The sequence below is a fragment of the Zootoca vivipara genome, chromosome 2 (assembly GCF_965207765.1).
Source record: "Zootoca vivipara chromosome 2, rZooViv2.hap1.1, whole genome shotgun sequence".
NCBI lineage: Eukaryota > Metazoa > Chordata > Lepidosauria > Squamata > Lacertidae > Zootoca > Zootoca vivipara.
The window spans coordinates 59,593,789-59,706,990 of NC_142584.1; the positions used below are offsets into that span (position 1 = coordinate 59,593,789).

General features: G+C 42.7%; 1 protein-coding gene across 3 annotated transcripts; it reads right to left on the reverse strand.

The window, feature by feature from the left end:
• Nucleotides 1-8,237: 8,237 nt before the first annotated feature.
• On the reverse strand, nt 8,238-84,157 carry PDGFRB (platelet derived growth factor receptor beta). 3 transcript variants are annotated; one of them, XM_035105655.3, is made up of 23 exons: nt 83,385-84,157; nt 50,237-50,319; nt 46,075-46,347; nt 44,993-45,259; nt 44,331-44,473; nt 42,910-43,084; nt 41,746-41,938; nt 40,349-40,464; nt 33,380-33,506; nt 31,500-31,705; nt 29,651-29,745; nt 28,515-28,647; nt 27,538-27,642; nt 26,783-26,893; nt 25,156-25,309; nt 24,338-24,516; nt 23,986-24,095; nt 20,185-20,307; nt 17,489-17,600; nt 16,090-16,189; nt 15,556-15,661; nt 14,908-15,155; nt 8,238-14,327 (listed from the first exon to the last, which is right to left on the reverse strand). In XM_035105655.3, the coding sequence occupies exons 2-23, from the start codon at nt 50,289-50,291 to the stop codon at nt 14,192-14,194; spliced, it is 3,267 nt and encodes a 1,088-aa protein (XP_034961546.1). In that variant the 5' UTR covers nt 50,292-50,319; nt 83,385-84,157; the 3' UTR covers nt 8,238-14,191. The 3 variants fall into 3 exon arrangements, with proteins under 3 accessions (XP_034961546.1, XP_088518136.1, XP_060127621.1); XM_088662010.1 differs by lacking the exon at nt 83,385-84,157 and adding an exon at nt 50,560-50,777; XM_060271638.2 differs by lacking the exons at nt 50,237-50,319; nt 83,385-84,157 and adding an exon at nt 47,994-48,208.
• Nucleotides 84,158-113,202: the final 29,045 nt, after the last annotated feature.

The following is a 113,202-nucleotide window of genomic DNA, read 5'->3' on the forward strand; positions in this document are numbered from 1 at the left end:
TAGGTATAGTGGCATAATGGAAATCTGGTGAAATGGAGAGAACCACCAGCCCATAGTTATTCCTTGACATAAACACTACAGGAATGGCAGGGCACATGGTCATTAAAGGTGCGGTATGTCAGAGAGGCCTTTGGGTCCCGTCCTGCAGGAGTTGCCATATGTTCTTATTATATATTGTTTGCTCTGGGTTCACTAATGAACTAGTTAGGTGAAGCACTGCACAGCTTGCGGTTAAAGAAAAGGCTGACATGGGGGTGGAAGCACAGGTCAAGAACCCCCCTTTACCTTCCTTGGTGGATTTTCAGATTTGTCAGCATTAGCAAAATGAGAAGTGAGTGGGAGGAAGCATATTTCCTTCGCAGTAACCTTAAGGGTTTTGTTTACAATGATGGATATGGGACCTGATCTGTCTATGCACAAAAGCTTCGACTGTGTGTACTGTATAGAGAGCCCCACCACCACCCTGAAACATCCAGTAATTGTGCCACTATGCTGATTAGGAGGGACGACGGCTAAACCCAGCCCTCTGTTTCCCCCCTCCCAAACCACAGATAGATTCAATAACACTGGACTGGAAAGAGTCACTGAATTTGTGCATAAGGGTCCTCATCCTGCTAGGAATATGTGTATGGAAGCCTGGATCAGTGTATCTCATGGTTGAGTATCTCTTGGTTATACTCTTGTTTGGTATTGTTTTGATTGGTTCTGACTCCCAAATGATGTGCCACACCCCATTGTTGCATTCAGCCAGAGAAGCACTCACACACCTAAAACTGTAATTTAGGGCATTTGGCATACACACATAGTGTTATTTATTATCTCCCTATATTTGACACGTGTGGCCTATTTGCATTTAGCAGTATTTCAATTGATAGTTTATGGAATTTAGTCATTGAAACCCCATAAAATGATTACAGTATTGTGTAGTTAGAGCAATGGATTTGGGCAAGGGGAAAACCTGCATTTAAATCAGCCCTGAAGCTCACTGGGTGGTGACCACTGAGCCAATCACTGCACCTGTCAGCCTAACTCACCTCATTGGGTTGTTGTAAGGATATAATTGGATACTGCCCTAAGGCAGTAAGAAGAGCTTTGCTAGACCAGACCAAATTATCTTCATCTAGCAGTCTGGTATTATACGGTGGCCAGTAAGATGCTTCCTGAGTAAGGACAAACAGGGCATGAAGTCCCTGAACTCCTTGGGGAAAGGGCAGGCCATAAATGAGATGAATACATAATAAAGCACTTGCATTTCAAGGTCAACATTTACATTTCAGATGCAAACTGGAACTCCAAAATCTGAAATGCTGGCAAATTTTGAATATTTGCAGTGACGCTTCTTTCAGTTCCTGCAGGAACACTTCAGAATGATAGCTAGGACCAAAATGCAATGGCCCCTATCACCCCTAAGCTAGCCCAGAGGAATCCATGCTTTTCTGCCTGATGTTGATGAAACCAATGAGTCACCTAGGAGGGAATTGTTGTCAGTGTTGTGAAAAATCATGAGCAGGCTGGCTTTTTGACGTACAACTCTGTCCTGATTCCAAAACAAGCAGTGAGGAATCCTTTGTCAGCTGCATCTGACCAACTAGTGTATTGTTCCAGAGATCAGCAAGGGCATTTGTTGAACTGAAAGGCTCCCTTCCTTTCAGTTCATGGTTGGAGTCAGCCACCTCATATCACTGGGCATCTGCAAGGGCCACTATGCCCTGCCAGGGGGCACTGCTGATACCTGCCCTAACCTTCACACTCCATTATTATTATTATTATTATTCATTTCCTTTCTATACAGCTTTATAGTGTTTTAGGGGGAGGGGACTCAAAACAGTTTACAACCTACCGGTATATCAAAACATCAAATAAAACAATCCAGAATAAAACATTACTGAAGAAAGTCAAATGCAAAGTATACATCCAAAGCTACATAATATTTTAGTTTCCTGTTAATTATCTTAAAGATTTCAACTACTGAATGCACATCAAATGCAGCAAAGTTAACAATTTTTTTATCTTAAACATTTCAGAAGAAAACATCACTAAAGGAAGTCATATATAAATGCACATTTTAAACAGCATAATTAGTAAGAGAATAAAATATTAACTTAAACATTGAACCTATCTGCTGCTGTTGCTGCCCATGGTGGCTGGTGGCTGTGGAAGCTCAGGTTTCATGACCTGGGTCTTCACTAAGAGACAGCCAAGATGGCCTCTGGCCTCTTCAGCAGCCTCAGCTTTTGCAGCTGGAGTCAATCAAGGCCCCTCCCTCCCAGGCCAGGTGGGATGAGGCCTGCAAGGCAGAAAGCAGGTCTTCCAGGCCTTACACCCTAGACCAGGCACCCCCAAACATGGCCCTCCAGATGTTTTGGGACTACAACTCCCATCATCCCTAGCTAGCAGGGCAGTGGTCAGGGATGATGGGAATTGTAGTCCCAAAACATCTGGAGGGCCAAGTTTGGGGGTGCCTGCCCTAGACGGTCTTTAAAATATGGGGTCTTGCAAGAAGTACCACACAGCTGGATCTCACCGCCCTTTTAATTTCCCAAAATGCTGCTGACCTAGTCTCACTGTGGGGCATAATGAAAAATTAACAGGTTACCCAGTTCAGTATGTTAACATTGCCACCACAGTCAGGTATGGTCATCAGAGTCCACCAGAGCACATTTGTACTAGAGCCCCTTAAAATTACAGCTGGTCCTATTTATGCTGCAATCCTGTACACATTTACCCACTTACTCGCTGTGTCCACTTCCAGGCAACACAATTTAAGAAGGATCTGGACAATTTGAAACATATGCAAAGGAGGGCAACCAAGAAGATCAAGGGCCTAGGAACTAAGCCTTATGAGGAGTGCTTGAAGGAGCTGGGTATGTTTAGCTTGGAAAAGAGGAGACTGAGAGGAGTTATGATAGCTATCTTCAAATATCTTAAGGGCTGTCACATGGAGGAGGGAGCATGCTTGTTTTCTCCTGCCCTGGAGGGTAGGACTCGAACCAATGGCTTCAAGTCACAAGAAAGGAGATTCCAACTAAACATCAGGAAAAACTTTCTGACAGTAAGAGCTGTTCAGCAGTGAAACAGACTCCCATGAGAGGTGGAGGACTCTCCTTCCTTGGAGGTTTTTAAACAGAGGTTGGATGGCCATCTGTCATGGATGCTTTAGCTGAGATTCCTGCATCGCAGGGGGTCAGACTAGATGACCCATGAGGGTCCCTTCCAACTCTATGAATCTATGATTTGTGCACCAGAACTGCAGGAAACAATGAGTGATTTGTGAGAACAGTAATACAAATCTTTGTTTTACTACTAGATTCTTTGAGCATAGAGTTAAGGATACCATCCTGGCTGGTAATGCCACTGCTCAAAAGTCTTGACCAATGCATATTTTAACAGAAGGTTTTTTAAAAAAGAAAAAGACGTTTATTTCCTTATTTATCCATTTTTCCAGGAACAAATGCCAACTCAAAAGGAACTGACTCAATTTGAAGGAACAAATATTAAATTGCTTGCCCAGAGGGGAAACTATCTCTCAGTGGTATGTCAATTGTTTCTATCCACCAATGAATACCAGACAATTGTTAGGTCTAAAAACCTGATATGTTACTTTCGTTAAAGGGTCTGGGGTTACATTTAGGTTATGAGGACTGTGTCAGCATTCAAGCAATTAAATAACTGGCAATAATTACCCAGAATGTGGTCACAGAACCAACATACATTTAACTGTTTTCATCTGTCTGTCTTGGGAGACAATGCAGTAGACCCTCCAAGTGTCCCTATTTTCCAGGGACATCCCTGATTTAGGGAAGCTGTCCTGGTTTCTGATTTGATCCTGGAATCAGTGGTGGTGCAACGGGGGTGCGGTTCGCCCTGGCAGCCATGTGTGTGTGGGGTGACAAGGCGGCACCCCATGGGGGCTCACCCAGCCGCCGCGCAAGCAGCCATCGCGCCGCCACCGCTGCATGTGGAGGATCCGCCGTTCGCAGCTGCAGCCGCGAGCAGAGGACCCCGGCACCGTCCACATGGCGCTGGAGCGGCACCGCCGGCAAACCGCTATGTACAGCACATGTGCAGCATCGCTATGTATGGCACATGTGTTGTATGTAGTGACACTGCACATGTGCCCTACGTAGCGACGCCCCGCCCTGGGTGTCATGAAGCCTTCGTTCGCTCCTGCCTGGAATGTCCTACTTTTCCTTAGGATGTTGGAGGGTATGGCGTTATCTGACCCCCGAGCCATTTGAAGGCAATCCTGTATAGGGAAGTTGTGTTTTTTTAAAAAATGTTTAATGTTTTATTATGTTTTTACATATGTTGGAAACTCCCCAGCGTGGCTGGGTAAACCCAGTAAGATGTGTGGGCTATAAATAGTAAAATTATCATTATGGAATGGGGCACCCCTGTTTTCATCAGGAAAATGTTGGAGGGTACAGTGTAAGCATATATGCCTTGGGGGTAAGTGAAACTGCTGCACTTGAATTCTGGGGCACTCATGGCGTTCTGAAACTAAAGATATGCTTTAAGAAGGTAGGGCAAACAAATCTTTCCCATGGGGAGTCTGAAGAGGACCAGGTAAATTGAAGGAATTCCACTTAAAACTTTACTTTTAAGTGCATGGAAATAGAAGCAAAAGGCAACTGCAAACTAAATAATGATGAAACTGAACAGGCACCTCGTAACAGGTGATGGTAACATTTCAGAACTCACTTCCATTCAGAACATAAGAAGACTACTTCTGGATCAGGCCAAAGGCCCAGCTAGTCCAGCCGCCTCTTCTCACTAGTGGCCAACCAAGATGCCTGTGGGTCCTGAGTATGAAAAGCAAAGGTAAGCGTACTTCCAAAAACAAGATGTAAACCTAAATCCTTAACAAAAGTAATGAAAATTATTGAATAAAGATGCCAGCATACCCAGTAAGGCTCCGTCAAAGTCTTGGATGAGGTCCGAATCTGATGTGAATGTTTGTGACACTGTAGGTGTAATCCAAGGTGCAAATCCCAGTTTAATATGAACAGTTTGCTACAGGGGGGAATCTGCCAACTGAAAATGACCCTCACTTCCATCGGAAGGGGATGCTTCTTGTTTGGGTAGAGGAAAAAGAACTTGCCTGCAATGTCAGCCTCCAAGCAGGTTCTGGCTTATTCTTCAAGCAACCAGGTGGGTTCTGATCAAGATCCAATTAAGACAATCTGTGTCAGGTGTAAGAGGCCCATAACATGACCCAGAAAGTGTGTGTTATTCCAGCAGAAATTATAAACTTTTATATTTGCATATATAGGCAAGGTTGCAACTGAAAACATATATATCTTGCAATAAGCCGATTTGCCTTTGAAATATCTTTAACGGAAAACAGCTTACAAATTCTTGCTTGACATATGTAAGAACTTTTAATGTTCAGCAACACAGGAGCAGTTACACACACACGTGCAGTTTGCACTTACTAAATGGAAGCAGCGATAAATTTAAAACTGTTTTGTGACGTTTTCAAGAGCAAACTCATGGAGAATTAGTAAAAATAATTGGAGGCCCTTCGTAAATGGAGCTCCTAAGCTGTAGCTTACTTAGCTTGTGCATAAATCTGACACTAGTTCTGAGGTAATTTTTGTTTGGACAGCCCTAATGCTCAGGTAACTTCATGTCTGCTTACATTTGATGGATGTCCATGATTTTCCCCACAGCCACTGAAGTTTGTTGAGTTCTTTTCTTTCCCCAGAGACTTAACATAAAAAGGGTTTGTATAAATGCAATATTTTTTGATGGGGTAAGGGTGATTATTTTTCCTTCTTTGTTGACTCAACTATTAATGACTGTTGGTGGACAGAGCTGCCAGTCTTGACAAGAACATCTCAGCCTCCCCCTATGAATCATGCCTTTGCCAATGAAAAAGCCATCAAACTGTTCTCCTCAGCTTAGTCGCAGTTGGTACATTTTAGGGTCTTAAAGCAGGCTCATTTTACACTTGCACATGAATCATCTTCTATCAGCTAATACAGTTTACTGACACAAGCAGGAAAGAGGTCAAAAACACAGCATGCTGTAGCCACAGCATCAAATTGATTTTAAGGGCAATGGTTTTTGAGAGCTTCAGCTAACTGGATGCGCCAAGGATGCTAATTTTATCTCCTTTTTTCAGGAAACCATCTCATTAGTCACCTGCACCCAGGTTGCTAGCAGACTTCCAAGAAGATGCATTAAAATAGCTGTTTTACAAGACTGAATAATTTTACTAAATTAGTAATATAAGAGAGAGGAAGAGGGACAAGATGCTGAACCAGCTGTTGCATTGAATAATCTGCAGTAGCTGAAACATGGCACAGGAAATGTGAGAGCAGTTCAACCAGGACAGGCATACAGATGGTCTTGCAAATGGAAAAAAAAAATATTGGATAACAAATAATCATTTAGACCAGGCATGAGATGCCCACAGACCGAGTGATGCTTTCTACAGCTGATCTTGGCTGGATCTAGATACTTCAAAGAAGCGTTTCAGTTAAACACAATGTAAACTTTGTATGAGAAATCAGGTTGGCAAAAACGGAACTCCACAGCGCCATCTGGTGTCACAATGTTATAATGCATATACAATGCATATGAAGCGCCTTTTCTTTGCCAATGTAGCAGAGTCCCTTGTGTCCCCTGATAAAGACCAATCTCCTGGGTCTGGGTTACTTTTGGTTATTGCCCTGTGGCTGGGTTGCATTTTTAGGTGAGCCACACAGTTAGTTGACTGCATAGAATTTACACATATATATGCAAAAAGCAACAGCCCCTCCTTTCCCCAGGACAGATGGGGGTGATTATTTATTTAATGCAATTCATAACACCACCCCTTTTCTTTCTTCATGGAACTCAAAGTGGCATACATGGAATTCTCACACTGTCTCCCATCCAAGGACTGGCTGGATCCAGACCAAGCAAGGTCCTCACCTTGCCTGACCATCCCAGCACTAAGGCAGCACTATGAGCCTTAACCTTTGATGTAAAATATAAGCTTGGTATTACACCTCTCACTTTTCCTCAGCTGGAGAAGAATGTGCAACTTAAGGGCAATTTAAACATGAACATTCTCTGCACAGATGGCACTTCCATATAGTAGGAAATAGCATACATATGCACATTTTGCAGAGTCTGTATGCTGTTCACATGCTCTGGGAAGCTGCAAACAAATGTATATGATCATCATCCCTGATGATGAACACACATTTTGCATTTCATTTTCCCCATGGAAGTGGAGAAGAGCTCTCATAGTTCAGAGATGTTGGATGGAAGAAACATTTTCAGGCTGGCCTCCAGTGTTGATTTATGCTAGAGCGAGGCTTGTATGTTGTCTCAGGTGAAGCATTTTCATTGGACACTACTTGAATGCACTGCTATAGGCAAAATAGGTCCTGGTAAATTAATTGGTAGGATTCCAGATATTGGAGGAGCCCTCAAAGTCTTGGCTCACACCTCTCAGCGGTGCATACAAACAACAGACCAGGTCTATGCTGTTGGCAGACCTGCTTGTATGCCTTCTTACACACCTAGACAGCACCTGTAAGCTCTTCTTTCCACTTACCTTTTTTCATACAGCCCACTGAGTCTTCATCTGCTCACAGACTCCCTCTCTCTCTCTCTCTCTCTCTCTCTCTCTCTCTCTCTCTCTCTCTCTCTCTCTCTCTCTCTCTCTCTCTCTGTCACATGCACTCTTTCCTTGGTACTGCAGATAAGCTCTCTCTAAGCCCTGGAGTTATATTAACCATGTTCAACAAAGAGTCTTGTGGCACCTAAGCATATTAACATTCTTCCTCTCAATGCTGTTAATTCATTTGCTAAGAAATTTAGGAGAAACCTCCTCAACCCCCCCAATGTTTTCTAAGAAATATTCTTCTTCTTTGGCAATCATTCATAGTCGAGAAAGATTGTCTTCCATAAACACGGTTTTAACAATGGGTCCGTAAGTGACTGTGGAGGCCAATTCTGGATCCACACGTCCTTCCACAGTGGGGACATTGGTTTCCAGGCGGGAGTTGATCACGGTGTGGATTTGCCAAGCGTGCCTTCCTCTTGGCATATGATTCTCCCTTACGTCCTGAGATCGAGTTTTTTCAAAGCCCATGACACCTTTGGTAAAGGCTGTTCTCCAACTGGAGTGCTTGCAGGCCAGTGTTTCCCAGTTGTCAGTGTTTATACTACATTTTTAAAGATTTGCCTTGAGACAGTCTTTAAACCTCTTTTGTTAAGATCACAGAAAAGCCCCAGGGTTTTTAAAAAGAAGCTCTTTTAATTTTAAAAATCTTTTTAGAAAACATATATGACAAGTTTACAGCATAAAAAATAATATCTCACTGGTATAAATGTGGTTTAATAAGAGTCCTAACATACATTTGTAAACCTAGGATATTATGTCTTTGGTACCTTAGTTCAAGACACCTTTCTGTATTTCACTCCCATGATTGTGTACAAAGGATTAAAAATACAAGAAATGGATTCCCATTCAGAGATTGCTGTCAGTTGCTATAAGAAAGAGTCTCTATGGCTCTGCCAAGAGACAAGGATTGGGAATGCCAAAAAGGTGCCTGGAAAGTAGAACAACTTCCTCCACAAAGAGGAAATTTGATGGATGAAGAGGAAGAAACATGTTGTGATTCATTTCTAATGTTATTTTCCCCCTATTCGTTACTTTAAGATACATGTAACAAAACAAGAATAAAGTGGACATTTTTGTAGATGTCAAAGATTATTAAATCCAAGTTTGATACACACAAATGGCAAAGTTCTTCTATCTGATTCATCAGAATTAGTAGCAATTTTGGCCATTTTGTCTCAGATTCTTTAAATTAATAGAAGAAACATAACATGGAACTGACCCTTTTAAGGTGTTCAGATTAATTTAATACTGACCATATAATAACTGCCTGTAATAATTGTCAATAAGATTTGCATTATGAGTGTCTGTAAAGAAAGTAATCTGAGAAAGGATTCCCTTTTGCTTGGAACATGTGCAATGCTTTACAAATCAAACGGAACTGGTTTGATTCTCCAGTCCTCAATTTAGTGTTTACTGGTTTCCAAACTGTTTTTGAATGGTCTGCTTATTTCAGAAAGCTGGTGAGACTATGAAGAAGGGAGCTTAAATGCCAATATTGGCCAACTTCAATAACATTGTTTAATTGCACTTCTATCTCCTGTCTTTCGGTCTACGAAGGACACGTTGGCCATTGGAAAAGTAGACAAGGCAACTCATTGTCCACCATACTAAAGACAACTAAAGTCCACCATAATATGGATCACACAACAGAAAGTAAAACTCTGCCATTCTCTACACCCCTCACTTAATAAAAACAACACAGTCAAACAGAAATGGAAAGGCAGAGACAAAAAAAACTGTATACATATCAATCTCATAAGCATTTCAAAGCACAGAAAATATAAAAAAAACACACGTAATTTTGTAATGTGACAATATTCCTCTGGTACATTCTGTCTATATAGCAGTAGTGGGTGGCTGGAGAAAGGTGCTTATATTTGAACTGATAACAGTGAAACAGCTGTAGATTAAAATATCACAGAGTACTGTATACTAATATGCTAGAAATGAGACCAAGATTGCAAAAATGGATTTGAGACATTTCTAAAATTTAGAATATTGGTTAGACAATATTCTAAAAATATAAAATAAAGCCAAGCAAACCCAAATGACAGTAATGCAAAAATACAAAACAGCAAGGGACCCCTGGGGGAAGGAGACTCATAGACCAAACCATGGCCATAAAAGTTGTGGAAACAGAAGAGTTCTTTGGTTAAGTACCTCCTCCTGCCTCTCACTCTAGTCTTGCCAATGTCAGGGGGCTAATCCGCAAAGCTCAGCTTTCTTATATTAGTGTGAACGTTTTATTAACTAGAACCCATTGCAGCCGGTGCCACCTGGCAACTGGGGCCCAGCAGGTATGAATGAATTGCAGTGTTTGAAAAAAAAACATGGTACCCAGCAGTCTGAAACAGTGGAATGGAAATGCCCAGTGACTTCAGATTTCCTATCTGTTTTTTGTTGGTGAGGAGTTTGGCTCTGTGCAAAAAGTGATGCCTATTCCTCAATTTCAATTGTTTTGTGTCCTTGCTATATAAGCTATGAGAACATCCACTGGTGCTGCTTCAACCCAGGTGGGGTGGGTGGGTACCTTGGCATTTGGCAGTGTCATTTGGCTGATCCACTGGCCTTGGCTAGAGTCATTTTCACTAGCAGCAACACTGTTAAACCACCGCCTTACCAAGATGCAAAACTGAAGAATTATTCAGCTTAGTGGAGCAGAAGGCAAATCAGGTTGTCCATCCTTGACAAGGAACCTTAGGTGTAGCAGAACATATCTGCCCAGCTACAACTATAGCCCTCTGAGCTATATAAGTAATTATATATGTCTACTGTGCTCTTTGGGACACAGGTGGCGCTGTGGGTTAAACCACAGAGCCTAGGGCTTGCCGATCAGAAGGTCGGCGGTTCGAATCCCTGTGACGGGGTGAGCGCCTGTTGCTCGGTCCCAGCTCCTGCCAACCTAGCAGTTCGAAAGCACGTCAAAGTGCAAGTAGATAATTAGGTATCGCTACAGTGGGAAGCTAAATGGCGTTTCTGTGTGCTGCTATGGTTCACAGAAGCGGCTTTGTCATGCTGTCCACATGACCTGGAAGCTGTACGCCAGCTCCCTCGGCCAATACCGCGAGATGAGCACCGCAACCCCAGAGTCGGTCACGACTGGACCTAATGGTCAGGGGTCCCTTTACCTTTACCTTACTGTGCTCTTTAAAATGCTGGCTTGTATTTCAGGTCACACCAAAATCCCATCACAGAGCATAGGAAGCTGCCTGACCACGGCAGACTAAACTGACTGGCAATAGCTCTCCGGGATCTCAGTAAATGTCTTGGCCAATGCCAGGGAGACCGTCTGCATGGAAAGCATTGTGTGCTGTTGCCACTGGGCTACAGGTCTCTGACCATGGAAAAGTACTATGCACATTGGGCTAATACTGCTTAAGCCAGCTGGGATAAACATTGTCCATGCTATGGTAATATATGAACATGGTGTAGTTACTATACTACACAGCACTTAAAAAGGAGCTATGCCATAGTGGTCTTACCTGTCCCCACCCAGAGATATTTCCATCATATCAGTGTCCTAAAGTAGAATACCAATAGGTCATTTCTACAGGCAATATTATCAAGTAGGTAACTACTTTGAATTATGAGTGTAATTCAAAGACTGATGGAAAAGGATGTGTCTTTCAGTTGGAAAGAGATAAACCTGGCACTGCCCATGGTTTATGGAATATACTTTCTCGCTGCCATAACACTGATCCTTTTAAGTGGCACATTCTTTTGAAAACACCCCCTGCTTCTACTTAAATCTAAATGTCTGTATAACAAGAAAATGGACAGAAAATTAGCAAATACAACATTGGGAGTGGGGTAGTGGTAGGTACTAATGCCTTTTTTTAAAAAGTCACCATTACGGTAAATGTACTGAAAAGCCATATTTCTCTCTATCTCTATCTCTCTCTTCCTTCCTTCCTTCCTTCCTTCCTTTAAAATATCCCTAACTTGACTCACCACCCCTCCCCCATCTATATCTATGGTACGAAACAAAATAAACAATGTTTTGTTAACACCAACCAGAATGAATATTTAGTGAATTGGAGGAGATGTTAGAGCCAGCTTTGGCAGGAATTGCTTCTGTTAAGGAAGGATTCGAGAAAAAGCAGTTTTTCAACTGGGGGATTTCTGGCTGAGGCAAGTTTGGAGTTGATCTACAGATTATGAAGAATGAGAACAAAATTTGACAGTTTATGACCACAGTGAGAAACCATATTTTTGAAACTCTTTGCATGTAATAGGCCAGCACTCCAAAGAGAAGGCTACACAGCTCCGCTGTGCTATACATAGTGATCTTTTTTTTTACAAGGGAGAAAATTCAAAGTGTGCCGCCCCCCCCCCACCTGTAATTTCAAGTAGCATGGGAAAGAACTCTGCTAGCTCATTCTGTCTAAAATGTAGATTAGCTCTGAGGCACACTGGCAGGAATTTTTCATGATTCTCTTAAATAGAATATATTGAGAACCTCACCTACCATCTACTGCTCAGCTTTGGAGTAGAATCTCCTCTGCCCATCCTCATCATCTCCCAATGCTCTCTGCTTAAAACAAGAAAAGAAAAGGTTCTCCATATAAGTCTGATATGAGATGCAGGCTATGGCATATGATAGGCTTGGGTGACCTGGTACCCTCCACTTGTTTTGGACTAACTTCCATCAGCTCCAGCCGGCATATGCTAACTGCGGCTGATGGGAGTTTCTACTGCCACACTGCAGAAGACAATTATTATCTCAAGGAGATTTGGGTGGTGCCCAGCAATTGGCCCTCTCATGCCCAGATAATGTTTAAAAATCCTGTGGGTCTGGGCCTTTAGGTGGTTACTTATGTTTATTCCACAAACTAGTAGTTTCTCGCAGTTCATCATGCTGAGACAGCACTGCATGGGAATCATTTCCTTCTAGATAAGCTTTCACAGGGATATCATCCTGACACCTGCTATAGGGAGCATTAGCTAGCTCTGGAAGTGATCTATGTTGACTTCCTGCCAAGTATTAGTTAGTCTTTCGCTCTGGTGGGAAACTGATGTATCACCCAAATTCTAGCTGTGTATATATACCCCCAAGAACATCATTGTTAGCCAGAACCTCTATACTAGGCTACCTGGAAAGTGCTGTCTACTGGCCAAGCTCCACCTGCAGGAGTCATGCCCACTGTCTGTTGAGGGACTCTCCAACAGCATCATGGATGTACGAAAATGGCAATGCAGAGGTTTTCTTTGGGCTGTTTAATAAAATCTTCAGCCTTCACCCCATTGTGTTCTGAATCCAAAAAGAACCATTGCCCCTTCGGGTGCAACAGAGTTGTAGTCCAAAACATTTGGAGGGCATCAGGTGGGCAAAGGCTGCCATATGCACAACCTGCATTTTTCCTGAAAGAACCTGCCAACGATCCTTTCCCCTTAGAGGCAGAATGGGACAGACCAACGACAACTGCTATCCATCGACCTCCAAGGTAAAACAAATATAGTGCAGTTTGCCTTTCCTCGCAAGGTACACTAGCATCTTCCTACTGGCCTCAGAAAGACCCACTCGTTCCTTTTAAAATTAGAAGTATGATAAAAAGACAGGATGCAGAGAAATGTAGCCGTGGACTGTCCTGCTGTTGCCACAGCTGAGTCATTAGTTGATGGTCTCCATTTGCTCAGTATGTTCTTGGGCGATAAAGTTGTGGCTTTAGGTCTAGTCTAGACAATCTCTGATCCTTGAGATCTATTAGTACCTGTAATCCACGGTACCTGTATCTGTACCATCATTCTCGTGATCCTGGAACTACTCAGCAAAAGCAGTGGAGAACCAAGGCAATGAAGAGCAGAACCCGAGTGAAATGTCTGATGTTGCTCTTCTGTTGGTCATCATCATAATACTGCCCTGAACAGAGAACCCCATGGAATGTCTGTAAATTGGATAAAACTGTGGGCAGATCACTTCTCTGTGTCTCCTTCGCTAGCAAAGCAAAAACCAAAAAAACTGCCCATACATACGTACATTCATACCCCATCCACACTTTCAGGATAAATTTTAAAAGGTGTAATTTAATCATCCATTGATTAGAAAATTCATTGAACAGTTGCTGGCCTCAAAAATAAGCCTGCAAAAATAGAAAGTGAAACAATTAGAGTAAAGGCACTCCTCAAGAGAACCACTGGAGATTTTTCTCTTTGGCTTGATACAAGGGGGACATGCCTTATTGTGGAAAGATTAGTCTTATATGAAGGTTATTTCCACTCCAGCAATAAGGTAGTGAGGCTGTCAAGCAAAGAGCGACATTTCTCATCATGATAGCCTTGGTTAGCAGAGACAAGTATGAATGGAGAATGAATTCTGCATTAGGCAATGGAATGAAAATAGTCTCAGTTATGAAGCGTGAGGAGCCATATTAACTTCTACTCAATCCTGGCTGCAGAAAGTCTCTTCAGTGTTACAGTTTCTGGGTTCTGCTGTGGGCTGAAGAGAATGGAAGATAATGGCATATTGCAGTATGGCTAAAGGAGAGGGAAGCACCAATTTGTGACCAGAACTCCCCGGCACCACCATGCATGCACACACGCTCTCTCTCACACACCTCTCTAATAATCCTAGCAGTCTAGCTTTGGTTCTGGAGCTGCTGCTTCTTCTTCTTTTTCTTCTTCTTTTTCTTCTTCTTCTTCCTGTGGGGCTAGAGGGCTGTCACAAGATATAGTAGACGATGTGTGTGCTTCATTCAGTGAAGAGCTAATGGTGGAAAGAGCAAAAAAGAGAAAGAGAAAGAATCAAGTTCCAGCTTTAATCAGGAGTCAATACATTACGAAAGCCTTAGCTGGGTGCCATGTGGGCTGCCATTCTGGTTTCTGAAACCAGTTCTACTTCTTAAAGAAAATTCCATAAGAAGCTTTGGACAACCATGTTCCCCATCTCCAAAATGGAGTAAATATATGAGGGCCCATTCAATGACTATAGTGAAAGGTCCTTCAAAATATGGGTTTCAAAATCTGCAGTCATTCTACCTAAGATTATTTTCTCCACTTGTACTTCATAATCATTTGGCTCTTCGGCAACCACCAATTCAAGGTGTTCGAAGTGCCCTGATATTTCAGGATACTTCAACAGGAAGAGCAATAGGTGAGAAAAACCTTTGGGAACCACCACTTCAAGGCACACAGAGCCAAGACTAATCCACTCGGCTTCCATACTGGTCACTGAGTATAAAACAGTTTAGTCTACTTCACCTGCCAGATAACCAATTGGTAGAACAGAGATAATGGAGGTCTGGGAGTGAATAATATCACAGTGAAAGAAAGATTAGGATTCCAACCTTGCCCGACTGCTGGAGGTCTCCTGCAGGTTTTCATTGGCTCCCTCTGGTTTAAGGTCCGGCAAAGGAATGATGTAATCATTGTCCAGTCCATTCTGTTCAACAGCTGTATAAAGGACAGCGCCTGAGGTGGTGCTGGAATTGATGGCAGTGGACCTGGAATTGTTGAGACTTGAGTTCCAAGGCCTTGTGCGGACAATAGCAGGGTGGTCGCTTTTCAAGAATTCTTCATTGACTTGTTGGTACTTCTGCTCTCATATAAGGCAGATAGGACAGAAAGTGCTTGTGAGTGCATGAATACCACATGTAATGTTTCTGCACATGGCATTTTCTTAAGGCAATGCTGAATTTTGTTTTGTTTTGAAATATAAGGACAGCCCTGATGAATCTACAGTTTCTTAAGAGCACAAGTCTGTGAAAAAGGCTAGCTCCAGATCTGGAACTGAAAATGGCAATGAAGAAACCAGAATCATACTAGAAAATATAATGTTAGACAGCCTACTTCCCCCACCACTTTCCCTCTACTCCCAATCTTTTGCACAATCTGTTGCACGCTGATGTCAACAGTCACGGACTAGTTTAGAAATGAGGCTGTTTTCTGTGTGCTCCTCCTATCATTTTTATCCTCTCAGCCCAGCCCAACCCTACCTTCTTATAGCTGTCTGCCAGCAGGTTCCCCACGAGTACCACCAGTTGAGAGAAAGAAGGTCGGATCTCAAATTTCTCATCCCAGCATTTCTGCATGATTTCATAGCTGGAGAGACACAAAAAGCAAATAATAATAATTTGGGAAGTGCTATACTGGCTTGCTGATCAGAAGGTTGGTGGTTCGAATCCCCACAACGGGGTGAGTTCCCATTACTCAGTCCCTGCTCCTGCCAACCTAGCAGTTCGAAAGCACATCAAAGTGCAAGTAGATAAATAGGTATCGCTACAGCAGGAAGGTAAACAGCATTTCCGTGCACCGCTCTGGTTCGCCAGAAGCGGCTTAGTCATGCTGGCCACATGACCCGGAAGCTGTACGCTGGCTCCCTCAGCCAGTAAAGCGAGATGAGCGCCGCAACCCCAGAGTCATCCACGACTGGACCTAATGGTCAGGGGTCCCTTTACCTTTTTATACTGAGAGAAGGGAAGGGAGTTTTTTCTGTACAAGATAGGCAAACATATGCTGTTAACACTTACATCTCATCAGAAGCATGTGTAGGCTTGGACATACGATAGCCACGTTTGATAGCATTGTAGAATTGCTCATTCATGGGCAGTTCAGGATATGGAGTCCCACCTAGGGATAAAAAAGGAGGTCAAGCAAAAAAAGTTAGTGGGGAAACTTCTGTATACTGCATGCCAATGCCAGCACCACTCCATTCTAGTCTCTTTATCACTACCAGTACAGCAATGGCAATGTCAACAGGCTATTGTTTGGTGGCCCCTCTGAGGACTGCACTGGCACTAAACATGAAATGTATCACATGGACTTTCAGGTCAAACTTCTTCATTCACAAATTGCCAGTACAGGGATCCCAGCCTGTATCAGAATGCTGGCCCTGCCCCATCCCCACTTATCCCTTTACCCCTACTGTGGTCTTATTTCAGAACAACGGGTCTATGCCTGCAATTTGCATCGGGGGGGGGGGGGACTCAAATTCACTCCACTCTGAGTTTTTCCTCAATGCAAGCTGGATGGATAAAGGATTATAGTCCTACTAAGCCCATGCCATGGTCCCAGTCTAGCCCCCCCACAGGAACATGGTCAGTGAATGAACTAACAAATGATGTGATTAACTTGCAGACCCAGGCTGCACACTCCCAAACCCCCCCACCCCACTCAGGTGAGCTACCAATAAAGAAGAACACACAGTTGAATGGGACTGAATCAGGCTACAACTTTATTGACTACAGATGAAGTGGTTTGGCATAAGCATTGGGTAAGCATTTATTTCTGGGCTGCCTACTGGAAATGACATCAGGGTCCACCCGGCAGCAGGGATTCCTATGACTTACATCAAATAGGGGAATCCCCACAGGGATCCCCGCCTCTAGGAGCGCTGAGGCCCAAGCCCCCCATCTGGGCAAATTGATAGAAGCAACTCCATCACAGATCCCTTCAACGGGGTACCCTATTTCTGGAGGGGGAGGTGAGGGTACAACTAGGCAAGGGTACAATTAAGCTAAGGTTACCCAATGCCTAAATCGCCACTGAGCTGGGTGTCAGAGGCTGGCATGGGCTGTTGTAAGTCCCCCCCCCCGAGCCCAGCCCTCCATGCCAGGCTGCCATTGGCAGCTCGCGCTCCGGCAGGGATCAGACCCTAACACCCAGTCCTGCATTGTAGGCAGGAGGGGAGGCACTGGCCGTCCTGCAAAGCCGCTGCATCCCTAAAAGGGGGTAAGCGGACATCATGCATAACTTAGTCTTTAGCTTGAAAGATGAAGGATTCTGGGCTTGTGTGAAGGTACTTATAGTGTGGCATGAAACATACGTAGATTAAAGAGAGTGAGAAACATTGTTTTCATTCCGTACACAGGAAATCCAGTAAGTGGGATGGATCAAACAGAGTCTGGGTGACACTGACCAGTTGCTTACCCAGAGTGAATATTTCCCAGAGGAGGATTCCAAAGGACCACACATCACTCAAGGTAGTGTAGAGGTTGTTGAAGATGCTCTCAGGTGCCATCCATTTCAATGGCAAGAAGGTCTATAACCAAAAGACACAGCAGAAATGCAGTGACCTTCAATGAATTTTCATCTGTTTGCTAACAGTGAGGGCCTTCCATGTGACTTTTAATGAAACCTACTCTGTAGCATGGGATAAGCCACCAGGTATTCTATTTAGGATTATGATATATTCCAGGGAAAATATATGCATGGAGACTTTTATGGACATAGACTTCCCTGCATAGAAATCTCTGTGTGTAGGCTTCCCCTGCTCAGACATCCATGTTCAATACATGAGCATCGGGGCTGGGGGAAATGAAACCAGAGAGCAGTGAAACATCAAGGACAGGGCCTGCAGCACATAGAATCCCCTTCAGCATGGCAAATCCTCTTCACATCTATAATGTGTGAAGGGAGTTATTGAGGTTCCAGTAGTCAGAGCTAAATGCTTAGAAACACTCCCAGTCTGGGCATGAACAGTCAGGTTTAGTCAGTGTGCCTGATAGAAAAGAATGAACATGATGAACATAAGAGGCTCTGGAAAAAAGGGACAGACATACAATTCTTGCTACCCTCATTTCCTGTTTCCAGCCCATACTTATTTGTGACATATGAAACTAGCCTGCTTCTGGTTTTCTCTCTAGCAGCTTGCGTGCTGCTTTCCTATTACAATTCCCTGAACTCTGAGTGGGCTTATTTGTGCAACCAGCATCAAAAATAATCTCCAGGAAGGATTGCGAAGGACCACAGTTTCATTTCCCTGTTTATCTGAGTGGTCGTGTAAGGGAGATTCAGAGATGTGCAAGGTGACTCACAATGGTTAGATTATTTAAGCCTCTGAAAACCTCAGGCTGTGCATTCACACAATCAGCTCAAGACAAAATAATCAGATATGTGGCTCTTGATGATAACTGCAGAGTGCTTTGAGCCTTGTGTATATGGGTATTTTTTTATTAGAACAAAATGCTATCCAGTAACAGCAGGAGCCAAACGTCTCAGTGGCTGCAATGTAAAGGAGAAAAAAGCGTAGGTGCCCATATGGTTGTTTCAGTGGATATTTGGGGTAGTCCCACATATAGGAATGTACCAGCACAGACTTCAGGCTAGAGCTTCTAGAAAGTTTTCGAAGAATACTCTTTCCATGCCCCATCCACCATAGCCATCTGTGCTGAGAAGCCTCCTTGCTCAGCTTCCCAGAAATTCGGGAAACCAAAATTGGTAAAGCTAGCATGGATCAGTTAGGATGCAAGGAGTTTTGTTGTCTAGTATCTAGTAAGATGACTCATTGAATTAAAAGGGAACAGAGGAAATGCATAAACCATTGTGAAGCAATCCATTGTTGAACACAGGTCATGAAGGGCTTTGGTGCAGAATCAAGAAAATGGATGTGGGCCTTGTGCTGTGAGAAGGATAGAGGCCTAGAGCTGAGACATGCCAGTCAATGTCGTATAGAGGAGGAGATGGAAGGCAAAGATGTGAGAGGAAAGGAGCAGAAGAACCCAAAGTCAGAGAGGGTGCATCCACATCCATGCAGGAAGGGGATGTCCGGTGTGCAGATTTGAGGGGTGGAATATACTGCATTCCAGAACCGAAATAATGCTCTGTTACCATAGTCGGAGACAGTAATGTTTCTGAATACGAGTTATTGGTAACAGCAGGAGTTAGGGAGAGTGCTCTTGTGCTCAGTTTCCCACAGGCATCTGGTTGGTCACTGTGAGAATGAGATGCTGGACTGGATGGCCCATTGGCTTGATCCAGCAGCCTCTTCTTACATCCTTAAAACAAACTGGGATTAAATAAGGGGTATGAAGACTAGTGGGGTCAGAAGGAACCATGTTTAGCTGGGGTTCCTTGTGAATGTAGATAAGATCATGAAGACCAGGTTCCTTACAACTGATGACTTCTGTGGTCTCAGCATCAGCTATTCTTTTCCTGTGAAGTCAATATCAGAAATTTTGGTGTGAAAAAAGTGTCCTAGGAGGGTTTCAGGGCTTCCTGAAATATTTCAATGATTGGAAATTGCAGAAAGGTGGGAAGCTCTGGTTGCTTTTGCTTCATACACTTAGGAGGCTCAGCAGCTATAAGAGACAAATGGTTGGCAGCACTGTTCTAATAGCATCATGCATTGACCAATGAGGGAGATGGGGCTGCTCAGTAGGTCCAATGAAGTTCTAGAGATTGCATTAAAATTGAAGTTATAAGAGGCATGGTAACCATGAGAGCTCTGGACTAGAGGACTTACTCATAGCTAATGACTAAGTCAATCTTCAGGAAGCTGAAGCATGATCATCTAGGGAAGCAGAAGCAAGTTCTCAGGGGGACTGAAGGAGGTTTTAAAATGAAAGCTGGATGAGCTGAATGAGATGGAGAGATGGAGACAGAGAATCACAAAGGAGGTGAAATTCTTGTTTGGAGCATGAAAATAATTTATGGGCCATATATAACTTGGAGCTTGGAGGTCCATTTCTCAGAAAATAGCCTTCAGATGCTCTGTAAAGAGGTCAGGAACCATTTTTGTAAGTCTCTGTCAGAGGTTGGAGACATCTGTCATATGGCCCTTACACAAGACAAGACTCGTGGAAGTTCAGAGGGACACTCAGAGTCCATGTAATTAAGTCACTCACATTGCCTTTGGAGATGTAATTTGAATCCCGCATTATGTCTCTAGCTAGACCAAAGTCACATATCTTCACCAGTTTCCCTTCGCAGATCAACACATTCCTTGCAGCCAGGTCTCGGTGCACACACTGTGGAATAGGGAAAAGACACAGTGTATAAACTGTTAAACAGTTATGGTTTTTCAAGAAATCTGCTTCTTTCTGCAGGAAGCACCTTCAGAGCAAAGCAGCATCAACAAGAAATCTTTGTGAAATAGTAGTGAGTGCACTGTGACCAAACAATGGGAGGAATTCAATGTCAAGCTAAGGAAATTGTTCCATCAGTGCAAGCGTTTCAGCTTGCCTGACACAATTATTCCCCTCTCCCCCTGCTATACACTAGTCTGGGGATTATCCTGACTTCACAAACCAATTTTGGGAGCATGCGGGGGAATAGACGAGGGAAAACCTTGTTGGAAATCTCTGCACAGGGCTTCCACTAATAGAACTTGTTAGGTGAATCCTGCCCAATAGCTTTACAGACTTTGAGGACCATCCCTTCCATGAGGCAGATCTCAGGCGGCAGATACTAAGGAGCAGTGAGGTGACAGACAACAGAACTGTGTGTGTGCCATGCAGCCAGCCCTACACTCCTTAAGCTAGCATGCTGTCCTCAGATGCAGTAGAGGACAGAATCCCATCACCAGTGTGGAAGTCTCTGCCAGTCTGGTGTTATTCCATCCCTGCTATTGCCTGTGGTTCATAAATTTGTGGGGCTTTTCTTCTCCTGACAGGCTGCAGTTTCTAGTTTAGCAGGGTTTTGTAGTGCTTCAAGTAAGACCCTGAAAAATCTGAATGCAATCAGCCCTAATGCATAAGACACACATATTTTAAAATGACTGATACAGGTTTGGAGCTGCTTTATTAATGATGTGGAAATGCAAATGATTAGCCAACCCCTTTACAAAACGGGAAGAGGGGGTGTAAGGCTTGCTGTTCAGAACATTTTCTTTTTGCAGTGTCCCTTTTATTCTTGACACTGACTACTGTCATAGAATCATAGAATTACAGTGCAGGAATATGCAGCTGTCCCATATGGGGATCTAACCTGCAAGCTTGCCGTTATCAGGATCACACTCTAACCCAGGGGTTGCCACCCTGGTCCCTACCGCCCACTAGTGGGCGTTTCAGGATTCTAGGTGGGCGGTAGAGGGTTCTACGGCTCAAGCTGAATCCTCCTTCCATTGAGCACTGGTGGAGGGCACAGGAAATTTTACCATCAAGAAAGATGCATTAGTGGGCGATAGGTATAAAAAGATTGACTACCCCTGCTCTAACCTTTGATTTGCCTGGGGTGGTTTTTTTCCATTTCTCATTTTTCCAATCTTAAATTTAGTTCTCCACATTTCCACATCAACTTGTCATTTATTTTTTTAAGTGTTCATGAAAATTTACCAGCTTTTTATTGTAGATTTATTCTATTGTATAAATCTCTATGCATTTTATTTATGCAATTTTCCTTAAAATAATACATTTTAGTTTGCTACTTTCACTGACATATGCATTTTTATGCACATCTTCCCTTAGTATTTATACAGTACATTACTTGGCTGGAGAAATGCAATGCAGAATGTGTGCATTTTGAAGGGTGGCTGTGTTGTGGTTCACACATTGTTGTAGGAAGTGCAGATTGGGTAGGTTTGCCTTGAAATGCAAACTCAACCAAATTTACCTTTCCTACTCGGGACACAGGCAAGAAATTGCAGTTTAGGAATCAGAGCAGGAAAGCAGTGAAAATATGCTCTCCACGTTATATATGATGATGGTTGCAAAGGAATAATAATTGTACACAGCCTGAGAATCTAACATTGTGGAATTAATTAACTGTGTTTTCTTGAACCTTCTAGTCTCAGAGTTCATTGCTGAACAGAACCTCTCATGAGGGATGACACCTTTCTTGCATGCAATTGCCTTGCCATTTTCACTTCTCCATTCTCTTGCATAAGCCTGTTGCCTAACAAAAGCCTTTAGATTAGCACTGCTTCAGTATGCTTACCTGCGGTACCATTAATAGCCTGTGGCACTTGTGTTGTATGTGTAATGTTTCAGAACAACTGTGGCTTGCGGGAATGCTCTCTGGGAAATAACCACAGGGCTTAGGTGTGGTAACTCTTAGCAGTAACTTGTTCTGCACGAGTTTGACCACTTTCCCCATGCTTCCCTTTCCCATAGTTGTTGGTTGTTGTTTTTTTTAAAAAAATACCTTCTGTGAAAAGGATGACTCAGCAAGGATAAAAAATAATACGGCATCACTGAAATGCCATTGGGTGATTTACAGTCTGAAGTTATCCCAGTGAAATGGCAATTGTGTTAGTTTGTGGCAGCAAACATTACTTTGCAATTCAGCTTGAAGAATACTTACATTGTCTAAGGGAAGCCCAATGCATGTTATGCCACGTAAGAGGGGGGCTGTGTTTAGTGCGTGACTATATATCACAAGGGCATACATTCAGACTGGCAGTGCAATTAATCCCCTTGAGAGACTTCGTATTTATTTATTTATTTATTTCAATTTTAAAGTAAGTTTAGCCCTCTAAGAGTCAGAGGAAGTATACAGAAATTGCAGAAACCAGTAAGGGAACAAAGCAGTATTTGCAGTGGCCAGGAGGTGGGACTGCAGTGGCTGCATAGCCTTTTGCTTCCCCCCCCTTCCCCCATGACTACGAGAACCAAAATAAACTATGTAAAATATATGCGAATTTATTAACTTGTAAAATTTATACCAGTCACAAAATGTAGGTTTTCTTGGCACAGAACTTGAGTCCCCTTAACAATCTTTTTTAAAGCAGTCTTACATGAACAATGATTTCTACATTGGAACAGCGTGGAGGAGGATTGCTTTCAGGAATAGTACTGGCAGATGCATTTTTAATGGTATCTCCTTAGTCCATATTAGCACCGAAAAGACCTGAAATAGGGACTGAGTATTGCGTGACTAAACTCTGGTCTGTCTTGAGCCAAGAAGAGATACTTGTAATGGACTTAAAGGACTTATAAAGCCCTAAACAGCTTAGTACCAGGGTACCTACGTAACAGATCACCTTCCCTACTACAAGTCCTATCAACATGGCCAGCACCTCTATGAGGTGAGCTGGGGGCAGCTGCCTTGGGCAGCAGAAACCTAAGAAGCAATGCCCCCATAGATGCCCTGCCCATTCTGCTGCCTCTGCTGCCACTGGAGAAGCAGCGATGGCTTCTGGCCAGATGTCACAGAGCACATATCTCCAGAAGAGATGGATTTCTATAGTGTGTGTGTGTGTGTGTGTGTGTGTGTGTGTGTGTGTGTGTGTGTGTGTGTAAAATACTTTTGATTTTACAGTGAAGCTAGACTGCATATCATTGCATTATAATAAGTTTATTCATTCATATTTCATTGTATTATAACCCGCTGAAGAGGTTTTGCTAAAAATGTAAGTGGGATAGAAATTATAGAAATTATCTGAATGAATAAATGAATTAACTTATTAAAATGCAATGATATGCAGCCTACCTTCACTGTGTCATGTCTCTGGTCCGCACCCTCATGTAATGAGATAATACTGCCTGTTCCCAAGAAGAAGGAAGAAGCAGCAATGTCTAAAGGATGGCTAGTACCACATGACTCAAACATCCTGTCTCTGTTTATAACAAAATGTACTGAAGCTAGCTGATCCTAAACCCCTCTACCTGCTTCCATTTATTTCATATTCCACAGACATGCACAAAAAGACTTCGAAGCCGGTCATCCCTAGGTATTATTACATCATTCTGAATATTAAAAGTACTTGCATTTTTGGAGGCTAGGAACTCCATTCCATTGGCAACCTGAAAACTAATTCCAACAAGATCCACATAGCTGAGGAGAGGAGACTCATTGATCAATGCCACCTTTTCAGAAGCTGAAAACAAAGAGCAGAGATATAATCAGACATCACACAGGTCTAACTACACCTACACCCACACAATAAAAGCCTTGCTAAAACATGGGACCAAGAGATATCAGAAGTAATATTAGATGCTTACTTCTCCTGACACTGAAAAAACAATTTAAGGATGACGCAGACAACACCTTCAGTTCTGCATATTGGATTTTGAAGCAATTGGTATGACTGGACACCCCTGTCTCTGTCACTTCTCTTACCTGATGGCGAATAGCTGTCCAGTTCATAGGTAGTACCATAATTGGAGGCATCAATGTCCACATATTTGATTTCACCCTTCATATCTGACATGGGCACTGCCATGGGCACATAATCCAATGACTCATCCTTGCTCATATCCATGTAGCCCCCATCACTTTCCACAGATAAGGAAACATGGCTGCAAAGTGAGGGGAGAAGTTTATTTAAACCTTGAAATAATCTTCCTGGTTTCCTTCCTTAGTGGGCATTTTTGTTTGTTTTTTATTTAGTTTGGCTTCAGGGAATTGCTTCAACCATCTGCATTGTTCTTCTAAAATATTATTGCACATCTGGAATGGATCAACAGTTGGCCTTTGATTTTCTACATGCTGCAATTCACGATAATCTCAACGCAGTGAATTGAGCAGTAGAGAGTTACATGCGGGGCAAATGCATATGCATCTTTGCTTTTTTGGAACTGAGTTCCAGGTGGCTCTCACCTTGGGGCAATTCCAAATGTCAGCCCCATGATTGAGGGAAATGCTTATGTAAATCCTCTTTGAGCTAAACAAACGACTTGGACAAAATTGTAATGGAATCTAGATGTCAACACCCTTGATACTGATTGCAAAAGAGACCGCCTTAGAAATGTAGAACTAAAATAAGCACACACACAAATGAAAGGGAAAGCCAGCTCTGTGCTGAATTTGCTATCCTTTAAACTTGTTTACAGAGACGCTATAATTCACAGGTTTCCGTTTCAGAAAGGCCACAATCCTGTATGTAGATGGCAGTGGAATAATAGTAGCAAAAGGGGACAGTGTCAAACAGCAGGTACCTCTGCACCCTGTCCTCAGTGTGGGCATTCCCATACACCTCTGCTTCCTGCTTGGCTTTCTCACTGCAGCATTGCAGGAAGGTGTGCTTGTTCCTGTGCAAGTAGTCCACCAGGTCTCCATAGCGACAGTACTCTGTTATGATGTAGATAGGGCCTGCAGAGAAGAAAAACAGCTCTAGCCATCCAGGTATGAGTACCGCCTTCCTTGAATATGACTCAAGAATAGGGCAGTTGTGGCCTTACAGAAATGGTAATCCACTTCAGACTGCAAGTGCGGGGCTCATGTTGCTGAATGCTTCTACAAACAACAACAACAACAACAGCCATCCCTGTGCACTGAAAACATGCATGCCAGGAGGGATATTCTGTTAAGTGAATCTCTGCTGGCAGTGGTGCAGCTAGACATAGATTTTACCACCCAAGTGTGAAAACTAGGTGTGTGTGCATTATTTCTTTATCAGAGTTGAAAGCAACATTGCTTGCTTTGTCTCCACATGTTTTAAAGTAAGCGGTTATGAAAATCAGCACACTTAATAATGGGCAGTGCTATTTTAGAATGGATTTGTCTGTGTTCAAAGAGAGAGAGAAAGTAACATTCAAGTGGGTTGCTCATTTTGATATGAAGTGTGTATATGATGGGTAAACCCCATTCCCTACAGCTGATGTATGGGCCAATTCATGTATACACCTGGCTGAGGATCCTTCCCGAGTGATGCAGGAGTGGGTGCACAGCCCCTTCTTCCCCAAATCAATTAATGTAAGAGCCAAACACTCTGTGATTAGACCTGTACTTGTGTAAACTTGATTTGAGCAATCTCCCTCTGAAGCACTTGCATTGCATGTTGCCTCCTGCCTGCTATTTGACCACACAACACAGATCCCATGCAAGGTTAGTGTGCGATCCAGGCCTTTTGTTGCTCAAGGCTGCCTGTTTGCATTTACATTTCACACTTTCTGCTTTCATTTATTTAGATTAAGTAGAGGCATTTTCTGAGGAGTTGCATAGATGTGTGCATAAGTTGTTGTGCGGACCTCCACTAGCACTGGTCCATGTTCGTAAGTATGCAGGCCAAACAACTAATCATTTCTATAAGTGTCAGGAAGTGGGCAAGGATCAAAATATCTGTTTTGCTTCCAGCTATTTTGCTGCCCCTCCCTTACTGTGTCTAACTTGTCTTGTTGCGAGATCAGTCTCTATAGTACTAAAGGCCTAGGGGGAAAAGGAAAATGTGGTTTTGAAAATAATGGAATGATTAAAAGTATCAGGGCAAAATAACAATGGAACCATTAAAAGTGCACAACAGGGGGGCCTATCATTCTGGAGGGCAGTCTAAATTAAAAAGGTGGAGATGGTGGATGAACCTTTTCTTTCAGTTCCATATCATGGAGGTTTGAGCAGTGACAGGGCAATTGGCAGGTTTTCTTCGCCTGCCGGAAAACAACCACATGGAACAGCACTTTAGCTGATGGAACAGCAAAGCATGAAACCCTCCTGACTCTCCCTGCCCCAATGCAGATTTGTTATTTTCTCGGGTTAAAATAAGACCTATTAATGATAAACGTTTCAATGTGCATGGAGGGGAAGAGAAAGGCCAAGGGCACAGGAACACAGTCATGAAGCTGGTACCTCCTTTGGTGCAGGCTCCAAGCAGGTTGACAATGTTCAGATGAGGCCCAAGGTGACTCATGATCTTCAGTTCCGACATTAGCGCCTGCTTCTCACTGCTTCTGGCAGTAGCTGTAAGATGGGTGGATCAAATTATGAAATGCAGAACAACAGCTTAGAAGTACTGTACGGGGGGGGGGGGGAAGTGTTCTAGACACATCCATCTTCAGAAAAATGTTAACATCGGATAGACACAGAGAGAGGCGCAGAAGGAGACCAGTAGGAAGAAAGAGCCAACAGGTGACAACAGGTAAGGGGAAGCCTCCTCTGGATTGTACACTTGAGGGCTGACAGCACAATCCTATATGTGACTACTCCGAAGTATTGGGTTCAAAGAAGGTTACATCCAGGTGAGCACAGATTGCAGTATGACCCAGACATCACTCACCTCACCTGGCCACTACCAAAAAGTAGATTTCCATGTGGCTGTATTTCATACTATGGAGTGTTATATTGTGGCTACCACATAAGCAAGCTACATACCACAAGTGATTTCACATCACCTCGGATTCAGGAAATGGCTAAAGGTTACTATGTACTTTTTCTCTGGGGAAACAGTTTGCTTAATGGCATGCTTTTACGCATGTCACATGAGCAAGGCCAGTGAACACTGAAGACAGAGGCAGAAGATGGTGAAAATATATTAGAAAGGCAAGGTGCATGGAAAGGGGGTGTGAACACTTGGCAGCAAGGGGGAGAGAAGATTTCAAACTCACACTTAAGCATTTTCACAGCAACTCTCATGGTAGACTGTGAGTGGCTCAGGCTGTGGGCTATTGCTTCCACCACACGCCCAAAGGCCCCGGAGCCTAGTGTGCGTCCTGCAGCAGGAAGATGAAGGCATATTCTCCATCAGGAACAACATAAGAAAATCATAACTTTAGGACTTTCCAGCTATTAACAGTAATGGGATGAGTCCGCAGAACAGCTGCATGGAAAATGTTCAGCTCTTTACTTGAACGATTGGACAGCATGAGTTATTCCACTGGGGAATGATTAAAGCTGGGAGCTATGATGTCTGGGCAAGAGATGGTTTCCGCATGACCGATAAGACTCCTGCGCTAGCCACGCTTTCTTCTAAACAACATTGGATGCATTCTACTAGGGACCGCTAGGTGGGGAGTTGATTGCAAATTCCACAGCATCTCATTCCTAGCTGCTTATCTCTTTACATATTCTCTAATTATGAGAATAAGTGCCTAGTGGCCTCAATATAATTGGGAACCATTCCCCATTAGTGCATTTGTTGATCACACTCCACCCGCTATTGTATGGTGCTACTTCCTCTTCTTTGCATGGCAGGGGTCTTTCTGTACCGCTCCTTCTAAGGCAGGAACAACTTGCAAATTAATGCTATTGCTGAACAAGTGTCGCAATAGCACGCCACAGCTTTCTGGTTCCCCCTAGTGGTGCATTGACCACTAGATTGGAAGTTGAGTTAGTGCTGCAGCTATTGAATTCTGCTATGGAAACTTGAAGTGCTTTTTCTGTGTACTGCCCTCCAGTATCCAAATGCAGAGGACTGAAGAAGGTGGCTCTACGAGGGACTACGAAAATTATTCCTCATCTTCTGTAGTTTTGGAAGTTGTAGTCCAAGCAAGACATGGAGGTAGTAGTCCTGGAACAGATCTGCCCATAGTGGCACTAACCATTTAAGCATGAATCCTTTCCCATGGCCTGTTCTTCCCCTCACCTAGCACAAGCTTGTCTCTGGGAACCTCCCAGCTGGAGTCATACGGAAGCTGCATGGGGTCCACATAGATATATTCATGTCCATCAGAGCTGACTGACTCAATCACCTTCCAGCGGATTTCATAGCGAGGCTTCTAAGGAAAGGGAAAGGAAGGTGTTAGAAAGGGCTGGGCTGTTGGTATCCAGGAAGCCTGGCAAGATTAGGTGTCCATGTAGTTTTCAGTAAGCACATCCACATATTTCCCCAATCTCCACATATCAAGGCCTCTATCTGAGGGATGGTTGCTGCCTCTCCAGGAAGGCTAATCAGCTTTGACATTATGTGATGACATTATAAACACAATGAACACAGAATTATGCACACCTAAGCCTTTTTGAAATCAATGAGGCTTAAGTGAGCACAGCCATTCTGAAATGTTCTATATCTATAGCTTTATCTAAAGTCTACCACGGAACAGCCACATGAAACCACTTCCATTGCTATTTATCATCTTATCAAAAGGAAGTACTTCCTCAAATTTCCAAATGTCCATTCGAATCCTGAAACCTTCCATTTTTACTAACTGGTGAGGTTTTTTTTTGTTTTTTGTTTTAAAAATAAGTTGGCAATTCATAATGGAGGAAAATTGTTTTACAATCTGGAAAATATATCGTGGGTCTCCTACTAGCTCTGGTGAGTAAGATTCTCCCACAGACGTTAGTGGATTTTCTGGGAATAATTCCTTATTTGTATTCCAGGCTTATTCCAGATGCCCATGCCTAAATCCTTGCCTATTGACAGTTCATAGTGGTAACTGAACTCCTTCAGCGTAGCAACTATTACCACTGGATCCCTGAGGTTCCCTGTAGCTGAATAGCTAAAGTTTCATGGTTAATCAGCCAACCCACCAGGAGCACAGGAACATAGAAAGCTGCCTTGCACCAAGTCAGACTATTAGTTCATCTAGTTCAATATTTTCTACACTGACTACCAGCAGATCTCTGGGGTTTGGGTCTGGAGTCTGTCCCTTCAGGCCCTTTTCCAAATGGTTGAACTCATTCCGTCAAAAAAGGCTTAACAGTAGGGAAGTCATATCACTACCAGGCTCTTTATAGGACTTTCACTGAGACACCGAAAAGAGTCAGGCCTGCTCTTACCTTTCGCCACACAGCAACGAGGATCACCAGGAAAAGAAACATGAGCACCAGCAAGGCCAGGATAACTGAGATGATTATCACTTTGAAGGGCAAATCTGAAACATTAAATGTATACAGAAACATAAGGTCCCATTCTAATTTATAGAATACCAAAACTCATTTCATTTGCTTAGATGTATATTTTTAAGCCACTTTTCAGCTAGAGATGCTTACAAAAAGAGAAATAAAAAGAATAGGCCATTGTTTAAAAAACAAAAATGCATAGACACTGCCAGAGGCTCACCTTACATTAAAACCAGAAACAATGAGCAAACCTGTAATCCTTCCCCACTCAAGAGGAAAATGTCGAGAACTGAGTGGGCAGTGCTGGGACACTCAGGGACATTTGAAGGTGGGTCTTGTGTGTGTCTGATTCTGAAGGTCATGGGTTGGAGTCAACTATCTTTTTACTCAACAGGCTTAAGTTAGTCATGGCCATTCATTTCAGTGGGTCTGCTCTGAGTAAACATTAGTTGACTACAACCCCATATATCCAAGCAAATGCCCAAACAGGATTTTTATCAGTGTAAATTACCTGCTTGGAGCTATCCAAGGTCCTGCAACTCCTGCCAGATACTAATGGGAAGCCACCCTACATATCTGTCATAATCTGTGGGGTTCTACTCTGATCACAACAAGACACCATTATGGACATTATTATTTTTTTAAAAAAAACATGACAGAGAGGTGGAATGGGACTGCAGGTGCCTGACCTCTATGCATTCATAAAATGTCTGAAAAGTACCTCTGCCCTGCATGTACGTCTGAGCATATACATCTCCAAGCCCTAAGTGGTTATTTTACATCTTCCTCTGCAGGAATGTCTTGTGTGACTGACTCACCACCATATGCCCAAATCCCCATTTCTCAACACAGGCTGACATCTCTGGTACTTCTCATCAGTCTCTGCAGGTGTGTGGCATATTATCATTGAACATTAAGAATAACTGGGATGTGGGCATGTGCCAAAACAATCGCATTGACTGTTTTGTCACATACTCAACTTCATTGCTCAGCTTGGTCTCCTTCAGAGTTTTGTAAAGCAGCTCATATAGGGTCGTGGTGATCACACAACAAAGAAGCCAGAGAAGCCATAGCTATGCAGAGAACAGCAAAGGATCGAGAAACATAATGCAACGTTGCAGAATGTTGCCGATTGCTTTGCTGCCTTACCTGGTATGGGAAGGACTGTAGCACCATGGCAGAGCTCATGCTTTGCACGGAAAAGGTCCCAGGTTCAATTCCTGGCATGTCCAGGCAGGGCTTGGAAGGGCTCCTGCCTGAATCCCTGGGGTGAGACTGTGAGTAAACAATGTTGAACTAAATGCACTGACTCACCCTGTGAGGGATTAGGGGGGGGGGGGCGGATGGGAATAAAATAGAAACATTTTAAAAGATTGTACATTCCCATCCCCTTTGCCTTTCTCAAACCTTTTATGGTTTGGGACACACAGATGATAACTGCAGTCAAAAGGAATGGTTGTGGCAAGCTTTGCAGCTTATGGACTGATGGAGAGGCACTGGACCTATTGCAGAAGCTAGGCTATGCATTTATCACATTCATGCTTCCCTGTTCAGTATTTTCTCACTCACTTAACACCATCTGCTTTTGGAACTACAGTATGCCTCTTCATTTTCTCTTACTGTGCTTTTATAACGTCTGCTCCTGTGAGTTAATTTAAACGCTGCCATATAATTCTAGGGATAGCAGATGGGACACATGGCATAAGTCGAGGACATGACGATGTTCCTAAAATCCTACACTGAAATAAACATTGCTGTATTATACAAGACATGCTGTGGAACTCACTGTCTGGGACTAGGGTTATGTTCTGAGTATCCGCGCCCAAGAGGTTTTGAGTAGCACAACTGAGGAAGACCGGCTCATCTACTCTGTGGAGGTGCAGCTTGCTTGTCACGATGTAAATCCTCATGTCATCTCGGTAGGTGGTGTTTGTTTCCAGAACCATCTCTTCAGAGGCATTCACCAGGATTTTGGTGGCTTCTGCATCACACCTGTTGTTGAAGATAATCAGCCAATGGAAGGCAGCCCAGCTTCTTCAGATGTTTGATTCATTCATGCTCCATCTGAATTGCTGCAACCCAGTCCTTTGCATGCTTACTTAAAAGTAAGTGTGTATAGGATTGTATGCTAGGTCTAGCTGGAGACATTCAGTGCAACATTGAGTATGACCCTGAAAGAACATGATGTAGCCCCCTTGCTGAAGCTGCATCTGGTCAGTGACCACCTTGGAACACCATGTGCACCACCCTGTATTCCATGAGGGAAGGAAGGCAGGATATAAGTGTAATACAACATTTTTTATTGGGGTTGATCTGCAAGCTGAAGAGGCCTGAGACCATCTTGGCCAGGGGTCGGCAACCTATGGCTCATGGTCCACAAGCGGCCCACAGGGGTCATTTAACATAGTTGCCAAGTTATCCATTTTTTAAAGGGATTTTCCCTTATGCTGAATAGGCTTCCTCGCGAGAAAAGGGAAAACTTGGCAGCTATGCATTTAAACGGCCCCCGAGTTGCCCCCGAACTGAGCCACCTGCTCAGTGAGTCCCCGCACACTGCGCTAAACCAACACAGCGCTGAGCAGGGACTCACTTCCGCGGCGCCGGAGATCGCGTCTGCGCATGCACAGATGCCGGAAATCGCATCTGCGCAGACACGATCCAGCCCACAGAACGATCTCCATGGGAGTGAACCAGCCCAGGCGAGGTAAGCCTTGCCGACCCCTGATCTGGCTGTGCGTCACAGAAAACCTGCTCCCTGCCTTGCAGGCCTTTTCCACCTGGCCTTGACGAACTCCAGCTACAAAAGCTGAGGCTGCTGAACAGACTCTGGGATGGGGTATTGTTTGAGGGTTTTATGGGGGTGTTGTTGCTGCTATCATTAATTTTCCGTATCTATATTTTAAATCTTACGATTTATGTGGAAATGGTTCAGTTTGGTTGTATACTTTTTGATGTTTTATTTATTGTTTGTTACTACTTTTGTTACATTGTAATTATGTATTTTTTTTCCTTGTTGTAAGCCTCCTTGAACATGGTTTGAACTATGGAAAGGCAGCATACAAATAAAATTATGTATGTATTTAATTCAAGTTCAAAATTTTTGGAGTGCTGAAACTGTGAAAATAGCTATATGAAAAGCATGGTCACTGGAAGCTATTAATCCTTTTAATAGGGGAGTCAGGTGTTGTAGCCAAAACTGATAAAGTAGAGAGAGGTGTATTGACATGCTTAGGCGAGGACTGCGGAAGTAAAAAACACTTTTTAAAAAAACCTGTAATGGGGCATAGTAAAACAAAAACAGCCTAATGAGATCTGAGCGGGATCAGTACTCACAGAATGTTGGCTGTCACTTGGAAAAGAAAAATGAGGGCAAACAAGAGGTGATGGAAAAAACTGCTAGAGAAGGATCTGGCTGCCTGGAGCACTGAAAAGGAGGAGTATTCCATCCAAACGGAAGGTGAGAAATATTGCAACATTCTGTTGCAGACCCCCATCTGCCATGCACGTATTTCAATCCTTTGATGAGTAGCATGCCTATTGGAATCCATTCTCTGCGTTATACAGTTATTGAGACTCCCATTCCATCATATTTTAAATCCATCCTATGCTACTGGACATCCCAAGCACAAATGTACCAAACAGGCCCTTCGGAAGTGATCTCCTTACCATTTGGCATTATTGCAGGTATACCAGGCAACCTCTGGCTGGGGCATTCCTTCTGTGATGCAGGTCACTGTTTGCTCCCCACTGGTCGTGTTGCTGTCCTCTCTCAAATGGGTCACCTTTGCTGGTACTGGTTATATTGGAGGAAAGAACACAAGAGAACAAGGAGCTGCTTAAAAGGTAGGAAGGAGGTGGTTGGAATAAACAATTCTCAGAAAACATACCCCCACCTCTGCCACCCGAAAGAACCATTTGTATTACAAATGATACTATTATTGATAAATACCCAGAATCAGAAACATAGTAGTCCAATTTGAGTCCCTAATTTTGATGGTGTATATATAAACATCCCATTTCCTGATTTCCCATCCTAATAATCAGGGCATTTACATGTGTGCTGAATTTCAGGCTCAAACACATTGAAAATTACCCTAACAATTGTGAAGCTCTCATGAGTCAACTGGTTACAGAGAAATCCTGTGCTTTTGCTGCACTGTAGGTTGTTAATGCTGGTGTGTGTGTCAATATATAGTTGTGATCCTGTGCACTTACAGAGGACAGACAGAGCAGCACCCATTATAGGACATTTGTGACCTTCCAGCTGCCCAACCCTTGAACCTACGTAGTCATATGCACCAAGCCTTAGGAGCCACTGTACAACAGTGCAGGTTTAACACACATGAGATCCCAGGTTCAAAGCCTACATGTGGTCACGTGGTAGAACAGGCTGGGGGGGGGTCAGAGGTTAGAACAGCAAAGCACCATAACCAGTCAGAGGAAGTAATTCCATGGACTGACTTGTGGATGCTTGTCATCCTTCCCACCTCCTTGATCCTATTCACCCACATGTGGTTTTCCATTGTCTGCTGCTTATTGCTCCAGCAGATCTTATTATGCATTTGCCCCTCCAGCCTTCATTTCAGGCTAGATCTACACACCTATTTATTTATTTTTTAAAAAACGCTCTGAAAACGATCTGCCAAAAAAACAAAACAAAACCATTGTAAAGCTCACAATTTAAAATAGCATTGAGTTGCGATTTCAGCTCTACAGCGCCACCCGGCGCCACAGTATTATAAAGCATTTATAACGCTGTCTTTTGACTAATGTAGCGGAGTCTTCACACAGTCCGATTGTATAGTTCACCAGGGAGATGGTGAGATACCAGGAAGCTGTCCTCTTGCTGGAGAACATAAGACCAGCCTGCTGGATGAGGCCAATGGCTCATATAGTCCAGCATCCTGTTCTCACAGTGGCCAACTAGATGCCCATGGAAACCTGCAAGCAGTCTGCCTACATGCAATTTCCAGCAACTGGTATTCAGAGGCATAATGCCTCTGACAATGAAGGTGGAACATAGGCATTGTGGCTAATAGCCTTGTCCTCCATGAATTTGTCTAATCGTCTTTTAAAGCCATCCAGGTTGGTGGCCATCACTGCCTCCTGGGAGAGTTCCATAGTTGAGCTATCTGCTATGTGAAGAAGTACTTTCTTCTGTTTGTCCTGAAACTGCCAACATTCGGCTTCATTTCATGCCCATGAGTTCTATTATGAGAGAGGGAGGGGAAAAAAATTCTCTATCCACTTTCTCCATGCAATGCATCACTTAATAAACTTCTATCGTGTCGCCTCTGACTCACCTTTTCTCTAAACCAAAAACTCCCAAATGCTACAATCTTTTCTCATAGGAGTACTGCTCCATCCCTTTCATCATTTTGGTTGCCCTTTGCTGAACCTTTTTTGAATCCTACCTACAACATACTTTGTTTTTTGAGGTGAGGCAGCCAGAACTGTACAAGGTATTCCAAATGCAGTCACACTACAGATTTGTATAGTGGCATTATGATATCTGCAGCTTTATTTCCAATTCCTTTCCTAAAGACCCCGGGCAAGGAATTTGCCTTTTTCACAGCTGCCACACACTGGCTTGACATCTTCATTGAGCTATCTACTACGACTTCCAAGGTCTTGGCCTTGGTTAGTCACTGCCCATTTAGATTCCATGAGCAAATTTGTGAAATTAAGATTTTTCGCTCCAACATGCATCACTTTATACTTGCTTATGCTGAATTCCATTTGCCATTTTAACACCTTTTCACTCAGTTTGGAGAGGTCCTTTTGGAGCTCTTCACAATCTTTTTGTTTTAATGACCACAAACAATTTAGAATCATCAGCAAACCTGGCCACCTCATTGCTCACCCCTATCCCCAGATCATTTATAACAAGTTAAAAAGCACAGGTCCCAATACTGATCTTTAGGGGACTCAACTTTCTACATCTCTCCATTCAGAAGCTGAATACAATGAATACCCAGAGCTCTGGTGGGATGTGGGAGTGTCAAATACTTTAGGCTAGGGATGAGGAACTTGTGGCATTCAATATGTTGTTGCTGAACTCCTGCTCCCACCAGCAGTGGCCAGGAATGATAGAAGTTGCAGTCCTCCCAGCAACACCTGGAGGGCCAAAAGTACTTCATTCCTGCCACAGACCCTCTTCCATTAGGAGCTCCATTGTGAAGGTGGGTACAGGTGTGTGGGGGGGGAGGGAAATCCCTTTCCGCTTTGCGTTATTATCACACAGAAACAGTTGTCAAACAAGCAAATTTTTATTGAACAGCCACAGTGGGAGAATAGCTTCAGAAATAAAGATGGGCACATGGGGTTCCCAACTTTCTTATTCCAGCAGGGCTCCTGGGCCTTTGAAAGCTGCATGACACACAACAGAGTACCAGGAACATATTTTGCTGTTACTGCATCCGCATCCTAGAGTGTGACTGCACCTGCTACATGGCTGTCTGAGAAGCAGCTTGCACAGGTACAGAAACACTGTGAAAGCAAATGATGGTAATCCCATGTGGAAACAATTGCATTCACTCCTGTAGCTGTTGTTGTGGCAGGTCTTGCTGCAGGCCTCGATCACAGCCCACATTCTGCTGGACTTGGAACCAGACTAGCATCTGCACCTGTTGGGAGAGACACGGGGGCAGTGATGAATGGTCAATAGAGGGAGTAATGGTCAATAGCTATGTTGTTCCGGTGCCCAGATGCTCAGCAGGTGATTGTGAGCAAGTGACGAAAACAAAATGCTTTAACCTTAGTGCTCTTCCACGTCCCATGCCTCAGGACCCCTCCCCCCCTCAGGACCTGGATATGCCTGACAACTGCATTCAGAGACTCATCTGAATGCAGACACAATGGTCACAGAAACAAAACTCACCTATCCCATGTAGGGGAGCTGTAGTGGAATTCTGGCTGCTGCTGTTGTTTATTCCTCTTCATGTGCCAAGTCCTGATCCTGCAAAGAAAAAGAGGCCATGTGTTTTTGGCCAGAAGCAGCTGCTGTGGTGGTTGAAATGAGTACTTGGTTTTCTCCAGCAGAAATAGCTGTGCATTCTGCTGCCTTCACAGTGCCTGGTGTAGTTTTTCCTCCCTATTTTACGCTGTGTGCCCTGTGTGGGATAAAGGTAAAGGTAAAGGGACCCCTGACCATTAGGTCCAGTCGTGACCGACTCTGTGGTTGCGCGCTCATCTCGCATTATTGGCCGAGGGAGCCGGCGTATAGCTTCCAGGTCATGTGGCCAGCATGACAAAGCTACTTCTGGCAAACCAGAGCAGTGCACGGAAATGCCGTTTACCTTCCTGCCGGAGTGGTCCCTATTTATCTAGTTGCACTTTGATGTGCTTTCGAACTGCTAGGTGGGCAGGAGCTGGGACTGAGCAACGGGAGCTCACCCCGTCGCAGGGATTCGAACTGCCGACCTTCTGATCGGCAAGCCCTAGACTCTGTGGTTTAACGTTTAACCCACAGTGCCACCTGGGTCCACGCTTTGAAATTATAAATCTGTGCTATCCAGAGTCATCTAACTCTGTATTATATTTGGCAGTATATACATGTTATGTATGTTTCTGGTCACCTCACTTAAAAAATAATATCGTAGAGCCGGAAAACATTCAGAAAAGGGCAACTAAAACCATGAAGGAATTGGAGCATGAGCTGGGACTGAGCAACGGGAGCTCACCCCGTCACAGGGATTTGAACCGCCGACCTTCTGATCAGCAAGCCCTAGGCTCAGTGGTTTAACCACAGCGCCATCTGGGTCCCCCTGTGTGGGATAAATTTGTGCTATTTGCTGAGCAGCGTAAAAACAAAACTGTGCCGTGATAACTCCCTGAAACAAGATATAGGTAAGGTGAAGAAACTCAACTAATAATTCCTCAAAGAAAAATAATAGATTTAAATGTTCCAAAAGAAACTTTGATATAGAAAAGAAAGAAATATCCCAAAATAACCTCTAAATAAAGTAAAGCTTGACGAGTGCCGGCTAAGTGACTCGTTTCACTGGAAAATACCTGTTTCCTCGGGAGGAAAATGTTAAGGGGCTGAGAAATATCATTGCTCTTCGAAAAGTTTAAATAAAGGGTTGCAAAAGCTCTCCTAGTTGTGATGGTATGTCTCCATTGTTCAGACTGCTAAAAGGTGTTACTGATTCTTGGCTTATATACCGAATGGAGCTCCATCTCTTAAAGGGCTAGGAACAATTAATTGTCTTAGGGCGTGTCAAAGGACACTTTCAATAGTAAAATACAACAAACTTACATAATGCTGGTTCTAAAATGCTCTTAACTTGGAGAGAATTATAGAGGAATAATAGTAATGAATATGATTGTAAAGTGAAAAGGAACTATCCTTGTTTGTTATCACAGTAAAACACTGTAAGCGCTCTTGATCTGAAACCTAAATCCAAGCTAACTTCTTAAATAAAATGATGTTTGTGGCCATATATTTAATGTTCTTGGAATTAATGAAAATGGGTCTTTACAAGAAGGTTCTTAGTTCTGCGGAAAACGATGCGTGGAGGCGTACTCGGACAACCTGGGACTTCTTGTAGGATGTGCCAGTGTTTTCTAATAATTCTGGCTATTGAGTTGGATAACAGGGTAAAATCTAAGGACCAGGTTAGTAGTTGATCTTTAGGTTTAGAACATTCCGCAAAGAGGGTGTATCTGGGCCTATTGTGTGCCCTTGCCTGTGCTGTTCTTATTATTTGCTGAGAACTAAGAACCTGAAAGATATTTTAGTACATGCGGATATGACCAGCGAGAGCCAACCTCAGCCAAGTCAGATCAAGGGTCATTTTAAATGCAGTCATTGTGCCATATGTAGCCTAACCATCGAACAAAAGGAGTTTACAATCTCTAACACCAATAAAGTGATTCAACTAGATACATTTACAAACTGTAATTCTAGGGGTGTGGTGTATGCCATCCAATGCAAATGCAACCTATGGTACATAAGGAGCACAATAAGAATGGTAAAGACTAGAATATTGGAGCACAAAAGCTGCATTGCAAACCAAATTATAGAGGCACCGCTCACGTCACATTTTATAAGAGCGAACCATAGATCTACAGACTTCAGGTGGTTTGTTATCTACGAGTCACTTAGCCGGCACCTCGTCAAGCTTTACTTTGAGGTTATTTTGGGATATTTATTTCTTTTCTATATCAAAGTTTCTTTTGGAACATTTAAATCTATTATTTTTCTTTGAGGAATTATTAGTTGACTTTCTTCACCTTACCTATCTCGTTTCAGGGAGTTATCACGGCACAGTTTTGTTTTTACACTGTTTATACCTTTCCGTGATTGTCTTTTTTGCCATATTTGCTGAGCAGCGGCAATGGGCGAGGTGGGGTGGAGCCACCCTCCCAACACTGCTTATCTGAGATAGTGGAGAGAGAGTGGAGAGATTAGGGCCATGCTGGCACTGGTGGGTCTGCTACCAGCATTCCATTACTTCCACCCATCCATATGGGTCTAACCCCATTGTCATCTTGACTTGTCATAGGCCTGCGCAGATATGCTACAGTAATGCTGGCATTGCAGGTATTGCTCCGTAGCTTGATCCCACTATATATGTCTCTATACTGCTGCTGGGAAGGGATGTTTACCAATATGAAGTTTCCAGCATTGTGAGGAATTGGGAACATGGAAGGTATGTCATGTCATGTGCAGAATTTGTACTTTGAGCCATGGACTTCCCCTTCCTTGCTTACCTGTGTGGAGAACTTTGTCTTTGCATCCTCTGTTGCAGGAGTGAAGCAAAGTTTCCCATGGGGTGTTTGTCTCTGAAGTCCCAAGGCGAAGTTATCTGCAAGGGTTTTTGCTCTCTATTGATCCAGCAAAGCAATTCTCATGGACTTTGCAAGTACACCGTGAAAGAGAGAGGAGAATGAGAGGGCCAAGAGAGATTGGCATGGACTTACCTATGAAAATGTTCTAGAATGCTTGGCTTGCCATGTTTAAATACACCTGTCACATCGGCAGGCCCATTCATGTGCAACACTCACACAGTACTGCCATACACAACTGCACCGCTGATCGCAAGCATGCTAAAACTCCACATGTATGGATGCCACATGGGGTGGCAGAGTAAATGCATATAAACATGAGCACAGGTGTAACTTTTGCATGAAAAATGTACCCACTCTTTCTGAGTGCTTAATACAGTAGAGCAAAGTGGTCAGAGACTTGATGAAACATGAACAGCCTGACAAAGTACATTTTCCTTTCCTAAGCTCTGCGAATAGAAACCTGCATTCAGTTAATCCTCCAGTCCAGAGTCTTTGGCAAGGTCTGCAGTGCAGTGGGAGGGAGTCAGGGATGTAAAATATGCACCACTCTGATTTTATTGGTGTGCCTCTGTCATCAATGCTGTTCCCTACAATTGGTTTTTGTTTGTTTACTGTGCTATGGCTTTGTAATTGTACTTCAAAACCATAAAGAATATTTGCAAGAAAAGAAAAGAGACTCATTTGTTCAGTGTTACAGAAGTGAGTGCAGTGTCAATCCCTTTGGCAGTGGGACAATGCTTGTTCCCTGCCCTTGGCATTTGTGTTGCTTTTGTTTAAATGAGCTGGGTTGATAAATAATCGCCTGATGCAAGATAAATTTTTGCAAAGAAATCTGCTCACCATTAATCTGTAAGGTGAAGGAGAGCTCTTTCAAGTCATCTTCATGGAATGCTCGGACAGTATATAAACCTCCCTCACTCTGTTTCACCCTCACAAGGGTTAGAGTAGTATGGTACCTGGAGGAATCAGAACCTTATGTAAATTAAGTTGCTGGAGCAGATGATCAACTCAGGTAGAAGCAGGAAACCTGCTACAGTTAAAATGGCATTTCTGCCAAGTCCCTTCGATCAAACTAAGTTTGAAGACACTTGTGAAATTATTGGAGCAATCCAGAAAATTGCCCATCGTGGGCTAAAAGAGACTTATTTCCCCTTTCTTTCAAGGTAGGAATTTTTCCCCAACTATACACAGAAAAGGAAAGCCACAGTGCTTTTGAAGCACACCGTAGTCACAGTACTTGCTCTGTCATCTCTTTCCCATCCTGGTTTGTTCATGCAGGCTGGCAGGGCATGTGTGTGACCATGTGGATCCAGGTAATCCTTGTATGAAGGGATGGTCCCTGCCACTTTGAAGGAGTTGGTAGTGTATCCACCCCAGAAAAACACGATCCCTGGACTCTGAGGTACCTGACAACTACTGATTGGTCACTAAGATCCTCTTTTTGGGCAAGGTGCTCAAGAGGGGAGTGGTGGTTCAGCTGCAGGAACTTTTGGAGGAAATTGATTTGGACCCATTCCAATCTGGTTCAGGCCAGGTCTCGGGCCAGAAATTTACCTGGATGCCATTTTCTCTGAACAAGATTGCCAGTGTATGAGTGATGGTGGCGCCTACCCAGGAACTAGCACATTTCATGTACCATCTGAAGCTGGTGATAGGCACTCTTTGCCACAGAGGAGACTTGGGCCTCCATGTGAAAAGGTGCTCCCAATACCCTCAACAGCATACCTATTCCTTCAGAAGCAGTGCAACCCCTTCTAGAAAAAGGCAAAATCCCCAGTTCCTAGACCTAGGAACCACTCAGACATAGTGTCTCTGCTTTTAACAGGATTCATTTTGTGAGCCCTCATTCACTGCACCCAAGCAGGCACTGGTTCAGCTTGTGCACAGCCTTAATGGAGACTCACAGCTGGGTGTGGTCAGGATTGTGCGCCCCAGATCTCCTGATGACTACTCCCAATGGCTTCATAGATGCTAAGTAGCATCAGGGATAAAATATTGCCTTGAGGCATCCTGCAGCTATGTTGCTAGGGTGTGGCATAGACTCCCAATACCATTCTTTGAGACTAGTCCTGCAGGTAGGAGCAGAACCACAACAGATCAGTACCTTCAACTCACAGAGATGTTCTTGGAGGATGCAGTGGTTGACAGCATTAACAGCCACTGATAGATCCAGAAGCAGCAACCAGGGTTACACTCCCTGGCTGATTTTGCTAGCTCATCTGACAGCAGACACTTACTTGGTTTCTGAGGAATTCCTGGTGCTGATGGCAAATTCACTGTTGCTCTCTGAAGTCAGGGGCTGATTATTCTGAAGCCAAATGATGGTTGGGCTTGGATACGCCTCAATCAGCACATGGAAGGTGTGGCTTTTGTGCAGTTCAGCAGAAACTGTGTCATTCAGAATAGTGTGGAAGGTCACAAAGCCATGCTCTAGATAAGAAAAAGTGGGAGAGAAAATTCACAGGTAAGCTGAGTGGCTTTGACTTTACCGTCTTTCCAGCTTCCTCTTTCAGATCTATGTGCTCTGCAGTTTGAACAGCTGAACAGAAAGCAAAGTGACTGAGTGGGTAGGAAGGAAATAGGATCAAGTTGAGAGATCAGAGGAAAACAGAGTGACCAGCAGGGAGCAAGGGGAGAATGTAGGGTGTCACAAGGGGAAAAGAGAAAGAACAGAGTCTCCAAGACAGTGCAGGTGCACACATGCTGGATCCAGTAAAACGGATGGTTTTAATATTGCACTTCTTTCATGGGTTACCACCATCCCACCATCAAGTCACGGCTCACATCTGTTTCTTAATGGAAACAACAACAAAATCACAGATCTGACACTTTCCAATGCTGCCATGGTGCAAAAACATGATTCTGAGGCTTGGATCCTTAGGAATCCTTGTAATTTTTACAATTCCTCTCAAAACCATCATCAAAATATAGGCCACCTTTGTGTACATAGGTGTGTTTGTCACTTCTTGGTGGTTTTGTTGTCATTTAATATAAAAACCATGAATACATGTGAGGCTCTGTGTTTTGGAACAATGCTTTTGCGCTACTCAGAAACACCAGATCTGTGATTTTAACGGTTCACCAGTGCAAGCTTTGCAGGGAACCCACTGATAATTATACAGTTAAGAGGATGTACTTTAATTCTACTGGATATCCAGACCCCATGGAAAAGTGTTCATGTTTTATGCTTTTCTGTCTGTTGATGCATGACCGGGCTGAAAAGGGAAATAAGTGACCAGAGGGAGAGGTGCCACCAGGCCCCACAAAGGTTGGCAACTCCTTGGCAAGATAATAGTTCAGTAAAATAATCAAAGCTAAAAAAAAAAAAAGGTTTATAGAGTCAGTTCAACACCATCTAATTAAATTTCACCAGGCTGATGGAATTTTATATACAAACATACCAATCACTCTGATAAAGATGCTTTGTGTTTCTTTTTGCCCATGATAGGTGTCAGTGGCCTCACAGATATAATCTCCTTCATCCTCCAGCTCTGCGTTGTGGATGGTTAAGGTGGTACTAGTATCACGGCTGCCCCTTGTTCCAACATCGGTCCATGGTTTTATCTCCTTGCCTACCTGCAGAAGAATGGCAAAAAGATTTCAGTGGTACCTCTACTTACGAATATTTCTACTTACGAATGGAGCTCCGTCCGCCATCTTGGATGCGGTTTAGATAGGATTTTTTCTACTTATGAATTTTTAGATAGGATTTTTTCTACTTACGATTTTTTTCTCCCAATGCATTCCTATGGGATTTGACTTACAATTTTTTTCTACTTACAAATGTGCGTTTGGAACGCATTAAATTCGTAAGTAGAGGTACCACTGTACATGATGTAAATAGCGCTTAGCATTACAGGAGTTTTTTCAAGTGTGTCGAAGGGTTTGTTGAGCCATGCTCAAATGATTGAAGGTAAGAGCATAAGAACGTGAGATAAGCCTGTTGGATCAGGCCAATCGCCCATTTAGTCCAGCATCCTGTTCTCACAGTGGATGACCAGGTGCCTATGCAAAGCCTGAAAGCTGGATAATGCCCCTTGCAGTGGAGGTAGAGCATAACAATCATGACAACTAGCGACTGATACATAGGTAAAGGAGCCTCTATATTCAGGGATGTGCAAATTACTTCTCTGCTGTTCATATGGCACTTGTATTTGGCATATATTTTCCATCTATTTTCAACATCTGATGTTGAAAGGCCCTTAGAAGAAAGCACCATGGCAGTGTGCTAATACAAAAGTAATAAGGCAGCTTGGTATGCCTTTCCCCATACTTCCACTCAAGCAGCAGATTGCATTCACTCTTTTATTTATATTTTGCTTTAATAGGAGTATTTATATACTACCATCTCATAAAGTAACAAGGCAGTGAACAGCAATGGAGGGCACTTCATTAATGAATTCATTAATATTTCCATCCTATCCTAGGTGCTCATGGAGTATTCAGTTATCAAATTATTAAATAATATTTATATGTTACCCTGTAACCATGTTCTCAGGGCATTTTACCACAAAAATCAAGCAAGTTAACGGTGCAATCTTACGCATGTCTTTCTCGGAACAGACTTACTCCCAGGTAAGTGTGCATAAGTATGCAGTCCCAAAATAATTACTGATTGTGGGAGGGAGCATCCACATTTGGCTTTGTAGCCCAGTTATTACACTCAAACAGTTGCCTCTCTGCTGTAATGACTGCCCACCCGTCTACAGAGAAGACAACATGGCAATTAGTCCATCACTTGTATTCTGTCCAGTCTGGATGAGAAGACAAAACAAACCTCCTCTCCCTCCCAGCCGCTCCCCACCCCCAGCCATTTACTTACCTTCTGGCCAGGATAACTCCAAGTATAATTGACCAGATCAATGCCTCTCACTGCACAAGTCACGCTGATATTTTCCCCTTGTTTCAAAATAGTTTGCACAGCACTGACAGTGACATTGATGACGGAGGTAGGAGAAGAGGAAACTGTAAAGGGGGAAATTTCAAATTAGTATGAAAAGAAGCCAAAATTACAGGAGGACAGATTCACGTGACTGAAAATGCACATGGGATGTGCACCGAGTTCATATTGCTGGCTTCATGGTTGTTGTATGATTATTCCTTTGTACGTTAAGTTTAATTTTCTCTCCATGAAAATCCTACTGCCACCTCTTCCGTCAAAAAATTAATCTCAGCATAGGCTGAAGAAAAAATATGGCAACACAGTGGAGTAATACATCAGGCAATTGTTCCAGGTGCAAAGCACACTGAACACTCTGTGGACATGGCCAATTTTAATTGAGCAGGTCCACTTCCAAAAGGTTGCCTTTCACTTTGGGCAGGAGGGTGAATTGGCTTCATCTGCTACATGTTGTTCAATGGGTGAGACAACACCAAAACACAAAATTAGGCTGCTGTATTTCAGTACAGAAAGACCGTAACTTTTAACTGAAGAGCAACTCCTTTGCCCACATTAGATGGGGGAAGTATTATGAAAAGGTTCACCTTGGATGCTGTACACATAAAATGTTTCAGAGTCAAACTCCTGCTCGTCTAATGTTGCCCTGCAGATGTAGGACGTGTCTTCAAAGTACCCCTTGAAGCCTTGTTGTGCAAAATAAGTGCTGGGGATTGGGTCATCAATCTTCTTTTCATAAAGGGTCACTCTGGTGTTGGGGTCTGTCACACGGCATGGGATAATGTCTTCGCCGTGGCCTGTGGTGAAAACAAATGTGTCCTCTTGGCTGCTAGGTAGGAATGGCAAAGAGGGGTCTATAGGTAGAAGAAGGTGGAGAGAAACCAATTAATTATGCAACAGCACAGATGATATTCAGTAGCAAGAATAAAAAAGCTGAATTCCTGACATAAGACATTTGTAAATTGAACGATGAATAAGCGTGAATTAGAAGAGACTCAGCATAAGGCTTAGTGTTATTGGAATAAAGGTAAAGGTAAAGGGACCCCTGACCATTAGGTCCAGTCGTGACCGACTCTGTGGTTGCGCGCTCATCTCGCATTATTGGCCGAGGGAGCCGGCGTATAGCTTCCAGGTCATGTGGCCAGCATGACAAAGCCGCTTCTGGCGAACCAGAGCAGCACATGGAAACGCCGTTTACCTTCCCGCTGTAGCGGTTCCTATTTATCTACTTGCATTTTGACATGCTTTCGAACTGCTAGGTTGGCAGGAATTAGTTATTGGAATACTACAGTCCTATTTTCTCTCTAGCTCGGACAAAGCAGTGTTTCCCTCTTGTCAGACTGGAGTTGTTGCAAAGTAAGATTATATATATCTAAATTAAATTGTTTCTTTAAGGAGGGCCATCTCTGGAGATGGTAGGGTTCTGTGGAAACTGGACATGGTAAAGAAAAGAGGAATGGGGCTAGAAGCACACTGTCCAGTTTGGATTGTTTGTTTCTTGCATATGCCACAAAGTTAAAACCTGTAGCATTCACAGTCCCAAACCACACCACAGACCACCCTGTCACCTTTCGTCAACATCCTCCTATATATTCTAGTCTTCCAGATCTCCATGCATGCACACCAACCCAGAGACTTAAAAGGAGCAAGGCGCTGCAATCACCAATACCTGGTACAAAAATGTAGATGGCTTTTTCCTCTGTGGCTTGTTTGTAGAGACAGGAATATTCACCCGTATCATAGCCAGTCACATTCCTGAGTGTAAGGATGCTAATAAAAGTGTTGTCCCTTCTCTCCAGCCCAGTGTCTAATACGTGTTTGCTGTCCTTTTTCCAGTAAATCTCGTTCTGCCCTGAGCATATCACAGAATAATCACTGTAGAGACTGAGGATGACTTCTTGGTCATTAGGAGAAATCTCCATGGAGCTGGTTTGTGGCAATCCTTAAAGAAAAACAAATAATAAGAGAAACACTAAAGTCCCACAGTTCAGAAGCTGAGGTGGTGGTGTTAAAACTTGTTAGCCGCTTGTTACCCAATGGTCTCCAAGCAACTTACAATACATGGCGGTAGAATGTGCAGTGGTGAATTCAGAAAGCGAGATCGGAAATGGAAGCAACATATTAATCATTAATAATTAATTCATTGTTTTAACTCTTGAATTGCATGCAAAGCTCAACCACAATCCTGATTGTTTTAGTGGTTCTAACACACAGGTCAATCACAGATGTTTCATGAAAATTCATAGGCATATATGAGATAATCAACCTCTTTCTCCACCTACTATTTCTCAACCAAAAGTGAGAGCCTGGTGTTGGTCCTTAATTGCTTTGTTATGGCAAAACCAAACATTATAAAGAAAACACAGATTTGCTCAGTGATGATTATATGGTGTGAATGGATATTAAGGTTGTAATCCTCTATGCACTTACCTAGAGACAGGTACCATTAAATTAAATAAGATTTACTTCAGAGTAGACGTGCATAGGATTGCACTGTCAGACATCAGCACAGGGCCATAGGCAGGCATAGGCAAACTCAGCCCTCCAGATGTTTTGGGACTACAACTCCCATCATCCCTGACCACTGGTCTTGTTAGCTAGGGATGATGGGAGTTGTAGTCCAAAAACAGCTTGAGGGCCACGTTTGCCTATGCCTGGCCATAGGAAAGCCACAAGATAATGCATATATTTTCTTCTCCTAGAACATTTAATATTCTGGCTTTTTAATACTGAGCTGAAGAAGGGGAGACTCATAGGAACAAGCTGCATTTCATTGCTCTTTTCTATCATGTACCAGTATTTAAAAGGTGAAGAGTCTTCCATGACACTTATTTCCATTATGTGATTTCATTAGCAGGTTGCGTTGGATAGATCTAGTCATGTTCCCAATGTGAGAGGAAAATCGCAACAAAACTAAAAATAAAATTGCTAGGAAATCTTTCGGAAATGTTAAGGTAGACAATGTCTTCCTGAATTACTTCCTATGAGCCCATCACAGCTGCCAGCTTCCTAGCTTTTGCAGAGAGGTTTCCCAATGATACTAGAGAGTGGAAACAGCCATATAAGAAGGATATGCTATACGCCACTTAACTGTCCTCCTTCACATTGTGTAATTGTGCTCCCACAGTTATTATACTGGTCATGGAAGTACAACAGTCACAAATCATTTCCTATTGCATAGGACAATGAAAGGAGAGTGCAAAATGCTGCAGTTTAGAAATGTGCACTGCAGCTTGTACTTAAAAGGCAGAAAAATTCTTGCAGATTTATCACCAGACTATCTCTCCATGTAGTTCAAAACTCATCAATCTGAGCCTCCAAAATATTGATAATTTTATTTATTTATGATGCTTTTCAGTACCCTGCCTTTCTAGTAAGAAGTGGCTTACAAATGTTAAAAACAATGAAATAATACACAACAAAAATGGAAAAATATAATAAAGGGACCCAAAGTATTTGACTTGAAAGACGTGTTGTTGTTTTAAAACAAATGAACAGCCACCCTGATCTGCTTTTTAAACATATTTTGCCCACATCTAAATAAATAAATAAATAAAGTTCCCCACAAATACAGCAACAGAGACTTACTATGCTCAGGACGTTTACAAAATAACATGAATAAAATGTGTAATTGTAGCAGGGGAAAAACAGGATGTTGAGGGACAGCAGTGGAGACTGTGAAGCAGTAAGTTTTAAGCGTGGGCATCTAGGAAGCAGTTCTGGCCTTGCTCTTGGAGCGTAAAGAAAGTGAAGGTACTCATGTTGTTTCATTTGGTGCCAAGGCACAAAATCTTTACTTTGAAGGTCGCTTGCCTGAAGGATGTCAGAGAGACAGCTTCTTCAGCTGCTAGAAAACCTCTGCCAGAAATCTTCCATAAGAGATCCTCACAATTTGCAAATAGGGATGAACAGATCGCTTTATTTCTGGTCTGCATTAGTTTGCATGTGCTCCATTTCTCCATTTAATCTCCAATTTTAAAATAATTCAAAATTCACATTTTTGAATGTATTTTCTAATAAATATACATTTTGAACCCCCCCCCTCAAAACACACATTTCTAAATGTATTTCTCCACCTTTATATGCATTAGGGTATATTTTTTAATGCAAGAATGGTGCAAAGCCTGGGGGATAACTGTGCTCCAATCTGCATAATAATCCAGGAGATGTGGATCAGATCAGTTCATATTGAAATTCACAAAAAATGGATTCATTAAACATTGCTGTTTGTAAGCGACCAAGGTGAACTCAGTCCATCCAACAGCAATGGCAAATTCAAACGAAGCGCTTCACTGAGTGGATGTGGCAGTCGGCTAATGTCTGCACATAAAGCTGCTTTTAAATAACAACAACAACAACAACAACAACAACAACAACAACAACAACAACAACAACAACAAATTTATTATTTATACCCCACCCTTCTGGCTGGGTTTCAGGACATGGCAGCATGATGAAAAGCTTACAACTTTACTATGCACAAACAAACATTTCTTTCATCCCACTGTCACTTCTGATAAAGCAGGTTTTGCATTTTTTTTTTGACGCAATACCACAACATCTTGAAAAAAGCAGGAAGAGTATACAGCAAACCACTAGAAGCATCTCTTTTTTAAAAAATGACTTAAACTTTCTGAAACCCCCCCCCCCCGAATCTTTTAATTTGGTTTAGCTGCTTCTGCTTAAACACGGGGTATTTTCAACTTCCCTTTCTGATAGCAACCCTTATATGCCCCTTAAGATCTCCCTAAAGGTTTTGGATCCTCTGTGGCAGCAGCCCATTCCACCCCGTTTTGTTTATGTATTGTGATAAATGTGGTTCTTATCAGATTGAATCATTTTGAATTGTTTCATTTACAAGGCAGTGAAATTACTTTAAAGAGAGGTGGCATATAAATGTTTTAAATAAATAATAAACAACAGAATAAATGATATTTATTTACTTTTGGCATTTATTGACGAAAAGAGAACATTTAAACATTAAACTAGTACATGCTCAAGAAACCCTCCAACCTTCAAGAGAGAATTTGAGAACCTGAAGTCCTCCAGATGTTGTTGAACTCCATTTCCCAGCCTGCATGGCCAATTGCCAGAGATTAAAGGGGTTGTAGTCCAGCAACTTCTAGAGGGCCACAGGCTCCCCATTCTTGTTTTAGGGGCTATCACTGATAAGCAAAATTAGCCTCTCCCTTGCCTATACAGAAGCACATTGCACATACAGTGGTCCCTCGACTTACGGACTTAATCAGTTCCGAATGCACATTTGTAGGTCGAAAAGTTCGTAAGTCGAAACGCGGCTTCTCATAGGAAAAAAAAATATTCAGAAAAATTCGTAAGTCGAAAAAACCGCATGTAAAAATTCATAAGTCGGAAAAACCGCATTTAAAGCTTCCAACGGTGTAGAAAAATTCATAAGCGTGCGGCCATTTGTCCCGTTCATAAGTCGAAACGTACGGATGTCGAGTAATTCGTAAGTCGAGGGACCACTGTACTTGGGTTCATCCAAGCCTCTGTCTTCAACCTAAATCTAGTTCCTCGTAGCTGTTATAAATGGAATTGTGGGCTGCATATTTAGTCCTGTTTTGTGAGTTGTACAGGCCTGACAAGAACAGGAAAATGAGCATGTTGCAGCCTATGAGGGGAAAAAAATGTATTTCTTTTAAATGCTACTGTGTCTGCACACTAACACTGCATGCACATGGCTAAGACGGGGACATGTCTCAACAGGAGAATTGCCATATCTGCACCTCCTTTTCTCTTCATCTGTCCTGTGCACCGTGGGGATTCCTCGAGCAGTTCACACAGACACACTGAGCCATGCGTTTGCTTACCTGTGAGAAAGAACAGCAAGAAGACGAGCATCTTCAAAAACAGATGCCGCATCATGGGAGTTCCTTTTGTAGCAAGCAATGCCCTGTTAAAAAAGCAAATTCTTGTGAGTAGAAAGCTGGAGAATACCCAAGTTCCTTTGGAGAAAACATGAGATTACAAATGTGACAAGCAATTCCACAGGAGACATCTTCTCCCTGTAGACTTAATTACTAAGATCCTCTTTCTAAGCCCCAGACAGGGACCACCAGTGTAGGTGGAAAGAGGAAATCAGCAAGGGAAATCCAAGGTAATCAAAAGTTCAATATGGTTTTTGGCTGCCAACCTTTTGACAATGAACATTGAAGCAAGCCTCATACAGAAGGCAAGTCCACAAAGTGCAAATCCTTGGACTGGTCACACACTGGATCAGTTTTGGTGAACAGCCAGCCTAGGCTATCTTCCTCCACACTATAGGTTGGTTGTGTATTGAGTGCATGCTGATTGCTGAAGATCCAAACAGAGTCTGCAGGGATTGCTCATAATTCCTCAGCTTTAATTTTGGAACAGGGTTAGCATAGGATCATAACCACAGCATTCCAGATTAATGAGCTATGAAGCATCTTGTGCCGACTCATGGTACTTCCTGCGTCATCTAAGGGGCAATTTATTTTACCAGCTGGATATAGTAGGTGTACAGAGTGTGTATGTTTGAAAGCACTACAACTCATTTGCTTTTTATATACCGTATGTCTTCTGAGCAACAACACTTCTCCTGTACATGTGAGGATTACTACTGGTCATAACACTTGGGGTTTATACAGTGATTTTTTTTTTACAAGCTTAGCAAATTATAGAACTGTGGAGTAAATTCTTTTTGTTCCCACTTTACAGATGAGACAGTGAGCCTGAATAATATGGAGGCTTACTCAAGGCCACACTCTTTATTTAGGAATTGGCTGTAGTACATTTTGCTATGTTCTTATGAATATTCAGAGTGCCACTCACGGTACTTTTAGTAAAATAGTGAATGACTATGAGCAGGACAGCACATCCTGTATTGCCGCTCAATGCAAAACAGGAAGTGCCAAAACCTGCCCTGCCCTGCCCTGCCGCACCACCCACTAGGCCACCTTCACTGAAGTGGTGCTGTTTTCCAGCAAGATCTCACTGAAATCCTGTGAGATGTTGTGCACTCCACAATATCTTGTGAGATTTTTGTGAGATCAGCACTTCCGCCTGTGTGTGCCGTGCCACGGTGTGCCGTGCCTGGTTATGTGATTGATGTCTAATACTCAGTTTCTATAAACCCTTTTTAAAAAAAATCAAAAATATATGGGGCAGGGTTAGATAAGGATTTGCTGTTGTCATCCATTGATATGATATGGTGTATGACAGATTCTATAAACACAACAACCCAACTTTCCTAAGCGCAGTGGCCAATTATAAATTCATTGTATTCTTATGACTCTTTGAAAGTTGTCACGACTCTTCAGGGGACAAGCCCATGGATTCAGAGGAAATATCATTGCCCTATGTTCCCACTGCACCAGAAGCTTCAGCATAAGCAGAGCCGGAGTTGCCAGCACCTCCCTAGTCTGGTGAGTTCATATTGCCTCAGTGAAACCATCATTTCCCCGGTTGCTGAATTGGGCTAGACCCCTTTAAATGAAGAGGCTTTGAGCACTGGAAGGGGAGCTCACCACCCTAGAAAGAGCTGCAACTCTATTTAGGGCTCACTTTGTGTTTGCCTGCCATTGAAGCATTTTGAATTTGCTTGCATGACCTTTCAGCCTGAGCTTTGCATGGAGCTATCCAGGGTGCTGCTTGCTTTGCTTGAACTTTGCCTTGCTGGAACCTGACCCTTACCTTATTTGGCATTGCCTTACTAGAACTGGAATCTGGCTTTGCCTTGCTGGAATCTGAATCACTCACCCATATCCCTACCCACCACCAATACTTGGGACAGAATCCTATCTGGCTGAGACCACTGAAAGAATAAATTCCAATAGACAGTTGGTGTAATTTGTACGCCCCTTCCTGTGATATGTTTTCCTTTGCAAAATGAAATATGTGCCCTTCCAGCATGAAGAGATTAGTACATCGCAGATTTCAGTTTATACAATCTGTTTATCATATTTCTTGTGTTAAGTATGTACTGAATATTTTTGCGAGGTTTTTTTTTAAAGGCTTTGTTTGAAGAAGACATATTCAGCCATAATTCTATCATTCCACAGTTCTAGTGACTAGAATTATGGAACTATAGGGACACATGTTGGCCTGCAAAGAAGATTCCTCCCTTGTGAGCTTTCTTTGCCTCCACCATCAGCAGCAAAAGGGCTGGGCTGGGGTCTTTGTACATCACTCATCCATAGTGACCCCAGTGACCCTTGCTCGTAATAGCTCGATGAACTGTGATTGATTGATTGATACCACATGCCCAGAGATGGCAGCAGTAGTGGCAGCAGTTTAACTGGGGAAAGGGCTCTCAAAAATATGACTCTCAAAAACATCTCCTTACCCCTACTCCCCTATGTACACATATTTGGGTATACGTTACACTAAACCCAATGTACATGCATACTTTGCATAGGATTAGAATATTACTATTTCTGAACAGAAACAAGAACTTCTCCACACCCCACAAGGACTAACTTTCATATCACAATGGTAGCTTGATAACTGTATAAATGTAATGGGGTGAGAATCTCATTTATAGGGAAATACATATTCATTCAATTTTCTTACGCACAGCTGCTCCCTTTATTCCCATAGGATTCAAAGGGAGGATATTATTATTATTAGTAGTAGTAGTATTATTATTTATTTATACCCCACCCTCCCCGGCCAAGACCGGGCTCAGAGCGGCTAACACCAAATATATAATACCTTAAAAACACAAAATCAAATGATTGGTTAAAATACAGTTCAAAATCACATTTAAAATCAGAATAAAATTAAGTGGGAACCCACGAATCACAGCCGTAGGGGTAAGGAATATTAAATGTCCACCAGGCCCACCCACCCGTGCTCGTCTCATATGGGCCAACAGAAAGAGCCAAGGAGGCCACTTACATACAGAGTCCCACAGAAAAAAAGGGGGTCAGACTGGGCCCGGACCAAAGGCCTGGCAGAACAGCTCAGATATGATATATAGAATAGTCTACTATAACCCCTAACAGCAAACCAGATTGAGCTTCGCTCATTAAAAATACTATCCTCTTCCTCACAAAACCCTAGTTCATCCCTTGTGCTGGGGGGGAAATGCTTGGAAAAGGAAAACCACAGAGACAAACAAACAGAAAGGAGAATGTTCCACTTGCAAAAGAACAAAGAAGATGGCAAATTCCTGGGAAATTAAAAACGCTTGAGGGGAAAAGTTGGCTAGGACTGCCATGAGATATATCGCAACTTGTTCAGCAAGAAGCAGCACTTGCTGTAACTGTCTGCCCGAAGAGAGCATGCCCATATCATATACAGAAATAACATTTGTGGATCTGATTTTATCAGCAAAGGGGGAGCACGGCTGAGGAGTACAGTGTTCTCCTCCCTAGTGGCTTATTCCCCCAGTTTTCTTCCCCGAGTGCTCATCAACCTGGAATGGGGACTATGCAAAGGAACCAGCACCCTTCACTCGCACACCTGCTTGCTATACCAAAATTGGATTCTTCTCTCCGTTATGTGATTCGCACAACTCACCTCAAGAATATTGCAGCCGTGATCATTAGCTCCCTTCTCTTTCCTGGTTTTAGCCTATATAAAAAGTTTTAAATGGTTTAAGCCCCATATATCGTCAAGACTAGGTCCTCCCATATATTCCATTCCAAGCTGTAAGATCAGCCAAAAACATCTTCTTTCTGATACTGTTTTCACACAGCAATGAGGCATTCTCTGTGGCCGTTCCCTAGATATGGAATAGTCTCACCCTGCAGGTGTAATCAAATCCAAGCAGAGTCATATCAGTCTGGGCTGGCTTTCAGAATGAAGGTGGAAGAAGGTGCACATAGGTGGCTTTTAATAATGACATCTCACTCTTAAAAAAATACGTATTTTTGTTATCTTCTTGAGCTTTCAGGTTGAAAAAGGCTAGAAAAACAAAGAAGCAAATAAATATTCTTTTCCCAAGAAGTAGGGCCTTTCCAGACAACTGTTTCATAGGAATGTGCAGACATCACTCAGCTGCACAGGAAATCCAAATGTTTTCGCTCCAGATAGTACATCAGTTGTGGGGAAATTTCATTTTGCAAGCCCTCCAACCACAAGTTAATGGTGCTGGGAAATGCAACCCCCTCCTAGGCTCCCCCGCTCCCCCGCTCTGCTAGTGGATGTCATGGGCAGCTGATGGACGGTGCCCATGGCATCATTGGTGACCAAAGGCATACTCTTGCTCATTGCTGCTCATGGCATTGTAAGAACCTTTTGGAAAGCTATTTGCCCATGTTAAAATTGCTTTTCTACGAAGCTGAGCTTTCTCTGCCCTACCAGACTATCAGGTTCATATAAGCTTTACATTTAAAAAACATAATAATCCTGGTGAACACCAGCACCTTTCCTCACTGCACTTTCATCCCCTGCCCTCTAGTTTCTTCCTATTTTATTCCTCTTTGGCTCTGCATTCCTCCTCTTCAGTAATCACCTCTGCAGCATGCATGTATTCTGGCTTCTTTTCTTTTTTTAAAAGGGGGGGTGGAATAGCAAACAGGCACAGTACAGCGCTATTTCTCACTGCAGCAAGGAGTTAATAGTGGGACTAAGAAACTGCATTACTAGTGCAAATCAAGCCAGCACTATGTTACCATACTAACATAAGTATTTATTTATTTTACTTTAAAAACATTTTTATGGTCCACAGGATGTGGTTCTCAAGTAGACTTAATCAGCTTTCCCCCTGGAAATTAAACAGTGATCCTTGCCATTATGGCTCAGTCACCAAACTTTATCCTCGTGAGAAAAGTGACGAGTTGCTGTTCTCCAGTGCACAGATAAAAGGCTGACAAACAGGAAATACCTTAAAGCCTAAACCATTTAACATGTCGTACTTTTGAACAGCCAGGACCATAAAAGTGAATGCCACAAATAAATCTGTTTGAGTGCAATCGTATACTGAAGATTTGCCAGGTGGGAAGGCTATGGGATTTGGTAGGCCGCACTATGGCTGCAGAATGTCAGATTCTGCACTGCCACCATGTCAGAAATCCCAGTTTATAATATCTAGATAGTAATAGGAACTCAACTACAGGCCAAACTAAACTTTATGTTAAGCATACTGTTTGGTGATAAAAGTTTCCACATTTTAAAGTTAAAGGGTAGCTATTGGTGGTGGGGATCAGGATCTAGACCAGGGGTCAGCAAACTTTTTCAGCAGGGGGCCAGTCCACTGTCCCTCAGACCTTGTGAGGGGCTGGACTATTTGGGGGAGGGGGTCAACAAATTCCTATGCCCCACAAATAACCCAGAGATGCATTTTAAATAAAAGCACACATTCTACTCATGTAAAAACACGCTGATTCCCGGACTGTCCGTGGGCCAGATTTAGAAGGTGATTGGGCCAGATCCGGCTCCTGGACCTTAGTTTGCCTACCCATGATCTAGACTATGGTGCAAAAGGATGGGAGTTTAACACTTTCCAGTGTGAAACTTGCTCCTGCTGAAACTGCTATTTGGCACATGAGGGAAGCTTTTATTTGCAGCTGCTGTTAAACTTGATGAAGAAATAATAATTAAAAGTAGTACTAGTAGTAGTAGCAGCAGCATATTCAACATAAAGAGAAGTAGCACTAGTGTTAGCACTAATCTGGATTTACTGGACAGAATAATGCAAAAAGACAGCTTTCTTCCTGTGATGGCATGAGAAGCAAAAACTAAACCAGAAGTCATGCCAAAATCTTACACTACATCAGCAGAGCTCCTAAAGACTGTGCCAGGCCTGGCTGCAAGACCTGCTATTGAACCAGTACGTTGTGTCTTGGCCTCCTAGTTGCCTGCTCAGCTTTGAAGGGGAAATGAGTTTTAAAATTATGTGTGGTCACCAGATATTTTTCTTATTCCATCACTTCAGCTTAAATTAATTGATTTACCAGCAAATCTTAATATGTTTCTGATTTACTCATTAACTTTTCCCAAAGTCTTGTGATTTTTTTCTGCTTTCCCAGGTCTTGTTCACATGGAAGAATTTACTTCCTGTTTACTTAGCTTTATAAAGAGTCACATGCCATATAAGCAGCCTAGTTGCATTTATATCCATCTCCATTGTAAAATAACCCTGATGTAAAGTAAGGATTTTCTTCTAGGGCAGCTCAGATTTATTTCAATTGTAATCTGAATTTTAAAACCAATTCTATATATATTGTCACGATTTCCAATTACATGTGAAGAACATTGATTTAAACTGGAGCTGGTATGCCAGGAGATCTGGCAATCATTTCATATTACACACAAAAAAAGATTTGAATATTTTTGCTGGAGCTTAATGTTTCTTACTCTATGTGTTTATGAATGAAGATTATTTATAGATTAAAGAGACATGGTTTTCACTAGTGCCAACCTCTACATTCTAAAAAAGATATAATACAAATAATTAATTAGACCTATTTAGCTAATGTAATTTCCAGATCACTCTCAGCATAAAATTTCTAGCACAGCATACAACTGATCGGCTTTGAATAAAAAAGCACGAAACCAAAAATAAAAGGATATAAACAGAGGCCATAAAACCAGTAAAATCTATCAGAGCTATACTATACTACATTCCTGGGAGTATAAAAATGTCTTCTCTGATACCAATGGGACAGCAAAATTGATGCCAGATTGCATTTCACTGGAAGGACATTTATTGCTCAAAGAGCCTGTCTCTGTCCAGTCACCTCTGCCTTATCTCACACCAAGAACGTTATCCAGTGTAAAAACAGAGGGTTCAGGCAGGCTTGTGTGAAAGAAGGCAGTTCTTCAGGAAGTCAGCTCCCAAACCATTTAGGTAGCAACTAACCCGTCCATTTAGCAAACTAGCTGCTGTGTTTGTATTAACTGATGTTCCATAGAAGTCTTCAAAGGCAGTTCCACGTACAATGTTTTGGAGTGGCCATGTTGGCCATCTCTGTCCAGGAGGGGCTGTGGTTCATGCAGCCGCTGTAGCTGGTGAAGGCACTGTGAAGGTATGGCTGTATCAGTACCACCAAATTGTGAATCTGATCCTTTAAGGGGAGTGTGACTCCACCCAGAAGAGGCTGAACAGAACTTCTCTAAAATTATACCTGCCCTTTAAAAAACAAAACCTATACATACAATCTTGGTAGAAGGGGTTTGTCTGTGAGAATAAAATCTATTTCAGAATAAAGCAGGACACAGCATGAAAAGGGAAATGATGTGAAATGAGAAAAGTGAAGCAAGTAGAGTGCTGCTTGATGTGAATGAACCTTTTAGGGAGTTTTCAGGACCTGTTGATTTTCAGGAATCAGCACTGCCCCCAAGAGAGATTTTATAAATGAGGCTTAAATTGGTTGCTCTAAATCTATCTAATAATGTGCATGCAGAGTGAATGTTGCCTAAACTGTTCTTCCTATTGTCTCTGCTGCAAAACCTTCCACATTCACACTTTGCATTGTGAAGCCAAAGAGGCTTAAATATGCTTTTATTTTAGCATCACATGTGAAAACATCCTTTAAAATGAAGGCTAGAATCAACAGCAGTGTGAGAGGCAATTGCTACAGCGTTATTTCAGACAGCCTTCTCACATCTGTGTTCATAGCTCATTTTAATAGAACAATTTGCAGTAAAGTAGCAGACCCTCCAAGTGTCCCTATTTTCTAGTGACGTCCCTAATTTAGAGAAGCCATCCCGGTTTCTGATTTGATCCTGGAATGTCCCACTTTTCCTTGGGATGTCCCTATTTTCATTGGAGAAATGTTGGAGAGTATGGAATTATTTGACTCTTGACCTGTCTGAAGGCAATCCTGTATAGAGATATATATTTTTATGTTTAATGATGTTTTTATATATGTTGAAAGCTGCCAAGAGTGTCTGGGGAAACCCAGTAAGATGTGTGGGCTATAAATAGTAAAATTATCATTATGGAATGGGACATCCCTATTTTCATCTGAGAAATTTTGGCGTGTATGAAGTTGGTCAAAACATAACTTCTCCAAGTTATTTAAGCCCCTTCGTTTGGTCAAAACATAACTTCTCCAAGTTATTTAAGCCCCTTCGCCACGACAAGGCAGTGATCCATGAAGGGGAATGGTTTTGTTACATTGTCCTTTTAATATCTGCCTTGGTGGAATGATTAAACATGAATACCTTGAGAAAATATTGGGGATTTCCAATCTCTGTGAAAATGTTCATCATTCCTAGCTCTTTTTCTTTCAAATTGTGACTTCATGACTGGAAGAGATAAAAGGAAAATAAGAGAGGGGGCACTTCTGTTTATTCAACGTGGCCCTTTCCCAGAAGGGTTCAATGTACCACTGGAGAACAAATCTTTCTGTTGCTCACTAAAGCTGTTCTCATACTCCTATAAAGGGCTTTCATGCTGACTCAAAGACTACACTTCATTTTAAATCCATGGGGATTCCATCAAATGCCACACATTTGACCTTACCAGATGGAATACAAATAATTAACGTCATGCATTTGCATCTGGAGATAGGAAGGCATATCAAGAAGTTGGGGTGGATGAGTAAGAGGTGATAAAAAGGGTTAAAAGGATAAGCTGTACAATAGTTGGGTTGGGCTGGAAGAGAGGGGCTGCAATGAAAAATATGTTAGTGCTTGTAGCAGAACTGCAAAACTGAGTGTGCCCTTTTTATCTCTTTGGACCTCTTTCAATGTTACTTTTCCCTGCTTACATCAAGAGGCAAGTAAGGAAAGAGGAAAATAATGTCCACCTTCTTTAATGGCCAAATAGTTGGCTGTGAATCTGTCGCATGGATGTTGTGAATCTCTTATGTGTGGCCTACAAGATCTGTGATCCAGACTCATATGTGACCCTCCAGACTCTGTGTTGGGTGTTTGTGTTTCTGCCCTTTCAACTTGCATTGTTAAGAAAATCCATTTTGCAGCAGCTGTTATTTCTAAAGGGTGGCATTTGTGTCAGCCTTCCTCAATGTAGTGCCCTTTGGCTTCTGTGGACCACAACTCCAATCAGAGCTGGGAGTTGTAGTACAAAACATCTGGAGAGTTTCAGACCATATGCAATCGACTGAGAATGAGGACCTTACACTGTTGCTCTGTAGAAGAGGGGATCTTGGCAGGTATAACTGGTCCTTTGTCAGAATAATTTCTATCATAGCTCATCAGCAGGCTGCATCAGCAGCTGGCACTAAAAGTACCTGTACAGTGGCAGAGTGACTCTGTGCTGCATGGACTGGGCACACCTCACCTCTTTACTCCTCACTTCAAGGAAATAGGCAGAGACACAATGTCTTTTTCACACGCAGCTTAACAGTGTAGCAGTCAAGTCAGTCAAGTATAATATGATGCAGCTACCGCTCAAACCCCAAGTAATTAAAGGATGAGGAGAACTAGAAAAGTACTGTTGCAGAACTGAAGAAAGGAGCTCAAGTGAGCATCCTCTGACAAGCTAATTGCACACTACCCTCCTTAGCCCCCTGCATCTTCGGAACGTAAGAATATATGCATACATTCATAATCCATCCAAGTGCCAGCTATGGTGAGGTCCAGATTAACCCAGAAAAAGCCTCATTGCGTTTACACAGCCCTTATCTTTCTCCATTGCCAGTTGTTTATTTTCTCTCTCTCTCAACCACCACTATTCCTTTAGGATTTATACTGTAGCAACAAATGATTCTGGTCACCCCTTTTGCCCCTACCACAGAACTGCTCAACAGGAAATAGTTGGGAGCCTATCATGGGAATGATTTGTTATTGTAAAAAAGGAATGTGGCTGGAAGAGGAGACGAGAGGTCACTTCACTCTGGGGTACAGTCTGTTCTGAACGGGAAACAGGCACTTCAGTCCCTGAAAAGCACAGTGCCAGATGTAGTGAACAGCTCAAATCAGTTTTGGACTATCTCAACAGTAGTGTCAGACAGGATTTCCCACAACGCAGCCATACACACGTACAGTTCCTGAACACTTACCCTGGCAGTCAACAAACTAGTACAAGTTTACAAACACAATTGGTTCCGGAAGTCTGTACTTAAACTGAAGCGTACTTAACCTGAAGCGAACTTTCCCATTGAAAGTAATGGAAAGTGGATTAATCCGTTCCAGACAGGTCCGCGGAGTACTTAAACTGAAAATACTCAAACCGAGGCATACTTAAACCGAGGTATGACTGTAGAATTTCTTTGCTTGTATCAAAAAGAACAGACCAACTGAAAGGGACTGGTTATTTCTGTGCTGGCAACTTGTTTGGCACTGTGTGTGTGTGTGTGTGTGTGTGTGAGAGAGAGAGAGAGAGAGAGAGAGAGAGAGAGAAAGAGAAAGAGAAAAAGAGAGAATGGAGACCATCTTGAGATAGGGCTTAGAAACCAAGATAGCTGAAAACTACTTTTTTTTAAAAAAAACAACAACTTGGTTTCAGGTTTTTTTTAATAATATGTTGTCAAGTATATCCATGGGTCAATGAATGTAAAAAAAAAAACCTACCCCTTTCTCTTAAATTAAAGGAAATTATTAAAATCCCTCACATCATTCACTAAAATTAATTGGAAGAGTTAGGGATGGCCACAGAGCTCATTCCTGCCCTCGGGGGCTGTACTGAATTGTTATCAGCACTAGGAAAAGTTCTAGTTACAGGTAGGTAGCCGTGTTGGTCTGAGTCGAAACAAAATAAAAAAATTCCTTCAGTAGCACCTTAAAGACCAACTAAGTTTTTATTTTGGTATGAGCTTTCGTGTGCATGCACACTTGGATACAAGCTACTACACTATGCATGACTTCGCATTGTGTCCAAACTGTAATGTCTTGCCTTTCTTCCAATCTTGTTATCACTCTGCCTTGCATAGTTTAGAAATGCCTGCATCTCAACAGATAAAGCACTCAGTAGTTTCCTTTGATGGAAGATGTCAGTTTGCAGCCTATGGTCACTAGTATCCAGAGAGGAGGGAGATGTGTGACTAGTTTAGCTTGCAAAAAAGCGGCTGAGGGGGGGGGGGGGTTTCAGCATTAATATAAACAAAGAGCAGATTATTCTGGCCTCAATGTAGGCAAAGTGTGGGCAGATGCTGGGCACATACAGCTCATTTTTTACATTTTATTATGTGTTTATGTGGCACACTTCACTTAGCCATTCACATTACAGTTCAACATTATAACATACTGCAGTAATTTAGGATCTTTCTCTCCATATGTTCAAGCAAAAGCCTCTTTTTCCATGAGAATTTTTTTCTGAACCCACTACTGAATTATAAAATATTATTGTTGCTAAATCATATTGCTTAATTGCATGCACAGCTTGACTTTTTTATTACTCTTGCTATGTGCCGTGATCTTGAATGTGGTCCATGCTGATGCACAAAACAGGCTGCATGGGTTTAGGCACAACAGTCAAAATAGTATTATGGGCTATTTTGTTGCACCTCTGGGACTTATTTTCGACTTTGATTTTTGTTGCACCTCTTTGTTGCACGACCTCTTTGTTGCACGACTTTGATTTTTGTTGCACCTCTGGCACTTATTTTCTGTTTATAAAAGCAGCAAAACACTTCAATAATGGACAATAATGAATGACGTTGTGCTGCAAACATGCAGATCAGGATTTATTATGTTAAATTTTTACCCATATGGCTAAAATTTTAAATAAGCATCTTTTCCAACTCTTTCCTAGACCCAGTTCAATGAGGTTCTTCATTGTTATTTCTATCTCACTTATCCTGAAAGGTCATGATTTGAAAGGTCATGATTTACCCAAGGCCAATGTGTAAGTCGGCAACTGACGTCAGGACTGAATCTACCAGGTGCAAATCCAACTCTAAGTTATTAGACCCTGCTAGTCTATATATACAAATGGGGAAATCTGAGCCTTGAATTATACAGGGTAGATTAATCCACTGATCAGGTCTGACCTTTTTTTCCCATTGCAAGACCACTTTTTAAAAAAATGATCTTATGGTGGACACCATCCGTATCTCAATTTCCTGAACAAGACAGTGTGTGTTCAGATTTTAGGCCATTGTTAACAACAACGAAGAAAGAAAGAAAGAAAGAAAGAAAGAAAGAAAGAAAGAAAGGAAGGAAGGAAGGAAGGAAGGAAGGAAGGAAGGAAGGAAGGAAGGAAGGAAGGAAGGAAGAAGAGGAGGAAGAAGAAGAAGAAGAAGAAGAAGAAGAAGAAGAAGAAGAAGAAGAAGAAGAAGAAGAAGAAGAAGAAGAAGAAGAAGAAGAAGAAGAAGAAGAGGCAGCACCTATAAATATGATCAGCTATGGGCTTACTGAAAAGGTTAACTTGAAATGGAGGGGCAAATACGTTAATCCACTTGAAGGGCACTTCCAGACAAAAGGTTGTTTTTCTTCCTCTCTTAATAGCAGGTATGCTGATTCAGCATGCCCGACACCTCTAAGCAACGTAGAAACTATGCCAACCACCATGTTTATCCTTTGCTAGCCTAATCCTGTACTTCTCCAAGCTAGCCAAAAGGCAAACTGAGGATTAGTAGGATCAACACAAATGATAAATCCCTCAACTGCAGCTGTTTCACCCAGATGTGTGCACGTGCACACACAAACCCTAATGTAGTGCTTAATTCTTTCCTGTGGCCTCTTTTCCTCTACTTCTGGGTTAGTATTACCACAAAAAGAGTAAAATCCTGTGGGTGCCACTTTGTTAACAGAAGGCATCTGTCAATGGAACAGGAAGGTAATATTTAGTACTTCCCCTTACCCCCCCCTGCAGCCCCCCTCCATGCCTGCAAAATCTGCTCTGCAGGGGCCCCTAACCATTACTACCAACCAGAACCAGCTAGCATTACGAACAAGGCTATCTGCAGAGGAAACTCTTGGATACTCACGAAAGTTGTTGTTTAGGAATACCCCAAAATTGTTGAGCTTCTGCCTTTGAAATCCCTATTCGAACACCAAAAGATACCTCCAAGGCTACCGTATGCAGCTTTTCATTTCAAATATTTCTGCTCATGCAAAGGGGCTTCCTCTCCTCCCCACTGCAGCCAGCAATACACCCTCACAATACTGTATACTCTACAGTGGTACCTCTAGTTATGAACTTAATTCGTTCCGGAGGTCTGTTCTTAACCGGCCACTGTTCTTAACTAGAGGCGTGCTTTCGCTGCCACTGCACCACAGGCACACAATTTCCGTTCTCATCCTGGGGCAAAGATCTCAATTCGAGGTAACTCTTCCAGGTTAGCAGAGTCTGTAACCTGAAGTGTTTGTAACCTGAGGAGTTTGTAACTCGAGGTACCACTGTATAGCCAGTTGGGGGACTCTGTGGAGAAGATTTTGGGGGTCTTATGAGGGACTGGAACTCCCTGACAATTTCTCAGGCACCTACATTCAATGCATTTAATTGAGTGATAAAGATGTTTTTATGGTCTCTAACTTTTAATATAAATTGATTTTATTGTTTTGTTACTGGTTACTAACTGAGGTAGTTGTAAATATTTGGCAGTTTCAATATGTCTTTTCTTTCAAAATTTTGTTAGGCACCTTGAGAGTCTGTCTGAAAGAGAAGACAAAAATACATCCATGCAGAAGCTAAGTTTGGGGCGCGGCACGGCTATGGGGAGAACTCTAAGACATGTCATCCTATCTCCTCGTCACAATGTCTTCTGCGTTGTTTCCCATACACCCCCCCCCCAAAAAAGTATCAGTTTCCAACTCTATAACTCTTTGTATTTGCTCGTTACAAAGGCTAAGTGGATCCAGGAGCAAAGGGAAGAAGATGGGGGGAAATGCAGAACTTTGATCCACATGCACTCTTAACAACCAATGAGTCTATGAATAGCCACTCTCTCTTTCCCTCTGATTTTTCTTTCTTTTTTCTTTTTTAATTGCCCAGGGTGTTTAGCTAGGAAGATAAATAAATTTGGAGAGCTCATGGCCCAGCAGAATGTTTTACTTGACCTAAAACAACACCTTATTTATTTATTATTTAGAATATTTATTATCAAATTCCAGAGTGGTTTACAAATCACATTAAAACAGCAATAAGTTAAAATCATAAATACATTAATGCACAGCAGAGAAAAAGAAAACATATCACTAAATGCTGCAAGTTAAATCTTCATTTAACTCCATTTAAAAAATTTGAATTTGGCCCTAGATCCTGCCTTCTTCTAATCTACTGGAAACAGCCTCTATTTTAGAAACTGCTGCTTAACTGGCCTGCACTTTCAGGATTTCCCACAATGCCTTGCTAGACTGAGACTCTGCCAAGCAAGCAGAGCACAGCTGTTACAAATCAGAAGAAAATAAAATACATTTTATTTTTGCTTTTAAAAATGTATCTGAGTCATTAAGTGAGATCATACATGCCCATGTGTAACGAGGAAGCATTGTCAGAGCCCTAATACTATTCTGGCACGTACCTATGTCTCAAGCAAGGTTCTGGTTTGATAAAAAAAAGTTCTAAGCATTTCACACTTTTTGGCAACAAATTATTCTTCCCGGGACAAGCCAAGGTAAACTGTAAAAATCCCCCCATCTAACATGTGGATCTGCCTTTGCAATAAGCACTAACCCTCCTTCTTCCTGTCAACCTGGCCTCCTCTCCAAGTCCATTTCTTTCCCACTCTATAATCTAAATAAATCAAAGCATTTTATGGTTGTTACATCCATTATTGCAACATCGGTCCTCTGGGGTCTTCAGAGTCCCATGACACCATGTTTACTCATAGTCCAGATTATCACGAGAAAGCCATTTTCCCATCCACTCATTGAAATCCAGAAGAGCAGACACATGTGGGGAGCCTTTGAAAGTGCATAAACAATTTATGATAAAACGCAGATGTTTGAAAACTGAAACTAAGCTGGGACTGATGGTCTCAGGAGGCTGGTGGTCTCTGTGCATGTATGCACAGAAGTACAAAGTCACAGGGATCCTCTTTCTATTATTATTGTTGTTGTTATGATTATTAATTAGTCACTTTACTCATGGGAATGACTCAAAGCAACTAACAGACGCAACAGAAAGCCCATTACAATAAAACACAATTTTTAAAAACAAAATAAACTGCTTCAGGTTTTGTGTTTTTGTTTTTGTTTTAAAAAAGCATACAGCTTCTAGATAACTTCCACTTAGAGTGATAAAAACTTCCACCTTATCTAACCTGTACAATCAAAGAGAGGAAGATGCTGCAATTTGGGTCAGACTCTTGGCCCATAGTGTAAGTGATTGGTAAAAGTGTGAGGCTAATGGCAGAGGAAAGAGAAACAGACCCACCCCCCTCAGCCAATGTTATTTATTTCCAGTGCTTTTTTCCTGGGTGTTTGAAGGGGTACACATACCCCTAAACATTTTGTGAATCTAAGTTTGGCCTCATTGAGGGGCAGTATTTCAATATGAGTAGGAAAATGAGAAGGACCCAGGTGGCGCTGTGGGTTAAACCACAGAGTCTAGGGCTTGCTAATCAGAAGGTCGGCGGTTCGAATCCCTGCAACGGGGTGAGCTCCCGTTGCTCGGTCCCAGCTCCTGCCCACCTAGCAGTTCGTAAGCACATCAAAGTGCAAGTTGATAAATAGGGACCGCTCCGGCGGGAAGGTAAACGGCGTTTCTGTGCGCTGCTCTGGTTCGCCAGAAGCAGCTTTGTCATGCTGGCCACATGACCCGGAAGCCGTCTGCGGACAAACTCTGGCTCCTTTGGCCTACAGAGCGAGATGAGCGCCGCAACCCCAGAGTCGGACACGACTGGACCTGATGGTCAGGGGCCCCTTTACCTTTTTAGGAAAATGAGAATACTCCTAAACATATATATTTTTAAGCACTGTTTATTTCTATAAAACATTTATGTCTCACCTTTCTGATGCACAAGCATGACTCAGGAAAGTTTACAACATTTAAATATAGATTACCCCACCCCACCCCAAAAAAGCAACAATATACAACAGCCAACCAGGGAGACAGGATCAGCAGTTTAAATGAACAAGCATAAAAGCCTTATCTGCCACATACAACAGAAAATATGCAAGAATAAAACAATCTTTAGGAACAGATGAAAAACAGGATGATGTTCCATCATCTGGGTGCAGCCACTGTGAAGGCCCTCTCTCTTGTCCCAGTCATACATGGTTCCACCCTAGTTGGGACACAATGGACAGTCTCTCCTTCTGATTGAAGGGAGCAGGTTTGATAGCATGGAATAAGGAGGTCCCTAATATATCCTGGATCTAGGCATTTAGGGCTGTTTCCACCCCTGCTGATTACGCTGAATTGCAGCAAGCTGAATTGCAGAAAGGTTTGGTTACAGTTTCAGGAAGACCTCCTAGCTCACTGACTGTACAGGACCAGTCCTGTATTATGAACCTGTTAAAGAGACTCCATTTGTCATCTTGTGGAAAGGGGAAGTACAACAGTATGAACATAAAGGCTGATGTAGGTAAATAACAGCCTGAGAGCTGCTTTATTAATGCAAGCTTTCTCAAATGGCAATGAAAACATATATAATGCGTGTGTTGGGGGAGCTGATCCTGTTGCTGTGCAGCACCATGCTGAATCTGGCTCTAGTCTGAAACTACTCACCCTCCTTTAATTTGGGTAATTGTAATGTAGAACTAAAAACCAAGGCAAGGATACTGATGCCTAGAATATAAAATAGTAGCATCGGCCTGTACACAAAGACTAGCAGTGGAAACAAAGAAAAGAAACAGCTTTGTTCCATGGGCTAAATGTGGTAATGAATCATGAGGGCTGAGCAGCTTTCATACTATGCTGGAATGTGCTTGCTGATAGATAATCTCGGTAGAGAGCCCATGGGAGGCTTGCTGCTAACAGCAATGGGTTGTGGATCAGGTTCCTGATGTGTCCCTGAGTGGAATACTTCAGATGGACACAAGTAGCTCTTTTCTTTAAACAGTGAGATCCATGCCCCTTACTGATACAGGGATCTATGACCAAGACTGATTTCACATTAGGCTTGCTCAGTCCTTGCTCTCCACTCTGGGAAAAGAACCGCACCGTCCCCATGCCTCGTGGAGTCTCAGGGCTCCACCTGGATGAAAAGCCACGTTCTGGGATTCAGGAGCTTTTACTGACAGCCATACTATATTTAGAGCCGTGAAGGATAGCAGTTCACACTGAGCTTTGGCTACAATGGCCTGTTCCTGACAGCAGGCAAATGTAAGTCAAAGAAGGGGGGTTTGCCTATATCCACATGCTCTTACATGAGACGAAGGTGGGCACATGCATTTGTCTGTAATTATATGCAGTGACAGCCATGTGAAAAAATCCCAAGTTTCCAAATGTTTATTGCTAAATCCAGGGCTTGACCTTTCAAAACACTTGGCAAGGGCTAGTAATGAGAAACACAGTTACAATAGAGGAAATAACTATTGGAAACAATGATGGGTGCTTTTCTGTGTTGTGCAGTGAGTGCCCCAGTTGTGTGACTCAGCATTTCTGATCTTAGTTATTTTCTCATAACAAAACCAGACTGCCTCTGAGGATCACAAGTGTTCAGTATTATTTTCTGTGTGCATTTTTGTGCATACGTGTGTGGGTCAGCCTTGCCGATCTGGAAGTGTGTCTGAGTGTAAAGCCAGGCACGTGAATGATATGTTATGTGTGATCCCATACTAAAGTGTTGCTATGAGTCTATTCACCACATTTCTTAGGAGAGCACAAAGCATCCCTATTCTAAGCTTTCCAGGGGATGCGGGATCAAGTCATAGTATGCTCCCCCACCCCATTTGGGTCTATGGGGGCAGTAGAAATGGGAGCCTGCGTTGTTTAAGTTTAAAATAAAATGGAACATCTGTTTGGCAAGCTGCCAGTGTTATAAATAATTCCTCAGTCTTGGAGCATTGATATTATTCACCCCACTCACTGCGTATACTTCCTCTGCCCCCAGCTTCATGTTAAAGAACAGCCCCACAGTGCATTCACTTGCTTCTGAATAATGAGAAATCTTGGAACTGTTCATGGGAAAATATCTTAATGTATATAGAAGGGGCAGGCACAGAGGATGCAGAATGGCTTACCTAAGAATAGCGCTAGGAGCAAACAAACAAACCAGCGGCGAAGGGCTAGTTATACCTCCATGCAACCACTTGATTTCTTCTATAGCTTATCACAACCCTCTTGTCCTATCCCATAATTCCAGATTTGCCGTCTCTTTAGATGAAACTACTCCAACTGGTTCCTAAGCTCCCATTCACTGGCCCATAAAGATCAGTGCTAGTCTGCGTCTCTGATTCTGCCGATTTTGCAAGTCTGCTCCATTTGAGATGTGTTGTCACTTCTAATGGCACGGAGCACTTTCTCATGGCAGCATCTGCAGAGTCTGCTCTCCAGACTGCAACTGTCTCTCACCCATCCCACCCCACCCACTGCATATTTGGCATCAGGATCTAGGACATAAGGTTTGCCTGGGTTCGCAAAGCAAGCAGTTTGGAACCATCCTGAGTGATGAGGACATCCCTTGTGTTTCTGGGACCAGCTCACCCTTGGTGAACTGGAGCAAGAAACCTAGGTCAATGATGCCATCAGATCAGGACTTTTGGGTGGGGCCTAGATCAGCAGAATGGGCATGGTTGTGTGTCCAAACACAGATGGGCTGGCTTAATACACTTTGGAGCAACTGAAGCTAATACACATTGCTATCTAAAGAGCAGTCTAAGGGTGTGGAGTGTCTATTAAACCAGAATCTAAAATTGCCATACTGCACCACTGGTTTAAATTCAAGTGGGTGAGAAAAAGCTTTTTTTAAAAAAATATCTAAGAACTGGATAGAAAAATTATCTGGTTGTGAGGAGAAGACTGCCTTTAAATGAACAGACAGAGAAGTTTTTGTGTTGTCAGACAAATTCGAAACTGCTAGGAAACTTGTGATCCATCATCAGCTTTTATTAATTAAAGAAAAATGTTTTTCTAAGGAGTACATGAGGAAAGAACAAAAAGGAAGAAAGACCAATATGCTACTGGTGTGTGGGAGGGATACATCCTTCAGCTGCTTAGTTACATTCACTTCAACTTTGTCACTGTGGTAAAAACTAAACTAGGAGCAGATTCAGACATCCTCCCATGTATGGACCAGCTGCATTAATTCTTTAATCATAGACCAGATGAAGAGGAAAAGAGAAAGGGAGCTAATTTGAAAGTCAGGAAACACCCACCCTCTCTTGGATCCTCATCCTTAAGATGCTGAGAAGAAAACAAATGTAGGCAGTAAATCTAGGGGATCTTAAAGGTAAAGGTAAAGGGACCCTTGACCATTAGGTCCAGTCGTGACCAACTCTGGGGTTGCGCGCTCATCTCGCATTATTGGCCGAGGGAGCCGGCGTACAGCTTCCAGGTCATGTGGACAGCATGACAAAGCCGCTTCTGGCAAACCAGAGCAGCACATGGAAACGCCGTTTACCTTCCCGCTGTAGCGGTTCCTATTTATCTACTTGCACTTTGAGGTGCTTTCGAACTGCTAGGTTGGCAGGAGCTGGGACCAAGTAACGGGAGCTCACCCCATCACAGGGATTCGAACCGCCGACCTTCTGATCAGCAAGCCCTAGGCTCAGTGGTTTAACCACAGGGGATCTTATAGTCTCGCTAATTCACCTGAATATACAAACTCAAATTAATATATGTTCCCAGCATGAATTGTTCACCTAATCTGAGTACCATAGGAGAACTTCTGTGGAACATGAACCTTTCAAGTTGCTGCCCAAAGTCCTTGTGGATACTTTGTGTTAGGCTATGTGCTGCGGCTGTTTCCAGACTGTCACTATTTTGCAGGTATGAGTCAATCAAAACCCAACAAATTTTGTTTGTGCAGTTTAAATGGATTTGGCGCTCTTGCAAACAAACCTGCTTCCAATGAAACTCTGCATTTTTGTGGTAAGAAAAGGGGCAGGAAAGTGCTGTGGAAATGTGGGATAATGGCTACATTGGGCAACAACATATAAGTTCCCCACAAACAAATCAGAATGGATGCTCAATAAACAGTGATGTCATATAACCTCAGCATAATTTTTCAACAAACAAATCAGGATGAATGTTCAATGAACAGGTCATCTGGAAAAGCCCTACCATGTCTTCATGCTGCTTCCCAGGGGAAAGCATAAAGTCAACACCAGGAACATACACTGCCTCACCTTCTATTTTGCACTCACCAATATGAACTCCCCTGCTCACTTACCTTGTTGAACTTAACCATGGTTGAACATTATGCTTATGTGGACAGTGCACTAACAATTACTAACACTAACCAGGGTTCCCATTTCATTCAGATTAAGAAGTGGATTTTAAGTGGTTAAAAGGAATCCAGATTAGCATTCAGAAGGGCTGTGCAGAGTGTGGGTGAAACAGGACTGGATCTCTTGCCATTAGATAAAAGCAAAACAGAGCCTACACGGGTACAAGATGCACATAGGCTCTGACTGTATAAATGGGAATAATAGAAAAGCAGGGTCCCATGGTCCATGAAGCCTCCTGCATGGCTAAGGTGCCCTTTGTCTTCCTTGCAGAACAAAGCCTGGGAATGCTGAACATGGATGGAAAAGGAAGTACAGTGGAACCTCGGTTTTTTAGCATCTCAGAAGCCAAACGATTTGGAACCCAAATGCTGAAAACCCAGAAGTCACTGCTTCCATTTTCGAACATGCCTCGGAAGTCAAACAGCTTCCAAGGCGTGTTTCTCAATTTCCCCCATTGAACTTGCTGGCAGCCCATTGCGCCTCAGTTGTTGAACGTTTTGGAAGTCGAACGGTCTTCCGGAACGGATTACGTTCAACAACCAAAGTCTTGCTGTATACCTAACAATAATGTAGCAATGTGATGCACGTGATGACGTGCAGCTTCCAGTTAGGAGAACCCTGAACCCTGTGCATACAACATATCTTCAAGCACTAATGTATGTATTGGAGGGTGCAAGGCCACTCCTGCTGCCCCTGACTTGCCCCTGACCTCTGAGAGTTTAGCCACAGGTCCGACCAAAGCCTACAGCTGTGCAACTGAACAGGACGTTTGCATTTCCTAGGATTCTTGATCATGCAACTTGATCATGTACACGTAGGCCCTATTCAAGCATTCGGCTCTGTACAAGCAATCACCAAGCATGATCCCAATGTCCCAAATCCACACATTCATGGATATATTGTTTTCAATGATTTTTTCCCAGTGGAAAAGCAATGGGTCAAGTGTCAGCCTGGCCTAATTTCCAGGTCTGCTTCTACCTTTTTGGTTGAAAAGAAGGTGCTTCAATGACTCATTCTTTTCCACATTAAATCTTTAAAAAAAACAAAAAACCATGCCACTTATATTTCTCTACTCAAAGAGTAGATCTTTGAGTAAATACATATATGCACAGGGCCTAGCACAATGTACCCCTTCTCTTCACTTAAGGTGTGCAAACCCAACTAGCATGCAAATTATGTATTTCAAAAGAACAAGGTATTTCTGTAAGCCTCCCTGCAAATACGATTGAAGGGTGGAATAAAAATACTTATAATAAATAAGCAAAACCACTCTTCTACATCAAGGGTCAGAGTGGCACCTCAGGTCTGGGGACTAAATGTGGCCCTCCAGGCCTCTCTATCTGTCCCAGCCACATTCTCTCCTCACGCCGTACCCAAAACCTGCCCTGCTCTGCACTCTTGTTGAGTGCTTTTGCCCAACTGGAATGTGTCCTTGAAGTGTAATAATGCTTCTTGCTTGCCTGTATGAAGGATGGAGTGGTGGTGGTGGTGGTGGTGGGGTGTGTGTGAAGCTGCTTGCCGGGAAAGGTGGAAGCATGTGACACTAGCTTTCTGGCTTTGACATCACTGCTGCTTACTGGAAGATGGTGGGAGGAAGTTGGAGCTGCATGGGTGCACTGGTAGAGCCAATGCATGCATCCACGCTCGCGCCCACCTAGTAAGCAGGGCTTTGATGCTGGGAAGGTAGCACTGTTTCTGCCATGGCTTTTGCAGTTGACTGGGAGACCTTGCTTGATCCTTGTCTCTTTCTTCTATCAGTCCTCCTCGGTATTGATCTCAAAAAAAGGTACAGTAATGCCTTGTGGGTGAGAATGCCTTGCTCTTCCGCCTTCACAACAGAGCTGCATTGTTGCAACTTAACTGAGAAGAGACACAAGGCACAGGGAGCTCAGCATGGAGCATGGTGGTGGAGCCAGTCTGGACACCAAGCTCCCTGTGCCTCACCCCTTCTCTGTAAGCAACAGCAATGTGATGTACTGGGAATGCAGGAGAGCAATACAATCCTATTCACACTGTCCCACCGGCCACCACAGGGAAAAGGATATTATTCACCATGCATGCAGCTCATAGACCATCTCATCTGCCTTGCTTACTGAAGCAATTCAACAAGTGCCCCTTTTCTTATGTGGCACAGAAAATTCAATTGCTACTGGAATGACTAGCTTGTTAGCTGCCCCATCCTCAGCAAAGCTTAGCCCTCTGTAGCAGCAGGAGGAGGCCTGGTACACAGAGAACATTCTGTTAGTTCCATGAGCCTCTCCATCTCTCAGGGATACGAAAGCCACAAGAAGGAAAAGGGGAAAGCAAGCCAAGATATACTCATTCCAGGCCTGGCATACCATCAGCCACAGCCACACACAGAAATTCCAGCTTTTTTCACAATGTCAAGCAGCAAACTTGCTGCTAGGTTTTGCAGGACGTTTCAGTCAGACAGATGGGATATAGTTACTGGATATTAGCTGTGCCTCTCCACCACCACCACCCAGTTCAGATATAAAACCTGTTTTCAGGGTCAGCCCAATATACTTTGTTGCCCAAGGAAACGGAAAAGATGGGGAAGGGCTCAGTCCACATAAGCACACATGGCTCCGACCTTCAACAGTCAGTGGGTTCAGGTGGATGACTGAAGGGGCGTTTCACCACTGCCTCCCCACCACCACCCAGCATCTAACACCTGAGGTGGCCACTTCACTCTACCTAACAGGGATTGGCCCTGGAAGTTTGGATAGTGATTTTGAGTGGAAAACTAGCCATCCAAGGAAGGGTTAATCAGCCCCATCACCTGCTATTTTTCCATTTAAACTCACAGTCTTTTAAGGTTTTGTTGGTTGATTAGTTGTTTTAAAGCCAGGGGAAAGATTCCCATGCCTTCATGTCACATCTAGTTTGGACCTGAGCCATGTGTTGTGTATGTGCGAGAGGGGTGGTGGTGGAGAGAGGAAGAGTGTGCATTTCACACATACTCACAATTCCCTTATAGTAATGATGCCATTGTGAAGGCAGCTTGGGAGTTACTAAAATGCACCCAAACATTGTTAAAATCAATGCAAACGAAAGAAAGAGAGGGGATCGTTCAAACTGATACAGAAAGGAAATCCCAGGTGTGAATGCTTGGATACTAATTCAAACAGGGCTGCCACTGTTTCATGGCGTGCTCTGCATTGATATGAATACCTATTCTTCCAGGCAGAAAATGCACCAGGGGTGTCATGGGAAAAACCTACAGTGAAATAGCAGAAGGCAACCTGACACCAACTCCCAGCAGATTCTAGCCAAAAAGGAATGAAAACAGACAGAAATAGAAAATGGTGTGAAACATGAAGTTAGCAAAATAATTAGCAAATGGTCCATCAGACAGTACGTCCTTTAAACTGGGAAAATACTCTTTTTTTCTGTATAGTTACTGAATCAGGTCACAGTCATTCTGTCATCTAGCATTGAACTAGAAGCTTGGTGTCTGCGCTTTAGTGTCTTACAGTCTTTTTCTTAACTGTCTCAGTATGGAAATAATAATAAGGAAAAAAGCTAGACCACTATGATGTGCATCCTTCTTCAGCTAGTAGCACAAACACCATAGCTCTGCAATATATATATTATTTTTAACCTCCTAATCTGACATCCTTGGAGTAAACAAACAAACAAACAAACAAACAAACAAACAAACAAACATAGCTAACTCTCAGTGCTTACCAGGAACATAACTACAGCCAATCAAATCTCAAGTCTCCTTTTCTTCCTCAACACTAAAAAAGAGCATCTTTACCAACTACCCCTAGTATATACTTACAGGCAGAGAGCAGTACCGGTATGTCTCTGAATACCAGCTACTGGGGAGTGCAAGTGGAGGGAGTGCTCTTGGTTGCACTCATAAATTGTGGTCTTGTTTGTTTATTATATTTGTAAGCCCACTTAGCATCATCATCATCATACCACATCAGCGTACAACAATAAAAACAGAACAACTAGAAACAGGAGAAACTGTTCTTTAAAAGCATCCAGCTACTTCATGCAAATAAACATCCTTGTGGAGAAGCCTGTAAAAATAATGCACTTTTTAGCACCTGACAATATGTTATCAATATTATTGGAGTTGCAATGGGCTGTGTGTTGCACAGGACAGGTACTGCTGTGTTGAAGGCCCTAGTCTGAACTGCCATGGAATGTACCTCTGGCCACATGCAGCACTTCAAAAAGGACCCGGACATGTAACGGCATTGAACAGGCAGGTATAATCATGGTACCTCAGAGCTATCTTGGCCCAAAGTTCTTATGGGCTTTATGTACACAAACAATAAAATCTTAAGCTTGGACCAATAGCATACCAGTTCCCTCAGCAGTGATGTTATGTGCTGATACATAACAAGGCAATCCTGGCCACAAGCCATGTTGCTGCATTTTGCACCAGCTACAGCTTCCGGACCAAGCAGAAGGGCAGCCCTACATAGTGCTTCCAGAATACATACCTATTCCTTCAGAGGGAATGCAACCCCATCCAGAAGAGGTAGCTGACCTTTGCCCTGGGAAGTAGAACCACTGGTTGCAGGACCTCTGTCACATTCAGTTTCAGTTTATCAGCCCTCATCCAGGCCTGCACTGCATGCAGACACTGGCCCAGTCCTGATTCAGATATCACAGCAAAACAGAACTGGGTCTCATATTGATGACACAAATCTCCTAGTACACAATCCCAACAACTACGTATAGCTATTAAACAGCATGGGAGTTCCCCATAGGCATCTGGTGTGCCATTGTGGGGACAGAATACTGGGCTAGATCGGGCTTTGGTCTGATCCGGCAGGGCTCTTCTCATGTACTTATATATACTTTGAGCATTTGAATCAAGATCTGATTTTTGGATCTCTGAGGACTGAAGAGTTAATGCCCTGGTTTCCCCATCTTGAAAGAATTCTTCTCCTAGCTGCAACTATGTATTGGAAAATTCCCAAGTTTGGAAGGGGGAAATCTGCAGTACTTTAAGAAAAAAGGGACAGAGCACAAACACACACACACACACTGCACAAGCCCCAGAGAAGCTGGTATTCTATTTTACAGCTTGTTGGAGGCAAAAATAAATGAATAAATCAGTACTGTGGAATTGAGGTGGCATCCAGCTTGCAAAGGGAGACTATGCCTTCAGAGAAAGAGGCTCAAGATGGTTTAGTTTCTCCTGGCCCTGATTCAGAGCAAACCACAAAGCAAACATACTTTCAGTATAAATAAGACAGTGTGTCTCGCCAGTTAAAGCAATTCAAACATGAATGTAGCAATTTAATTGGTGCCAATTGCTGTTTCTTGGTAGCATTAAGAATTTAGTCACAGCTCCTTAAAATACTGCAAACACCAAGAAAAAGAAGGTAGTGCTCAGAAAAGTGGCCCTGTACCAATGACTAGCCCTGTTGAGCTTGCAGTCTATCTTCTGACCATAGTTTTCTGCTAAACAAGCAGATACAGTACGTTTCTGAGCACAATTCAAAGTGTTGGTGCTGACCTTTAAAGCCCTAAACGGCCTTCGCCCAGCATACCTGAAGGAGCATCTCCACTCCCATTGTTCTGCCTGGACACTGAGGTCCAGTGCCAAGGGCCTTCTGGCGGTTCCCTTACTGACATAGCTGCCAAGTACCCCGTTTTTCCCGAGAAACCCCTATTTTTTCATACTGTTTCCCAGCGGTCCCCCGTATCTCTTCGTCTCCCGTTATTTCCCCTTATATTCTCCTGCCGGCGGCCATTTTTCCCCCTGATTTGCCCATCTATGGGCACCGAAAATGGCCAGCGCCGGCTTCGAAAGCCGCGTCTACGCATGTCCAGAAGTGCATAGACGCGACTTCCGGTGTCGGCGGCGGCCATTTTTTGTGCCCATAGATGGGCAGAGTGACACCGGAAGTTGCGTCTACGCACTTCCGGACATGCGTAGACACGACTTTCGAAGCTGGCGCCGGCCATTTTTGGTGCCCATAGATGGGCAAAGTGACACCGGAAGTTGCATCTACGCAACTTCCGGTGTCACACGGCTGCCAGTCCCGGATTCTGCAGTCCGGGACTTGGCAGGTATGCTTACTGCTAGAAGCCAAGTTACAGGGAACCAGGCAGAGGGCCTTCCCAGTAGTGGCACCTCCCATCAGATGTCAAAGAGAACAACAACTACCAGACTTTTAGAAGACATCTGAAGGCAGCCCTGTTCAGGGAAGCTTTTAATGTTTGACAGACTATTGTATTTTAATATTTTGTTGGAAGCCGCCCAGAGTGGCTGGGGAAACCCAGCCAGATGGGCAAGGTATAAATGTTGTTGTTGTTGTCATTATACTACAAGAAAGGCTTATCCAAGCATGGAACCCAGGTTATGGTGAGGTGTTGAAAAAATCAGCAACTAGTACCCATTCCATCCCACTGGAAACTTCTAGGATTATCTTCCAGGATTACTTTTCTCCTAGGAATAGCAATGTCCTATTCCCTGGATGATAGCCAGAAACTCAGGTCTTCTCTTTTAAAGCAGGTGCCATACACGGCTAAGCAAGCTAAGACATTGATCCAACAAGGGAGATGGAACCAGAATGGAAGGTGAATCTGGCCCTAGTGCCAGGGGCAAAGTAGGCAGCATACATGGGGATGGAGTGGAGTGCAGGGGGGAAGCTGTAGTGCTCAGAGAAGATTTGCGTTGTGTGGGGGGTACACAAAGGGAAGGGTTTCTTTGCATAAGGATAAATCCTTGCATTGATGTGACAAATTACTTGGATGCTGCCCTATGCAATCTTGTGGCCTTATTGTCCCATTACTTGCAAGATTATCCTCCATACATGTTCCTCAAGTATAATAATATTCAAAAGGGAAAATAGCACACATTCCTTCATTCATTGTTCCTTTGTCACTACTGTTTCCCTGTCCAATGGATGTTTCAGTTTGGTTTTCTCCTTTACCATCTCAGACCTTGCCAAAATATTATGCATTCTTGGAAAGAAGAAGAAAAAAGCCATCCATAAAATCTGTATTTGGCCCAATTGTGCATTTTGTGAAATGCACAACTTCTACTTTAGCTGTCAAGTGCAAACAAATATGACTTTAAAACAATATTATAAATGAGTGTATGTGTGTGTGGCTCTTGAGGATGAATTAGAATGGTGGGGCAATCCAGCCACATGGATGGGGTATTGTTGTTGTTGTTGTTGTTGTTGTTGTTGTTGTTGTTGTTGTTGTTGTTAGATTTGTATTGAAAACCTGCTTGTTAACATCACAATGTGAGATACAGATAATAAAATATATTTGAGAATTATGGCCCTGGGCTATTTTGAAATGTATTATGAATTTGACATTGTTCTTTAGATTGTTTGCTAAAGCACTGATCCTATGACTAGGCAGCTTCTGTGGCATTTTATTTTTAGATTTTTATGAATGCAAACTTTCACTACAAACACTGAGCAAATAGGACAGTTCTTTATTGGAGCAAATGATGTAAATAATGCTGATAGAAAACTTTTTTGAGTCATCCTGATCTCTTAGCCTTGTCCAGGAAATTTGAGGCAAGTAGAAGATAACTGCATTGTTAGGGTTATGTTTGCTTTCTATTCTGCTTTTTTTTCCCACAAAAAGATCAGTTATTGAAAATGTTCTTCCTTTGTTTGTAATGAAACTATTCTTTCCCTTGCTCTACAATTTTTTTCCAAACATGTCATGGGGCCACAGTGAGAGCAATCCATCTAGCTAGATGTTTCATTTTCATTTCATTTCATTTCACAAAATTCAAATACTGCTTGATTGTAATTAAAAAAAACCCTCTAAGCAGTTTACAACAAATAAAAAGAAAACATATTTGAAAGAAATATGGTTGTTTATTCATTCTAAACATTTGAATGCTATATTTCCACGATGGCTTCCACCCCCACCCCCCAAAACAAGCAGAAAATAGTGCCCAATTAAAAAAAAATGAACAGACTAGACAACAAGAATATATGTCCATGAAAATGGTATATCTTGCAACCTCACCCCCCAAAAAGGCCAGTGAGAAGGCACTATACACTTCTGGACAGAGTCCCCCCCCCCCATCGTCTTCAAGCAACTGATACAGAGGCTTTACTTCTAGTTGTGACAGTAGTTCACATGGAGCAGGGACACAAATCAAGGTCTGATTAGAAGACTGACATTGGAATGGAGCTTTATATCCCAGGAGCTTTGCTACCAGAGACCCCTGAACACATTTCAGCACTACTTCATCTTTGAACAGACATGTGTAAACAATAGACAGGATTCAAGTCCCCATGCCCACCCATAAGCATTTCAAATTATGCACAAGAGCTTTTGCAATGTGCTCTTCTAGCTACCAGCTTCTTGCACTATGCCAGATGTCTGGCTGGCGGTGGACTTTTAGAAATGGCTCTTTGGATTGCTTGGGGTCAGCAGCAAGGTTAGCAATGTGAGGAAGAGGAGAATAAGAGAACAGGCCTATGATTTATGAGTTCTACTAAGATATGTCTATCAATTGCAACAATTGTCACACTGATTTGGAGACTAAGCCATGTACTTAATTATGCCCTGTTCATCCACCAGTTCAAAAAAGCTCTCTAGAGCTGTTTCAGCACCTCATGAAACAATGCACAGCTCATGATGTCTCTATCAAAAATATTCTGTTTGGGATTTCTCTCTCTTTAAATGAAAGTAAACTCCCAGCACCATTTTGACTCCAACCTCTGCCTCACTTTTTTGAGTTGGAATAAGCAAACCCAAAATAATTCCAAAGATATAACAAAGCCTTCTTCCATTAAAACAGGGGTCTCCAAACTAAGGCCCGGGGGCCGGATGCGGCCCAATCGCCTTCTAAATCCGGCCCGCGAACGGTCTGGGAATCAGCATATTTTTACATGAGTAGAATGTGTCATTTTATTTAAAATGCATCTCTGGGTTATTTGTGGGGCATAGGAATTTGTTCATTCCCCCCCCCAAAAAAATATAGTCCGGCCCCCCCACAAGGTCTGAGGGACAGTGGACCGGCCCCCTGCTGAAAAAGTTTGCTGACCCCTGCATTAAAATCAATGAGAACATTCTGAGAAACTGTAACAGGACTAAAGGACACAAACTGCAATTCCCAGGTCACAGAGTCACAGCTTGCCCTGGATGTTTTGTGAAGGGGGTGGTGGTGTAGTGGGAACCACATGTCCTTTTACACCAGAGTCAAAGGAAATGGAAGAAGTCAATGGGACTACAGTATACAATCTATTCATTTGGGAAACAACTCTTGGAAACAAATAATTTTCTTCTTGTTGTGAAGAAAACACATCTGCATGGAGAAAAGTAATGTGTCAACTGTCCTATCACTCAACAATTGTGGCACATCCTGCAGTCATCATGGCAGAAAACAGTACTGCCACAGGGAATGTTTCTGGCCACATCTATTATCATGAGTTTTCCTATTACAGCTTGGGCATGTGGGTCAAGATGGTTCACATATAGAAGAAAAGCATTGTGCGAATGCTAATAAATAGCTAATAAATGCTAATAAGGTAAAGGGACCCCTGACCATTAGGTCCAGTCACGGACGACTCTGGGGTTGCGTCGCTCATCTTGCTTTGCTGGCTGAGGGAGCCGGCATACAGCTTCCGGGTCATGTGGCCAGCATGACTAAGCCGCTTCTGGCGAACCAGAGCAGCGCACGGAAACACCATTTACCTTCCCACCGGAAGCATTTTGATGTGCTTTCGAACTGCTAGGTGGCAGGAGCTGAGACCGAGCAACGGGAGCTGACCCCATTGCGGGGATTCGAACCGCCGACCTTCTGATCAGCAAGCCCGAGGCTCAGTGGTTTAACCCACAGCGCCACCCGCATCCCTAATAAATGCTAATAATGAATAAACAGCCCCACATCACACACAAATCCACATCCTAATATTTTGCGCTAATTAATCTGGAATAACTCATGTGCTGGAAGAGTGGGGTGAAACACCTTTTTATTTTTTAAAAAAGCCATTAAGTGTGAATATCTATTCCGATTTTCACTGCATTGTGCTGTCATTGCTGGCATTATTATTGTGATTGACAGCCATTGTCACAGATGGCACTATTATTTCTTGCTTTAAGTATATAGTCAGAGAAAAGTGGGATACAAGTTTTACAAACTAATGAATTAATGATGCAAGAACAAAATGGTACTGAATGTGCTGATACTATCATACAACAGCATATAGTGGTGGGCAGTTTTTCATTTGAAATGTGGCAAGCAGTTTTGAATTATTATTATTTTTTAAAGAAACTTTTTTAAAAAATGGTGCCATTTCTGAAGAGAGTGATAAACATGCTGAAACATTAATACTAGAGGCTGTTTCAGTACTTTGATCACTCAGGTCATCATCCAGAGATGTTGCTGCTATGCCTGAAGATCTGCTCTTTGAACAGATGTATAGGATTGTCTGTGATGGTTGTCCTTAAGTGTAAAATGGGAAACAGATGCTACAATCAGTTTTTCTCTCCATCCACAAAACTTGTGATAATCACTGTCAGTTGATAGTATATAGATTGATTGTGGGTTCTGATACAGCAAAAGTTTTGTGTATGCAAATATGTGTTAGTTGTGCATTTTTTGTCCATGCTACATACCTTTCACACAAGAAGTCCAATTTAAAATGCATCCACATGCATATCATTCATGGGCATACACATGGATTTTTCCAGGAGGGACAAATTAAATACTCCAAATGAATAAATAAACGTCCACAGGTAGGATCAGATGGGTTAACCATTTCTTGTAGCTCAGTTGACTGAGCAGCAATGAACTCTGGGTAGCCTTGGCGTCTGAGAAACTAATATTCCAGGTCTGGTTCTCTGTTGCTTCTCAACAGACAGGTTCATCAATGAATAGATCTGGCATCCCACCCACAGCTGAAACACTCACTTCTTTCACTGGCGCTCTTCATCTCCTCCAGCGCTCCCCATTTAGGATCCCCAGTAGCTAGTATTCAGAGATGTGCATCTCTATGCATGTAAATATATAATATGGGTAGTTGGCAAAACATATGCTGGGTCCTTAGCATGATGAGTAATATTAGCATACTTGCATGGTATTTTGTCAAGGGCACAGCACTGCTGGATGGGAATAGCCCAATCCAAGTGGATAGCTCAGTTGGTTAGAGTGTGGTGCTGATAACAGCAAAGTTGTAGGTTCGATCCCCACATGGGACAGCTCCATATCCTTACATCACAGGGAGTTGGACTAGAAACTAGATGGTCCTTATTGTCCCTTCCAAAATTATTTTTTAAGTAGAGCACCTCACCATATTGTTATGATTGTAACATTATAATGAAATGGCAGTGTAGGCACTCAAGAAAGTCACAACAGAAACTCTGCTTCCAGTAAGGATCACAATGAACGCCCTTATCAAACAGTGATAAGCATCTGTGGTAACAATAGTTGCAAATCGTCAGTCAATTTACTGATGCTCAGTAAAAACATAGCTTTTGGATTGTTGACTGTGAAAACAGTAAAAATGATCATGCCAAGCAGAAACAAGTTGCCTATCTACATCAGTGTTGGGTTGTAGAGATGTGCAATTGCAAATTATTAGAACTCTAGTCCAAACCTTCTTTTGAGTAACAATAGTATATGGCATACAGGTAATAGTGACATTTGGTGAAGCAATGGAAGTGCATAAAGATGAGGGCTCTCAGCCACTTCTGAAACATGCAGGCAAACTCTCTGCCAATGTAGGTAACATCAAACGCAGGAGTGTCCCTCCTTTCTACTTTGCTTAAGCTCTTTTAAAGTGTTTGGTGCTTTTGCTCTTGTGTGAAAGGGTATGTAAGAAATTTGTTTGCTATCTTTCCAGCAAGTAAACAAAGTATCCAAATCAGCACTTAACCATGTTTTGATTGTGCACTACTAGTCCAACTGACATCTGCTGACCCTCCCACCTACAAGTTTAGGGAGTTCCTGCTGATGGTGAGCTGCGACCCCTCTGCAACTCTTCAATGATAAACAGCTCTAACCCCAGACATGGGTTAGATTAGAATCTAATCTTTCAACAGACAAGTAGCCTGTTCTGATGCAAGACAGATGTTCCTTGTGGATGTTAGAGTGGCAGTGATGGAGAAAGATTCTCCTTCTCTGTCCAATCAATCCAACATCCACCCTAGGAAACTAAACTCCAAGAAGTTTTGAGCATCGGAAAGTTATTTTCACACATCAGGATCACAGGCATTCTCTTTCTGCTGCTTTTTTTTTATAAAAAAAAGACAGACCCAGTAATAGCACTTTGTGCATCCCATAGCTTAGAACTAGCTTAGATCCATTGCACAGATAGATGGGCAACGTACAGCACAGCGAGGGAAATGCCAGAGCACTGCTGCCTCTCGTTACCAGACCTTGCAAGAAGCAACAGGCTTCCTCCTCCCCACCCGGCTCTACTCTGGAGCCTGCAGGATGCTGAGAGCAGTTCGTCCATGGAGGGGCATCCCAGGAGTTTGGGGTGGGAAGGAGGAAGCTAGGCAAGGAGACAACCCCATTTCAATCCCCGGAACCGTCTTCATTGTGACGGCTAGGCTGAGGGGTTCAGCTCCTTTCCGGCCCTCTTGCAAGAGGCAGCCCCCCTGAAGCAGCAAAGGTGGCGGTGGGGAGGTCCTGCACAGCATCCCTTCTGTCCGGTGCCTTTGGAAAGCAGCGGAGAAAGAAATCGAGGGTGCCGAGAGATGCAGGCGAAGGATCCAGGCGTCTGCAAAGGAAACTAGCTGGGTTTGGCCTTTTGGAAACTTGTCATGGAGAAAAGGAACAAGGCTGCGGGCTCTCCACATCTGGATTTGTTAAAGGAGAGTTTCCATTCGCAGACTGGAAACGCGAAAAGGAGGCGAGCTGCTGGGAGTGGAGGAGAGAGACCGCTTAGCGCTTACCTTACTTCGCAGAGGGGGCAGGACGACTTTCGCCAAATCGCGCCCGGAACTTGCGGGGACTTTCACCTCTCTCTCCCTGCCCGCTTTCTCTTTTATCCTTCTTCCCCTGTTGCTTTGAGAGTACGCGACCCCAGCTTCCTTCGGCTGAGCTGCGCAGCCCTTTGCAGAGCCTGCGGGGAGGGAGAGTCGTCTGCAGCCCGGAGAGGCGGGACTGGGCGATGGTGGGGGTGGGGTGTCCCCGCTGTCCAGCGCGCCGGCTGCCTTGCTGGTGCCTCTAGCGCATTTTATTACCCACCAGAGCATTCGCCAACATCCAAGGCTGCGCGGCTTTCTCGCAGCTCCGGAGCCTCTTTTTCTATTTTCCTTCAGAACAACAATATGCCACGAATGGTGTGCGCGTGTGTTTGAACTTCTACTTGGCTCAAACTTTTTGGTCCACTCTCGCAATGAAAGACGTAGGGCAGGGGAATAAGGCTGAATCTATTTGCTGCTGTTCCTATCCGTCTCCCCCAAGGTGGGGTACGAGGAGAGACAGACACACACGAGCAGAACTTCAGTCGCCGAATTTGGGCGGGAGAGGGCGAGGGGAGCCTCTGGGAAAGCTCCAGGCGCCAAACAAAATAAAAACAAGAGGAACCAAAAGCGTGCGCGTTTTAATTCATGACTGGACTTTTAACGAATTAAACCGTGAAACTTCCCTCACACGCTCCTGTTTGTGTGTGCGTGTGAACGCGCCTCCTTTCGATTCTGGCCTCTCTCTCCCCTATGCGCCCCTCCCGCCTTTCCCCTCCTCTCTCTGCTCTCCCCTTTCTCAGGATATGAGGGGATGTTTAGAAAATCCGCTGCCCACGCCAGCCGCTGACTCATGTTTTTATTAAAGAAGAGAGGCCTGTGCCTTAAAATTGCCTCCACGTCTTAAAATCCCTGCGCGCGCCAGGCCTCCCCTGGCCCCCCTACCCCGCGCTCGCTGGCACCTAGCCTTCCCCGGGAAGGGCCGTGCGGGGCGGGGGTTTCTGACAGAAAGCGACCACGGTGGGCTTTGCCCAGTTCCTTATCGCCGAGATAACGTTTTGCTACAGGGCGGCTTTGTTTGCTGGGCGGAGCCGCTGTTTACAAGCTCCTTTGAAAGGCTTTTCTTTTTTTCTTTTTCTGCCGAACAATAGAGCTTGTGGAATGGTTCACAGGCCCGAGTGGGACTCATATGCTTCAGCATCGTCTGCTTCCCATTGATAGCGGGCCAAGAGGAGGCCGCTTAGCCATCCATCTTCAGGCCCCTTCGCAAATTAGCATACTGTGCGGTTCTCTTTTCTGATGGAGGCCTGGAGGCTGGAACCAAGACAATTTGGCATCTGAGGTGAACCAAAACATGGGAAGAAGGGGTGACTGAACCAGAAACAAGGGAGAGGGATAAAGATCTACAACATTGGGGTCTGTGGATACTGTGCCACCTGAGGCGGTCGCCTCATGTTGCCTCATGGGTGGGCTGGCCTTGCCTGGAAGAGAAAGAAGAACATTCATTGCTGGATATTGAGGATGTGCATTCTTCCCCTACCTGAAGAATGTGCAGGATTTATGAATATGCACTTAAAGTACATAGGCACACACCACTGAATTTTGCTGTATCCACCTAGGGTCCTGTGATTGCAGCAAACACACACATATCATACAGGTACATTTCTTACCGGTACAGCCCAGGTTTGGCTGGCTCAATGGCCGACTCAAATATGTATAATGTATGACACGATGCTGTGAAATACCAAAATTCATAGTCAGGCAATACTTGGATATTAAGACTAACCAAAATGTCACAAGATAGCAAGCAAGCTCTTCTGAAATCTTCATATGGTGATGGATGACGGAAACCATCCATGACATCTATACCTGATATACTTGTGTTGAACTCTGGATTTGCAACTAGAATTTGCAAACAGTTCTTGTCATGCCACACCCTTGTTTTTCATAAAGAAAGAAAGCAAATCTTATGGTTTGGGAAAATTTATGAACCATTTCAAAAGTTTCTCAGGACTTCCTGACATTCTAGTCAATGCACTGTGCAAATGAGATGCTAATCAGCTGAGCTGCTTGCTTATAAAAACTCTCAAAAAGCTTCTTGAGTTGGGCCTTTTTGAAAAGGAGTGTCATTGGGTATTGCATTCTCTGAGCACTTGACTCACAATATATTGTTCTGGGGAAATGCTGAGGAGCCACTACAGCTTCGAGTACTGTGTGTAATGTGGTTGGGCCACAGTCATCTCATGACAGAACTTGACATCATTTATGGAGAACGACATGCCCCATCTCATCAAATGCTACCTGCAACACAATTCCATTTTATGGATCTTCTTGGTTGTTGTGGAATGTCCCCCCACCAGAGGTCAAAGAGAACAACAATTACCAGACCTTTAGAAGGCATCTCAAGGCAGCCCTGTTTAAGGAAGCTTTTAATGTTTGATGGATTTCTGTATTTTAATATTTTGTTGGAAGCCGCCCAGAGTGGCTGGGGGAACCCGGCCAGATGGGTGGGGTATAAATAATTTATTATTATTATTATTATTATTATTATTATTATTATTATTATTGGTTGTTTTAACCTTATTGAAGACTGCATTCTCTAGCTCAGTGTTTCCCAACCTTGTGCCTCCAGATGTTTTGGGACTACAACTCCCATCATTCCTGACCACTGGTCTTGCTAGCTAGGGATGATGGGAGTTGTAGTCCCAAAACATCTGGAGGCACAAGGTTGGGAAACACTGCTCTAGCTCTTCAGTTCTCCAGCATGCATCTCCCTTGATGTATATATTTTTCAACTTTGAACTGGCTGCTTGTGAGCTACGAACCCCAGTTCACAAAGCCCTAAATAACTTGCAAGCCAGGTACTGTACTTGAAAGAAGGTACTGGTCAGAAATTTGCAGTTTGAGGGAGAAGCCGTAGGATGAAGAATGGGGACCTAAGATAGGATGTTTTCAGTGGTGGTAGTGTGGCTATGGAACTCTCTGTCAAGGAAAATCAGGATGTTCTCCTCTTTACCTGCACTCAGGAAACTTGTAAAGCCTTTTTTTCCTTTATCCGGGCTTTAGGCCAATAGTTTTTATGAAGTTTGTCAAAGTTTTACCTCCAAACAAACTTGTTCAGTTCACCAAGCAATTACCAGGTGTAGTACCGGTATATTTCTGAACTAATTTTTGAACCAATGCAGTTAATATTCTTAAACTGAACTAATTCATTCCAAGCACTGCATAGGCATATTGCAATTAGAGACAACCAATGAATTTAAAAAAACCAGGTACGTAATATAATTACATGTCTTGGTAGGCTTGCCTAGACAAAAAGGTTTTTAGCAGATGTCAAAAACACTGACCACTAAAATATCAATTTTTGAAGATGTGGAGTTCTACTGAACTTGAGTCTTTTTATAGCAAAAGCAGTGCTATAAATTTGCTCATTCGGGGGCGGGGGCGGAATCCTTCTAATAGTAATCCCTAGAGAGCTCTTCAAGGAACAGGCTGCTTCAAGTAGCAAAACAAGATGACAAAACCCCCAAAGACAACAGGGACAAAATGTCAGAAAAGGAAACAAAAATCAGTAAGGAAGTCCCAGAGGATTTGCAAAGCATCTTAGTTTTCTAGGTCTTCGTCTTTTATAATATAATTCAAAGAAAGTAGATAAAGAGAACATGATCAGAGAAAAGCATCTTGAGATGTATATACAATAAGGGCTGCTGCCCCTGATCTCTCCACTTGTCAACTTCATGTATCCACCACACTTTTGCCAACTACCCTTCTCCAACCCCTGACAAAACTCTCCTCCCTTTACACCTTTCCCACCCATCCTCTGACATCTAAGGGGCCAGGTCTCTCCACAGCCAGCCACGTCTTTTAAGATGAGGTGGGGTGGGCTGTAGCCAGCCACAGTGCATCTGTCTCCTGTATGCTCCTGCGGGTTCCACAAGAGCAGAAAGGGGGAGTTAGGCCCTGACAACTGGACATAGTGTGTGGGAGAGAGAGGAGAGACACATGTCATAGGTCCACAGCACATGCTCAGTAACTCCTTACATTCCAAGTTGGGTTCCACTTATTAGAAGAGATGGGCGGCCGGTCAGCCACCTTTTAATCAGCAGAACATGACCAGAACATAAGGAGTCGTAGCATGTGCTGTGGGCCTGTGGAGTGCCTCTCTCCTCTCTCTTCCATGCAAGATGCTGTTTTCCCACCCCCCTGACCCGCTACCTGGGACACATGCCTGCTTCCTCCCCCCCACCCTCCACCCCCAATCTGGGCCTGTTTCTAGAAAACTCAGTATGTGTGAACAGGTCTATTAATATTTTCTTCTAGAATGAAGATGGTCCATTTTTGTATTCTGACAGCCACTCTGTTATCCAAGCTGGAAAAAGGTTAGTTTTATAATAATATTGGCACTAGCCAGCAGTAAAGCTTACCCATTAAACAGCATATGTGCTCAATACACAAAAATATCCCTATGTACATATTGCATAAAAATGTATAAATGATGGGAATCTGTTTTTTAAAAGGTCTTTGATAGGGTCACTAGAAGCTGAGTAAAATCACTTTGAAGCCCTATCCAGTCACAGCTGCCAGTTGTCCGTTTTTGACATTAAAATTTGGTACATTTTCCATTCCTCCAGTAAGTTTTTAATGTATGCATGTGTGCTATAAAGGTGCTGGTATTCTTTATAACTCTAAATGGAATGTGGGATTACAACAACAGACTCCCAAATAAGATGCACTATTGGCTTGGTGTATTAATGCTCATGACGGAACTTAGATGGCATCCCAAACAGCAACAACAGAGAAAACAACAATACTCCTTTGGGGTGGGGGTGGCAGCGTACCAGGTTTTTCACAGGCTTCCAAAGGAGTGTTTGCCTTTGGGACAGCTAAGACGGAGGCATCTTGAACCATTTTAGCAGACTGGAAATTGGTGCAATGTGGTTCTCAGATGAAAGAGCAGATGATTTATTTTATCTGCAACGATAGCAGCAAATGCTGAAATGGAGCCCAGAAAGAGGCAGGAAGTACTGGTGTGATGTCAGGAGATATCACATATCCAGGCACCGAGTAGAGCACTGGTGCCTGTTGCTTCCCCTCTGGACCTTCTCTCTTTAAGAAAAGAGCACTGGAAAGCTGCACCAAGTACGAATGGCATAAAGCTGAAGGCGTTTCTACATTATATATTTCTGCTGTGCTGACAGCATTATCTTTTAAAGGGAAGGCAGTCCTAAATTTGACATGTTCTGCAGAGATGAGATCAGGGGCAGCTGAAGATTAATGGCTGACTCACCAAATAGCAAGGATAGTTTTTGAGGGGTTGGAAATTCTGGGGCTCCAGGTTGCCTCCAACCCAAAGCCCTTCCTTCTGTGGGGCCAGGCAGCTGTTTACAGATGAGGCAAAGACCCTTTTTGCATGGCCAGAATTGTCCTCCTCTCATTTCACACATTCTTGGGATCATCCATTGGCCAGAAAGCATTATTCTTGTGTGAGCTGGCTGATGTTGAACCTCTTGTCAGTGACTTTTGAGAGGGACCACTGGGCGCACCACTCTCAGTGGTAACCTGGAAGAAAGAGCACATGCATGCTGAACTTGCTGTTGCCACTTGCTCACTTGTCTCCTCCAACATTCAAGCTGCAACAAAGGGAAAGGGGTGCAGCAGTTTCTAATTGCCTTGTCCTTTCCTTCTGAGTAGTGGTGTTGACTGGCCCTAAGAGAGAGAGCAGTAGGGTAACAGTGACAACAGTCCCCACTACCACCACCAAATCTGGATGTCATGGACTGGTTCGAAGCAGAGGAATGGTGGGAACAGTAGGTGGGGAACTATCAAGGGAAGAAGGCTCAGAGCCCAGGGAGTAGTGGTGGGACAAAAATGAGTGGGTAGAGGGAGAAAAGTGGGAAGAGGAGGTGTCAGAAGCTGAAGAGATAACAGTTTAGTGAGCTGGGAGAGTCTGTGGCAGAAAGAAGTCCGGAACCAGAGGAAGAAGTTGGAGCAGAATAGTGGGGGGAGGGAGGCCAAGAGGCAGAGATGAATCAGGCTGGTGAAGAGTCACGTGTGTCTCCCCCTCCTGCTACCGTATGACAAGCGCCCCTCACTGTTGTCTACCAGAACCAGAAGAGGCATGAAAAGGGCAGGTTGGCTTCAGGCAGGCATAGTCTCTCTTACTGCTTGGGGAAAGCCCAGGAAAGGACAGAACTTAAGACGGCTGTGAAGAGGCAGGGACTTTCAGTTCGGCAACTGATTTTCATGGAGTAAGACCACTGAGAATCAGCTGCTTTGCAAATTAGTGGGGTTGCCGCCATATTCACAAGCCCGCAGTTCATGACATCCATGGAAGGGGGGAAGTCAATCTGGTCTCATCTGGGTCAATTGCTGTGGTATCTCTCAGCTGAGGCTGTGTACACCCTATACCTTAAAGCACATTTATTCATTTAAATTTATATATTGCCTGATTGATGGGGTTTTTTTGGGGGTTAAACACACCTCAAAGCACTCATGAACTGTCAGCCATGAACAGACTCAGTCCTCATTCAAATGCAAATATTTTAGAGAAGCTTGGTAGATAAGAGGAGAATTCTAACAGGTTTTCCCCATAGGATGGCCTTGATTACAGATTACATTGATTACCCAGAATGTGATTATAGGTTTGTTGTAATATTTTGAGATATCTGCTTTAAAGCCATTGTTCTTTGTGTTTTACAAGATTATACAGTCCCAATGACAACTTTAAAAGGCTATACACATTTCCTTTTACAAGGACGGAGGTTAGAGTGGGGTAGCTATTCTATGCAGCCCATTCAGGATCTGTTTGGTTTCATCCATGTGATTCATACCAGGACATTGTATCTAGTTCACCAGATGCTGTAATTTGCACATTACAAATTCTCTTGTATTTTGCTTAGTGATGTGCAAAATTCAATTTTTATGTGAAATCTGATGCTTTGGGGTGGGGCTAACTACAAAAAAATTCCCTAAATTCTACGCTTTCACATTTTTTGTTGCATTCATTTGGAATTATTATTTTAATCTGCTGTTCTCTTGCCATCAGTTCCTCCTTCTTTACTCACACTATTCCTTCACTGTGTGATCACAGGGATCAAGCACTGGTAATGATTACGGTATTTCACCATGCCACGGAGCCAGTTAGATCTGGCTACATAATAACGCCTAGCTGAGCACAAAGAAAGCTTTCCCATTGCCCCCACCTTGACAAAATGCATTGCTACTGCATGGGCAATCATGGCAACATTCCCTGTTTTGCTACACAGCACTGTTGGCTTCACTTCCGAAGAGCAGTGGAAATAAAAACCTTTGCATCAATACAGCCCTAAGAACATGTGACTAGTTCAGGCAGGCAGAATGGGGGTGCACATCACTTTGGAAGTAATGGGCATGTGATAGATTGATGACAATCAGATAACAATCCAGATACAGATGTCATCCACTGTGACAACCAGACACAGATGTTCTCCACTTTAAATGGCATGTGCATTCAGATGCACAAATGAATGCACATCCCTATTCCCATCTGCCCCAAGTAAAATATATGTGGTTGGTTTGTGCTGAGAGTACATTAGCCTAGTTGTCTCGGCAATGGGGATCTTACACATCCCTGTTTCCCCAGTCACTCACTCCTTGCAAAAAAAAAAAAAAATCAAGCCTTTTCACACAGGGCTAAGAAAAAAAAAACCCCAAAAATGCAGGGCCAAATTGTTTGTGAAGCATGCTTCTCCTGTTGCAGGATCCCAAGCAGAGCTGTAGCTCTATATCAGCAGTCTCACCTCTGTTTGTTTCCACAAAAACTGAGGTGTGTTTTTTTACCTAAGATCACAAAAAACCAAACTCTTTTTAAATTTACTTTTCTGTTTATCATATCATCAATGCATAGTATGATAATAAGAAAGAAGAAAAGAAAAGGTAATTATAACATAACTATAAAATATATTTTTGTTAGTAATAATAGTAACATAACTTATTCCTCTAATTTAATTGACTCTTATGAGCCTTAATTTTAACTACCCTTCCACTATTTCTTTGGTTTCCTATCTGGGGTCAAGTATCACCTGTGGATCATTTTTAAACAGTTCTCCTTTAACACATAACTAGCAGTGAATTTTGAATTTATTTTCCGCAGATGTTCCCGCAGGTTCAGATCAATATTATGACCTACATCATAGATGATTTCACAAGTTCTTCTTTAGTTTCACAATCTAATAGTATCTTGCTCATTTTAGATAAGTTTTTAATTCTGGATCTTAATATTACTTTTGCAGATTGTGATGGTTTTTCTGCAAATCCCAATTTCTTATCTACCTTGAATTTTGAATTGATTTGATAATAGTTTAGCCAGTCTGAAACATATTATCTTCATCCCCCCCCCCCATTTTTGGTTCTCCTACTGAAAAGTCTAACAAATAGGTACCCCAGTTTCTGCTCATATTAATTTTTTTCCTTGTTTCAGCTTCTATTGGAGATAGCCTCCTTGGTGTTTTGTTTTCTAATAAGTTTTTGTATTTTCCCCACACCCTATTCCCCCCCCTATAACAAGGTTGGCAAAGCTTTTACATAGTCCCGCTTTGCCATACCAAATACAAAAAGAGAGAGAGAGAGTCTCAAAGAATCTGAATGAGGTGGGTGAGATAACCAGGAGCTCGATAAATAACTGCTAGAGTGAAAGCCACACTTTCTCATTGCCTGTCCAGGGTTCAAGTGGTTGATATTTCCTGTTTCCTAATGTAGTGGAAAGGAAAGAGGGAAGGGCTAATGTTGTTCAAGTGTATTGCAAGGGAGGCCTGTCACTCAGAACACAGTTTTCTTGCTGAGGATTCAAAAGATAAGCAGATTTAATATGGCACAGGAGGGCATGTAAGTGTGTTATACTCCCATCCTGGAAAAATCAGTTGTATTTCTCCCATGATGATGATGCATTGATGTGAAATACCACATGAAGCTGGCTTTCCATATGCGGACATCCCTGCTCCTTAGAGTCTTCTTCCCTTAAGTGCTTTCCTAACTGAACTTGGTGGGAGAATCCACATTCTCACAGGCAGCGGCCCAAATCCAGTGTGAATATTAATAGAAGCACCTTCCGGTCACCCACTCATTGCAGCACATCTGGAGCCACTTACATTATGGGAAGATTAACCATTTACTAACCAAGCTGTTGCAGATTCTTGCAAGTCTAAGGTGAGGGGAGGGAGTGCTGTTCACAGCAGGGACCAAGTCCCCTGCCCCCATATTGTATATGATGTTAGCCGCTCTGAGCCCGGCTCTGGCCGGGGAACAAATAAAAAATTATTATTATTATTATCCCTCTAATTTATCACACTGGGTATTCTCCACTCACTCCACAAATAATGTCTCAGAGAATATGGGTTGTGAAGTTGCTTTTTAAAGTGATCCACTGCATGCCTGCAAGAAAGGAGAGAAATAAAAATGGAGACTAATCCTAGAAACTAAATGTAGAGTTATGCAGATTTAGCACTGGGCTGCAAATACTGTGTGTGCCTGGGCCCACCTACATCTAGAAGCTTATTAACTCTTGGGCTTGCACAGTCCCTCCCCTCTGTCTTCCCCCCTTTCACGTTTCATGGCTTGCAATAACCATAGACTTTGCAGTGGCATCTGAACTGAGCAAACTATTTAGTGCTAACAAGGGGTTTGCATCAAACCATGGTTTACACACCTACTTTAAACCATAGCTTCAAACACCAGTTAGGAGACAATTCCTAATTGGTGCTAGTCATAATTACTGCATTTGGGCAGTATGACAAAAATATAGTCATTCCATGGTGTAGAGTGCAAATCTGCACATAAGAGGGAATAAGGAGCAGAGAGAGTTCACAGCACGTTCCCATTGTTCGGAGATCAAATTTTGTGCTTTCTAAATTGAGCCTCGGCAACTGACCCCTGTTAGCTAGTCAGCTGTAAAATAGTGGAAAGTATTGTTAAAAATAAAATAATCAGGCATATAGAAGAACAAGCCATACTGAGGCAAAGTCAGCATGGCTTCTGCAAAGGAAAGTCCTTTCTCACAAACGTTTGAGGACTCTTTGAGAGTGTCAACAAGCATACAGATTTTGGATCTGCCTAAATATGTATTCCATACAAGTACATGTAGAAAAATCCAATCAGCCTTCATTTTTTAATCAATTCCTGGAGGGGGAAGGCTAGAGTTGGGAAGCTGTGAGGGGGGGGGGGAGAAAGAATATTTAACTCTTTCCCTGTATGCCCCTTCTGCCTCCTCTGTGAAGTTTCCAATGCATGCAGACTGATTTGGAGCAGTTAAATGGCTGGTAGAGAAATTAGTAACCCTCCTTTTTCTACCATTTTGCTATTTCAGCCTGAAGCTGCTTTTTGTTATTTGTTTGTTTGTTTGTTTAAAAACCTCCATCTTGGTCTTTTAAAAATAACCTTTTAAATTCCACTGCTTCTTCTTATTTGTTTATTTATTTTGTTTGCTTTTTTGTCCCCTTAGTGGACAAGCAAAGGGAGTTCATCTCACTAGACTGCAGGAATGGAAACAATGCATTCCAAATACTTGAAATTATTTGGATTGAGACAGGGATGGAGCTGCCTCTGTTGCCCTCAGCATGCCACAGGCATAAAGTTCAGCGGTATGTACGCCTTGGAATGGACTTGCATGGGGCAGGAGTTATTGCCAGTTAAAAAATAATTAAAGAGACAAGGGCACACTTAATCAGTTGTTTTTTGCCTTTCCCCATTCTTTCTTCTGCTTGCATTTCTGCATCTCTCCCTGCATATTAAGCAAATGCTTAGACTCTACATCGAACTCTGTGTGTCCTCCAGCCTTGATTCTCATCTTTGAATATCCAAGTACCCCACTGTGCTCGCATACCCTCCAACATTTCTCCAATGAAAATAGGGACGTCCTATAATAACAATAACCATTTTATTATTCATACCCCACCCATCTGAATGGGTTGCCCCAGACACTCTGGGCTGCTTCCAACATACCGGTATATAAAAACATAATAAAACATTAAACATTAAAAAGCTTCCCTATGCAGGACTGTCTTCAGATGTCTTCTAAAGGTTGGCCTGGGAGTCGCATAACTCCATACCCCCCCCCCAACATTTCTCTGATGAAATTAGGGACATCCTGACCTAAGGAGTGGGGCATTCCGGGATCAAACCAGAAACTGTTATGGCTTCTGTAAATCTGGGACTGTTCCTGGAAAAGAGGGGCTGCAGTTGGATGTACATGGGGCACTATAGATTTCTAGCCATGGCCAATACAGTGGTAGGCTACCTCAGGTTACAGACGCTTCAGGTTACAGACTCCACTAACCCAGAAATAGAACCTCGGGTTAAGAACTTTGCTTCAGGATGAGAACAGAAATCGTGCTCCGGCAGTGCGGCGGCAGCAGGAGGCCCTATTAGCTAAAGTGGTGTCTCAGGTTAAGAACAGTTTCAGGTTAAGAACGGATCTCCAGAATGAATTAAGTTCTTAACCTGAGATACCACTGTATGAGGAAGTTGCTGTCAATTCCCTACTCACTGCACCACCTGCTGATCACAGGAGGTAACTGCAGCAGTACTCCTGTCCAAGCAGAAGCTGCCTTTGGAGACTGAGAGAGTTATACATAGCTATATCATCAGGCAGACAATCCCTAGACTCAAATAACTAGACATTCCTTCCTATATAAACTTAGAGTCTCATTTCTGGATAATAAAAAGGCTGCACCAAGCTTCAGCCTTCAAGCTGTCCCTTGCTTCGCCAAGAACCACCGTCATATTAAACTCCATCACAAACTGTGAACCCACATGGGGTGCATCTTTGCTCTCATAATCTACAGCAGCCATCACCAACTTGAGCCCTCCAGATGTTGCTAGACTACAGCACCCATCATTCTTGGCCATTGGCCATGCTGGCTGGGGCTGATGGGTCCAACAACATTTGGGGAAACCAGGTTGTCTACCCCTGATGAGTGTTAACATGCATTTTCAAATGCCCCTACTGACCAATGCTGGATTTCTTTCAAACTTCTATGTTGCATTACACACACACACACACACACACACACACACACACACCAGAAGCCAGAGGAGCAACAAACAATAAGGCTGCCCCCACCATCAGAAAAAAATGACTCACAGTGCAATCGTACAAACCTTCTATGTGGAGATTTTTTACCCCAGACAATATCTCTATTGGATAGTTAACTTCTGTTTTTCCTTATTCTCAGGTATGTGTGGGTAGGATTGCAGCTTTAGAATCCTTACATTACAGTGGTGACCACAGGGTAATGCACCATGACATACAAGAAATGCTGCTTTTTTGTGTGCCACACGAACTGTGGAGTGTAATGCATTTGACCCTTTCTTTGGACAACAGTATACATAAGGTCTTAAAGTCACTTCATGCATTACCTTTTCTGCCGAGGAAAAGCAAAAACCTCATTATGCAACATTTTTTAAAAATGTAATGCATTGCCTTGAAGATGTGATCGAGAAACAGTATGAATAATACATTATGATAGTGCGCAAATGGTAGCACATTTCTAGTTGTAAGTACTTGCATTAATATTTCTGATTATGAACACACACAAAAGTGCTATCCATGCTTTTCACATATTAAAAGGGCTACTTGTAAAAAAAAACACAAGCAGAACTAGTTGCCTCTGTTGAACTTTTAAAATTCTTGTTGATTTTTGAGCAAACAGGGAACTTCTGCCAAATATTTTTGTTCATAGTTTTAAAATTGTTTTATCTGTTCCTTTTATTAAATGTATTGTCGATACTTGTATGATGCTCTCTTCCTGCCATCTGTGATGGATGCTTTAGTTGAGATTCCTGCATTGCAGGGGGTTGCACTGTCACTAGACTATCATTGGGGTCCCTTCTAACTCTACAATTCTAGTTTCTATATCCTTATCAACTACTTTGGGAATTTATTTGAATTGAAAAACAAGCCATACATCTAAAAGTAAATCATTCAATATCCTTATATGAAATAGCCCTCAGATCTTTCCTGGTACATATTGTTCTACAAATAAACAACCCATTGTAGAGATGGAAACAGATTCTATGCCTATTGTTTCAATCCTGCATTAGCCACTTTCCTTTCTGTTTGTTATTCCTTCCTTCCTTGCATTCTGGACATCTTGTGTGGCCTCAAGTTTCTTCTCATTTCCCACAAGGTGGCACTGTTATATCAGAGATAACAAGAAGTGACCCACAGAGAAAGATGCAGAATACATTATTTTTAAAGATCTACCTTGGGGCAATAAATTAGGCCAACTAATCTGTCACAAAAGAGGGTGGAGGCTTTTGAGTTTTCCCAAACTGTTTCATCAAGCTAGATGGAAATAAAGTTGGCCAGGGATTCTTAAATTCACCATCACAGTCTGTGTTCACAGTTTTAAGAATAAATGTGGGAGGAGGTAGCAGACATTCAAATTACCGGTAGGCCTTTGCTCTTATTTATCATCTAGCCTGATTTCTGGAGAATTCAAAAGTTAGTCCACTATTTTGTAACATATTGGTTAGATTAAAAAAGGTATTGCCCAAATGTGGATTTTGATATTTTTCTTATGGGCCAACATGTGACTTGGAAAGTAGAGAGTGTGATGGCTTTTATTGGGCTAATTTCTGCCTATTATTTAGCATCCCAAGACATCTTTATTCTGCCCAGGGCTTTGTGTATAAAAGCTTGGGCGCTCTTTCATCAGATTACTTTCTGTATTCTGTCTTCTTTTAATAAAAAAAAATGTTTTCTAGATATGACAAATGCAGGGGGGAACAGAACTATGTCACAATCAAAATCCATAGATGCATAAGACTTGACCTTCCGGACTCTACAGTAATTGCAAACACTAACATATTACACCAGCTAGACTCAGAAGCACAAAGCAGGAAACGCCATTGGCATTTGTAGGCAAGGAAGAGCTCAGTAAGACAATGTAACTGGTTCAAAATGAAGGGCTCTTACACTTGATGCAGAAGTCGAATAAATAAAACTCAAACTGAGAAACAAGGATATCTTGCCCAGTATCACAATACTATGTGTCTCCTACAGTATCTCTGGCCCCACATGTAGTGAGCCAGTGTGGTGCAGTGGTCAGAGGGTTGGATCAAGACCTGGGAGGCCAGGGTTCAAATCCTCACTCAGCCATGAAGCTCACTGAGTGATCTTGGGCCAGTCTCTGACTCTCAGCCCAACCTACCTCACAGGGTTGTTGTGGGGATTAAATGAGCTCTTTGGAGGAAAAGGTGGGATGTAAATGCAATAAATAAATAAATGAAATGAATTCTTTCTAACTGGCAGTGCCATTTCATACTATAACTGACAAAAGCATCCTGATCTCTGTTCACCTGCTCCGACTATCCCTGAAAACTGGGTAGATATCCCCTCCTTGCTAGGCACCACTAAGCAACTGTCTAGAAAGACAGTGGCAAGAGCCAGTGGCAAGATCAATTTGACATTAGGCTGTCAGTTCTTCCTATATTATAGCAGCACTACAGCTTGCCAGCTTCCTGCAGCGAAGACAGAGCATTGCTGTTAGCAGCTGCTGCATCCAAGCAGCTTATCTAACGTATCAAGGAGAAACAAACATGGGAGTTAGAACAGGCTGTATGTAATCAATGTGATAAATGAATAGCCTTTGTCCGAGAACTGAGTGCAGGGAAGGATGTCTCTCCTACGGTGCCTGAATTCCTAAACCCCACCTTGAAGATGAGCAGACATTGGAAGATAGATCATAGCAGTCGGAAGGGATCACAGGGATCATCTAGTCCAACCCCCTGCAATGCAGGAATATTTCACCCAACATGGGGCTTGAACCCATGACCCTGAGATCAAGAGTTGTGTGCTCTGTTAACTGAGCAATCTTCTCACTACCTCACCCTTTGATTTGCTACCCAGACAAAACTGTAAAGGCCTGGCCAGAATTGGGCTCCTTTGACCAGCAAGCAGAACTGGAGGATACAATATTATGGAGGAGTGGGGTCTACCTAAGCTGTTCTCACTGCAGTGCACATGCCTATTCATATAAATGTCAGTGGCTGCATTAATTTATTGCTTTCACATCCCCCTGCCCCACTTTTTTCCAGTGACCCCGAAGCAGCATATATAGTTTTCTTCCCTCTCCCATTTTATCCTCACAACAACCTTGTAAAGTATATTAAACTTAGAGATTGTGACAGCATTAGCCTGCTGCACAGAGAGGGCAAATGCCACAGAGCCCATCTCCAATCACTGATGCCCTGCCAGGAACAGGGCCTTCTCGGTGATGGCACCACCACTATTGAATTCTCTCCCTGGGGAGATCCAGCAAGATGACCATTTCCTGTTTTACCATGAATGATGAAAACTTTTAAAAAAATCCCAGAGGATATCTTGATTGAATTATTGCTGTTCTAGTTAGATCATCTCTTTTCTGGTGGTTTTAATGTATTTTTACTCACTATTTTTAATGTTTTACGGTTAGCATATTTTGATCTCTCTGCCTTTTTTTTGTAATGTGAAGCGCTTTGGCAACTCTTTAAAAAGTGGGATATAAGTAACAGGAATTAAACAAACAATTCATTCCACCTTTCCTTTCTTTATTCTGTGCTCCCTTTGATCTCTGCCTCCATTGATCCAAGTTCTTGCATCTAGGCTTCAAGGGATTACAGAGCCAAGGGCCTCGAGCCTTTGCTTTAATCTGCCCTTGACTGGCTGTAAAAGATTAAGGCAAAGACTGATGCATCTGACTCTGGGACAATAAAGTGCTTGGTTTGCTGCTCCCTCTTGATTCGTAATCAGGTGAGAGGAGGTTGGGTGGGCTCAAGGACTTCTAGAGGGTATTCCAAAGCAGACATTGTTTGCAGCAGTTCTTTCCCAGAGGAGTTTGTAGAAGGACTCTGAGGCCTTGCAGCTGCAATGAACACCAATCACTGGAAAAGTACAGAAGGGAGAAAGCAACTGCAACTTGGGGAACTGCAACGAGGAAGCTGCCATCTTCCCCGCCCAGTGCAAACATGCAGAGGGACTACAGCAAGCAAGGCTGGGAGGAGGAGGAGGAAGACGTAAGGCCAGCTTTCCTTCTGCTTTCTCCAAGTTCCAGAACTTTGTTTGGGTGTGTCTTACTGCATCAACCACCAACCCACACAGCAGTAGTGCTTTATAGTTGAATGCTTCTCAGCACTCCTGTGTCCAGGCTCCTTTGCAGCAGTTTTGCAACACTGCGACTCAGTGCCAGACACGCTGCTTTCAGACACTGGACAAAGTTGCCTCCTCCTCCTCTTCCCAAGGAATCGGGAGGGGCAAGGTTGGAAGATAAATTGGGATAACTGTTTGTTGTTTTGTATTGCATCAGTGTAAGATTTTGCCTAGGATTTCCTAGAGAGATTGCAATAGTAAATAGCTATAGCTGTATTGGGTAACAACCGTGGTCCATCTCATTCAGCGTCCCATGTTTAACAGTTATCAAGTAGGAAGACTCAACAGTTTGCAAAAAATACAGAATGGGCTATCCATTCCCTATTCTTAGGGCACCTCCATAACACGTTGGGTACACAGAAGTGGCTTAGAAGACATCTAGTTCTTTTTCTCAATTCAGATCAAAGCTGGTTTGGGAGGGAAACCCATCAAAACACAGTATTTCTCAAGAAACAACAGGAGACATACATACAGTGCAACCGCCCCATTTTGAGTGCAACGTCCCAGATTTACAGAAGCTACCCCAGATTGGGATGCCAATCCTGGATGTCCCTTTTAGGCTGCCTCTGCCGCGGCCATACTTCCGGAAGCCGGTGCCACACTCGCCTGGGAACCAAGAGCGTGGAACCCACGGATGTGGGTTTTTTTCTGTGCTACGCTCTCCTATTTCTCTGGCACAGCTTTTGGAAGTGTGTGCATGTGTGTGTGTGCATGTAGTGATGGCTGGTGGCGAGATAGGGAGGAGGCGGCAGGGTGTAAGGGCAGTTGGCGGCAGGATGGTACTAGGGGAGGCTACAGTAGGATGGTGCAGGGTGTATGTATCCTAACATGGTATGGACATATGGATTGTGGCTTCCGTCACATGTACACCGTTTCCCAAGTCAGTGGTGCAAGCGCACTGTATGCAGAGTAAACAGGATTTTGCACACAGCCTAAATTACTCTGATCTGGTAAACCCCAGATCTGGTAAACCCCAAACCATGCAGTAATAACAGCAATAGTCAAAGTGTTTGAAGCAAGGAGGTGATGGAGCAAGGCCTACTTACCTCATAAACTTTTGTGTAGGCCCATTAGTTACAGTTTTTAGAAGGTGAAGGAGGAGGCTCATATTTTGGTGGAGTCAGGGTGGGACTTGTGGCTTTCACCTTTGCTTGTCATCACCACACTCCTGCCCCCATAATTCGAGAATTGGTGATAGTTACATCTGTCAAAACAATAGTCTGTCAAAACACATGTAGTCTGTTTACACATGTAGTACTTCCTGTCTGGATGAGGAATGGGATATCCTGGTTTCCTGCAATTAGGAATCAGAAACTTGTCCCTAAATGTATGGTGACTCCCCTGCTGGGTGCCCCTGTGTACGCCATATGCTTTTTAATCTTTTTTTCTAAACTGCTTGGAGGTTTTCTACAATTAAGCGGTATATAACTCTTACGAGATGTATATAAATATAAATAAATCAACAGCTTCTTCCCAAGCCTCAGCACCCAGGGCATTGTTTTTTGTTTGTTTGTTTGTTTGTTTGTTTCCAGTGCCTGCATTTGTTGGGCTGTGAGGATGAGATTGGGCCAACCCTTGTGAAGTATGGGCATTTCCATGTGTATCGTCACTTTGAATCAACCTTTCACAATATGATTATTTTTATTCTATAACACATTCACACAGCAGCAGAGCTGCAGAACTGAACAAAAAATCAGTGAGTAGGATGTGGAGCTCACTGCCAACTGAACGGAGTCACATGATCAACACAATAACATGGTCAGCTTTGGAACAGACAATTTCAGTCCATTTTGTTCTGTGAAACATTAAGTTGAAGCAAGTTAATTATTTGGTTCACTATAAATGATAATTCCCTCCCTCCGCATGGTAACACTGCTCCAAGAGACCCATTGGCAATTGTTCCAATGCCAAACATGCAGGCTAATGATGAGTTACAGATGTCTCTAAATATCAGCACTGAAGTGTGATAAACACTGAGTCCAGACATCACCAGATGTATATCTGTTACTTCCAATGACTGTTAACAGCTAATGTCTGCTGGTGGGGATGATCTGTTACTACGACATTTCATATTACTTGTGCTTTGGAAAGATATCCAGGTCTTGTATGACCTTTTCCCACCCCTAGTCTGGAGTTCTCCAATGCGTTATACATAAACACCTTTCTTTAAAAAGGTATTTTGTCTTCCACACTCTTGGAAAAATCATAGCCACTTCCTTAACTGTCCGAGATAGTGCAGGCCTGATGGAAATTGGGCCACCATGATCAGGACATTTACAACTCAGCACTTTGAAACACCAAATTCTGCACTTGGAAGAAAGCAGGTGAGTTGCTTTGATTTACAAGAAATGAACCATGTTGGTTTGAGGTACATGAGTGACAAAATACATAACCTGCAAGTGAAGATGGCAGTGATGGAGATGACAAAAAAAGAAACAATATGCCCAAGAAAGAAAAACCGGTTCTTCAAGGAAAGCTCACTAAGCTAGCAGTTCAGATTGGCAAAGCAGGATTGCTGATGTCTGCAGTCACAGTCATCATTCTTGTATTATGATTTCTTGGGCTGCAATATTGTGTGGTGCTCCAAAACTTGTGGTTTTTTTGGGTGTTGTGCCCGAAAAAGCGTGTTTTTTTGTGGGGGGGGGGAATTGTGTGGCGAGATCACAGCGCCCAAAATGACTGCCATCCTCTCACAAGAAGAAATGGGAAGATGCAGTCCCAGAAAATGGTGTCCCAGTTTTTCCCTTCAATGCCTATGTTTGCCATTTTCTTCATGTTCAAAATGTTAATTGTTCAAGCTTTCAAATAAAAAATTAAAAAGAACAAGCTGCTTAGAATTACCACCTTACTGACAGAGTATACAGAAATGGCGAAAATCATCAGAAGATTAAGAAGTCTAGAAGAGAGGTGTTTTAATATAGAATGGGGGAAATTTATTGATCATCTGAAGAATTATTGTAAACAACTTAAATCACTAGCAGGACTGATATAAAAATGTGCGGTGAGAATAACTTACATAAAATATAAAGGATGGCTAGTAGATAAAGATAAACTGGGTATAACATAAGTAACCACAGAAAGGGGGAGGGGTCAATGATTGGATGTTTTAATTGGATCTGTCAATTCAGATGTGTGATTATATTTTAAAATATGGAGATGAAAAAATAATATATATATTTTAAAAAATAGAATTACTACCTTGCATAAGCCCATGTTTGCTTTTTTCCACATTTTTTGTTTTGTTTTTGTGCATATAAAAAATGAAATGACAAGCGAATGTTCACACTTTCTTCTTTTTGGCCTATGTTTTGGGGATGGATAATGTGGAATTGTAAAGGGGAATACAGAGATACAGGGAACACAAAGATGTATTAAGTGTTGTACAGAATTACGATGGATCCTCCTTTACTAACTGCAGAATGCCTCAGTAGCACTAAAAGGCCCCAGGGTGTAAAGAATAATAGGAATGAGGAGGAAAGTGAAATAATACAGGGTTGCATTCAATTTTGGTTCTACTCAGAACAGATCCGTTGAAGTTAATGAACCTGACTAACATATTTTCATTAATTTCAATAGGTCTACTCTAATCAGAACTAACATGAGCTACAACCCACCGTCTTTCATGACAAATTCTGAGAGACAAGGGAAACCCCCTCATATTCAGATCAATTGGGAATTTTAAAAGATCCCAGGGGAGAGGGAGCAGAGTGATAACATCCTGAAACTTCCTTTGATAATCTCTGATAATGACATCAGAGGCCTCGTTTGCCAAGGGTGGTGTTCTGCTGCATACCTACCATGATTGCAGCCAAGATACTTTTTTATCGCTGAGCAGTGACATACAGTGGTACCTCAGGTTACAGACGCTTCAGGTTAGAGACTCCGCTAACCCAGAAATAGTACCTCGGGTTAAGAACTTTGCTTCAGGATGAGAACAGAAATTGCATGGTGGCAGGCCCCATTAGCTAAAGTGGTACCTCAGTTTAAGAACGGTTTCAGGTTAAGAACGGACCTCCGGAACGAATTAAGTTCTTAACCCGAGGTACCACTGTATAGTTTGGCTTTAATTTTTAAAATAAAATAAAAAAGGGACAGGGGTTGAGAGACAGATTTGGGATGAAAATAAAAACTGGAGAAGGATACTTAAGACTCGTGGAACACTGTAGTAAAGGCAATAGACAAGTGTTGGGTATTCTCATTTGTGCTAGCGCAAGAACCTTGAAACCAAGAAGGAAGGCTCATACAGATGCCCTTTGGGCTCTAAAGGACTTTTCACACGTGGCCTACAATAATTTTCTGCTTGTGCTGAGTCTGTAATTTAAAACCTAGCTGTTGTGTATTAGTGAGAATGTACATCTGACTAGGAGGGAAATATTGTAGTCATTTCTTACATTTCAATTCATCCTCCCATCTAGGAGCTTAGGACAGCATCGGGCTCTTCTGTCCCGTACCTCCCTGCTGTTGAATCTCACAACAACCCTGTGAGGTAGGCTATGCTATAAGAAAGACTCGTGCCCTGGTTATGATTTGAATAGGATCAAGGAGTGTGTGTGTGTGTGTGCGCGCACACACACACACACACACACACACACACACAAACATTCAGTCATGAAGTTCACAACGACACCTTACACTTTTAAGTGCTCGAACACACTCTTCTGTGGCATTCTTGTGTTTCTATACCACCTTAAGAATATGCACAAGTGGTCAAAAAAGGCATGAAAATGGCACTGGGCAAGAAATATGCTTGTTTAAAATGATAGCTTCTCCCAAATGTAATACGTACAGTTATATCTTGGCTCCCAAACGCCTTGGGAGTAAAACATTTCGGCTCCCGAACGATTGAAAACCGGAAGTGAGTGTCCTGGTTTTTCAATGTTCTTTTGGAAGCCGAATGTCTGATGGGGCTTCCATGGCTTCTGATTGGCTTCAGGAGCTTCCTGCAGCCGATCAGAAGCTGCACTTTGGTTTCTGAACATTTCAGAAGTCGAACGGACTTCCGGAACGGATTCCGTTCAACTTCCGAGGTCCAACTGTACATGCTTTTAGCCTTTATTTATTGCATTACATCTAGGACAGCGTTTCTCAACCGCTGTTCCGCGGCACACTAGTGTGCCGCGAGACGCTGGCTGGTGTGCCGCGACGTGCAGCGACGAGAAGGGCGATTTGCATTGTCACGTGCCTGGCGGCCGCCAATGAATGACAATGACCCGCCGGAAAGCAATATTTCTCCTCCTCTTTCCCAAAGCTCAGTGCAAACGAGCCTGGCGGCCGCCAATGCACATCACTGACCCGCCGGAAAGCAATATTTGGCAAGTGTTTCTTACAGTCATAATTATAATATAGGGCGGCACAGAGTTAATTTTTTTAACTTTTTAAATGGTGGTGTGCCTCGTGATTTTTTTCACGGAACAAGTGTGTCGTGGCCCAAAAAAGGTTGAGAAACACTGATCTAGGAGAAGCTATCATTTCAAGCAAGCACATTTCTTACCCAGTGAGCTTCATGGCTCAAGGGGGATTATGAACCCTGGTCTCCCAAGTCTTAGTCTGGCACTCTAACCTCCACACCACACTGGTCTTTTGTTTCTATGTGACCATTGCTCTCTTTTCCTTACAGCAAGAAAGTAGGCGTGGCTGTACTTCTGAAAGAAAACTCCTTACCAGACATTGTACTGGAGTTGCACTATCCATCCTGGAAGGGAAAGTTACAAAATGGCAAACCTCTGTCCTTACTTTGTAAAAGCAGTGATTGTGAGGTGGAGATGCTCTGTAGTACGACCACAAAGGATAGGTGTGTTGTTGTTTTTTGCAAACAAACTTTTCCAAACATGATTCTCTTCTGTAATAAAAAGGGACCAAAAGGAAAAGTTATCAGTGGATCTTTATGGCTCTATTGTCGTTCCAGCTCATCTCTCTTGTCCCACCTAACCCTCCCCACCAAAGTAAACTTTCACCACATAGACATGGAGGGTGGGTCTGTAAGCAAGCGCCTAAAAATAGAGTGCTGCATTTTAGACCTTATCTGCTTCACCAGGCAAATGAGAACCAGAAAGACACATACTTCTATATAGGACAGCTACACTTATAATATACTCCCGACGGGTTTTCCAGCTGTCCATGCACTGAACAGCAGCTAGATTCATATTGTGTACTGTCTGGCAGCAGCTCTCTAGGATTCCACACATGGGATTCCCAGCCCTACATGGAGATGACTGGGGTGGGCAGCGGCAGGGATTGAACCCATGCCCTTCTGCATGCAAAGCAGATGCTCTGCTAGGTGATCTACAGCCACTCTCTCTCAGCCTAACCTACCTCACAGGTTTTTATTTTGGTATGAGCTTTCGTGTGCATGCACACTTCTTCAGATACACTGTATCTGAAGAAGTGTGCATGCACACGAAAGCTCATACCAAAATAAAAACTTAGTTGGTCTTTAAGGTGCTACTGAAGGAATTTTTTTATTTTACTTCGATCCAGACCAACACGGCTACCTACCTGTAACCTACCTCACAGGGTTGTTGTAAAGATAAAATGTAGAGGGGAAGAAATGTGCACGCCACTTCAAGGCTCCTTGGAGGAAAAAGGAGGATATAAATGTTAATGGCACAAAATAGTAAATAAATACATAAGATAAAATGTACCACTGAGCGACAGCCCTTCCTTGTAGTGCCATACAAAGCTTGGTATGCACAACAAAACTGGCTGAAGACACCAAATCAAGATGCCTAATCTCATCAGAACTACAAGGAACAGCAACATCCAGCCAGGCCCCCGTAAGTCTGACTTTAGTGCAGGACAGCACCCCAAGATTACTGCATACTCAGTCGCCACTGTTGCAGGTCTCAGGCCATATGCTGACAGTTTGTGGTCAAGATAAAAGAATAAAAGAAGGAGGCATAAGCAACTGATCCCCTGATAGGAACACAGGAAGATACCTTGTACCGAGCCATACCATTGGTCCATCTAGCTCAGTATTGTCTACACTGACTGGCTTTCAGGCAGGGGACATTCCTATCTGAAATGCCAAGGATTGAACTGGGGACCTTCGGCTGGCAAGGCCAATGCTCTGCCACTGAGCTATGGCCTGTATCCATCTGGAACTGCATCTGTCACCCTTTCTTCCTCCATTCCTCTTGTCAACACTCTATACTGGCCACCCTAGACTGGCCATCCTGACAATGTATTCTTCTTCTTCTTTGGCGATTACTCATAGCTGAGTAGGATTGTCTTTCATGAACACAATCTTAACAGTGAGTCCATAATCCTCCATCATTCTGCCCGGACACTGAGGTCCAGCACCGAGGGCCTTCTGGCGGTTCCCTCGTTGCGAGAAGCCAAGTTGCAGGGAACTAGACAGAGGGCCTTCTCGGTGGTGGCGCCTGCCCTGTGGAATGCCCTCCCAACAGATGTCAAAGAGGAAAACAACTACCAGACTTTTAGAAGACACCTGAAGGCAGCCCTGTTCAGGGCTTTTAATGTTTAATAGATTATTGTGTTTTATTTTTCTGTTGGAAGCTGCTCAGAGTGGCTGGGGAAACCCAGCCAGATGGGCGGGGTATAAATAATAAATTATTATTATTACTATTATTATTATTATATAAGTGACTGTGGAGGCCAATTCTGGATCCACAAGTCCTTCCACAGTGGGGACATCAGTTACTTTCCAGGCAGGAGTTGATCACGGTGAGGGTTTGCCAAATGTGTCTTCCTATTAGCTCATTTCTCCTTTTCGCCCTGAGTTTGTGCTTCTTCAAAGTCCATGACACCTTTGGTAAAGGCTGTTCTCCAGTTGGAGGATTCACAGGCCAGTGCTTCCCAGTTATCAGTACTTCTACTACTTTTTAAAAGATTTGCCTTGAGAGCATCTTTAAACCTCTTTAGTTGACCACTGGTATTTTGCTTTCCATTCTTAAGTTGAGAAAGAGTAGTTGCTTTGGAAGACGATAATCAGGCATCCACACAACATGACCAGTCCAAAGATGCTGATGTTGAAGAATCATTGCTTCGACACTGGTGATCTTTGCTTCTTCCAGTCCCAACAGCGTACCTATGTCTTGTAACTGTACCCCCGGAGAGTTGTATGAGTGTGTTAATGCGCATGTGTGTGTTAAGGTTTTCCCATGTAAGAGTCCTACTATTTTTGATGTTGCTGTTCCTTTGTTTTTAAATTTGGGTTTTATATATATATATATATCTGTGCTAAATATTTAGCACTCTTTTCTATTTATTTTTTAGTCAGAGTTGGATATGTTTAGTGCCATTCTCTCCCAAATTCTGCCAATATCAAAAACTAAAACCCAAAACTATGCTCTGTATTCTGTATGCTTCATACAATTATGGTTAATTTTGCATTATTTGTTCTGACTTTCATAGATCCCCAAGCAAGCTACTCCACACACAGACCACCACTACCACCACCACAGTACTCATCCCAAAGGAATAACACTGAAGGGAATTGCTTCTTCCAGGCTGGTTATGGAATTATAATTGTTGTTTATTCGATTAGTCGTGTCCGACTCTTTGTAACCCCATGGACCAAAGCACACCAGGTGCTCCTGTCTTCCACTGCCTCCTGGAGTTGAGTCAAATTCATGTTGGTCACTTCTATAAGACTGTCCAACCATCTCGTCCTCTGTCGTCCCCTTCTCCTTGTGCCCTCAATCTTACCCAACACCAGAGGTTTTTTCCAACTGGTCTTTAAGAATGGTAGGGATATAGTCTGGCCCCAAACTGGTGGGGAAATTAATTCAAGGTTCTTCAGATCAGTCCTATTCAAATTAGCAGGTTTACTTCAGAGATAGCAGCTTGTAATCTGGAGTTTACATATAAAAACACCCACCCACACCCATTTTCTTCATTTTCACAAGAATAACTGCATTGATGTTTCAATTGGTTTTATTCTATATAAGCAGGGGTATGTTTCAACTTTCGGATAACCAGTTTTGCTTTGTTCTAAGAAGAGAAAAGTAAAATAGATCACCCCAATTATTTGTAGAGTCCATTCTCCTAATAATATAAAACAAAACAAAACAAAAGGTCATCTTTCTGCTCCTCCCCATGTAAACAGAAAGGCAACAAGTATTACACAAAGATAGGAAGAAATTTCCTCTGTGTTTGATGATATTGCATCCTCTCTGACTTTTTCCCACTGGTCTGTGCTCTTGGAAAAAGAAATATTTCATTGAACAAAGGTTTTCTAGTTTGAGACGAATACAAGGATTGGAATGATCACTGTGCCCCTTTGACACACAGGCAAATTCCTGTGATCATTTGCACATGGTATCTTGCAGCTTTCCCCCTTGGATGTTCCAGCTATAGGTGTGCCTAGGGCGTGACAGTATCTGTTGACTCTATTGGCCAATTTGTTTTCCCTGTCAATCTCTCTGACTATTCAAAACTGACTACTCCTTGAAGGGTATCTGTGATCCAGCTGTGCTAACTAAAAATAGAATTTTCTCTCCATGTTTGTTATGCACTGTAGGAGAGCACTGCACATGCTGAAATGCATGTGGGGTAGCAAATCCCCATTGCCAAGCTAAGGTGTGGGTGAAGGGAGTGGCTTGAGGAAGGGAGTGACTGGAGGAAATAAAGGAATTCTAAATGGAGACTCCAGCATGAAACTGCTGAATTAGAACTCATCAAGAAACTTAGATTACATGCATCTGGGCATGAATAGAGACAATGGTTTCCTATACCACTATGATTATTTTGTGTACACTTAATCTTTAATTTAATTATCTGTACTTTTTGTTTTCTATTGCCATTTGAGCCCACAGCTTGCAGTTTCCCAAGCCCCTCTATGACATCTCATGCCCCTAATGAAGAAGTTTGGGGTTGTTGTTTGTTTGTTTGTTTGTTTGTTTGTTTTACAATCAAGCGAAAGCCCTAAGACTCTGCTAGTTTCCCATAAAATAACAGTCCCTTACTATGGTGCACTACCCACCTTGCTATATTATTTCATCACCAGGTGGGAATGAGCCACACCTGTGATTGGATCTTTTACTCCTTTGAGCAGATCTCATCATTTGCACTCTGCATAGTAGTGTGACACAACCACATTTCACACTGATTGGTCTTTAAGTCTCACTTCTCCTTTTTCTTCTGTGTATAGATACCTGAGTGAACACTGTAATGAAATGAGCTCTGGCCCATGAAATCCAATTGCTAGTGAGCCACTTTAATCTTTGGCTTTTTGCTAGAGCAAGCACTGATGAGCTGGCTACTTAAGGAAGGCTGGCTGCTCCCTTTGCCAGCACTTCAACTGCTGTGCTGAAGCGTGTGGTTGGTCTTGCTCTTCCTGTTTCTGATTCCAGTGTTCCTGACTTTGGCTCCTCCTGACCCCAGTATCTGACCTCAGCTGGTTCCCGACTCAGACTGCTCCTGACTTTGGCTTCTCCTGACCCGGACTGTGGACCTAGGCTCTCTCTGCATCCGACTGCTGCCTTCAGCGTGCTAACCTGTTGGTGCCCTAACACCATATGATCCATAGAAATCCACTTCTGTATTAACCTTTCCAGTGCCACAAAACTCTTTGGAGTTTTAGTTGCAACAGACTAACATGGCTACATCGTATCACTGGACCTTGTTAACTAGGACTTGCAGTTCTTGAGAGAGCATATTGCACAGGGTAATGCACTTCCCTCTTTCTCTCAAACTTCAAAACCAAGGCTGTGTGCTGGCAGATCACAGTTTATAACTTTGCTTGTTCTCTTCTAACCCTGCTTCTGATTGGCTCTGACATATTTCACAAGTTCTGGATACCCTAAGGGGAAATAGGGATATAAACATCTTAACTGTGATAATCCTCAACATTTTAACCTGATTTCCACCCACCCCTGACAGTAATCAGCTTGCAACCCCTGTGGACCTCTAGCCCTAGGTAGAATGTCCCCTCCTCTCATCAATGCCTGGATGCTGACTCAGAACTATATTGCCCCTATTTGTGGAAGTATCACTTAGCTGTCAGAGTTAAAAGTTGTTGATAAGACATCTCCTCTGGGAATTTTCTTACCCATTTTAAAGCTAGTAGCCAATACCACATTTTGTAGTGAATTTCCTAAGACATGCATCCTGTGAACATGTGCTTCCTTTTGTCCGTCCTGAACTTAATGTCAGCCGAATTCAAATTCTTGTATCAGTATAAAGCAAACTTGTGTGGGAAATTACCAAGTTATTCATAATTTTACACAGCTTTATAAATAAATCCTTGCTTTAAACCAGGGATGGGGAGCCTCTGCCTGCGTATATTTTGTTGCACTCTAATGTCCATCAGCCCCAGCCAGCTGAGTCTATGGTTAGGAAAGATGGGAGCTGTAGTCCAGCAACATCTGGAGGGCTACAGTGTTCCTTTGCTGCCCTAAACTAAAAAGCTTCAGATCACTTTAGCCTTCTCTAATGAGGAAGGTGCTCCAAAATCTCTATAAACCTGCCATTTTATTGCAAATCCCTTTCTGAATTATTCCCAGAATTGAGCTTGCCTTTTTGCTGCAGCTGTCATTCTCAAGGAGCTTTCCACTGCTCTCCCAACATCTCTCCTCTCAGTAAATCCAGAACAGCAAACACTAAAAATACTTTGATCAACTTTGCTCATGACGATGTGTCATTGCACATAATATATAAGTCCACTTTATCCAACGCAGAGAAACTTCTGTTGTAATCTTGTTTGTTTTATAAATAAAACATATTGTCTCTTCAATAACAACAACAAAAAAGTCTTCAGATTGCTATGCTCTTTTGAAGACTATGTATCATTTTGTAACTCCCTCATTCACCTGCATTTCCCACAATTATCCCTGGCTACCTTCACAACGAGTTGTGAAAGATTTTGTAGCAAATTGCTCATCATGGGATTTTTTTTTTCATTTTAACAGATTAATGCCTATATTTACAACACTTTCATAATCTTTTTTTCTTTTGACCTGCAAAATAAGTACAACTGATATTTAAAAAGAAACAAAATGGGATAATATGAATTTAATTAGACTTTTAATTAAGTTGCTGTGCAATTCCCAACCCTGTTCATCACGAGGAAGGCTCTGAAATCACCAAGCACCTCAAATTATGACAGTCACTTTTAAAAATTCAAAAACTTGATTTTTAAATTAACTTTGAATTTCCTTCTAGATTTTAGGTAGTTGGACTTGATGACCCTTGAGGTACCTTCCAACTCTACAATTATGATTCTATTATATTCTCCCTTTTAAAACCAATATCTAGCAATTTTTTTAGGAAAGGCATTTATTTATTGTTTTCTGCAGAGATCATGCTAAAATCTATGGGTATACTGTATAGTTTTCTATTGCTTGGCAATTATAATAATTTTGCACAGCCCAATCTTGGAATCCTACCCAGAGAGTTCAATTGTCTTAAAGCAAAGAGTTAAAGTATGTTAATACTTTATGTTAATACTTTAAGTATGTTAACACTCTCAAAATAATAGAAAGGGAAATTCTGGATTAGAAAACACCAAGGAAATTGCCTTGTACCGGTATTATTTCACAATGTTCCTTTATAATATCTAATTACTCAATTTGTATAAGCCACCCATTAACATTTGTTCTCTCGATGGCTTACAGAATAAGTAGAAGATAAATAAAACCACTTAAATTAAAAGATACAACTCAAAGCCTCTGGGGTGGTACCACTGAGCAGGCCTCTGAAAAGGAACCAAGGCATATGCAGAAGGTGGCAGTCACATAACTGCATTGATGGTCTTGTTTTTTTAGAGTATATCAACTATCTGAACAGAGGTACTGAAAAACTTTAATAAAAACATGGGGTTTTAAAACAATCTCCATTTCAATAGAAGTATCTCTATTGTACAGAAGGCAAACAAACACTTCTGACATACCGGTAGGTTTGCTTTTTCAGATTTTTCTGTATCTGTTAAACTGTGAGCCAAACCTGAAAGAAGTGCTTTCAGAGGAGATCTAAATAACACCTGTAATAGACAGGTCTCTTAATCAGTTGACCACTTTGCCACGGTGTGTATATCATTGGGAATACTATGTACAGACAGAGAAAAGTCATAGTGTAGCAAAAACCATTACACTCTTTAACATTTGTCTGCCCTCAACACACAAACAGATACAGTATAGGCACTTCCCGAAGTAGATTTTGTACACTACTTGAGTGTTTATTGTTTATGAGACAGATTAATTTGAATTAGGAGCACAGATTTTGTGTGTGTGTGTGTGTGTGTGTGTAATATATATATGGTAGAGGTTAAAGTTGTGGTGCCCATGAGGTCTTTAAATGACTAGGAATCTATAATCTCATGGGGCTGAGCTACTCCTAGGAGTGCAACAACTAGCTGGAGACTCATTAATCTTCAGAGGGGTAGCCCGCTAGTCTGCTTCAACAGACCAAAGAGTTTTGTAGCACTAAAGACTAACAAATTTATTATAGCATAATATTTTGTGGACCACCGTCCACTCCATCAGAAGCAAGAAATGTTATCCGAGTTGCAGGTACTGGTATAAGCACACATTGGTGGCGTATCTAACAGTTTACAACCTCCTCACTCCCAAAATGTGGAGTGTGTCTCAAGATAACATTTGATGTATCCACATTTCCTGCATCTGACAAGTGGACTCCAGTCCACAAAATACGATGCTGTAATAAATTGGTTAGTCTTTGTTCAAA

What these genes read in the sequence shown, in the direction of transcription:
- PDGFRB (XM_060271638.2), bottom strand. Translation starts at nt 48,111, where the DNA reads ATGCCCACGCTTAAAACTTACTGCTTCACAGTCTCCACTGCTGTCCCT. An exon ending in ACCTGCAATAATGCCAAATG is followed by an intron (nt 31,706 to 33,379) that starts GTAAGGAGATCA and finishes CTTCAACAACAG; the next exon opens with GTGTGATGCAGAAGCCACCA. An exon ending in TGGCAGACAGCTATAAGAAG is followed by an intron (nt 15,156 to 15,555) that starts GTAGGGTTGGGC and finishes ATATGAGAGCAG; the next exon opens with AAGTACCAACAAGTCAATGA.